The sequence below is a fragment of the Vicugna pacos genome, chromosome 23 (genome assembly GCF_048564905.1).
Source record: "Vicugna pacos chromosome 23, VicPac4, whole genome shotgun sequence".
NCBI classification, from domain to species: Eukaryota; Metazoa; Chordata; class Mammalia; order Artiodactyla; family Camelidae; genus Vicugna; species Vicugna pacos.
In genome coordinates, this window is record NC_133009.1 from 20,437,423 (window position 1) to 20,559,318 (window position 121,896).

Consider the following 121,896-nt stretch of genomic DNA (forward strand, 5'->3'; position numbering starts at 1 on the left):
AATTATGCTGGGAAGGGGTTAGACTTTTTCAATGAATGTAGCTAGACAAGCACATAACTACTTCAGACATCAAAATGATGGTACATCTAAAGGTACATGTTCAAAATGATCTTTAAAATAACTCCAGGTACTCATTTCATATTTTCTGCACACATAATACTAAAACTAACTTCCGGTCCAAGATATATAAAAGAGAAGACAGGAACTCAGGAATCATTTAAACATTTGATTATGTGTGTGTAGTCTCTAATTCCTTTTCACCTTACTCAGTGCTATTTCAGGATGCTCAAAATATCTACTGGGTAAGTGCTTACATGAGTACTCAGTGGGCTGTAAGTTTACCCCTTCATTTTTTTGCTCCTCATGTGTGACCAGCGGATGAGCAGCTTTCGCACCAGCGAGGAGTTTGTTAGAAATGCAGAATCTCACACCCAAGCCAGACCTTTTTGAATCAGAAGCTGCACTTTAACAAGATCTTCCGGTGATTCTTACGCACATTAAAGGTAAAAAAAGGACTCCTTTAAATGACTTAACAGAGATTTACTTCTAGCTCCTACTAAATCTGGTGCACACAGGGCAATTCCCCAGAGCAGCGCTCTCCTCTGCCATGACTCATCCTTCTTGTTTTCTCTACCTCAACTCTCGGCCTCCACAGCTATCAAGGCAAGGTAAGAAGGGAGCAGGCAATATGGTACTGGATATTTTATGGCAGACCTGAAAATGGCTGTGTAACCTCTAGCCCACACTCCACTAGCCAAAACTGAGTCACAGGGTCCCAGTCCAACTGCAAGAAGGCTTGGAAATGTAGTTATCTTGTGTGCCCTCTGAGGAAAATGGATAAAGTGTATTAATGGATACCGTAATGTCTCAGACACACCAAGGAAAAGCTGAATAACCAACCAGGCTTGAGCAAAGTCAGAACAAGGAGAATTATAAAGACCACTAACAGAAGTTCTACTTCTCTCAGTTCAAATTCTAATGCCAATGGCCAACCAGTGAACTGGCTTACATTTTATCAAGAGGTTCAGGAGGTCCTGGGTTCAATCCCCAGTACCTCCATTAAAAAAAAAAAAACTCTTTAAAAAAAAAGAGGCTCAAACTTGGTCTAATCAGTTGGCAAGTCAAAAAAATAAAATAAAATAAAAAAAGGAAAAGACAGATGTAAACTGGCAAGCATTTCAAAGGCATCTTCACCCAAACAGCACCACTCTTATATTCAGTTCTAAATGAAACACTTTCTCAAAGTTTATAACAGATCTCTAACTACAAAAAATGACAGAAGCTTTGAAAAAAACAAAATATATAAAGTACAAAGGGGTATCCTCCCAACTCCAAGTCCCATTCTCCAGAAATAATCATATTAGAATTCTGGAGTGTTCTTCTAGACCTTTTCACATATATTCAAAGATTTTATTTAAAATGCATATATTGTTCTACAACTTTATTCACTCAGTAAAATGTCACTGACATCTATCCACACGTGTATAAACAGATCCACTTTCATCTTCATAGCTACGTGGTACTCTACAACATGGCTACACTGTAATTTTACCAGTTCCTATACATGGACATTAAAACTTTCTTTTTAAAATTACCAAAATGCTATGCCAAGTATACTTGTGCATAATTTTTAAGAGCTGTAAAGGGGTCCTGTGACTGAAGTTTGACAACTACTGACCTATGAAATCAGCTACCTCAAATGATGACGTAAGTTAAGAGCAGTCAAACCACTGGTACTAGCCCGCTGCTTCAATTCTCTTTCTGTGAAGGTCAGAGGCCACCTTGTGAGGAATACAATGGCTTTACAGGAGGTTTCAGTAGGTCTCAGAGATGGTAGTACAGATAGAAAAGACAAATCCAAGTAGAAGAAAAAAATGAGTATTCCAATGAGAGCAAATCAGTGATTCTTTCATGACAAAAGGGTCTAGAACAAAAACCTGACACAGTTGGCTGGCTGGCTGGCTGTTCCCAATCATGTGTCGCCATTCCAGGAACTCAGGATCCCTTATTACTGGTAGCAAACTGCAAACTCTGTACCAGAAGAAGCCACAATGGCCGTGGTGAGAGCAAGCGTGCACTGTTGAGTTCTGGGCACCAGCCTCCATCCCTATCCCCATGGTTGCTCTGTTCTTGAGCCCTTGAACAAGCACCAGGCTGTCTGAAGGAGAACTCACTACTTTCCACAAAACAGCTCATCCTGTCTGATTAACAACGTCCTGTGTTGTGGCTCTCACATGGACCAAAAGTTTTCAGCCTATGGCTCTGCCATACAGCCCTTTCCCAAACCTCCCTGCAGAAGAAAAGGAAGAAGCAAAAGAAGCAAGAATCATATAACTCCCACTTAGAGAGAAAAATGGAAGTCACATGCATAGAGTCCTTTTCTAACCCACAGCATTATCAATCCTTCTGCTGTATTTTATTCTAAGTCGTTAACCCTCCAGTAAACCCACTAGCCATTGCCCAGGAATCTGCAAATCCTGACTTCCAGGCAGCTCTCAAGGTTTTACCCTTTGAGAGTATTGCACTAGTCTTCCGAAATTCAGAGCCCAATTCCCCAGGAAAAGTCTGTAACATTAGAGCAGTTCACTTGCACCTGGTGCTGGTAAATTTCACAAAGTCAACTGTAAACCCAAACAATGCCTTTTATTCACTGTTTGAACAGAAGTGAGGGCCTCTCAGTCTCCACTTGGCTCTTTCTAGTCAGCCCTTAAACCCTGGGTTAGAAAGCCAATGTGAAAATTCTGCTTTTGTTGAAACTATTTATTCCAATGCCTAACATTCCTGGTAACATCGCTTATTTAGATGACTCATCTAACACCTCAGCTTCTCAGATTCCAGATAATTTCAACATTTATTTTCTTATTCCCTCCCTCAGCCACTTTCTGCCCTACTCTAAACCCTGTTGCACCAAATTATACACTACTTGTACGGCCTCAACTCATCCCACCCTCTGACTACTCCACCATTTCTTTAAGCACATCAGGTCCTCTAATCCACTGATTCTATCACATTTCACTGTCCATCACCTTCCTCATGACCTCAGTGCCTAGCTGAGAAATATGGTCTATGATTACACCCATCCTTGCCCCTAAACTTCAACTTCCTTCTGCCTCTCTCCATCCATCATACTAAGTGGGCAGTCCTCGGTAAACCCAATTCTCACAGATGACCACTGGGAGAGAAAAAAGCACTACCCTGCTACCTGCTCCCACTTTAAATAAATAAACACAAGTTTTAAGCGGACCCTCAGCACTTCTCAGCAATCCTACAATATCTTACCATGCATTTCACTTTTCTCTCCTAAAAGAGTATTTCAAACCTTTTCCTAAGACTGTGTCACTCAGCAGCCACTTCCCTAGTTGTCCTCAAATTCTGCAATCACTTCTGTTACCTCCTCCAGCAAATCTTCTTCTTGCAGGCAGTGACTTAAACTCAACCAATCCAGGACAGCCACTGAGAACTCTGAATCAGAGCTAACATCACAAAGAAGCATGGTTGAGAAAGCAACTTCCCAGCAATACTGCGTTTCCTAAGCAGTAGTGGCAGCAGCAGTGGGGCCAAATATAGCAGAAGCAGTAAGGTTCAGTGTCATGGTACTGATGGTACCTGCTGCAGAACCGAGCATCACCAGGTAAGCATCAGGAGTGCTGCGCCTCCCAGGTCCCAACCTCAACTATTTCTAAAGTGCGATTCTACCTGTGGAATCCTCCTTGGTTCCTGCCCATTTTCAGAGCCGGGCTTCCTCCAGATTTTAAAACAATGCTGAGAACTCCCTAATACTCTTTCATGAAATTCCTTTTACTTAAATCATTATAGTTCTTGCTAACAAGAAAAATGAGTGATAGCAGTAATGAAATATTACAGTAAGTCAAGAAGTATCCAACACACAAAGGGATGGGTTTGTGCAGTCTATTTTGGAAAACAAACAATAGCATGTGTCTTATGACTCAAGTTCAGCTCCTACAATCCAATCAATAATTTGTCATCACGTATTCATTACAAAACTTTTGTATTCCAACTACTAAATAACTTGGCAGTCTGGTTTTATCTGCAAGATGACTCCCATTTTCTTCATCAGTTAATGTTACAGGACTCTAGAAACTGCAAGTTCTCTGTTTTGGACTACATTCACACTCTAGATACACCCCTCAAAGCATTTATCAGGATGAAGACCCCAGCGTTCTCTAATTTGCTTTAATGAGAATTAAATATCTATAACTTTCAATGTCGAGGCCTTCAGCATTTGATTCCTTGAAAGAAATGGATTGTTTTCAACCACAGTTTAGAAAAACTTCGAAGTATTATCTACTCAATGGACTTTCTTGTTGTTGCTACTACCTCAGGAAGCAACAAATACAATTAAGTAACTTTAAAATACGAAATTAAATAAATTCTATTATGCACCAAATAAGAACATAGTAATATTAATAGTCAAGCTACTGATTTGATCTTTGCACTTACCCCCTCAACTCCATCCACCCTCAATCCCGAGTTAACAGGTCTGGAAGATCAGTCATGGAAAAAAAATCATCCCACCCATCTCAGAGCTCTTCCTTGACATATAAGAGGAGCTTAATATCATTTGTTGCTTGAATGCAATTCCTATGATTGTGCATATGTATAACATATTTCCACAAATTGCTTTTGCATAGCACTTACCATGTGCCTGGTGTTTCCAGACTTATAAAAAAACTTTCACGTGATTTCTTGCTTCTGTATAGGTGGTTAAAAGTTAGACCTGCCCGCAGAGCCATTAAATACAAAGCACACCAGGGAACCTCAATAACTTTTGCTCCTACAGCACAGTATTGCATCTCTATTCGAGCCCTTCTCGCACACTGTAATTAATTCTTTCTCACTTACCTGCTCCTTAAGAATTCTTAGGGGTGTCCCGTTCATCTTCGTATCCCCAAGCCAAACAGAACCTGGACCGCGAAGTCATCCGTAAGACCAAGATTCTTTCGCGTCCTGCAAGCCCGGTTCTCACCTGCGCGGCCTCAGCTGAACCTAATTTACATTATTCCTAGTCCCACTCCCCTCCTCCCCCACCAACTGTGATTTTCACAGCTGCAACAAATGAAGCTTGTTGCCCAGGGCACAGAGTTTTTTGTTCCCCAGTAAAATTACCCAAGGCCGAACGCTTCCCCTTAATTCTGCTCCACCGGCTCTCCTCAATACCTACTGCAAGGAGGTGGGGTGGTAGAGGGTCCAGCTCCGCAGGGCAGAGTTGCAGAGGCTGAGACCGGGGTCCCTTCAACCCGCGCCGCGGCAGCCCAGGGGACAGCCAGGCGGAGTCCGCCGAGAGCTGCGCGTCTGGGGGAGTGTGGGGCTAGGCACCCGGACAGCACACCGGGACCCTGTGGCAGTCACCGCCAGGGAGAAACCCGGGGAGGAATGCCCCCTTCCCACGCCCTCAGCACCCCGGACCCCCCACTGCTCCGGGCTCAGGTGGGCGAGGGTGCTCCGTACATACCCGAGGAGGCAGCGGTCGCAGACAACGCCACGACTTCCCTTGCAAACCGTGTACGCCAGAGGATCCGAGCGGAAGAGCAGCTCTCCGGGACGCAGCGACACCAAAGCGCGCAGCCCGTTTCCCCTGTCGGTGGTGCTGAACTTCTCCACCTTCGGCTCCATCCTCTCAGAGCCCAGCACCTCAAGCGTCTGCCGCGTCCCGCAGCCGGCGTCTTCACGGGCTGCCGGGAGCCGCGCGCCTGCGCCCTGCGCGCACGTACGCCCGAGGGGCGGGGCGGGCGCGCTGGGCCTCTGAGCATGCCCAGATGGAGGCCCGCGGGAGTCCGCGCGGGCGCTTGCGAGGTCTCTGGCCGTTTCTCGGGCTTCCTCTGACGCGCCTGCCTAAGGCTGCTGTGCGAGGAGTGGCGGTGTTTTTTCTTTCCCCTCCAGCATTTTATTATGGCAGTTGTAATGCAGGTAGAAAGTTGAAATCACAGTGCAGTGAACACCTGTATATCCTCCATCTAGATCAAACTATTCTTAGCATTTTGCCGTTTCTGCTCATTTTCTTCTTGTATGTGTGTGCGTGTGTGTGTATAATTTGCTGAACCACCTGAAAGTAAGTTGTGTTGAACCATTTGAAAGTTGCAAACATCATAACACATCACAACTAATACTTTACAACACAACGTATCATAATTAAAACCATAACATACATTTTCTCAGAATAAGGGTACTATCCTACAAAACTAGATTATCATCTAAGAAAATCATTGTGTAATAGTAAGCAAAAAAATACTCATTTATGGCTTTGGTAACTTAAAAGGGGGGGGGTGTCCAGTCGAAGGTCATGCATTTTCTTTTTCATGACATTGGTTCTTTCAAGATTCCAAGCTTGCAAAATGTTCCACATTCTGTATTTGCCAATTGATTTCTCCTGGTGTCATTTCACTTATTCTTGGATTCCTTGTATTTCCTGTAAACTTCAGGCTAGATCTAGATGCTAGAATGTAGAGGTTTAATTTGATTCAAGTTCGGTTTTTTTTTTAGCAAAAACACGCTGCAGATTACATTGTTCACTTCATAATGCTTCAGATCATACCTGAGTGTGCATATTGTCTGGTGTCCACTGTTAATAAAGCTAAATTTGATCGGTTGGTTAAACTAGTGGCTACTAAAATTCTTCATTGTAAACTTACTTCTTGCAATTAGTAGGTAATCTGTGAGGTGATATTCTGGCACTGTAAGAGTAGCCTGATTCTCACAACCTGGAAAGGCAGACTTTTGGCACTTCCTGAAGTAGTCTAGAAGTAGTTTTGGTGTAGTGGAAAGAGTAGTGGGTGAGGATTTCAAAGAAACAGATTTGAGTCCCGATTCTGCTGTGTGACCTTCGGCAATTTTTCCAAGCCTGTTTATTAACTTTATAATGAAGATAATAATACCTTACAGAGAGATGACAATATATCCTATGAAAGTATTCTGAAAAAATTTTAAGTAACCATACAAATGTAAGGAATCATTATTCTGACTTAAAACTTTTAAGTGTGTAAGTATAGAATAATACCTGAGCATTCACCAATATTACTAGTATAATCTCATACTAGGGCTTAGCATTAAGCATAATACATAGAAGGAACTCAAAAATTGTTTACTGAACTAAATAACATGTCCTAAGGAGTTCCAGAGAACCAGAGTCTAATTCTACCATAGAATATCCCCAAGTACTAAAGAGTGTGAAAAGAGTTTTCATGGAAAACATTATGCTAGACTCCATACTCACAGATGGGATGACCCAGCGGTTCCAGCTAGCCAGACATGACCCATTTCCTCTAAAGTATTTCTTCTTCTCCCTCCCCAGACCCAGAAAGCCAACTGCCCAGGTCTTAGAAGAATGTCTCACTCCTGCACTCTAACTTTCTCCTAGTCTGTGTACCTATATGTTTCTCATTTCCCACTGGTTGGAACTTGGCTGTAGGGCTGGTAGTGAGCCATCTCCTGCCATAAAGAAAAAAGCAATATCCCAGAAATTTATGAAATGAAAATGGAAGAGTCCTACACCCCTGATTGTTTACTTGGTTGGACATTTCTATGGGAGAGACAGCTTGTTTAAATAACTCTTATTTTGGCCTGTGTTAAAGAAACAGTACCAATGTCATCATCTTCCTGTCTCTTTTGTAGCTAAAGTGCAACACCTGGGCTCTGCCCATCAAGCCAACCCATTGCAGAGGTGTCGAGGCCTTAGGAGCTCTGGTTGTTAGCAACTACTTTGAAATGCACCAAAAATAAGATGGATTAATGGATAGATAAAGGAATGGATAAATGGATAGATACGTAGTAAAGCTAGTATAGTAAAATGTTAAAGACAGATTCTAGGTGGTGATATACAGTGCTCACTATAAATTCTTTCAATTTTAGTATGTTTAAAAATATTCATAATAAAATCTTGAGGAGAAAATACCATCATCTGACCTTAAAAATTATTCTAGTACTCTCATAAATGTTTTTGTTGCTGTTTGGGTGTTTGTGTCTAGAGTTGGTTTGTTTAATTCAGATTCCAAATGAAGTTTACAGGTGGCATTTGGCAAATATATGTCTTTGTTATTTTTCTTTGTTCCTCGCTCATTGTCATTGCTGGGGTACAACAGGCAAGAGATGCCTGGAACAAGGGTCAAATTCTTTCATCAGAGTCAGGAGAAGTTAGGGACTCTCATCAAGCTGCTTATACCAGAAGACATGATCATGCTTCCAAAAAAGCTCAGTGTCCAAGAGGCTGTGGCAGGAAATCTTATTTGGGACCATATATGGCAACAGAGATTCAAAACATTTGATCTCAGAAGCAGACATCTGGCATCAGGAATTTCCATCAGCAGGTACCTACAAGAGTGAGGGACAAGTTCAGGGGTGCAAACGCCCATCTTCCTGTTCTCTTTAATGATGATTTGCTCATAATTAGCATGCAGAGATTTGACAGATGAGTGAATAGTAGGGTCTCAGTCCCTGTTCTCGTAGGTTGTTGCTCCCATGAATCTGAGTGTAGTGCTGTGTGCCTGTGAGCAATGCACCCACAAGAAAAGGCATGAGCCCCTCAACTGAAGGTTCAAGCCACACAAAGAAGGTAGAATTTCAGTTACTGAGATGCTATGTGAAGCTGTTAGGTAGTTTAGAGAGAAATGAGCACTGGGCAGGGGAAGAGAAAGGGGAAAGGAACAATCCAGAAATTTTTACTTTCTCTAAATGAGGGCCAGTAAAAGAAGCCTGTTAAAACCAAAACACCGCAGCTGGGGAAAAAAAAAAAAAACACTGCAGCTGAACCTGCCCAAAAGGGGATGGGCGTGCCAGAGCTCAGGGACCTGAGTTGTCAATCAATCACGAAACTAGGATATAAAAACAGGAAAAACAAAAGAGCGGCGCCATTTTTCCTCTCTTGGATTGGCCTACTCCCAATTCTCGGGAGTGTATTATCTTTTACTTTTTCACTTCACTAATAAAAATCTTGCTTATATCACGCTTTCTGTCTCTCGTCAAAAATCTTTTTTTTGGGTGACTAAGAGCCGAGGAAATTCTTGTTTCCCTTTTCCCGGTAACAAAGCCACAGTAACTTGATTTTGAGCCACAGAATGTAAAGTTGGAATGACTTAATATTTCCTGATTAGAGTGTTGGGTACTGAAACTGGTATAGAGGTTGGGTCTTTGGGCCCCAACTATGAGGAAGAAGAAGGCTTCAAGAATTGGAAAGTAGCCAACTCTATGCACAGCATTTTTCTTACCAAACAGGTCACCAACTGTCCCTTGCTTGGCCTGGTGGACAGAGGCTAAGGAAACTTCATAATTAGAGTCCCTCACTTGAAAAGCCCCCTTCCAAGGCCCTCAGTTTTCCTCAGTTAACAAAGGAAGGAAGCAGTAGTCTCAGGTATGTGGAAGCCATGGAGCCCTGCCAGTCATCTTCTATTCCGTGGTGGTAGTCTTGAGACTGTCAGCACTACCTCCACAACCACATCTTTGACCCCCAAAGAGAAAGATCTAAATGAGTCATTGTTCAGGATCACTATAATCCAGGCTTCACTCACCAACCCAAGACAAAACTGGCAGAGGTGGGGTTCAGGGAGTGGGGAGGACCATACTTCAAGGACTTGGCTGAGCTGGCCCTGTGACAGTGTAGAGGTAGATAAAAGCTCCAAGGGTCTCTCCCTTAGGCGAGAAGCACCACCAGTGCAGGACAATGCAGAGGAATTTAGAGACATGAATCACCAATTAGTTGAGAGGCTGAAAGAAGAAATTTTAAGCTATTAATAATAAAAAACAAATTCCAATCAACCTTGTTGAAAGAAAGACTAAATTATCTTTTCACTCTTTCTATAGAAACCAATGATAAAATTGGCTTGCTCTCTGGGCTCAGAGCTAGTTTATGGCAACATGGCTAAATGCACTAAGAAGGTCAGAAAAATGGGTAAATACTGGACCATTATGGTGCCTCCCTCAGGAAAATGGCCAAGAAAACTGAAATCAGCCAGACCACCAAGTACACTTGTTCCTTCTGTGGCAAAGCCAAGAAGGGATGAGCTATGAGGACCCGGCACTGTGGTTCCTGCATGAATAGTAGCTGGTGTGCCTGGACCTGCAATACTACTTCCACCCTCACGGTAAAGTCTGCCATCAGAGGACTGAAGGAATTGAAAGTCCAGTAGAAGCTCCACCATCTGAAACACTGCTAGCTTATAAATAAATAGGTTAATTTGTGTAACAACAACAAATTGTTGTCTTGTGAAGAAATGACTGAAGACAGTATGCAGCCAAAAAATGCAGGAAAAAAGGGTATCACGGGGCTCTATCATAGTTAATAATAACATATGTTATTTTTTCTGGATTTTTTGATGTTTGTGGTATTTATCAGCTTTTAAAAATTTATAATTTTGTTGTAATTTATTTTCTCATTCCAAATATTCCCTTTTGTACTTAAATTTGTATTCACTGTTTTGTATCCTTTTTCTTAAAAGATGTCCCTCACTACCCAAAAGAACTGAAAGCAGAACTCCAAGAGATACTTCCACACCAATGTTCATAGTAGTGTTACAATAACAGTCAAAAGGTAGAAACAACCCAAGCATCCATATGCAGATGAATGGATAAACAAAATATAGTATATATACACAATGGAGTATTATTCAGCCTTAAAAAGGAATGAAGTTCTATTATGTTACCACATGAATAAACCTTGGAAACATTATGCTAAGTGAAATAAGCCAGACACAAAACAACAAATAATTGTATGATTCCACTTACATGAGGTCCTTGGAATAGAGAAATTCACAGAAACAAAAAATAGGGGTCAGTGGGAAGTTAGTTTAATGGATATAGAGTTTCTATCTGAGATGATGAAAAAATTCTCAAAGCATGTATTGTTGATGGTAGCACAACAATGTGAATGTACTTAATGCCATGGAATTGAACACTGAAAATGGTTAAAATATATATTTTTTCTTACCATTTTATTTATTCCACAGTTTTAAAAGGGGGCTCCCTAAAGTTGTATAAGCCTTAGGCCCGTAAACTTGGACCTGTTCCTACCAAAGGAACAAACAATTCTATAATAATACAATATAACATTCTATAATGAGAATCACATACACGGTAACAGAAGGTTAAAGTTTTTTTCCTTAATAAAAGAGATTCATTTAATTATTGCAAAATGGACAATTCTGCTTTCCAGAATTCTTAAATGATAAACCACAAGCAACAAATTCCAGATTCCCTATACAAAGACCACTCAGAAACTGTAAAGATGGCTGACTCACACTATTCTTTAAAGTTGCCTAGGAGGGACCACATTATGGCTAAGATGTATTATAGAAACAGAAGCCCAGAATTCCTAAGCTCTCAGGCCTATCCTGCACTTAACAAATTCTTGTGGCAGTTTCTCTTGTATAAAACAATAAAAGAAGTTTATTTTAAAAGGACTGGAGGATGTTAAGAGAGGTTCAGAATATATAGTAGACAATGATACATATATATAGATAGATAGATATAGTTCTATACCATAAATAATAAGGAAATCCTGCATAGGATCCTGAAGCTGACCTTTCTCAGTCTTGGAGAAGATTTGATGTTTCCAATAAAAATTCTTACTAATGTGCTTTGCAGTTGGATTCCGTCAAGAATCTAAACTTAATTTTAAAAATATACCCTACTATATCCACTACTTTCATATCCTCACTTTTAGTGAGCAGATAAAAACCAAGAAGAGCATAGAATATTGTGCAATTTCCCGTAAACTCTAACTGAAAGTTTAACACACTATTTTATTAGCAAGAGGTAAATTAAGTAATAGTTATAAATGTTTAAAACAGAATTACCCAGAAGTTTCAATAATAAAGTGAATGAACATTTAACCAAGAATTACTGGGTTATTTTAAAAGTCTATTACATATCTCATCAGGTAACTAGAATTCCTCTTTCAAGCCATAGAGTAGTCCAAATAGTACATTCACAAGACATGGAACTAAAAAAGCCCTTCATTATTTATTAATGCAAAGGCCCAAGCTTGTGGCTTGGAGGTCACCAATTGTAGTCATCACTTCAGGAACATGCTAATTTTTAGTAGTTAAACTCAGAAGAATATAGGAATGGGATGCTATTGATAAGTGCTATTAAGATAGTATTTATATTAGGACTCTTAGTTAAAAGTGATAGAATTCCATCCTAAACTAATTTAAACATAAGAGGAAATTGATCGGCTTTTGGCATTTGCTTGGATTTGGACATGCATATGGCTTCAGACATGTATATGGCTTCATGTATGGCTGGAGCCAGGGGATCAAATGTTATCAAAATGATGTCTCCAAATTTCCATGAGCTGTTTTCTTTATGTTGACTTCATTCTCCAAATTATCCCTATACGGTGAGCAAAGGATACATTTTCCTCCCTATAAGAGATATACTTTTGACAACATATGGAAGATAATTATAGAATTTCACAGATAAGAGGAAGACCACATAGTTAAATCCTTCTTGTTTTGCACATGCAAAACCAAAGCCCAGATAAGTAACCTGATAAATGCCATTCTACAATTTAGTGATGAAAGAACAAATGGTAATATTCCACAATAAGAAAAAAAAATTTTTTTTTTACCCTACTAATATAGGGCATGCCTATTTTGGTCCCCATCACCTTCTGAATTTATGCTGACTGCATTCTTAGATATTCTAGAGGAAAAACATCTACTTTCTTAATGGAAAGTTACCAATATTCCAAAAGCACACACACACAAAGATCCTAAATCACCACTGAGTCTCCTGTTGTAGTAAGTCGAGCTCTTAGCCCTCCTGACGCTCTTTAGCCACCATGATCTCACCCAGAGCTAACTGTGTGGGCAGCTATCTTACTCTTCTAGTGAAAGCTTTTTTTAAGAGGCACCAGATCACGTTCCCAACATTCCACTTGAACTTTCTGCTAAGTTTATCAGGCTCTGAGTATTCAAACAAACCAAATGACCATTCATTATCCTCAGACACCAGTAAAATGAAAGGCGTTTTGGCAAAATATCTTTGTACGTGCTTAACCCTGAATTACTTAGTGCTGGACCTTTTCATCATCGGGAACCACTCCACCTCTGGTACCTTATTACCAGAGTTTAAATGCTGAAAATGGGCTTTTAAACTCTTAGTTCATTATTCCAACCATTTTCTTCCTGTTACTTTCACATTCCTTGACTCCTGAATTAGTTTGGGCCTACAGAGGAGCAGATGCTAAGATTAGATATGTAAAAGGTTTTTAGAGAAAGGAGCAGAAGGAAGGACGTGTTTCAGACTGTGATTGCGGGTCTGACTCTATGGAAAGCAGGAAGATTGGATAGCAAGTCCCAAAATACAGCAAAATTCCAAGAAAGTTTTAGCCAGGCCAACAAGAAGTCCTCGAGCTAAAATTGCCCTTTGGAGCTCTGTGTCCCTAGATGGGGCCTGCCTTAGTACCTCCACCATGCTTAGTCATTGTCTGGGAGCAGCCTGCAGGAAGTGTGGTCTGTGGCACAAACATAGCGGTAGATTCAAGGAGTTAGAAGCTGGGGACATCAATCAACTATGCTCCCCTCACAGGAGATCTGGTCACACCTCCACTGTTTTTAGGCTATATCCATACCATCTGACAGTGAATATTAGACTGATTTCTCACTCTGCAAATAATAGAAGTCACTCACATGCACAGATCTAACAGCTAATTTCCTTAAAACACAACTTTTTAAAAAAATTAACCTAATCATCCACATTCTCCATTGCTTCAGTCCCACAATGACACAATAGTAATAGAATAAAATACCACTGCAAATTGTTTCCATTTTTAGCTGGACCCCCTCTATTAGTGACCTTCCTTAATTCCCCAGTTGCCTACAGCAGTTAACAAATCTTTGTCATTCTAAGGTCCTCTCTTTCTGCTCTGCCTGATACTTCTTAAGCGCATATACTCCTTGTAAGACATTAGTTCATCTTTTGCCCCCTAAACATATTTACATCACTGCCCATACTCAACATTTTTTAATCTAGGCTAAGAGCAAAATGTGCTTCTCATTCCATTTCTTAAAACCAACTTAATCTCTCTGAGCTATATTTAAAATGTATTTCTCAGCTGCCTCCATTCTTACTTACAATCTAATATGTTTAAATGTCTCACCTTAAAAAAAATTAACTAAGAAACACAGGAACCCACCTCAAACCCTGAATTCTTTTTTCTTGCCCTACATAGCCAAGGCTATCACAAATCATACACCCCCCCAACTATACTCAGCATCTTGTGGTAACCTGTAATGAAAAAGGATATGAAAATGAATATATGGATATATCTATATGACTGAAACATGCTATATACCAGAAACTGGCACACTGTAACTGACTATACTTCAATTAAAAAAAAAGAATTGACTTTGACTTTCAATACCTTAAAAAAAAATCTTTTATATATATATACATATCTATTCTTTTTCAGATTATTTTCCATTTTGGGTTGTTGCAGGATGTTGAGTATGGCTGCCTGTGCTATACAGTAGGTCCTTGTTTATGAAAAATAACCCCCTCTAAAGCCCCCCAAAAGCCAAATCACACACCCAATATCAGGGTTCTGCCTCCACCACTTCTTTGAAACTACACTGACTTAAGCGCTAATTACACTGGTTATGAATTTTTTAAAAATTTAATTGACTTCTCCAGAGGCTTTGGTAACTATTGACTCCTCTGGGTTTTTACTATGTAACAAGGCTAATCTTAATTTCAAATTCTTCGACACCTTACTGTTACCATGAGCAACTATCTCCATATGTTAAGCTTCATTAACTATGCACATTTTTTAGTGAAAAGACAATTGTTTCTTTTTTTAAACTATTTTTTGAAAGCAGAATGAAGAGAGCAGAGGTCTCTGGCTACCTATATGAGGAAGTGTGGGAAAATACATAAGTCAACATTTATAGTTACCACTCTGTCAGCTTCTCTGTGAAATCCTTTCTCAATTCATTTACTCTTGACAATAACCCTAAAAGACAGATGACACTACTACCCATTTAGAAATCAAGGCCTTAGAAGAATGTACAATGAAATAGATGTTTTAGAAAGAGTAATATCGCAATAATAAACAAGAAGGATTGGAAGATGAGAGAAACGCAGTGAAGAAGCTCCAGGAGAAATTTAAGCTTAAGGTATAGGATTGGGAAAGAAGACTGAATGACATAAGAAAGATTAGGCAGATTATGTAATGGCAGGATAGCAATTACGAGAGGATTGAGAGTTTCCAGCTGGACTGAATTGTAAACCAAGGACAACAGTATGGAAGTTGGGAAGAACTGGTTTGGCTAAGTGTTATTAAGAACATGTCCCTACAAAGAGTTACTTACTAATAATATGCTTAGGTATTATGAAGTGTTCTAATAGCACAGAAATTTTAACTGAAGAGTTAGATATGGCTCAGCTAAAATCTAGTAGCTTCTTCAGTGAGCTAAGAAAATAAATATTCTTAATTCCACTTAGGTTCATATAAAGGTCTAACTTTAGGTGAACTTCCTTGGTGGAATAAAAATGCATGAGACTTTTTAATAATACAGATTGAATTATTCCTGAAAGTATACTGACTATATATATGACAGAATTTAAAGTGAATAAATTAGGGTCAATTTGATGTTTCATTAGATAGAGACCAAAAAAAAAAAAAAAGCCACAAAATCTTTTTACTTAAAATACTTTAATTTCTAAAAAGTTTAAAACCATATTAAAATTTAAATAATTTCATTGTACAGTACTTGATAATACATTTCAACAAACTGAAAATTTAATAATGTATAAACTTTTCTGCCCCCAGAAGGATACAGAAATTAACAGTGAGAGTGGAATATTTAAATTAATACAATGTAAGATATTTGCAAAACGAATTTTTAAAACTAAATTTTATCTGGTAATACTCTACAGCCACCAGTATATTTAGACAGGAATTTAAAACAAAATAAATATGATTTTATCAAATCCACAATTAACTGAAGTTTCATTTTATTCAGTTTGAACAAAATAGCAGCTATTGTTTTATCCAATAATGATATCAACTGCAGAAGAAATGATCTGCCTAGTTGTGCAAAATAAAAAATTTCATTGTCTGTTGAAAGGATGTGAGCTTCTCAAACTCAGTTCTTTTTCATTTGCGTCATAATTTCCAAATAAATAAACAAGTGTTAAAGTCTTGGCAGTCCACTTCCCTATAGGATTACATCTTCCATGAAGTCATCATATAGCCACTTACAGGTATCCTCTTCGGAACACTCTATAGTTTCGAAAAGGCAGTGAAAGTCTTGAGGGTACATATCTATTACTTTTACATTTTTATTTTTTTTAATTTGCTTCAATATATGCAGTGCATCAATTGGACTCAATGAACTGCAAAATAAATACAGAGTAAATTTGCTTAATTCTTTTTCATAACAACTCTTAGTTAATATTGATATTGATGGCTTCTAAGCCCAATTTAAAATGCCTATCTTACTATATATAATTAGTCTTATTTAGTTTAAGAGCTTGTATATAATAGCTTTAACTATGTCTATTCCTAAAGTTTCATGGCTTGCTTGTAATGAAAAGAACAGATTTAGGCTTTAACACATTCTAATCAATTATTACACAACATTCTAGTTTAACATTGCCCTTAAAAAAATTCTTCTGCCTACCTCTTTCATCTTTTAGCTCTCTTTGCAAAAGTATTCTCAACTCCATTAAGGTTCATGTAAAAGATCAATAAGTATAAATAGCAGAAACTACTGTTTGTTTTCAAAGAGGGAATAATCTTCCACATTTTAATGTCACAATTACTGTGAATAAATTATAAAGCAGAAAACTGCTTCATTATATATTAGCCTGGCAAGAAACTACCAGTGAGCCTCTGACAATTAACAAGTAAACAACTGTACTAAAATATTTTGGTGGAAAATATTTCCAACACTTTTTGATTGTGAATGGAATCCTGGTCACAGGTGTAAAACATTCTTTCAATTCACAGGATCGCCAAGGTAATTTCTGACATTTTACACCACAGTTTACCATATTTATTCCTTAATTTCCTGTATTCTTGATATTTTCATTCAAAACAGCCACTACCATGAGGTGACAAGATGAAAAGTAGATTACTTCTACTGGTCTACTGCCACTTTTAACATTTATTTTTACATAAATATTGTTTAATCAATAGCTCGTTCAGAGTTATAAATTAGATACACAGCAGGTATTAACAGTATATTTTTATAAAACTTTATATAGAAACATTTGGTCCAGAGCAGGACTAGGGTGGTGTAATGACTGGTGCCTACTTTGGACAGGGAACAGAACCACTGAGGACAGGCAGTGACAAGTGGTAGATGGTGGCCATGCCACCACTAATGTTGACATTCTCTACCTCAGTTAATAGCAAGCAGCTAGTTCTTCATGTAGGCTAATCCTGGGCATATACTCTGACAAAGATCAAACAGCCTGTAGGCATCCCTGGTTGTTTTTCAAAGAAGGAAAACAAAACTAAGCTCAACAGATTATGTAGAAAACATATTTTTCTCAAAATTTGTACCAGTGAGAAGGAAATATTCTGAAGAAATAGATGAGTGAAAACATGATACCTCATTCTGTTAATCAAGATATTAAAGATATAAAAAAACAAAGCTCTAACACAAAATTACAAGTCTCACATTAAATTGCTACTTTTATACTTGCTTTTATTTTTCTTACTTACTGTAAATGGTCTACTAGCTTGGCATTGCGCTTCATAAAACACTGCCTTAACATGTGAAAAAATACGTCATAGTTAAAAGGTGTTAAGTTTCCTGTAAATAAATCTCTGTGAGGAGTCAACTGAATTAAACACATGTTTTGTTCTACTAATTCCTGCAGAGAAAGGAAAATAAATCATGTTAGTCAGAAAATATTGCCAGTGTGAGAAATTGTTCATTTATGCATTCAAGCTACCTTTTGGAAGAAGCAATCACTAAAGACCCTGAGTGTCCCTGTAGCTGCTTGTGGGATGTGCCAAGGCCTCAATTGCTCTTTTTATCTGGGCCATTTCTCAAGGTAGTCTGCAGGAGCCACCTTGTGGGATGAGACAAAAATCAGGCTTGCTTAATGATTGCTATAAAAGAGGTGTATTCCCCCAGCTCTATGCTCCCCAGCTGCAATGCAAACCCACTGAATGCACACCATCCAACTGAGCAGTATCATATTACTCCACAGGACTTAGGGGGCAATTAAGTCGTTTGTCTGATCCAGGAGTCTGTGCCAGCATCCATGAAAGAGTAACAGCTTATTAACTCATAAGCAGGGAAAAATGAAATCTTAAATGTGACACTTAACATATACTGAGTCTCTTCTGTATCTGAAGCATAACACCAGATCCGATTGTAAGGATTAAAAAAATTGACTTATAATTATTATTGGATTTTTAAAAAATATGGGGTTAGCAAACTATGGTCCAAGGCCTGCCTGTTTTTGTATAGTATGGGGCTAAGAATGGTTTTCACATTTGTAAAGGGTTCTTAAAAGGAAAACAAAGGGCAAAACCAAAGAATATGTGACAGAGACAGTATGCGGCCTGCAAAATGTAAAATATTTACTACCTGGCTCTTCACACACAAAGTCTGCTAACCTGCTCTTGTATATAGTATTATACACATTAAAATAAAAACTGTATATGATTTGATGTAATGTTAAGATGTTTTTCTCCCCGAAAATTATTCCTCATAACAGAGGGAGCTTGATGTTTGAGTTCTTAGGAAATCTTACTTATTAGGTAGTAATCCCTTATTTACTTTATAATATGTACATATTTAAACATAAATACTGTTTGTGGAAGACATGTTGGCTAAAAAGGAAAATTTCACTCAATTCTGGTTTCTAATTTTGAATGCTTGTAGCTGAGGAAACTGGTTAAAAAAAAAAGGCAATGAAATTTAAACATATTTAGCAATTATTAATTAGGGAAGGAAATAACCTCACAATTGAAAGTATTATATGTTGTTGTTAACAAGTCTTTTGAAGGTGACTTTTAAAAAGCAATTTAGTAAATAGAGTTGGAGTTACAGATACAGATTTGATAAGTAGGAAAGAAAAAAAGTTTCCTGACGTTCAATGAACAGTTACTCATAACTTAGGAAAAAAGTTCCAGCAACAGTATTACAAACATGGCTTCAAAAAAGTGGAAACCTCAAACTGTCTGGATGGAAATGAACATCATGTGCTTTAAAAAACTATTAAATGTCTCAGCGTGCTTCTGTAACAATTATGAACACACTGATATCAAAGACATACGTGAAACATCCGAATAAAATCCTCTCATGAAACATGATATTTGATTATTTCATTTTCATCTGTAAAAGTTTATGTATCTATATTGGCCAAAAAACTATTTCAGCTTTTGACATTCATTGAGAACATGAGAAAGTATCTTATATAAAGGATGGTTCACTTTGGGGACATTTGGATACGTTCCTAATGGCATCAAGCCAAAATGTATAACTCCTACTTTGTGAGGCTACATAAATTATGTCTACGGACAGTGAAATAGAACTAAAATCATAATGGTCACTGATCACTCTAAAATTGGAATATTTCTAAATTGATAATTTTCTTTTTTCCCTTTAGTGGTAAGAGTGAGGTAAAAACTGAAGTAATCAAGTGGGAACTTCAGAGTGAGCGAATATGCTGAGAATAGGGCATCATTAGCATTTACTCCTGAAGTGGGACTTTTGAATTGAGTCCAAAAATTGTTTTTGAAACTTCAGCTACTTTATTACAATTTCACTATAAGTAGCCCTGATATTATCTAAACGGAGGATCACTTTATAACAACATCACTTTGGTTCTTTAGAAAGGGAAGAAATAAATATTAAAGCCTCACCCTGAAGGTAAGAAACGAGATGTATCTGTTAGTGAAATAAACCATTGTAAGTGGTAACAGTAGTATTACATATCTGATTAACAATGCATAAAATTTTGTTTTTAGTTTATCAAATTAGATGAACATTAAAATAATTATATTTTCAAAATGTGAGATATATCTTCATTTCAAAAGAAATAAAAATAGACATCAGATTCTGTGTTTAAGCCTATTACTATGCTAGCATTCACTGCATTAACACCTGAAAAACATAACTCTCTTCAAAAATAATTTGAATTTATTAAAAGCAGTAGAGCATGTTTAAAAAACATTTCTAGACACTCTAAAATTAAAACTTTAAATAAATATAGAATACCAGATAATCTTATAGAAAACAAAGGATGTTACATTTAGAGGAAAAAAGGTGCTCCTTCATTCTTACCCTATGCTTTTGCTTTTCTAGCTGCCCATTTGTGGTGTACGTCTCAAATGATGACCAAGGCAACTTGAGGGAAGATAAACAAAAGCAAAACATATCTTTTAGCTCTTTTTAGTCAAAGTGCCCTACATTATTACTACCTTTAAAAATGTCTTGCCTAAACAACAGAATGAATTAAATTCAAGTCACCAGTGTAACTGAATTTAAGAAAAACAACATTTGAGAGTTAAATCATATACATCTCTCTTCTCTCTCCTTGTTTGTTTTACATAAAGACAAGTTAAGTCAAAGGTCTATCCCAATACTGGTAACTCTATTATTGGCTTAGATAAAAGAGAGTTGCTCTTAATATAATTATGCAAGTACATTCCTAAGTTACATTTTTAATAACATTTCCATATTAGAGTCACTATCATTTTAGGGGCAATTACATCAATACTGAGGAATTTTTTGCCCTACCTTAGTGGAAAAGCCACTGATACGAATATACTGAGACATGTAAGGATAGACAAATGAAGAAACTTGTGTCAATTTTTTAAAAGTATCATTACTTCTCTGTATTTAAGTTTTGTACATACAATTTTCTACATGAAGCAATTTTAAAAGATGAACCAACAAAAAAATTATTCTATACATATATAAATACATATCCACACATTAAATTCCAAAATAATAGCATCTGACACAGACACAAAAGACTAAAACTTTTATTACTAACTGCAGTGGCAATTGAAGAGGAATGAAAAATGCAACTGTTGCCTGTCTGGGAAATTCTCAGAAGTTCCAACAACAGCAGTAGCAGTGTGCAGTGGGCACTGTAGCCCCCCAACGATTAGGGCAAGGCAGTGGGCACAAAGGAGACCACATTCCCATCTACCAAACCCACAGGACAGGAAAACCTGCAAGACCTTAGGAACCGAGTTCAACAATGGACCCTCCAGTAAAAATGTTGGATCTAAAAAGACATCTCCTTTCTGGAGGTTAATAAACGGCAAAACTCAACAAATGGCTTTTGAAAACAAATACTGCAGAAAAAACTATCCTGAAAGCTGAAGTCTTCAGAAGGTCTCTATGAAGAAACTAGCCAAAAGCTAGGAGGAGAGAAGAACTGACATGAAAAGCCAACAGAATGAGAGGAGATCAGTGGGGTCAAGAAAGGATTTTAGGGAAATAACTACAGTACAAAGATTACAATATACATACAGTACAGGCAGAAAGCATGGTCAGTGCTCTGAAGGCTAAATGTGAAAGTGTTTTCTGGGAATACAAAAAAAGGATGAGAACATGACAGATATGAAAGACAAGAAATAGAGAGACCCAACCTAAGAACTTCACATGTTTTGGAAGGAAAAAAAAAATATCGGAACAAAAGGTAGAATCAAATGAGATAACGTTCTAACAACCAAGTATACACACTGAAGGTCTTCATGTGCTCTTGGACAAAAGTATGAAGAGACTACACGGAGAAAACACTCCACAAATTTTTTTTTTTAATGGACGTATAGTAAGTTTACAATGTTGTGTCAATTTCTGGTGTAGAGTATAATGTTTCAGTATACCTATACATACATATATTCGTTTTCATATTCTTTTTCATTAGAGGCTACTACAAGATATTGAATATAATTCCATGTGCTATACAGAAGAAATCTGTTGTTTATCAATTTTATGTATCATAGTTAGTATCTGCAAATCTTGAATTCCCAATTTATCCCTTCCTACCCCTTTTCCCTCCTGGTGATCATAAGTTTGTTTTCTACGTCTGTGAGTCTGTTTCTATTTTGTAAATAAGTTCATTTGTGTCTTTTTTTTTTTTATGATTCTACATATGAGTGATATCATAGGGTATTTTCCTACAAAATTTTAAAATTAAACCAATATGACCTTGGAAGAACAAGAGCTCACAAAAAATACAACCACATATCTTATAAAAACCACCTGATATATACTCTAGTCTACCAAAATAAAAAAGAGAATGGTAAACAAATAAATAAAGCTAATTACCATGGCCCCCCAAAAGGGAATGGGCAAATTATGCTATGAAAGAAGTAAGAATTTATCATTTTTTCCTTATAATCTAGCCCTCTCCTTTCAAAAATGGTAGCCACTAAGTCACATGTGGCTACTGAACACTTGAAACGTGTTTAGTCTGAATTGAGATCTTGTAACTATAAAATATAAAATGTATTTATAGTACACAAAAAAGGATGTAAATTACGTAATAACTAATTTTAAAATAGAATACACACTGAAATGACAATATTTTAAATAGAGGTTAAATAAAATATTAAAATTAATTTTACTTCTTTCTTTACTTTAATAACATGACTACTAGAAAATGTTAAACTACGTATGTGGCTGTTTTTATACTTCTATTTGACAACTCTGATCTTGCCTAAGGAAATAAACAGTATAATCTCTACTATATGAAGAAAAAAAACCAGGAAAGATGAAAAACTAAAATTATGTCACAAATGTCAATAGTGACCTCTCAGTGGTAGAATTTTAGTGATGATTTTTAGAAAATTCTTTCTTTCTTTAGCATGTCTCACATTTTTATAATGAGAATATATTATTCTTATAATCAGAGAAAAATATAAATATTTGTAACAAACATTAGGACAAAGTTACCTTGCTCTACTATTTTCAACATTTGGCAAAAATAATAAAATTAATCTTTGATTTTTCTCCATTTTCTGGTCACAGAAATGCAGCCTCCTTGAAAAACAATGAGGTTCTCTGTTGAAATTTAAAAGGATTTTACTCACCTTATTCAGAACCTTAATCCCACAAGCTATTTGACAGAGCACACTCAATGCTTGATACAAGTTTGGAGTTCGGGGATTTGCTAGTAGTTTCTAGTAAAAGGAAAACAGAAGTTACATATTATACTTAACTATAATCAACCAATCAAAATCAAATGTTAGATCTTAATGATATCTAGAAATAGATATCTAGATATAATAGATATCTTTATAGTATCTAGAAATGAAAAAAATTATAATTAAATGCAAAATCTTTACTATAACCATTTGAAAGACAATTAAGTCTTTTTAAACTTTCATACTGAAATATATCATCATGTACACTTAAAATACAATGTATTTGAAACTGATTTCCTTTAACCATATCCCCTATCAGGGCAAATTCTCAGTAAACAAAAAAATGAAACAAAAATATATAATTATTGTGAAGAAGGGTATGTATTGGAAATATGTATTGGCTGGGCTATTAAATTTTGAATCAAGAATTATTTAGGCTGACACTTGAAGCATCAGAGGTTACCTCATTGAATGAGGGCACTATAGAGAGAGGAAACCACACGCAAAAAGGTCCACGGTAGAAGAAACACTAGAACATTTTCCTAGTAGCAAGATGAAACCTGATGAAGCAGTTGCTATTTCTCTTCCTCTCATTCTTTCATGCATGTACAGACTCAAGGTTCTAAGTCCCCTGATCTCTGTCTAAGGAGAGCCACTATTTACTTACCATTTGAATCTGGTGAGGAAATCATCATTTCATTTTTTTGCCCCCCTCATCCCAATCCATAGCTCTCTTATAGACAAATAAGCATCTCAAGTCATACTGGATTAAAATATTAATAACAAGAAGTATTCTGTGCAGCAAAGAGACATAACTCTCAACACACTATCAAGGATTTCAGGAGGCTGTTTGATTTCAGAAAATAAAAAAGTAGAGTCTAAAACCCTATCTCCACTACAGCATTATTCACAATAGCCAAAAAAGGGAAGCAACCTAGGTGTTCATCAATAGATGAATGCAAAAAGATGTGAGAGATACATATATAAAACTCAGCCATAAAAATGAATGAAATATTGTCATTATCGACAATATGGATGGACCTAGAAAGTATTCAGGGAAATAAAAATAGAAAGACAAAAACTATATGATTTCACTTGTATGTGGAATCTAAAGAACAAAACAAATGAACAAATATAAAACAGAAACAGAAACATAGATATAGAGAACGAACAGGTGGTTGCTAGAGGTGAGAGGGTGGGGGGATAAGAGAAATAGGTGAAGGAAATTAAGAGGCACAAACTTCCAGTTACAAAACAGATGCATCATGGGAATGAAATGTAAGTTATGGGGAACATGGTCAATAGCTATTTAATAACTTTGTATGGTGACTAAACTTACCATACTGATCATTTTGTAATGAATAGAAATATCAAATCACTATGTTACACAGCAGGAACTAACATAGTATTTAGGTCAATTATGCTTCAAAAGACAAACAAAAACAAACAAACTCATAGAAAAAGAGATCAGATTTATGGTTACCAGAGATAGGGGGTGGTGGGAGGCAAATTCAATGAAAGTGGTCAAAAGATAAAAACTTCTAGTATCTAACATACGACCTGACTAATATAATTAACACTGTAGTATGTAATATACGAATGTTGTTCAGAGAGTAAATCCTAAAGTTCTCAACACAAGGAAAGAAAATTTTTTTATGTTGTATTTGTATAAGATGATGGATGTTCACCGAACTTATTATGATAATCATTTCATGATGTAAGTCAAAACATTGTTACACCTTAAACTTATATAGTGCTACATGTCAATTATATCTATTGATGGAAATGGATAAAAAGGTGGTGGGGTGGTGTAAATATACAATGGAATATTATTCAGCCTTAAAAAGGAATGACACTCTGATATATAGTACAACTAGGATGAACCCTAAAGACAGTGTGCTAAGTGAAATAAGCCAGACACAAAGTGGAATATGGTATGATTCTATTTATATGAGGTTCTCACAATAGTCAAATTCCTAGACAGAAAGCAAAGCGATGGTTACCAGGGGTTCAGGGGAGAGGGAAATGGAGAATTAGTGTTTAATGGGTACAGAGTTTCAGTATGGAATGATGAAAAAGTTCTGAGATGAGACAGATGGTGCTAATAGTTGTAATACAATGTAAATGTACTTAATGCCACCGAACTGTACACTTAAAAGCAGTTAAAACAGTAAACTTTATATTATATTATGTATATTTTATCACACCAAAAAACCCTTAAAAAAATAAAACGTAAAGATTGCTCTACAGAAAAATTTCTGTACTCTCAAATGTCTTGAGCCCAAATTAAAATAACAGATTGACTACTTAGAAAAACTGCAGAACTCTTTCAAAATAACAAGTTAATCAGGTACTTATTAATAACCTACCTGGCATTCCTTTTCAGTAATAAACAGATTTAGTTCTATTCGTCCATATTTATATATGGAAGTACAGGAATACAGGTCATGAAAAATTTTCCAAAGTGTATTTCTCTCACTTTTAGTTGGTAAGATTCCAATTACTTTAAAAGGGCTACCTGTTAAGAATATAAGCAAAAATATGTAAATACATTCTTAATACTTTTTCCTATGACCATACTTCACTGAGTCAAACTAAGTTAACAAACTGTATTATTTTATTCCAATTAAAATGAAACCTTAGCATCTTTCTTTATTCTGGAACTTGGGTTCTACAAAATTGCTCTGATTGTGTCTAGGTGAAGGAAAAACCATATTCAACTTCAGAGCAACTGCTCAGAAACTATATAATATAAAACTTAACACAAATCTCAAAAAACCTGGTGTACTGCTAGAGAAAGCTGGCAAATCATAAGGTATCTGCTTTACTAAATAACAAAAATCACCTTTTGACCAAGAAAGTGCTTCTATTCCCAAATTCTGAAAAAGCGTCTCTGAAGTCATAACAGGAGGAGTTACTATTCCACGACTTCTAGGATCCAGTTTAAAGAAGTCACAGTAGACCACTTCCAGTTTTCCACCCAGATTTTTCCCTAGGGACTAAAGAGACACAGAGACAACATGTTTAGAAATGTCAGTGCTATGCAGACCTTGTAACAATTCAAAGATCTACTTCAAAAAATAATTCTTGTATTTATTTTACTTTATCTCAATGGCTTCAGTTATTCAGAGCTGTGATCCATGTGCTGGTCAGAGGAAGAAGACGTTTCGTAACAGAAAAAACAATAAAAATATCAAAGTGAAAGATGGATAGAGTCAAGAGAGTATTCCTTTTTTTCCAGAACAGTTTAGTTAGTCCTTCACCAAATGATCTAAGCTCATTGTGTAGGTCACTCCCCATTTCCCTCTTAATTTTTTACTTTTTTCTAAAGACAGAGGCAACTATAGAAGGAAAGCTCCTTGCCTACAGGAAGATGTCCAGTATACCTCAATCTTTTTATTGCCCTGATGTGCTTCCCTTGCAACAGCACTGAAGAACTTAGTAGTGAGAGGAAGTATTAGCTGCAGACCCTACAAACTTAATTTGAAGTCACAAAAAAAATCAAATAGAAGACAGCAATGTTTTGATGTGCACACTGAGGTTCTAATGCACAGGAAACACCACTGCTGGTATTTATCAAGGTTTCAATGAATTTGCAAGTTAAAGTTATGGGTTAAAAAACCCAATTTTTCTTAACTATTTGAGTTCAACCTATAAAAATGATTCTTTTCTAAATCTAGTAAATTTTTTTATTGAAGTATAGTTGGTCTACAATGTTGTGTTAGTTTCTGGTATACAGCAAAGTGATTAAGTCATACATACATATGTATATATACATATTTTTATCATAGATTATTACAAGGTATTGAATATAGTTCCCTGTGCTATACTGTAAGACCCTGTTGTTTGTCTATTTTATACATAGTAGCTTATATTTGGGGATTAGTAATACATTTTAATGATTATTTTCAAAGGGACTCTTGAAAAACACTTTGAAAGGAACAGACTGGGGGTGGAAATTATATATTTTCGGTCATGTTAATTCTGAGATGCCTATTAGGTGATCCAAGGGAAGGTGCTAAGTAGGAAGACCTGAATGGTGAGGTCAGTGGAGTGGTCCAGGTTGAAAATATAAATTTGCTGGAGTAAGACACAACTTACCACAAAAGCTGATGTGTCTTCAACTTAACTTATGCAGTTATTTCTGCAGCAACAGTTTACACAATTGAATAAATAAATCATCATTTATTATTATAGAACACAATCTCTAGCAAATTCAGATATGAAAACAAGCTTTTCCTGCTTGAAACATCGTTAATGTGGAGTCCAAGGAATTTTATCAGGGAAATGGAGTAGGGGTGGGGGAGATTCTAAATTTAGATTAAAAACCTAGAGTCCAGCATTATCACTGAAAATCCTTCCAGTTTTTAGGAGCAAAATTGAAAGCCTTAGGTGGCCTAGAAGCAGTGTCGGCTCAAAGCACCACTTTAAGGACTTGATTTAGGGCCACAAAGGTTCTACTTAAATAGTTACTTCTCTATTATTGTGACAAATAGATAAATTCACACAAAACTTTGAACAGCTTTTCATTTCATCATAACAATGGTTAACACTGGTTAATATGAGTGAAAGAACATGTACTAAAGGCTGAACTCCAGTTAGTGCTGAGGGAGGGGAGCACAGGGAGTTAGACAACACACATGGAAAAGAATATGTGTGTGTGTGCGCGCGTGCGTCCGTATGACTGAATCACTATGCTGTATACCAGGAACTAATACACATTGTAAATCGACTATACTTCAATTAAAAATAAATAAAGTGTGAGTTAAAAAAACAAAAGCTTTAACTAGAGCAAAAACTAGTTCTAATCAAAGATTGTATTTAGTCAATGAAGTTTACATTTTGCTTACATTTATAACTTCAGAAACATTTAATGACTGATATTTCTGTGAGAAATACTGTGTGTAAGGAATTCTCTAGTCCCTAACTAGGAGCTAATTCTCTAGCTCCATTTTTTTAAGTTGTATCAATTGTTTTTAAATTAAGACCATTGTTATCTTGATCCTGTAGAAAAACAACTATTGTGTTATATGGTAATAAACTGTAAACAGGAGGACATTTTAATGCCAAGTTAATAATTTTGTAAACATGTAGATTAAACTTCAAAAGTAGGCCCCTTTCTAAAGATTAAGAGCCATCTTGTTTTTAATTTCCAGGTGGAAATTACAGATAGCTATGTTTACTAAATCACATTTTATGACCCTGAATCTCTGAACAATTTTATGTTCTTTTTCTCTTCATGTTTTTGGCATTCCAGCAGATTTAACATCAATTACATAACCTGGCTAAAACCTTGAATTTTTTCAGTTGTAGAATAACAACCATCTAATGTACATGGTTTTATTAAAAAACAAAGAGCTAGATTTGGTAGACATTTTCATCATCTTCTGCTATCATCCTGCACCTTCAGATAATACCATTTTACATGGTTTCAGGAGGCTGGCATAGCAAGTGTTAAGTTTCCTCAACTGAACTGAATTGAAAGATTCATAATAAAGGAGGAAGGCAGAGAAAGAGAAAGAGGCTGGCAATGATGCAAGGAATTTTCATTTTACTGCTATGTAAGTTTATCTGCTATATATGAAACAGAATTTACTGAAAAAATCTATTTTGTGCAAATGAAAACTACGATGAGGTATCACCTCACACCAGTCAGAATGGCCATCATTCAAAAGTCCACAAATGACAAATGCTGGAGAGACTGTGGAGAAAAGGGAATCCTCCTACACTGCTGGTGGGAATGCAGTTTGGTGCAGCCACTGTGGAAAACAGTATGGAGATTCCTCAAAAGGCTAGGAATAGACTTACCATATGACCCAGGAATCCCTCTACTGGGCATATATCCAGAAGGAACCCTACTTCAAAAGGACACCTGCACCCCAATGTTCACAGCAGCATTATTTACAATAGCCAAGACATGGAAACAGCCTAAATGTCCATCAACAGATGACTGGATAAAGATGTAGTATATTTATACAATGAAATACTGTTCAATCATAAAAACCGACAACGTAACACCATTTGCAGCAACATGGATGTTACTGGAGAATGTCATTCTAAGTGAAGCAAGCCAGAAAGGGAAAGAAAAATACCATATGAGGTCGCTCATATGCGGAATCTAAAACAAAAAACAAAAAACATAAATACAAAACAGAAACAGACTCATAGACATAGAATACAAACTTGTGGTTGCCAAGGGGGCGGGGCGCGGCAAGGGGCAGACTGGGATTTTAAAATGTAGAATAGATAAACAAGATTGTACTGTGTAGCACAGGGAAATATATACAGGATCTTGTGGTGACTCACAGTGAAAGAGAATGTGACAATGAATGTATGTATGTTCATGTATAACTGAAAAATTGTCCTCTACACTGGAATTTGACACAACATTGTAAAATGACTATAACTCAATAAAAAAAAAGTTAAAAAAAATCCATTTGGATAATGCCTCGACTCTATGCAATTTCATCTGAATATACTACACCTTTCTTGCCTCTGAAACCCTAAGTCCAGAGTTAACATAGTTCCATTAACCGAATCTTAGCCCTCTAATTAGATTCTAGGATAGCAGAAAGAAGGGGCACAGCATAGCCTACCAGAGATGAGTAAAGAAGCCTAGAGATACTTTATACATTTCGTTCAAAGTCACCCATCTGCAGCAGAGATAGAACCAGAAAAAAAGTCTCTGAATCCAATCTCCTACTCATTCAACAATCATTGATACTTATTATGTTCTAGTCACTGGGGATAACAAGATATTTAAGGCATGACCCCAAAAAGTGATTCTTTAAAAATAAACTGTGTGCTTAATTTTACTTTCCTAAACCACTCAAAGATAGCCAACGGAACAATAAATTATTTTTACAAACTAAAAACATACCTCCAGTTGTGGAATAAAAGTTTTGTCACTTTCAAGGGCAATCACTTTGGCACCACTTTCAAGCAATGCTTGCGTCAGGATCCCAGGACCTAGTATATTAAAGAACAAAAAGTTTATTTGCAAAAGAAACAACATAATTTCAATATTAAAAAAATTAGATGTTTTACCTGTAAGTATGATCTAATTTTAACCCTCACAACATCCCCAAAATAGATATTACACTCCTTATTTACATATAAGGAAACCAGGAACTAGGTAGTCACTTGACTCCAACATCACAACTGCTAAGTGGTGCTGTTTGGCTTTCAATCCATTCCATCCAAGACTGCAAAACCTGCACTTTTTTTTTAAATTGAAGTATAGTCTTTTACAATGTATCATTTTCAGGTGTACAGCATGTTTCAGTCATACATATACATACATAGATTCATTTTCATATTCTTTTTCATTATACGTTACTATAAGATATTGAATGTAATTCCCTATACTATACAGTATAAAATTGTTTATCTTCTGTGCGGAAAATCTGCACTCTTAATCACCATGTTTCACTACCTCTCAAGAAAAAAAAGCAAACAAAATGGTTGCATCTAGCCTACCATTTACTCAAAGACTATCTCGATACTTTAACATCAAAGATACCGTCAAACCTAAACAGAATTGACTTCTCATGAGAGGAAATAGTGCTTAAAAAATTATTTTTCAAAACGTCTATGTATTTTGTGTTCCTAGCATCTTGCTACTGTCTATAGAAAACGAACGGAATGGTAAAAGTTCTTTGGGGAAGACGGTGAAATTTAAGAGCATGTTTTATCAAAATATTTTGTAAAGTGCAAAGTGCTACAGAAATATCTTGTGTCATGATTAACGCAGACCATTTAAGTTGTTTAAAGGAACAGAGTATGTTTTAGACAGTTTGCAGAAGTGAACATCCAAGAAAATGCAGTCCACGAGGGACTCACCTGGATTGCACTCCAGGATTAGCTGGGAAGCGTCTCCTTTTCCCTGCAGAATCTGCACCAAGGTCTCAGCCAGTCTCGGACTGGTTATGTACCGCTTGATCTCTGAGCGGCACCTGTACACACGCGAAGACGATTTCCCGAAACCCACATTGGACAAGAGCTGCGGGTGGATGTCAGACAAGCCACGGCGGTTCCCAGCCAGGACGTCCTTCCGCCTCGCGGCTCCGAACCTCAAAATGCAAAAGCGCCCACCGCGGGTCAAGGCTGAGAGCGCGAGCAGCGGAGGAAGCCCCGCCACTGGGACCCACATTCTCACCCTTAAGGCCTGTCTCAAATTCACTCAGGGTAGTTACATCGTCGACGAACTCGGTACAGGGGAGACCACGTGTAACACCGCCCTACCCCCGGACTAGACCGGCGTAAGTAAACACTCCACACTGCGCGTGCGAACGACCTCTCTGTCTTCCCTTTGCCCTCACTTCCGTTTCCGTGCCGGCGCAGACGCCGGAGGATCGTGAGTGGACGGCCGAGGAGAGAGACGGACCATCCGGACCATCCGGGAGGTGTCAGGACTCGTACTCTATGGTCGCCCGCCCTCTGCGCCTCCTCTCTAGCCGCCCGCGCTCTATGCTCCGCGGTCGCGGGCGGCCTGCCGCCTGCCCGCCCGCCGAGAGGGGTGTGCAGAGGGAGGCGGGGCGGGAAGACGAGAGGTGCCTCCTCCACCCGAGCGGCGGGAGACCTGAGGAGGCTCTGTGACAGCTCGTCGGCCGCCATGTCAGCGAGCGAGGCTGGGGAGAGACCCGGCGCCCGGCGGTAGCCCTCCTTTCGTATCCGGTTCCCAGGTGAGGAGAGCAAAAGCGGGACGCGGGAGACCGGTCGGCTCGCGGCCGGGGGGAAGCCTTTGGGATTCCCCTCGCTCTTTCTCCAACGCTGTCCTCCTCGGGCAGCGCCGCCTCTGCGCCCTCGGTGCCGTGTAGCCCCGGTCCTTCACCTCCGCTCCGTCCCCGCGCCCTGTTTTCCTCTCTTTTCTCTCGCCTCTGTGGTCTCTTCCTGCGCAGCGCGCCCATTTCTCTCTCCCTGGGGCATTCGCGCCAGAAGTCATTTCTCGCCCGGCTGGCCGAGGAGCCTGCGGCTTCCACGGCGCCTCTGTTCCTTTCTGTCCCGCTGCGTGCAGCCCTGTCTCTCCACCCTGGTGGGTGGTTTTTATTTTCCTTCATACCTGTTTTTTCCTCCCTCACCACTTTGATTGTCAGGAACCACCTAGTGTCTCCCTTCTGTTTCTCCCGCTAGGCCGGTATTTACCTTCATTTTTATTTTTAATTTTCATGTTTAAAAGATTTAAAGTCACAATTAGAAAAATTCAGATTTAAAAGCGTAAAATCCCTTTCTAAGCTTAAAAGGTTAAGGTCTTAGGATGCTTGTTTTGTTGCCTTTGTAAACTTAGTCAAACACGTACTGTGGAATGCAATTTAAAAGACCAATTCCAAAGACTCTAAAAATAGGATGCTCTGATGGAAATTTTGGCAGTCTTTTTAACTATTGGGCAATGTTAGAAGACTCAATTCTTTGAGAGTGATTTCAGGATTTAAGGATTATACTTAGAAAGAACTTTACCAATCACCCTTTCCACCAAGGCAGAAAACTGCAGCCGGTCAACTTCCTATGTTAAAATATGTACAATCCTTTCTGCTTAGTTGACCGGGAGCGTAATTGAGCTTGGCATTTAAATGCACAAGGAAAAGGTTTCTAAGGCATGTATCACCTAACAAGTAGAAGTCTGAAGATTTACTCAACTTATGAATCTCAAATGAATAAAGAATTGACAGCCAAATACGGACTTTTTCGGATAATAAATTTGGTAGGACACCGTAGAAAGTATCTAAGCAACTGTCATGAAAGCCCTGCGGGCTCTTTGGTCTTAATTTTTTTTAATTCTTTTTTTTTAATACAGTTTCCCCGTTGACAGTTCACTATAAGTTATTCTTGCATCTAATGAACACCTGGGAGAGCTCCACCCCACCCATCCTTTACTGAGCTGACTCCCTCTCTCTCCTTATAAAAATACTTTTGTAAATTAATAAATATTGAATTTTTCCCCCAAGAGCCCTGGAGGTCTAAACATTTTTGAAATCAAAGCGGAATGATGTGTTACCATAGAGGAAGAAATGGTTTACTCATAGAACTGTGTTGTTTTCTCACTTTTAAAATATGTTTTTTTAAATTGTGGTAGAAAATACTTACCTTAAAATAATGCTTATTTCATAATGTTTATGGACCAAAGATAGGCTGCTCAGCCCTAGAGATGCTGATGCAGGTTTTAGTTTTGCTTTTGAGTGATATTATTTTCTTTTGATTTTGGAAAAGAGAATTAGGTCATGGTAATTATTTCCCCTTCTTATCTTAATGGCTTGTTTGTGATCAAAAGTGCTTGAATATAAAAGAGACAGAATCATACATTTTATTTTTCTGAGGCCCCAGGTGCTAGAAATGAAAGAAATGTCCGTTTCACTTTAACGATGAACCTTGTAATCAGCATTTAGACCTACTTTATTAGAAAAACTGGATTTTTATAGTTCCCTTCTTATTTTCTTAAGAGGTGTAGTTTTTGTATCCTGTGCTGTTTTTGCCATTTTGAAGTAGTGTGATCTTTAAACTCGTGTCAGAGCAAAGTGATTCTATTGACTATTTTTATACTCATTAAGTTGTTTTTGTTATTATCTCATTTAAATTGGTGGAGAAGCCAAAGTACTGTTTTGTTTTTGTTTTTGTTTTTGTTTTTTCTTCTTTTGGCTTTTATATGGCAGTTGTAATTGGGAAGTGCCAAGTAATAGTTTTTGTTTGCTATCAGAATTAAGGCTGTGTATCTATAGTAGTGCTGTCCAATAGAAATACAGTGCAAGCAAGGCACATGAACAGTTTAAAGTTTTCTAATCACACTAACAAACTAAAAAAAAAAAGGTGGAATTAATTTTAATATATTTTATTTAATCCTATATATATAATTTTAACATGTAATCAGTTTTAAAAGTTAATAATGAGATATTTTATATTTTACATTCTTTCATACTGAATCTGTGAAATTTGATGTGTATTTTACATTTTTCAGTACATTTGAATGCAGACTAGCCACATTTCAAGTGCCAGTAACTACATGTAGCTACTTGATGGCTAAGATCTTATTGGGCAGCACATATCTATAGGATTACTCTGTGATTCTTAAGATGTCTTTTTTTGCCCTGAGAGCCTGGGATAAATTCTATGGGGTAAATTTAAAAATCCTCTTCCTAAGGTGCTGGAATATTCAAACTGAGAAGATTCTAGCAGGAAGAAAGTTCCAAAAAGTCTCTTTCTCTTAGTGTTGACGGTGTTAATAACACTGAGGAGGATAAACAGGTACCCAGTGCTTGTTTAGTGAGGGTCATAAGGTGAATTGAGTGCTCAGTCATTTCCTGGGGTGTCATTGTTATAGTTATTTATATCTGCATGTCAACAATGTGTCAAAGCAAAGTATGAGTCTTTGTCTACTGTATCTGTTGGTATTAAGTAGGGAGAACTTGAAGACCCACAAGAAAATTGAACTTTATAGCAAACAGGTAGACTACTTGCTAATATAGACTTATTTTCTGTGTCAGTTTCAGATGTGGCTAAGAGTTTTGTAAATGTGCTTCTCTGTATGATGGTGTTATCAAAGGAAAAATAAAATCTCTTTAGCAAAATTTAGAAAGGAAGAGGTTATGTTTTTTGCCTCTAAAACACTGGGAGCCTGAGAAGTAGTAACACACACACACACACATTTGTGTGTGGTGGTTTAGGTAAATTTAAAAGGAAATATGGCAGTTTTTATAGAAAGCTACTGACATACTCCCTAGGGATGGTATTAAGGTTTTTGTTTGTTTGTTTGTTTGTTTGTTTGTTTGTTTTTTGCAACAGAGGTGGTGATTTGCATGGAACCATCTCTTGCTGTCACAACTGAAAGATAACCTTGTTGGAAAGGTAACCCTGCAGCTCACTGACTGCATTAGGGATCAGTAGGACCCATTATTGTTCCTATCTTGACCTCTGTACTCTGGTAAATTTTCCTAAATAATATTTTAGCTGCACTGTTTTACATCTACATTTAATGTCAAAGTTCAGTGTCAAAATTCACCTGAAAGCCTAGTTAATATTCAGTGTAATTTAATATGAGATACATTCGCCCCTCCACAACTTTTATGGTATAAAGATATCTAAAATTACCTAGTCAGTATAGACCTAGCACAGTGTTGGCAGTGTGTGGAGAGTTAAAGGATCAAAGACGGATTTGAGTAAGGGGTTACTTATTAAATGTTGCTTGTTTCCTGAGAGGTGCATGCACATCCTGTAGGAAAATACAGCAAATTCATTTGTATTTAAATATAGATGGCTATCCGTTGATACCATTTTAGTTGTATAACAAAGGGAATATATTGTTTTGTTCCTACAATTTAGTCTTAGCAAATATTTCTTTAGTTATTTGAGGAAGAATAATTCATAGTCTGGCAATTTTCAATTAAAAAAAAAAAGTCGATTTAAGTGGCCGCTACAAGGATTATATTTTTATTGAGAAGTTCTACACTCAATATGTCTGTGTCTTGATACTCTTATGAGCATGCTGTCCTGCTGAGCCTTGAAGATTTACGTGAATACAGGCTTTCCTTTATTAAATCATTCCTTTGGGGAAAATTATGTTTCCTTTTAACCAGGGAATACTTTTGTTTTCCATGCATTTGATTCATAATTATTTTGTAATATCCTTCAAAGAAATATATCATTACTCAATTATACCTAAACAGAACTATAAAATGAAAGTAAAAAATTAAAATCATGTCTGAACAATCTTTAAAAAAAATCATTAAAAAATTCTGAATCTTATAATAGTTGGCGATTTCTTTTTTTTGATATTTTTCTTTTTTTAAACATTTTTTATTGATTTATAATCATTTTACAATGTTGTGTCAAATTCCAGTGTTCAGCAAGTTTGCGATTTCTTAAATTGTTTAAGTCACAGTTTTGAGATTCTGTTCTTTAACATATTTGGAGATGGAAACTTTACCTTTATACCACTTCCTCCCTGCCATCTCTTCAAACTTTCTCTGTTTCATCTTCATTAACCACGTGGAAAGTAAAGATAGTGTGTGTTTGTCAAAATACTGAAAAATCAAGATTATTTTTCTCTTTGACTGTAACAGGAAGAATTCTGAAGCAGTAAGCTACAGTTTTAGTCACCTTTAATGACATTTGGGCATTTGATATTTTAATTGCCAGTACCTAGGAGATTTTAGAAACTAACAATTTTTGTAATTGTCATACCTGTTAAATTCTCCTGTGAGAATACTTAACCTGATTTTCCTGGAAAACTACTACATGAATAAAAACTTAGATTCTTTCTGTGTTTGCAGTTTACTGCATTTTGAAAACCCAGTGAGTTAGGTGGCTGAGGTTTTGTAATTTGAACAAAGGCAAACATTTGAAAGCATTTTTTATATTACAGATTTTGAAATAAATAATTTTCTTAAAATATGTGAGTTTTATAATAAGATAAAGAATGCTGTTGTTCCTCGGTATTTCAGAGCATACCACTTGTATTTTTATTTTATGCATGCATTGTTTTTCTTGTTCACTGTTTCTTCTGCAGGTACAACTAAATCTTAAAAATAATTTTTAGATGAACTGAAATGCTTAAGATTTTTCAACAAGGACTTATTTTTCTGAATATGCATTTTATTTATTGAAGCCTAGTAGAGTTTTTTTCTCTTTTGAAGCACCAAAGATTACTTTTTAAAATTAAAAAAAAACTTTTTATACAATTTTTAGACGTTACAATCCATTTGCAGTTATTACAAAATATTGACTGTGTGCCTTATGTTGTACAACACATCCTTGTAGTCTACCTTATGCCCAAAAGTTTGTACCTCCCACTCCTTAGTGGTAACCACTCGTTTGATCTCTATATCTGTGAATTCACCTCTTTTTTGTTATATTCATTAGTTCGTTATAGTTTTTAGATTCCACATATAAGTGATTATACATACTTTGCCTTTCTCTGACTTATTTCACTTAGATAGTGCCTTCCAAGTCCATCCATGTTGCTGCAGGTGCAAAGTTTTGTCCTTTTTATGGCTGAGTAGTATTTCATTGTGTGTGTGTGTGTGTGTATTCACGCATGCACCCCACATCTACTTTATTCTGTCATCTGTTGATGGACACTTAAGTTGCTTCTGTATCTTGGCAATTATAAATAATGCTGTTGTGAACATTGAGGTGCATGTATCTTTTTTAACAAAGTGGGTTTTTGTTTTTCTCAGATATATACCCAGATGTGGAATTGCTGGGTTATATGGTAGTTCTGTATTTACCAAAGACAACTTTAAGTATTTCTCCTTTCCACTTGTGGAGCATGAAAAAGTTTTATTTAAATCAAGTCTTAAAAAGATTCATAGCAAGTAATAGACATTAACAGACATGGTTTCCTCCCTCATGTTCAACTCAGATGAAAAGAGGACTGGAAGTCTGAGAAACTGCGCTGATTAGAAAATTATGAAGTTCAGTTTTCTGATAAACAGGGTTTATTTAACCCATTTGTAACTTCTTAATCCAAATTTAGTCATTAGGCTTTATTTTCTTGAACAATTTACAAAGTAATCATTAGGTTCCTTTTGCTCCAATAATTTTTTAAAAAATTGTTGTAGAGGGTTTTTTTTAATAAGAATGCATTCATTTATTTTTACTTATTAATTTTTTGTGGGGGGAGGTAATTGGGTTTGTTTGTTTGTTTGTTTATTTAATGGAGGTACCTGGGACCTCAGGCATGCTAAGCACATACTCTGCTACTAAGCTATATCCTCCCCTCTGTTGTGGAGTTCTTTGTAATGCCAGTAGAGTTCATATCAATAGCATTGGGTAAGCAGAGTAAAGAGCCAAAATTAGAAGCAATGTCATGTGACTTCCTTAGTTTAGTCATATAATAAATGTTTTGTAAGACAAAATGGTTTGTCTTATTGGTCATATTTGAACTCTAGTTTAAAATTGATCTAAAGGTCTTCCATCCACCAAAATATCCTATTTTCACTAGCCAGGGAAAGATGTATTTCAAAATAACCTAAAGTTTTAAAGTGTTTAATTTAGGAGGTAGTTTGTTATTGTATCAGGAGGCTTCTTGGTTAATTATAATTTTGTAGATTTTGATGCCTACAGGCTTTTAATCCTCTTTCAGCTGTATGTCTGGGGAAAACCTAGGGATTCCCTAGTGACCTGCAACAGGGCTTTGACCTTTGAATATGTGGCTTACCTTCCCTGCCAGCCTCAAAGACTGTACCTATCTATGCAGAGCTAAAATTCTGCTCCAGGAACACTTATTTAGACTGAGGAAACAGATATTCTAAGAATGTCTGTCTTAAAATTACAGTTTCCATATGCTTGTGTAACAAACCATGTATTTTGTATAGCCTTTGCTGGAGAGTTTCCATTTTGTTCCAGGACTTCAGAGTATGTGGAAAGATATCCAGAATGATATCCCCTATTGCTTATTTTGCCTTTCCTCATCTTTTGTTTTTTCCCTTTTCTGTTGTCCATGGAAAGTTCAAAAGTCAGACTGATCATGGTTTATTATAAACTTGGGGTGGGGAGGGTGTAGGAATACAACAAATCTTACTCCTTTCTTCTTTCCTCTCCTTCAGAAAATTGTTGTTGAGTTCTTTGTCATGCCAATGCCAACAAAAGTAATAGTGCTCCAGAGAGAAAAAAGTTTTAACTTGAGGAAAACATGATTATTCAAAAATTAATGTTTTTTTCCTACAATGAAAGTTGAACAGAAACTTTAATTTAGCAGTCAGAATCCGTTGATCTCTCTCATCCTACTTTTGACGTCTTCTGGACTTGAGTTCAGGAAACTTTGCACCAAGAGTAGACTATACTAGAATATATATTAATAGTGTCTCTTTTGTCATATGTGTTTTCTTTAGGGAATATTCTCCACAGAAATAAAACATCTTTGGGGGAAAATTGTATTCTACCAATAGTCTTTCAAAGCATTGGAAGGTATCCTCCTCTGGGACAAATTTTTTCTCTATTGGTTTATTCTTTTCTTAGAGTTTCTTACCTAGAATAAACTGCCTTATTCTGGAATTTCCCCCACCTCCATACCCCAATCAAAGTGCTTTTTCTTGAATGACTAATTATAAGAAAGCATATTCACTTTTACACCTATCTCCTTTCCTGCCTTTCTGTTAACTTTTGGTATGCTGAAGATATGAATCAGTATATCAACGTTATGTCCCATATCACAGTAAGGATTAATATCATAAATATTTATTGAGATATTTTATTATAGTAATAGAAAACAGTAGCTACCTATTTGACATGGGTAAAATGTAATTTCTTGAGAATAATCAGAATCTTTAACCTCAGGCCCAAGAATAGACTTCAAAGGGGTCCCTTGAAATAACATTCATAACTTAGTGGTGGTATATGTGTATTTTTCTGAGGAGGCAATTCTTAGCTTTCATCACATTCTTCAAAAGGTCCGTGACCCAGAAAAGGGTAAGAACCATGGAATTAATTTGAGCTTAGTTATAGATCTTTAACTTTTATAAGCAGCTATAGTTTTGTAAGGATTCCTGTATATAAGCTTCACTTTTTAGTAATACTTTAGGTATGACAAAATGATTTTAATAGATTATTTTATAAGAAAAGGCACAGTGATTCTTTTAAAAAACAGATCTTCCTCAAATACCTTACCTTTTTTTTTATAACTTTAGAAATTTCTCTTTATATTTCTCTAGTATCTTGCAGGATACTTTGTTTTTTTATTGTTTGCCCTCTGTGCATTTTGAAGAAAGGTGATTAATTATTTAAAAATTTTTTTATTGGAGTGTAATTTATTTACAGCATTGTGTTAGTTTCTGGTGTACAGCAGAGTGATTCAGTTTTTTTTATATATATATTTTTTTATATATATATATATAAAACACCATTTTTCATGTTCTTTTTCCTTATAGGTTATTATAAGATATTGATGTAATTCTGAGTTCAGTATAATTCTTAATTCTCAAAGAATTTTTCTGCCATTTATCACATTCTTCTCTGTAGCAAAGGTTTTTGCAGGAGAAGAAAGGTAAGGACAAGGTTTGCAGCCTTTTCCTGTTAGAGTATAAACTCTTCTTTTTCTCTCAGTTTTATTGATATATAATTGGCATACATCACTGTATAAATTTAAGGTGTGCAGCATAAATGGTTCAACTTCCATCCGTCACCTCGCACAGGGACGATAAAAAGAGAAAGCAAAAAAAGAAAAAAAATTGTTTCCTTGTGATAAGAACTCTACGGGTTTACTCTCTTAACAGCTTTCATATATATCATACAGCAGTGTTAGCTATAGTCATCATGCTGTACATTGTACCCCTAGTATTTATTTATCTTTGAACTGAGAGTTTGTACCTTTGACACCTTCCTCCAGTTTTCCCTCCCCCTTCCCCCTGCTTCTGGTAATCACAAATATGATCTCTTTCTATGAGTTTTTTTTTAATATTCCATATATAAATGAGATCATACAGTATTTGTCTTTCTCTTTCTGACTTATTTCACTTAGTATAATGTTCTCAAGTTCCATCCATGTTGTTGCAAATGGCAGAATTTCCTTGTTTTTCATAATGGCATAATATTCCATTGTATATGTACCCTACAACTTGTTTACCCACTCATCTGTTGATGGGCACTTAGGTTGTTTCCGTATCTTGGCTATTGTAAATAATGTTCTATGAACATGGGAGTGCAGCTATCTTTTTGAGTTAGTGTTTTCATTTCCTTCAGGTATATTCCCAGAAGTAGAATTGCTGGATCATATGGCAGTTCTATTTTTGATTTTTAAGGAACCTCCCATACTGTTTTCCATAGTGGCTTACCAGTTTACAGTCCCAATAACAGTGCACAAGGAGGCTCTATTCTCCACCTTCTCACCAGCATTTGTTACCTCTTGTCTTTTTGATGATGGACATTCTAACAGGTGTGAGATGATATCACATTGTAGTTTTGATTTGCATTTTCCTAATGACTATCGATGTTGAGCATATTTTAATGTGCCTTTTGGGCATCCGCATTTCCACCTTGGAATAATGTCTGTTTAGTTCTTCTGCCCATTTTTTTTTAACATTTTTTATTGATTTATAATCATTTTACAATGTTGTGTCAAATTCCAGTGTAGAGCACAATTTTTCAGTTATACGTGAACATATATATATTCATTGTCACATTTTTTTCTCTGTGAGCTACCAGAAGATCTTGTATATATTTCCCTGTGCTATACAGTAGAATCTTGTTTATCTATTCTACAATTTTGAAATCCCAGTCTATCTCTTCCCACCCCCCACCCCCTTGGCAACCACAAGTTTGTATTCTATTTCTATGAGTCTATTTCTGTTTCATATTTATGCTTTGTTTGTTTTTAGATTCCCCATATAGCAATCTCATATGGTATTTTTCTTTCTCTTTCTGGCTTACTTCACTTAGAATGACATTCTCTAGGAGCATCCATTTTGCTGCAAATGGCATTATGTTGTTGGTTTTTATGGCTGAGTAGTATTCCATTGTATAAATATACCACATCTTCTTTATCCAGTCATCTATTGATGGACATTTAGGCTGTTACCATGTCTTGGCTATTGTAAATAATGCTGCTGTGAACATTGGGGTGCATGTGTTATCCTGAAGTAGGGTTCCTTCTGGATACAAGCCCAGGAGTGGGATTCCTGGGTCATATGGTAAGTCTATTCCTAGTCTTTTGAGGAATCTCCATAACTGTTTTCCACAGTGGCTGCACCAAACTGCATTCCCACCAGCAGTGTAGGAGGGTTCCCTTTTCTCCGCAGCCTTTCCAGCATTTGTCATTTGTGAATTTTTGAATGATGGCCATTCTGACTGGTGTGAGGTGATACCTCGTTGTAGTTTTGATTTGCATTTCTCTAATAATTAGTGATATTGAACATTTTTTCATGTGCCTATTGATCATTTGTATGTCTTCCTTGGAGAATTGCTTGTTTAGGTCTTCTGCCCATTTTTGGATTGGGTTATTTATTTTTTTCTTACTGAGTCATATGAGCTGCTTATATATTCTGGAGATCAAGCCTTTGTTGGTTTCATTTGCAAAAATTTTTTCCCATTCCGTAGGTTGTCTTTTTGTTTTACTTATGGTTGCCTTTGCTCTGCAGAAACTTGTAAGTTTCATTAGGTCCCATTTGTTTGTTCTTGCTTCTTCTGCCCATTTTTAATTGGATTATTTGGGGTTTTTTTGCTATTGAGTTGTATGAGTTCTTTATATGTTTTGGATATTGACACCTTAGAGTATAAGCACTTAAGGGCAGGTTGTGTCTTCTCTGTCTCCCTTTTCTCCCACTGTATCTAGTTAGTATAGCTTGCTCATAGTAGACAGGAATGACTACATTAGCCTCCGACTAGCTTGGTTAAAGCAGTCCATTTCTGAGGTCAAAGTTCAGTCTTCATGTGGAAATGTATTGGCTTTGTTTTGTGTCCTGATAATAAACCTTTGATGCTTGCCAAATGTGTGCTTTTGGTTACAAAGTGCACTGGGTAAAAAACAAAGAATTAACACCTGTATTATGTAAACTGTTTAAAACTAGTATTCTTTTGGAAGTAGGGCAGGAGACTCATTTCCATTCAAAGGGCAACTTTATATCATTGGTTTTCAAGATAAGGAAAGGCAGAAGAAAATATGTGAGTTTGGTGGTAGCTATACTTTTTAAGTAGGTAACAAGTGATTGCAGCTCATATAATAATACCCTAGAAAGTGATATTTGTTTTAGACTTAAGGCAGTACAAGACAAATAATGGAGAACTTGGGAACTAGTAACTAGAATCATCAGATGTTAATGTTTGGAGGAATCTTACATTCCAGGAAATGAGATAATACTAGAACTCGAGTTTTCTGAGTCCCTAAATCAGTATGTTGACTTTCTTACATAGGCACAAGAATTTAGTCTTGTATCTACATTATAAAACTCCCAAACTGCTGAGAGGAAATAAGATGAAATTTGAAACTAATTTCAACCAAAGAAGTGGCATTTTAGGGATGTGATGTTTCTAACCTGTTCAGAACATAAAAGTTTAGTGAACAGCATTTGTGAAATCTAAGTGGTAGGTTAAAATGAGGTGCTCTTGTGGGGATGGTAATAGCTCAGTGGTAGAGCATATGCTTAGCATGCACAAAGTCCTGGGTTCAATCCCTAGTACTTCCATAAAAAATAAAATAATTTTTTAAATGAAGTGCTACTACTAAAAAAATTGGTATACATTTGAGTACAGTTACAGTCCAGTCTAGGATTTCAAGAATTCTTTTTCTTTAAATGAAATAAACCAGACGCAAGTATTTCACAAACTGCTTTCAGGTGTCCACATATAAAGGCAGGAAGAAGAATGGCGAGCTGTGTGGACTAAAGAACAGGAGTACAAGTGAAGATTGGTGTTGAGATGGACTGAAGAAATCGCTCTCTTTCCATTACCATGGGGAAATTCCAGCTTTTCTGTTGATGCTTTGAACTCACATGGAAGGTTAGGTAAAAGAGCCTCCTTTTAGCTGCTGTTTTGTGGTTTATTTGCATCATGAGATTGATTTTGAAGACAGTGTGTATAAGCAAGTAAAACGGAGACTGTGAATTTGTAGTGAACTCATTTCAGTGGGCCCTGAGCAGCAGCCCCTACAAACTTCCACTGGCTGTTTTAAACCTCCTCTTTTTTGCAAGCCCCTGCTCTCAACTTCTTTCCCCCATTCAGCAGATATCCTACTCCCTGTTTCCCTGAGAGAGACATATTACTAAATAGAAGTGCCTCATTTACTTAACTTCAATGTAAACATTACCTCCCCCCACCACCCCCAATCCTTCTGTCACAATGAAAAACATGTCCCTTCTGTTTAAGGATAGTCCCTCTGCCTGTGTCCTGGGTGCCTTCCCACCTCCTCAGTCTCTGTACCACTATTTGTGTAGCAGAATGTCTCTCCTGTTACACTTCACTTCTCTCTTTCAACTGGCCCTTTCCTTTCCTGTCAGCATCCTATATCTCACATTGGAGTCCTCTGACATTTTTCTTCTCTTGCTCTCTTCCTTTGTTTGAAAGTTTGATGACTTTCTTTAGTGGGTATGCTTAGACTCCTTTCTCATTATCTTTTGTGTATCTGTTACAGGTTTTTGCTTGGTGGTTATCATGAAGCTTCCATATAACAGCTTCTATTTTTAACAGTCTATTTTAAGTTGGTAACACCTTAAGTTTGAACACATTCTAAAGCTCTACATTTGTACTCACCACTCCCCCATTTAATGTTTTTGATGTCACATTTTACATCTTTTTATCTTGTTATTAGACACCATTTTGCATGAGCTGCAAAGTTATACTCATTTCTTCATTCTAAAAATCTTTTAGAAATTAATAAATTTACCCTTGAGTTCCCATTCTGGAGTAATTTCAGTTATTGTATTTTTTAGAGCTATAATAGCCATTTGATTTTTGAAAATTCAAATGTAGTGATTTGGTTAAAAAGCAAAATAAACTATTTGCTTTTGTCACTATATTATCAATTCTTCTAAAATTTTATCATCTATCCATTTACATCCTTGAACATGTTAATAGTTATTTTAAAGTTCCTGTAAGTTAACTCTAGTATATGGATTCCTAGGGAGTCTGCTTCTTTAACTGCTTTTCCTCCAAGATTTTTTTGGTCAAATCTTGATCTCTTTTTTGCCTGGTTACTTTGGATTCTATTCTGTGCCTTATAGATGAAAACTTGTGGAGATAATTTGAGCCTTTGTTTGATTTCTTCTTCCAGTGGAGATTTATTTATATGCTGGCTGGCAGCCACATTAGGGCAAATCATCTTAATTCATCCAGAAATGAAAGTCATCCTACTGGGCTGCAGTCCCTGTGAAGGCTGATCTATTTCAAGTTCACCTGTTCTTCTAGGGAGCAGCCCTTTTAGGTCCTACTTGAAAGCCTAAGGCTTCTTTCTTGGCAAATTCTGAGCTCTGTTGTTTCTGCCAACTCTGTAGGTCTCCTCAAGGCTCTGCTCAGCTTTTTTGGCCTCCAAGTTGAAGCTCTCTATCAGCTTCCTTAGTTGCTATCAGCAGGAGGGTTTGTCTGACATGAGCTAGTCTGCACTTGCCAGAAGTAGAATTCTTTCATCGTTTCCTAATGTTTACTTTTATATATATATTCAAAAATGAATATACACATGTATATTAGTTCAGTATACGTCCATATAAGTTATGAACAAATATGCATGCAATGAATATATGCGTAATCAATTTCTTTGTTCATTAGGGGTATACTGTTACAGTTTGAACACTCTTGTATTTTATTTCCCCTTTATTTCCTCTTTATTTTCCCATTACAGCTAAAGGCTGTAATGTTGGTGCATTAAATATCTGTGATCTGCCTAGTAGAAATTATTCTGTGTGTACAAGGGTACATGCCAACTTCTCGATGATGGTCTCTTAACAGGGTGTTATACAAATTAATGTGTAAACCTAAAGAAGTGAGTTCATCACATTTAAAAAATACAACAAATAAATAGCCTTATTGGTGGGTTTTGCATTATTTTGCCTCAGCTTGTTTTCGAAACCCTATGTATCTGAAAAACATTTTCAGGATACTAGAAGTTGTTCATGTTGCCATTTCCTTAAAGCTAGCAATTTGATGTTTACAAAAAATATATATGAGAACACTTGATTTTTAAAATTAGTATAAAAATGATTATAGTGGTTAAAGGTACAGGCTCTGGAGTCAGGTTCTTTGAGTTTGAATCATAACTTTGCCATGTAGCAACTGTTTGACCTTGCCCTATTTATTTAATCTTTCTGCTGCTGCTTCCTTCTCTATAATACGGATATAATTATAGAACTACTTTGTAGGACCTGTGTGAAGATTGAATTACATGTTAAACTTATAAATGTATAATTTTTAATTTGAATAATTTAAAATTCATAAATGTATATTAAATTATATATGACTGAAACACTGCCTGATACTTGGAAAATATTCAATAATTGTTGCCTGATGTTAATAATTAACTTTATTCAGATAATGCTATTTGATTTGGCCTCTTAAGGGAACGTACTAATGAACTATTTGCTCTTATCACTATATTAACAAGAATTATCCTTTTAAAACAAAATATGTAGTTTTATGTGTGTATTTAATGATCACAGTGCAGATAAGTTGCTTTATATTACTAGTTGTGTAGTAAAGTACTCAAAGTTTAAAAATCATTAATAGAGTTTTCATGAAGATTTATAGTAGATATGTAGTGGTAAGCATAATTTTTGTTTTAAAAAGGGTGGTTATGGTCTGAACCAAAAAGTATTTTCAAGTTCTAGCTTCTGTTGGCTGTGGCTTCAAAGTATGGTTGCAGTAAGTTTTACAATAAAGTTGCATTTAAAACCAAATAAACATAACTAATGTATGAACCTAGTGAAATGGCTCCATCTTCTAATTTGTGGTTCTCTCAGTGTATGTGATGTTAACTCTGTGAAAATAACTGAAAAAAATGCTTGTGTTGCTACTGATAATTCATATGCTGTGATTTGCCTACTCTGTGTCTTCAAGTGATGATAGAAGTTGTTAAATTCTAGGAGCATTTTGAATCATAAATTCAGTCAGCCTGATATAGCTAAAATTTATAATTAATGCTTGTTAAATGAAAAAAATTATTAGAAATTGTAGCTAAATGTAAGATGTCCATGCACTCACACTGGTTTAGAGATTTGCGTCTCTATTGTTTAAGTAAAATTTGTATATGCCCATGTATAAGAAAGAGGGAAGAGGAGAGAGGTGACTCTATCTTTGCACTGCTTGAATTTACCCACAGTTAGGCTTTTGACCTGTCATTTCCTTTTATGCGATGGATTTTGAACTCAAAGGCCCTGTAGATGTATAAGCTATCGTGAACTGAGCCCTGCTGTGAAAGGGAGGACTGAGGAAAATGAAACAAATTATACTTCCTTTCACTCAGTTTACCTGCCCCAAGATTGTTTTGGGCTTATGAGTCACATGGCTCTGGTTAATTTCTTCATAGATCTTAAGAGTACTTTCTCTGTATAAATAAAATCCGTGTTGTATTCTCTGTTAGAATGATTGCCTTCGTATTTTACTACAATTGATCATCTATTTTTCTTGTTTTTCCTTTTATATTCTTGTAGTTTGCTGTATATTTTGTCTTATTTTTATCCTCCTTCAGACATAAATTTTCTGTGACCTGTATTAAGAGTGAATTCCTTGTTATGAAATGGTATTTTAATTCTTATTAAAAAATATTAAAACAACCTGGTTTACTTTTGTACATACTGTTATATAGAAATTAAAGTATTTGTAAACATTACTGGAAGCCTGTCTTACTAGTTATAATTACTATTCAATATTTATGAAGTACCAGGAATATCTTGAATAAGAGAAAGTACAAAAAAGGAACAACTTGATCCTGGGGTTTACATCCTGAAAATAGAATGTAAGTGAGTACTAACAAATTAATTTTAAAAGCTTATAGTATCTATTTGTTTAATTAGATATTTACATTGTTTAATTATATTAATAATATGTCTATAACCAGGAAATGCCAACAGCATAACTTGTATTAACCAGAAAGAATCCTGAGCAGAGTGTTTCGTCATGAGCCATGACTTTGGCTACTGTGGCACTATTAAGGCAGTATCATGGGGAGCAATGTTGTCTAATAAAAATATAATATAGTGAGCCATATGTAGAATTGTGTTTTCTAGCAACCACATTGAAAAAGCTTTTTAAAATGTGAAATTAATTTTAATAACTATTTAATCCATTAGATCAAACTATTATTTTAGCATACGGTCAGTATTGTAAATTACTAAAGAGCTACTTTACATTCTTTGTATTCATAGTAAGTCTTTGAAATATGGTGTATATTTTACAAATATAGCACATCTCAATTTGGATACATTTTTCCAAGTGTATCCAAATTGGAAATGCTTGATCTGTATTTAAATTGCCCAAAATTTATAGGTGGAAAAGCAGATTCATAGTACCAGTTTGTTCTAAACATACATACATTTTTCAATAACTGAATTAATATGTTTTAAAATTTAAATTAATTAAAATAAGTAAAAGTAAATATTCAGTTCCTTAGTCTTACTGTTCATATTTAAGTACTCAGTAGCCTGTGTCATTAGTGGCTACCATATTGGTTAGCACAGGTGTAGAATATAGCTGAAGGTCTCAAGTAAGGGACTCTGAATCAAGCATAGTATTTTAGCTAAATTGTAATGTGTAAGGAATGATAGAAATTAGCAAAAATTGCTATATTAAAATTATGGGGATTACGTTTCAAGTGAAGTTATGTCTGAGTTTCAGATGGTCTGCATCATTTTCAGGAAAAATTTGGAGATAACCGCAAACTTCTCTGGTGCTCAGATGGAGGGCCTCAGGTTGAGGTACGATTAATTCCTAGAAACTGCCTTAGTTGCTGTGGTCAGTGGGGTATGGTATCTACCTAGCAGATCTTGATCAGCATTTAAAAAAAATAGGAAATAGTGTTGAATAGAATGGAGAAGGTATCAGAGTGCTTCGTGTGTGTTTAGTTTTGAGAAATCTTTGTTTGAGTTATATATATGTATTTTGTATGTACAGGTCTCAATGAAAAATGAATTTTTTATTTTGGACTGCAGAATTTTTGAGAATCGTTTCTTCTGGGGCATACTTTTGATTGCTGGTGTACTATTTGTAATATTGCCTATAGGTACATATGTCTAAACAAAACATTAAGCACAGAATACTGTAGATTTAGCAATGAGATATAAGTGATACTGGAACACGTCTGGTGAGTAAGACGGCAAAATGTAAAGTGATGTGTAGTTACCATCGTAAACCCAGCATATGCATATAGTGACCTCCTGAATTCTGAGTTAACTATGAGTAGTCAGATTTGTTTTGTTTTGTTTTCCTTGGGGGAATGTATCAGGCTTATTTATTTTTCAGAAGAAGAACTGGGGAATGAACCCAGGACCTCATGCTTGCTAAGCATGCCCTTTACCGTTTGAGCTATCCCCTCCCCCTAATTTGAGCTATCCTCTCCCCACTAGGTTTAAATTTAGAGTTAACAGAATATATTATTGGTTTGGTAACTGTCTTCTGAATTTTAGTGTGACTCTAAGTCATCCAAATTTAAACTTGGGGTTGCATCTTAATTCTTAAAAAGAATCTTGGTCTCTATCAATGGTAAAAGTATAGTATTTAGGCCTAATTTATATGGATTACAGAAAAAAGGCACTCAAAATCATCTTAAAACATTGTAATAAAATAATTGAATAATGTTATATATTTAACCATTCCTATAAATTTATTTTTAAATGTTAGTAACATCTGATGTTCAGTCTTACCAGATATCCATTAAGGTGAATTGAATACAAAGTCATATCATACCTGGGATTGAGATATATTTTTGCCAAATATAGATTTATTCTTGTTAGTCTATTACTTTATTTAAAGCTTCTTCCTCAAAGGTTTGTTTTTCAAGTCTTATTTAAGCCTCATTTGGATAGATTGCTTGAAATTCTTCAGCTGTACAGAGTCAACATGTCAAATAACTTTTGTACGGTGTACATATTTGGAATTCTGTTTTGCCACAAGAGGCTGGAAACTTGCACAGCACTTAGTATCTTGTTTTTAAAAGGCAAAATATGCCATAGTCAGTGCTGTGCACTGATTGTAGTAAATTGCTATTTCTTTTGTGAGAGTTGGTACAGACATAGGGACATAGGAGCTCTTACAGAGTAGACAGTTTAGATAGAGCAAGTAACTTTGAATGCCATTTCAACTGTACTTCTAAGCTCAGGGTGTCATACAATGTTCCTGTGTATTCAAAGACTGTATCAACTGGGGTCTCTTTCTCCCTGTGATTTTCTCTTGCCCAGGAACTTTCATATAGTGAGATACAGGTGTGCATGAAGATCAACCTTTTGAAATTCCGTTGGTGTAGCATTGAGGGAGAGGAAAGAGGAGGAAGAAGAGACAAAAATAATACTTACTTATTTATAACTGTTTTCAAAAGCAATAAGACTATACTAATTTGAAATCCCATTAAAGTTCATCAGTCAGAATGACCATGATTATAAAGTTCACAGGTGATAAATGCTGGAGAAGGTGTGGAGAAAAGGGAACCCTCCTACACTGTTGGTGGGAATGTAGTTTGGTGCAGCCACTATGGAAAACAGTATGGAGATTACTGAAAACTAAAAATAAGACTTACTATATGATCCAGCAATCCAGTGCCTGGGTATATATCTGGAAGAAACTCGAATTCAAAAAGATATGTGCACCCCAATGTTCATAGCAGCACTATTTACAGTAGCCAAGACGTGGAAACCACCTGAATGTCCATCGACAGATGACTGGGTGAAGAAATTGTGGTATATATACACAATGGAATGCTACTCAGCCATAGAAAGAATAAAACAATACCATTTACAGCAACGTGGGTGAACCTGGAGATGGTCATACTAAGTGAAGTAAGCCAGAAGGAGAAAGAAAAATACCATATGATACCACTTATATGTGGAATCTTAAAAAATGACACAAATGACCTTATTTACAAAAACAGAAACAGACTCACAGAAAACAAACTTTTGGTTACCAGGCGGGAAAGAGGGGGGTGGAGGGATAAATTAGGAGCTCAGGATTTGCAGATACTAACTCCTATATATAAAATAGATAAGCAATAAGTTCCTACTGTTTAACACAGGAAACTATATTCAATACCTTGTAGTAGCCTATAATGAAAAAGAATATGAAAAGGAATATATATACATACATATGTATAACTGAATCACTATGCTGTACTCCAGAAATTAACACAACATTGTAAACCGACTATACTTTTAAAAAAAAGTTATCCTATTGCTTGAAGTGTTCCAATTGAAATTTGTTAGGAATACAGGTAGAAGCCAAATAAGTTTCCTAATCCTTCATGTATCTAATAAGTGTAAGACCCAGGGCTAGACAATGTAAAAAATAAAAATTACCTATGACTAGGTTATGGGTATTCAGATGGCTTAAATCTGGTAGGACACACATGCAAATATATATAGTGCAGAGCCATATTTGACAAGGACTCCATATGTGGTACAGAGCACTAGAGGAGTACATTACATATGGGTCTTTTGGAATGGAGAAGTCAGGGAAGACAAATTGGAGTGACTTTTGAGCAAAACCTTGAAGAATTTGGTAGAAGTCTATTAGAATAATTACAGAATGTTCACACCTTAGAAAGACTGTATTAGTGTCAGGAAGTAGTTTACAAAGTAGCTTTTTGAGAATTAAACTAGTTACATCCTCATCAAATAACAGGAGGCAAAATGTCTTGAGGCCCAAAGAAAGAAAGGCCTACTTTACTTTTAATAGCTATTTAACTTAAATAGTGTATTAGTATGTCTTTAAAAAACAAAAAAGTTCTCAACAGAAGAAGGTGGGCTGTATAGGATGTTGTGTATTGTGTGGATCCAGCAGTTCCCAGGGAAAGAGAGAACTTCCAGGAACTTGAACTTCTTGATTATTAAAGATGTGTCCTCTAATGTAGGGTGGAGATTCTTCATTGAGGTAGGTATACCACAGCTGGAGTGAAGTATTCTTTCACTTACTTTCTCCACATTGTCCGCAGAGCATGATTAGTAAGTACGGCCTCAGGATCTCAGCTGATGCATAGAGTATTGGTCTGAAGAGTTTAACTCAGGGCCTGGTGCATGACACTCAACAAAGTTGCGAAATGTGATCTGTAATTTTGTACTCACCAAGGAGCCTTAATCACTAATTTCTAGGTACCTTCATCATCTTAAATGGTGTGCAGAACAGACAGTTAAGCATTCCAGGAACTGAATAAGATATCCATATCATAAATTAATACTTGAACATTCTCAAGTGATTCTAGTTAGCTTTAGTCTATCATTAGGAACCAGATCATTTCCAGGAGGTCTGGAAAAGCCGTTTCTGAACCTTCAGTAAGGCTGCAGACCCACTTGAGTAAGCCAGAGTGTTTAATGCCAATCTGTGAGATTTCTTGAGAAGTAATAAATGGATAACTTTTCTTGAGCATTTACTGTGGGCCAAGCACTCTATTAGTGCTTCACCAGCCACGTCTGAACCTCACAAATGACCTTCGAGGTAGGTATTACAGTTCTCCACTTTTACAAATGAGAAAATTAAAGCCTGGAGATGCTGTTAACTTGCCTAAGGTCACACACAGAGTTTGTTAAATGGCAGGGCCAGAATTTGAGCCTTGTTCTGCCTGTGTTCTCAGCCAGTAAGCGTACTACACAGGATTCAAATCAGGAAGACCTGGTTTCAGATCCAGTTGCACTTCTTTCCAGGAATATGATCTTAAACAAGCTACTTTTGCCTTTCCAAGCCTGAGATGCTTCATCTAAACCATAGTATGAATACTCCCCACGTAGGCTTGTTTGAAGAGTTAGAAATAAGATATGTAAAGTACCTGGCACCATTTCTGATGCATGACAGAGACACAACAAGAGGTGACTTTATTGTTTGGGGAGCTCTGGATGCCTTCTGCTTCCCACCTTCCCCCTTGGCATGAGAACTCTGTGTCTTTTTCAGGTAAAAGTAAAACCTTTTTACTTTCAACTGTAAATACATGTCAGGAAATAAGTTGATTATTTGAATTAGAAAACAACTGGGGCTGTTAGCAGTTTTAAGGGCTGACATTTCTCCTACTTAGCCACATAAAATTCTCACTGTTTTTACTGTGATAAAATATATGTGACATAAAGTGTGCCATTTTAACCATAAAAATGGTATACAATTCATTGGTGTTGATGACATTGACACTGTTGTGCAGGCATCACCACTGCCTCTTTCTGGATCTTTTCCATCCCCCTAAGCAAAATCTCTGTAACCATTAAGCTCTAACTCCTTTTCCCACCCTCTGTCCTTAGCCCCTGTAATGTACTTTGACTCTATGAATTTGCCTATTACCAATATTTCATGTAAGTGGAATCATGGTATTTATCCTTTTGTGTCTGGTGTATTTCACTTAGCATGATGTTTTCAAGGTTGATCCATGTGTTGGCAGGTATGAAAACTTCATTCCTTTTAATGGTTGAATAATACTCCATTGTATTAATGTATTACATTTTAGTTATCTGTTCATCTGTCAGTAGACATTTGGGTTGCTTTTGCCATATTAGCCACATGCATTTTTAAATTCATTTGAGTTTGGATTCTCTCATGGTAGTAGCCTTGAAGATGCTTCATTAAAATAATAACCTTTTACATTAAAAATTATACCCCAGTTAGAATTCATTTTAAATCTAAACTAAGTTATTCTAGTTAAGTTAAATCATTTTACTTTTTATATTACCTACCTATTGGTGGAGATACATAGCATATACTTTAAGGAAAATGATACCAGCCAGATTTAGATGTTTTTATGTTTGACAAACTGTACGTTCATGTCTGAATCAAATAAAATATTCCAGTTGCAAAATAAGTTGAAAGCATACGATATGGTTGGTTTAGGGCTCATGTTTTATTTTGTACTTCGTTTTCATGTTTTTGAATAATTGTACTTTATTTAAATATAAAATGTATTTATTTACAGTATACTTACTGTTTCTAAAGAACAATTAAATGTTTCTTTTTATTAATTTGAAGAATTTAAAATATTCTCCTTTTCTGAAAATTATTGAAATATTGTATTTGTTTCAAACCCACAGGAATGCTTGGCAAGCATAAAAATATCTAAATCTGGCTGGCATCACTTTTCTTAAGTGTAATATACTTTTAGATGATGAGAAGGGATAAAACATGACTGATAAAGGGCTTAGAATCTATTTGGTATATCCTTAAAATGTTGGAAGGATTCTTGGAGCAGATTTAGATTTTTTCCAAGTCTGACTAAATAGCCTAGAGTTAATTATGGTCCTCTCTTTTTCAAAAATCATATAAAAGGAGTTTGCTGACAATTCTAAGGTACTTTTGAGGGCTTATATTTAGGAAGTAAAGCATGTAATGAGAATATAGTATAAATAAAAATGCTACCTGAATTTTCACCCATATTTTTTTCCAATTTATTTAGAAAATATTTCTAAATGTTTTCATTTGCAAATATTGCCGCTGTTTGGCCAGATAAGGACTTACACAGCTAACTTTCACTTGTCTGATAAGTGTCGAGATATAACATAAGTGATTTGTTTTAGCAGACAACCTCATTTAACCAAAATTTTCTTTCATCAAGGCATTTGTTCCAATATGATGCACCTTAGTATAATCTAGAAAACCTCAAAAAATATGTCAGTACTTGGGCTCCATCCCCAGAGATTCTGATTTCATAGGTCTAAGGTAGAAATTTGACAAGCGTCACATGTGATAAACATGCAGCCAAGGTTGAGAACCATTGTATTCAAGCAGGAACTAGGTGATGTTGGTGGGATTGCGAGTTGGGTGGAAATAGTAGGAATGAGCTTTGGTCATTTCCTTCTCTTTTCTACTCAAAGTAAAACAATCCAAGAGAAGAAGAAAATCAAAGATCACTGAAAATTCAGAGTTTAGAAAATGAAGTAGTTTTTTCTTTTTGTCATTGTAGACATTGAAAGACTTTAATGAAACTTAAGTGATTCAACAAAAGATGCTCTAATGGATGACAGCGAAACTCCTACATATAATCTGCAGATAGAACCTCAAGATGAATGTCATCCTGATGACAGCGTGGGAAGTATAGTGACATGCTTGCCCTCTGCGTCAGATGAAAATGAAAATCAACTTGATGGGGATGGCCATGAGCTTCTGACCAGCAGTGACACTGCAATGGGCAAACCTGAAGTGTTTGAGCAGGACAGTCTCAACAATAATGAAAGCTGCACACCAAGCTGTGAGGTGGATACAAGTGAGAACTCGGAAAACACTTCTTGTGAAGACGCCAAAGATGGACAGTCCTTCCTGGGAAAGGATCAAAAAACACCTGGAAAAAGAAGTTCAAGGAGCAAAAGAGGCACTGTTAAGAAGCTATCACAAGGTATTTTTAGAAAGTTATTATTTACACTATTCTTTAAGAATAAACCATCTTCCCATTCCATACTGTGTGTACTCTTGCTTCTTGCTTTTCTTCTCAATATATTCCAGAGCTAGTTCTATGATAACACATATGGGCACAGTTGTGTGGCATGCCTTGTGTGTGACATGTCTCTACAGTGTTCCATTGCATGGGTGTACCATAATTTATTTAACCGTTTCTTTATGCCTGGTCCCGCATTTTGCTATAACAAATACGTTGAAATGACATTCTTTGTACATGTCTTCACATTAGGTACTTTAAATATATATAGCCTCCTTCCTGTATTAGACTAGTATCTACCAATATTAGCCTTAAAAATTTCCTTCTGTCATCATTTTGGCTTTGATTTCTAACCTGGGAGTTTATGGGTTAGTACGATTTTACTCAGCCTCTTTATAGGATCTTTCCATCTCACTTAGTAGATGAGTAATTAACATTAACATAGATTAATATACATTATATAACGATGTTGAATGACATCTAGCTTTATATTACTTTGGTTACAAAGTAATTCAGAGTATTTCTCATCTGGTATAAGTTTCACAGTTAAACTTTGGAGCTATGGGCTTTTTTGCCAAAATCACAGGGAGCTCTTGGGAAAAGGCAGCCTCTGGTTATTTTTGATCAGAAACATGAAACTAGAGAGTTCTGGACATCCTAGACTGGCACCAACAGTTGGCATAAGGCTCTAGTGAACAAAATAGAGTGTCTCCTCTCATCTTCTGCACTCTTCTGCTTCTTTGGCTGATTAGAAATATGGTCAGTCTGTCTGTATCCTTGTTTTTTACTTGTATTTGTTTATTTGGAGTAAAATGTGAAACTTTCCAGTTTCTACAAATCAATCCTTATTTATTCAGTAGGTCAATTTGATAACTTTTTAATGTTACTTATCGTTTGGCTTTCCAGTTAACTGATCCCTTTTCCTTTGCTTTTCCTTAGCAGACTTAAAGCAAATTAAAATAATTTTTGACAAGAGATATGAAAGCATTTTCTTAAAAGACCTAAGTGTAAACAGATCACATATATATATATATATATATAAATATATATTTATATACAAATAGCACAAATATATATATAGTGCTATTTGTATATAAATTGATTTATTTTGTAACCATAATTCAAGGACTATTTGACTATTCTGCTCTAATCTGATCTTGTGACGTTTTTAAGAACTGAGACCTAGTTGCATATGTATTATGGTCAATCATAGCTTCAAGATTCATGGCTCCTTTTGTTTCTTCCTTCCATGACCTTATTCCAGTTACCCTAGGTGTGATTATGTAATTTAAAGTTATCTAGTACTTATTCTCCAGTGAGCACATATGTGTAGAATTACTATCACCTAATGCACTTGAAATACATGATTTATAAAACTTACGGGTAGTCTTTATACAGATTATTTTAAAAATTAATGTATGTTTAATAAAATGAGTTTAAGAGTATAAGAAAATTGAAGTAGGAACCTAAGTGCAAATCTTATTTCTGGTTCTGGGTCACTTGGTGAGACTTAAACATTATATACTTCAGTTTCTGCATCTGTGTAATGACGATGTTCATCTATATATAACTATAAAATTCCTTCTTGAGCTGTGAATTTCTCAGATTTCTGAAAGAGATGGCATATATAAAGTTGATTAAAATTTGGTGTTTCACCTCTAGTGTGTCTGTAGTTTTTCATATGTAAGGGGCACACTGGTACATTCTTCTTTGGTTTTAATCATCATCTTTAGCTGGAGTACTGTATAGGTCTCCTAAAGATGTCTCCCATCTTGTTTCTTGCTAATCCATTCTGTATGTCAAAACTAATAATGCAGAGTATGGTTAGAGATTAGACATGTGCATATTTATTCTTCTGTACTATTTAATTCTAAGATCCTAAGTAAATAAAAGTTTCAAAATTTTGCAGATAAGTACTTTTCTAATAATAGAATAGCTTCTCAAATGTGAAACAAAATGACTTACAAAACATAATATTCAATTCCAAACCAGAAATAATTTTTTTGTAGATGAGCGTTCTCTCAACATTGTTTTGGAAACATACATTAAGGTGAATTTATTCAGTATTAATGCTTCCTTACCTAGTTTAATTTGTAATAATTTTTCATGTAGCCAAAAGCTAGTACTGATGGGAAAAAAAATGGAGCAATAGTAGTAGGAGACATCATGTTTACTAGTTTTCTGGAGACAGAAACAAGAATTCCTATAGACCTGCTAAAGCCTTAACTTGGCCCCAGGGAAGTCTAGTTGTTATTACATTACAAAAAAAGTTTTTTCCTGAAAGGAATTGAATCTCTTTGATAAGTTCAACAGGATTTCAAAACTGCATTACATCATTTTCAGTATAGTTAAATCTAGCATAGTTTTAGGTAAATATCCTAAAATCAAATGATAATGAGCCAGTACATTTTTAATAGCTTGATTGAGATGTAATTCACATACCATATATTCACTCATATATTAAAGTGCACAATTGAGTGATTTTTAGTATATTCACAAAGCTGTGCGGTCATGACCACAGTCAGTTTTAGAACTTTTTCACCACCACAAAAAAAATACCTATTAGCAGTTAGTCCCTATTTCCCGAGCCATCCCAGCCCTAGGCAACCACTAATCACTGTCTTTCTCTATAGATTTGCGTACTCTGAACATTTCTTACAAGTGGAATGATACAATTTATGGTCGTTTATGACTGGCTTCTTTCACTTAGCATAATATTTTCAAGATCCACCTATGTTGACATTTATCAGTGCCTTATTCCTTTTTATGGTCAAATAACATTCTGTTTCATGGATATACCACATTTCATTTGTTATCTGTTGATGAGCATTTGAAATGATTCTACTTTTTGACTATAATGAATAATGCTCCTATGAACATTGCATGTAAATTTTTTTTGTGGGTGTATGTCAGTGGGTTTTTTTGTTTGTTTGTTTTTGGTTATATATGCCTAGAAATAGAATTACTGGATCATAAAGTAACTCTATATTTAACTTTTTAAGGGCCTGTCAAACTGTTTTCCAAAGTGGCTACACCATTTTACATTCCTAGCAGTAATATATGAGGGTTACAGTTTTTCCACAACTTCTCCAACACTTTGACTCTTTAACTATAGCCACAAACTTTTTGTAGAGATATAATTTACATGCCATAAAGTTCACCTTTATGAGGTGTACAATTTAGTGGCATTAGTATATTTACAACATTGTGCAACCATCACCAGTATCTAATTCTAGAACATTTTATCCTCCCCTTAAAAGAAACCCTGTACCCATTAGCATCACACTCCCTGTTCATCCCGCCCCCCAAGCCTATGGCAGCCACTAGCTCATAAATTTTGTATGGTTGTAAGAAACAAGTTCAGATTAAGTGTCTAATGGGTGCCATAACAATATGATCATTTATTCAGTCACCATAGTATCTAAGCAGTTGACAAAACAGTTCAGCAAACGACAGGAAGCCAGAGATAGACAGCACATGAAAATTGAGGAAGGAGGACCCTTCCAGATTGATTTGCCACTATTCGTTGCCCTGATTTGTTTCCACTCAGGCCTTCATAGTGTGGCCAGCTGGGAGGTGACGAGGATGATATGAAAGCTAGAGGGAAACAAACCTTGGAAATGGGTCGGTGGCTTGGAGTTAGGGTTGTGTAGTGAGAAAAGACTTCAGGTTTGAATTTTGGCTCTGCCTGTTCCCATCTGTGGGACCTTAGAAAAATAACTCATTTCCCTGAGCCTCTTTCTTAGTCTGAAGGTAGGATGATCCCACATGTTTTGCAGGATTGTCCTTAGAATGAGTGATGCTGTTTGTTAAGCACTTTGTAAAATACCCAGCATAAAATAGGTGCTTTTAATGGTAGCTGTCTTCTTTTATGTATGTCACAAGATGATTTTTAAGTGGCATGACTAGGAACAACATTCAACAAAATTAAGTACTTGGTTTAGTTTGACTTTAAGCCCATCTTACCTCTTTTGTCAGTATCTTTCTTAGCTCTTGGAATCTTGTTAATACTCTGTTTTCAAGTTTACCTAACCATGCCTCTCTCCTATAAGGTACATTTCTAAAAACATACTTCCAGTGCCATCCTAGTTTAATATTAGCTGTAACAGGTCTGCTGGAATGTTAATTGATGTCTCCAGTCATAACCTGTAATGCCGTAAGTATGAATCCTCGAGGCGTATTTTCATCTTACATATCTGGCTTTGATTGTAGCAGAACCTTTATACCTGGCCTCTAAACTTGAATGCCTGTTGGAGCCAGTTGAGTGATTTATATACTGGTAGTCATGGCCAGGATTGAGATCATTCAGATTGACGTGAACTATGGTGAACAGAAGTGTGTATACCCTAAATGCATTCAAATTTAGAAATGTAAAAGCCTAGCTAAATTCCTGTAAGAAGAATGATAGGTGCTGGGGTTGATATTTGGGGGTTGTAACCCCTTCTGTCAGTTAGGCAGGTAAAGATGCAATTTAACTCTCTACAGACTATATACTAAACTTCCATAATTCTAAAGTCCTGGTTTACCTTATCTCTGCTCCTAAAAAATGTTTCAGCCCTTTTAAACTAAAATTTCTCTGGAAAGTGACCTGTAGAAACAGTTGCCTGTCTTTTTACTCTTCCCTCGTTAAGGGATTGACCCGTGAAGACAGACAGTATCAATTCTGAAAGTTAGCAGTTCTCTATGTAATAATAAAAGAGTTCTTGGTTTATATAGTTTTGAATACTTTTAGAATCAGAAGGGACTTTTAAGGTCACTAGCCAAAATTAACTTTAAAAAAAACAATATTAATTGTGTATTAGTTTTCTGTTGCTGATATAACAAATTACCACAAATTTAGTGGGTCAAAACCAAATGTATTATCTTACGGTTCTATGGGTCAGGAATCTAACACAGGTCTCACTGGGCTAAAATAAAGGTGTCAGCAATGCTACATTTTTTTCTGGAGGCTCCAGGGGAAAATCAGCTTCCTTGCCCTTTTCACCTTCTAGAGGCTGCCTGCATTTCTCCTCTTGTGGTGTCTTTCCTCTCTTTTCAAAGCTAGCAAGGGCATGTCGATAACTTCTGACTTTTTTTTCCATGTTTAAGAACCTTTGTGACTGTATTAGGTCCACCCAGTAATTCAGGATAATCTCCCTTTTTAAAAGTCACCTGATTAGGAAACTTCATTCCATCTGCAACCTTAATTCCCTTTTGCAGTGTAATCTAACATATTTATAGGATTGAAGATTGGGACATGGTTGTTTCTGTCATTATTCTGCCTACCACAGAAAGATTTTAATTAAGATGGACTAGTTGACTTTGCATGATGGACGAATTCTTCTCTTTATAAAATGTTTTTCTTATCTTATTATGTACAACCATACAAGGTTATTAAGTCAACAGATATTTATTGAATGCCAGGTACTATAAAACTGTTGGTGAGCTTGCCTTTGAGTGTTTTATGTGTGAGGACAGGAACCAAGTAACTAACAAGTGTAGTCTAGCAAGATGGGAGTCATGACTGGTACTAAGTAAGCACATGACTGTGGAAATACACTGTCCTAGGAGGGTTATGAAAGGCTTGCAGGAGGAACTGATATCTGAGCTGAGGCAGGACAATTAAGTGCTAGCCAAGTAAAGAAGATGGAGATAAAGGGGAGAGAAAGGACATTAGTGGTTTCAGGCACATCATGGATTAAAACCTAGAAAACAAGAAGAGAGCCCTCTGTGTTTGGCAACTGTCAATATTCTGTTTGGCTGGAGCAGAATAAAAGGGAAAAATGAATCTAGGGGAAATAGTAGAGAGTAGAGCAATAGAGCAATAGGTTGAGGCTCAAAAGATTAGCAAGTTTCTGATTATAAAAGATTTTTTTGTGTTAAGTCCACAAACAATAAGTGCTGGAGAGGGTGTGGAGAAAAGGAAACTCTCCTACACTGTTGGTGGGAATGTGGTTTGGTGCAGCCATTATGGAAAGAAGTACGGAGATTCCTCAGAAAACTAAAAATAGACTTACCATATGATCCAGCTATCCCATGCCTGGGCATATATCTGGAGGGAACTCTAATCCGAAAAGATACATGCACTCATTCACAGCAGCACTATATACAGTAGCCAAGATATGGCAGCAACCTAAATGTTGACAGATGACTAGGTAAAGAAGTTGTGGTATATATACAATGGAATACAACTCAGCCATAAAGAAGAATAAAATAATGCCATTTGGAGCAACATGGATGGACCTAGAGATTATCATTCTAATGAAGTAAGCTAGAAAGAGAAAGAAAAGTACCATATGATATCACTTATATGTGGAACCTTAAAAAAGGGAAAAAAGAGGGCACTATAATGAACTCATTTACAAAACAGAAACAGATTTGCAGACATAGTAAACAATCTTATGGTTACTGGGGGAATGGGAGTGGAAAGGGATAAATTTGAGAGTTTGAGACTTGCAAATGTTAGCCGCTATGTAGAAAAATAGATTTTAAAAACAAATTTCTTCTGTATAGCACAGGGAACTATATTCAATATGTTGTAATAAGCTTTAATGAAAAAGAATATGAAAACAAATATATGTATGTATATGCATGGCTGAGACATTGTGCTGTACACCAGAAATTGATACATTGTAACTGACTACTTCAGTTAAATCAAAGAAACAAATAAATAAAAGCAATTGCTTCAAGTTAAAAAAAAAAAGATTTTTTTTGTGTTATAATAAGCAGTTATGGGCCTTCTCAGCAGGTTTGGAGCAAGAAAGTGACATGATGTGAGTTGTATTTTTTAAAAAGATTGTTCAATCCAGTGTGGAGAACGGGTTAGAACAGTGCAAAATCAGAGGCAGTGCAACATATTAAAGGGCTTTCACAATAATCTGTGCAAAGGGTGCTGGTGATCTGTACTGAGGAAATAGCTGTGGGGCTGGAAGGAAGGAAGTGGATTCAGAGTTATTAAGGAAGTGGAATTAACTAGACTGGATCATAGGTTAGATATGAAAAAAGAGTACAGGATAATCCTCGGTTGTTGGATTGTCAGATCCATGATAATGCCACTTACTGAGAGTGGAAATACAGGAAACAAAGCAGTCTGGGGAGAAGAGCGTGGGAGGCAGTGGTGATTTGGGGGCACATGTTTGGGTTCTCTTAGATACATTTAAGTGGACATGTTCAACAGGCAGTTGGTCTAGGTCTCGGGACTATGGTCTTGGCTAAAGATTTAGATTTGGGAGAGTGAGAAAGGGTCCTAAAACTTCCTATTCTAACCCCTTAATTTTTACAAGTGAGGAAGTTAAGGTTTAATGTAGAAAGTGCCGTATCCATCTTTGCAGGGGAGGGGGTAAGAATTAGGATGTGAATCTGAGGCTCCTAATGAGCCAGTTGTTTTCCATGCAGCGGAATCCAAATTCTCCAGCTGAACAGTGAGGGTTCTCTTGATAACGGTTAATAATAGTAATGGTAATTCACCAACTTTTATTGATTTTCTACTGTGTTGTTTGCCAGGTACGCAGTGCAGTGCCTGCAGTGATGACAAGATAGATCTTGTCCTTACCTCATGGACTTTTTATGGAGTTTAGTGCAAAGGCAGGCATTAAATGATAAAATTATGGCAGGAGTGCATGGTGCTTGAAGTCAGTTCTGGGAGTTATGCCTTGGGGTAGGGTGAAGCACTGCTTTCTTTGAAACTGACACAAATGTGTATTAAATGGATAGAGCTATTTGGAGGCTGGTAGGAGATGAGCTTGAAGTATGATCCCTGGGAATTCTGTTAATGATAGAGAACCCTTTAGTGGAAAGCTCAGTTAGGGGTTGATAGTTTGGGGTAACATATCACCTCTTTCTAGGAGCTACCCTAATCTGTTGGCTAGAATGGTGGAAATGTGCACCCTGCCCTCCACTAGCTCTTTCCAACAGACTGCTCCATTTCTAGGAGTATTGGGCATGGTATGTTGCAATTGAAAACACGAACATGTAGGGGACAGGAACAACAGAATATAATAAAAAATATATTTAAGATATTTAAGAATTTTGCATTGTCATTGTAATATCTTTTGCTGCATAACAAATTTCCCCAAATTTCAGCGTCTTAAAACGACGAACATTTATTATGGTTTCTGTGAATCCAAAATCTGAGTGTGGCTTACCTTGGTGCCTCTGACTCAAGTCTCATGAGATTATGAACAAGGCGTTAGTAAGGCCTGCAGTCATCTCAAGGCTTGGACTGTGGCTGGAGGATCTGCTTCCAAGCTCACTCACATGGTACTTGGCAGGCCTCGGTCCCTCCCTCTGTGGCTGACCCCACAGGGCTGCCTTACCTCGTAACAGCTGGCTTTCCCTAGGGCTAGCAATCCAAGAGAGAGCACCCATTTAGAAGGCACACTTTTTTAGGACCTTATTTTAAAAGAGACCTTCCATTAGTTCTGCCATTTCATTTATTGGAAACTGATTACCAGAAACAGACTCACAGACATAGAAAACAAACTTAACAGGGGAGGAAGAGGGTGAGAAGGAGTATTTGCAGATACTAACTAATATGTATAAAGTACATAAACAGCAAGTTTATACTATATAGTGCAGGGAGCTATATTCAGTATCTTGTAACCAATAATGAAAAAGAATATGAAAACAAATACACGTATGTTCATGTATGACTAAAGCATGCTGTACACTAGAAACTGACACATTGTAAACTGACTGTATTTCAATAAAAATATGTATATACAAGAAAAAAAAAAAGAAAAAGACTGCTGTTGAGCTGTGGGGAGGGCAAGAGTTTTAACATGCTGTTAGCGGATATCCTAAGTGAGGAGGCCCACCAAAGTGTAGGTCCTTGCCTCTGGATGTGAAGGATTTTGCAGCATAGATGAGGGAAAAAGTGGAAAAATTGCTTTATTTCTCAAAAGAGGAAAAGGAAGGAAAGCACTCGAGCAGGGAGAAGGTAAGAAAAGTGCTCGAGACGGGAGCTTTCAGCCAAGATGGCTGGTAGTGATGCAGAAAAAAAAAAAGTGGGGCGGGAGAAGGGACGTGCCCCACCAAGTGTGGGTTCTTGGCTTCGTGCAGGAAAGAATTCAAGAGCGAGCCACAGTTGGGTGAAGGTAAATTTATTTAGAGGGATACATACTGCATAGAGTGTAGGCCGTTTCAGAAGGCAAGAGAAAGGCCACTAGGTGTGGGGGTTGGGTGCTCAGGTTAAAGTAAAAGTAGATACTGTGAATGAAAAATAACTGCAAACCATATCGGTAAACAAAGATTGCTGAAACCATCAAGTCATCAGCGGCTGCTGCCACCCCCAGTGAAGACAAGCCTGCAGCCTCCCTGCAATGGTGCACTCTGAGGGGACTCAGAATAAGAAAGGACAGGATACTGGCCCTAGATAGCTGGATGCTTGTCAAAGGAATGAGTTCAGTGAGCCCAAATGTTTGCTTCCTCCCATTCGTAGAAAAGCGCTAAATTCTTTAACTTGAGATGTCTGATTTTCTTCAGGTAACAAATCATCTTTTAATGTTCTGACTACCTGGTCTTTGTTGTAAAACTCCTATATATCCTAGCTCCTCCCCACCTCTTTGGAGCAGTCCCTAAGAGCGATCTGAGAGGCTGTCATCCTGGGCTCAAAGGGATTCAAGTTCTCAGAAATGTCCGCCAAATAAAACATAACCCTCAACTTTTAGGCTGTGCATTTATTTCAGTCGGCCGCTCCACAGACAGAGTGCTGGCTGACTCCGAAGAGGAGGGTGCCCCGAGGGCACGTTGTGCCAGTTTTTATGGGCTTGGTAGCTACATATGCTAACAAGTGGGAGGGCCATTCCAGTTACCCTGAGGAAAGGGCTGGGATTCCCAGGAATTGGGCCACCAGCCACAGTTTGACCTTTTATGGTTAGCATTGGAACTGTCATGGCACCTGTGGGCATGTTATTTACTCTGCTAATACATTACAGCTCAAGGGCTACTAGAAGTCACATCTCCGACCAGCTTGAGCCTCAAGGCCTACCAAGAGTTGAATCTTTTTTTGGTGTTAATTGCTGTCATTCCTTGAATGGCTGTGCCCTGCCCCCTTCCCTCCTGTCTCAGTATTATCTCTCTTTTAGAGATGGAAGAGGAAAAAAGCATAAACATTAAAGCCTCTTAAGGATACAGTGGTTGAGATAGAGTTTAAATCCTATAGAGCTCTAGGAAAACAGTTTAGCAGTTCCTATGAAAATTAAAACTGATGCTGAGGTTTCAGTGAATGATGAAGTTATAATGTATAATAACATTTAAAGTTTTAAAATTTGGTGCATCACTTCGGGAGCGGTGGGCCCAGCATTTATCCTTTGATTTTCTCCCCAAGTTTGCGGTTACTTCTTATTAGCAAAAAAATTTCTCCTAAGATCCAGAAGTAGTTCTGAAGTTATCAGACCAACGTTTAGAGAGGAAGGCTTAACTTCTTTAGCCTTTCATATGATAGCCTTTCACATCTACCTTCCTGTTCAGTTCTATTTCAATTTTGGCAAGGCATGACTTCAGGTTATTGTTAATTCCCTTTTTTCCTTTGGGAGAATCTAAGTTTTTGGTCAGGTTTTAACTTGCATACTTTAGCTCTCTTCTTTTTTATATTCTTAATTATAATTCTGCATAAAATAGTTTGTGTGCCAATAGAAGCAGTCAGATACACAAACTTAATTTAAGGAGGAGAGTAGCTTGTGGTTTCTGCATTTTTTTTTCCGTATAATTAGTTTTCTTTGAATATTTTGTGGTTAACAGGCATAACTGTTTTAAGGTGTTTTACCATGATGGAAATTTATTCTAACATAGGCATTTTATTTACTTCTCAAAGGACTTTCTTCAGGAGATACCATACCTTTAATGCAAGAAAGTACACTACCTGCAGCCCCACATGCTGCTCGTGATGAAGAGTCTGCAGAAGTAAATGCCAATGATCAGCTAGAAGCCCCGAAGCTAGTTCTCCAATCACTGTTCTCACTTATAAGAGGTGAAGTTGAGGAGTTGGATTCAAGAGCACTTCCCCTTTGCCTTCATCAGGTACCATGTTAAACCCTTCACTTTCAGCCTCACTAAAATCCTGGGACCAATATTTGTAATAATCTAAAATTCAGTTCTCTGTAATTGATTCTACCCAATATGTCATTGGTGGGCCCAGGAGCAGCTGACCCTGGATCAGTGGCTGGGGGAAATTTGGTATATCACCAAATTTGGTGGCCACCCATTGGCCTTGGATAATCAATCTATAGTTCAAATAGTTGCTGAATTCTTTTATTTAGTGAATAAGCCATGTACAAGTAAGAGTCATTGTAGCAAGTACTTAGTAAGTACCAATAAGGTGACAAAACTAAGCTAGACACTGGGGAAACAGATTACCTAACAGAGCAAATCCCTGAGAGGCACTGTGGAACAGCAGAAGCAGTTATGTTGATAATTATAGAAGTCTCTATAAAGTGTTAGAGTAGATACGTGTTTAAGGAGCAGTGAAAACACAAAGCGTGTAATTAACTTTGTCCTGTGGACATTAAGGGAAAAGAAGTGACATTTGAGTTGGGTTTTGCAGGATGTATAGGCTCTCACTAGATGAGCAAAGTGAGCTGGTACGGAGAGAGGTCAGCCTCTGCAAAGGCATGGCTGGCACACTGTTGGAGATTCAGGGGGAAAAGAGACAGGAATTAAGATTGGATAGTTGGATAGTTTGTGACATAGAGGCCTGTGTTTAGGGGCTGGGAACTTTTAATTATGGGAGTGCCAGAATTTGAATTTTAGAAAAATAACTCTTCTGGTGACTAAGAGGATGAATTAGAAGGTGGAGAGCCTGGAGACTGGAAGGCTTTTAGGATAGTGATGAGGAAGCTTTTTTACACAAGAGCTAATTCTGAAAAGGTTAAGATATTCATGAGCTGCATTTTATTTTCTTTTAAAATCAAAATAATTGGTGTATGGGAATGGAAAAAGCCTCGCTTTTTATTTCACTCACTCCTGTTTCATTTAACTTTTCTAATGAGCAGTGGATAATTTTTAATTTTTAAAAAGAAAAAAAGCTTTTGTACCAAGGCAGGAAAACGTATATTCTTACAGATTTGTTTTACCTCCTTGGTGGGCTTGAAGAATGCCTGTGAGAAAATGTGTGCTACTTTTTGACCTCTATCTGGTATGTTACTAACATATGTAGTATATGTCACCATAGTTGAGAACACCAGTACCAAGGCAGCCTTCTAATCTTTCAGTTTTCCTTAAATTTGTACAGTGGATTGAGTTTGTAAAGTGTATTCACACTTTTGTTATTTCATTCTCCAAACAATTTAGACAGATACTATCATCATCCTTATAAATGGGGCAATGGAGACTCCTTCAGAAAGCAGGTTCCTTATAATTCTAGAGCTAGAATTTGTTAATTCCCATTCAGTGCTTCTGTTTTGGGGACAACTTGGGGGAAATTTGAATATGGGCTATATATTAAATACTGTTATTGCATCAGTGTCTAATTTTTGGAGATTGATAATGGAATTGAAGTCATGTAGGAGAGTATCCTCATTCTTGGGAGACACATGTGCAAGTAGTATGTAGGAGTAAAGTGACATAATTCCTGCAACTCAAGATATTTCAGTGGGAAAAAATAGAGGGAAAGACAGAGAAAGGAAATTTGGCAAAACATGAACAATTGACGAACTGCCAAAAGGTATATAGCTGTTGATTTTACTATTCTTTGAACTCTTCTGTAGAATTTCAGTAAAAAATTGGGGAAGAGGCACTTGGAGGAAAGATGGAAATAGCAAATGTTGTCAGATCTTTTCAAGCAGTTTTATGTCACTGGGCTATTGTTAAAGTTAAGAAGAATGTTCTTTTCTACTGATAGGCAGTCCTACAACTGAAGCAGATTCTAGTAGAAAATCATATTTTTAGGCAGGAAATGGTAACAGTCTTGATCAGATGAAGATTATTTGATTTTTTTATGTCTCAAAGTAAAATTCCACCCTTATCTCCCAGGAACATGTCAGTTTGCTGAGTCCCATAGGTTATGCTTATTAAATATCTCAGCAATCTCTCCTCTCCTGGCAAAGGAGCTTAAAGAGTCTAGTGGTAGTTTAAAAGTATGGCCTTTGACTCTACCACTAACAAGCTAAGTGGCTTTCAGTTTCTTCTTCTATGAAGTTGTAGAGGACTTAGTGAAATAATGCACATAAAAGCACTTAACGTAGTACTTGGTACACAGTAAAAGCCAAATAACTGTTAAGCATTATAAATGTATTTCTGTCACTCAGTCAAACACTGCTTGTTGGAAAGAGATGCTGAAGCCTGCAGTAAACTGAGACGTTAGGGCAACAAGAGTCAGCTGACGGCTGCCTTCCTCAGCCCAAGAATACAAAATATCCTGGCGCCTTCCAAGGGAGTCACAAATCAGGGAGAAGTGGAGTAACATTTTATTCATTAATCAGTAATTCCCAGCATCTCATACTCTGCTTTTCATTTGGATTTGTCAGTTGTTGACATTTAACCAAGTTTTCGTATCCCGTCCCCACTCCCAAACGTTTATTTTCCACTGAAACATTTAAAAGTAATGTTCAGGCATATCACTGCACATAAATTGCCAAGAACAGTGACACTCTCCTACATAGCCTACAATGCCATTATCAACCCCAAGAAATGAGACATTGGTTTAATAATATTTAATATACTGCCTGTATTAGTTTCCCTCAAGTTTTTCCACAAATGTTCTTTATAATTAAGTTTTCCCCTAATCCAGAATTCAGTGAAGGAGTGCACATTGCATTTGGTTGTGAATATTCTTTAGTCTGTGGTAATCCAGAACAATCCTCTACCTTTTGTTTTGTTTGATTGTTTTTACTTTCATAACATTGACACTTATGAAGAGCCCAAGAATTCTTGTAAAATGTCCCATAATTAGTTTCTGATTATTTCTTCATAATTTGATTCAGGTTAAAATGTATTGGGTAAGAACTATACTTACATAACATTTCCTACTCAGTTCTCTCTTGAACTCACTCCAGTCTGGCTTTTGTGCCAATTGCTCTACGAAAAAACTGCATTGTAAACGCAGGCAGTGACCTCCATGTTGCATACTTGTGCAAGTCTAGTGATCAGTCCTCAGTTTTCATCTTACTGGAGGTATTAGAAGCTCTGACAAATTGATCACATACATGTTTTGCAGCATTTTCTTTATTTGCCTTTTAGGACCCCTCACTTCTGGCGTTTATATCTTACTTCACTAGTCATGCCTTCTCTGGCTCATTTGTTCCTCCAAATTTTTACTAATTTTTAATCATTGGAATGCTTCAGGATTCAGTTCTTAGCTAAGACTCCAGAGGAATGTTGTGCACATTGCAAACTTAAGATGTCCAAACTCAAACCTTGATTTTTCTCCGAAAACTATTGCTTTCCTAGTATTCCCCCTTCGGTTAAATGGCAACTCCACCCCTCCGGTTGCTGGGACCAAATACTTTAAAGGCATCCTTCACTTTTCCTGGCATTCAAATCCAATCAGCAAGTCCTGCTGACCGACTTCAATGTATTTATCCAGATTCTAACTCCTTACTTCCTTCTTTGCCACCATCTCAGTACAAGGCACCATCAAATCTCACCTGGATTCTTGCAGTCTACTGCTTGTAGAAACTTCCCTGCTTTACCCTTACTTCCATTTAGTTTTCTTTCCTCTACACAGCAGTCATTGTGATCTAGATAAATGTATCAGATCATGTCACTTCTCTGGTCAAAGCCATGTACTGATTCTCTTCTTATCCAGAGTAAAATCCAAAATCCTTGGCCTGCAAGACCCTACATAATCTGGCTCTGTTACCTCTTAGATCTTAATTCCTAAAACTCTCCTCCTTACTCACTCCTTTCCAGGTACACTGGCCTCCTAGCAGTTTCTCAGATTTACCAAGGATATTCCTACCTCAGGGCCTGTGGTATTTCCTTTCCCTTCTTTCTCAGGAAGCTGCTGGATGATGTCCTCCACCAAAACAAGGGAGTAAACCAAGGACCAGGAAGATGTGAGATATAGGAAATTGGGGCTACCCAGGAGATAGGTGAAGAGAGATTCTAAGATGGCAGCTTTGTACCAAGAAGGACAGAGTGATTCTGTTTAGAGCAGATTGGAAGGGTCTTGGGAGAAACCTTTATATCATTTTCCAGTTTGCTGTGTCTGAATGTATTGAAAGAAGATTTAGACTCTTGGTGGAGTAGAGTTGTATAATGACAAGAACATGGAAAACTATACCAAAAAAACCCAAACCACTCCAGGGAAAACAAAAGATTTTCAGGAAAGAAAAAATAACAAGAATTTACTACATGGCTTGATTCATAATAAGGAAAACATTAAATATTTATCTACCTATTACTATAATATAACAATATGGAGTAGATAAGTCTGTGAGGGAAAGTGTGTGTAGTGTATGTTTGTAGGGTTTGTGTGGAAGAGGAGCAAAGGACTCAATCCTCATCTTCTAAAACTGAAAAATTAAGAAATAGCAAACATAAACATAATGTTTAGGGATACAGAGGGAAAAAAAAAAACAGATAAAAGAAATCTAAGTGCTCCAGAAGAAAGGAGAATAGGACAAGAAGGGTAGGGCTTTCAGCGGGGAGGGTGGAGGTAATTAGATTTTACTTATTTTTTTTTTTTAGAGGCAGTACTGGGGACTGAACCCAGGACCTCGTGCATGCTAGGCATGCACTCTACCACTTGAGCTATACCCTTCCCCAAGAAGGATAGGGCTTTCTTAACACACCTTAAAGAACTCTTTGACTCCTTAAACCATATGCATGTGTAACTTTGATAAAAATAAGAGCTAAAAGACGACATTTATAATCCAAGCATTAGTGAAGAATAGCATCTAGGTTAAGGTGGTAACAGTGGAAATGGAGTGGGATGAATTTGAAATCTTCTTGATGGACGATAGTAAAAAGGGGATGGAAAAGAAGTCAGAGAGAAATGACTCTAAGATACCCAGTTGGGAGGAATGGTAGTACCATTAACAGAAATAAGGAAGTAGAGATGGAGAGTTAATTTGGCGACAGTTATTATTTAAGTGTATAACTGAAGTCATAAACTTGGAAGCATTTCATACAGAAGTGAGAAGAAAAACATTAAGTGCTGTACTCTGTACTCGGTGAGCTTATCCCAAAACTAGTCTCGGACTCAGGCAGATAATGGCTCCACTGGGATCCTTGAAGCCACTCTGTGAGACATTGGCCAAAAAACAACACCTTCCTAATTCCCTTTTTTTGTTCCCTGGTAGGTTAAAAAAAAAAAGCCTGAAACCAGGATCACCTTAAAACTGTTGCTTGCTCTCCCAAAGTGATTTTCAACTAACTTCTTCACATGATTCTACTCTGCATCTTGCACTGCTGGTCCAGAGTCAGACTCAAAAACCATATAAGACACTTACTGCTGTGTGCTGGGCGCTGTGCTAGACACATTCCCTCACTTAATCCTTACAGCAGCCCTATCACTTAGAGTGGTAGATATTATTGTTCCTGTTCTACAGATAACGAAGCTGAGGCTTGAGACGTGAAATGACAAGTCAAAGGTCTTACAGCTGATAGTGGCAAAGCTTTGGCTAGAATACAGTCCGATTATTCACCTCCAAACCTCACGTTTTTTCTGCTCTACCAGACTACCTTCCAGATTTAGACATATGGGGCATCAAAAAAAAAAAAAATCTAGAGTTGCCCGGGGTAAGTGTTTATATGGGAAATGGCCTGTGTATTTATTTTTCAAGCTGCCTTTCACCTGGAAATGCCTTTTACTTTTAAGGTAGTGAGTTTTATGACTGTCTTTATAGCTGCACTTACAGTACTAGAACTGTCACAGAAATCTGAAAGCTAATTGATTTCACTGAAAATTTACAAAGAAGTGATTGAGTCCGTCTATATTGCTGTATTGCTCCTGGAAGAATATTAGATACATAGAATAAATTTTAAGCTAGGAAATATTTTTCTTTTAAAGTATTCTTTTTTCCACTGTGAAACTTGAGGAAAAACATTCCTTTTGCTGCTAGCTTAGAGGTTTGACAAGTGCTTTATTGCTCTTTACATTGGCACCTACCTGGAAAATTGGAGATAGTGATCTATAAACAGAGTACCTTTTCCACTAGAGACTTAGTAAAAATCAGTGAAAACTGAAAGAGTAAAGCACTAATAAAATATTATGAATATGAGAAGAGTCAATTTATGCAAATATTTCTCAATGAATACTTCGGTTTTGTTGTTCTATTTATAGAATGCTGTATCTAAATAAAAGACCCTGAAGTTTTTAGAATCAAAGAATTTTTAAATTTAAAGGTGACACAGTATGAATCTCCTAAGTGATAAGCCTCAGCCGGGACCAGATCTTGAGTCTCTGGACCCCACTTCCTCCTCCCCACCACCCCATCCAGTGCCCCTTACACTGTACAGCACTTTATATATATTCCAAACATCATTGCTGAACTATTAGTACTTAGTCCAGCATTTTCTGAAATATCAAAAGAGAATGAAAAGTCAGCATCCCATAGGGTAGTTTGTGAAATAGGTATGAAATGAATGAGTTTTAAGATCTCATATGATATATATTTCAACTTTTTAATTTTTGATAAAGTCATTCACTTATGTTATACCTTTATAAAACTCAATAGCGTTTCCCTCATTATTCAGAGTTCTTAGTTCTAAGCTCTAATGAAACAGTGATGTTTGCTTTAACTTGAAATAGAATAAGAATAAAATTATACAAGGACCAAAGAATGTCTATTTGCTTTGCTTATGATAAGTGACTTCAGAAATGTGTCCTGTGCCTACAGTCAGATTCTTTTCTGAACTAGTGACTGTAGTTAAATAAGAGTTTTCTTAGTTTGATATCAAAGACTTTGAAAGTTTCAAGGTCTTGATTTCTTCCAAATTTGTCTTTTCATCCAAATGTTAATTTAATTTCCTCTGTTTTTTATTTCTTTTTAACAGATAGCAGAGTCCTATTTCGAGGAGGAGGACTGTATCCTTTTCTTAATTACAAGAAGAAATTCATAGAACTCTTAGAGAACTGCTAATTTTTTTTAAAAAAAAACTGAAATTTACATACAATGCAGTGTATAATCTGTTGTTTTCACTGGTTTTTAGTAGCTGTATCCACCCATGTAACCACCTCGGAAAGCAACATGTAGGGAATTTGGCACTCCAGAAAATTGTCTAGAACCACCCAATTTGACCCATGAACAAGCCCTAATTTTACCAAAATCTAAATATTTGTGTGTTTAGGAGGGGAGAAAAAACATGTTGCCAAAAAGTATAATTTAAAAATCCATTGTATTTTTTTTCTTTTGAATTAAACAGAAGTACAAGCCAAGTAATATTCATATGGCAGAGCCTGTCAGGCATATTATGCATAGCAAATCTCGGTACTGTCTTATTACAGCTGTGTATCTGCAAAGGGAAGAGTGAGTTCTTCACTAGCAATAAACAGAATGAATGTCATGTGAGGCTGCATGTTAGCTTTTGTATAGAAAAGATTTCTTCCCTTAGTTTTTTAATCTCTCTCTTTTAAAATTGTTTTTCTTTTTGGAGGATGACCCAATATAAACTCTCTAGAAAGAATGTATCCTTCGTATCTCTGTTTCCCCATTTCTGTGATTTCTTTTTCCTCCTGACCTTGCTGACTTTCACCACATCTCTGAGCAGACTGAAGAATAAGTAGTTATCATCCTGAACCCTATCAAGAAATCTATGGTAGCAACTTGAGATAATGGCAGTTCATTACTAAGCAAGTAGGAAATCAAATTCTGATGGAAATGAAGCTAGAACTTTTTTTTTCCTAACCAGATGAGTGCAGATCAGCATCAGCATCCCTGGAAGCTTCTTATTTAATGTTTTTGTTTGTTTGTTTTTTGTTTTTTAATTGGAGGTACTGGGGATTGAATCCAGGACCTCGTGCATGCTAACTAAGCACACGCTCTCCACTGAGGAGGTATACCCTCCCCTCCCTGGAGCTTCTTAGAAATGCAAATTCGTGGGCCTTAGAATGAGAGCTTCTCAGTATCAGACCCATCAGTCAGTATTTTAGCAAGATTTTCATATAATTTTTAGGTTCAGTAAAGTTTGAGAAACATTTATATACTTTTAAGTTAAGGGCAGAGGAAAATGGAATTGACTCTGCTTCTCCTTGGCCTATTTTATAATGCCTGGCATATCTTTAAGACTGCAAGTGAGAGAGAGAACTGAACCTCTGAGTGATCATGGGAAGGACAAAAAGCTAAACAGTGAGTACCTTCTTTCTAGGTCAAAATTTCAGAACATGGCCCAAAGGAAGGTAGACAGTTGGACAGTTTATCACAACCTCATATGATGCTAAATGTGTGGTACAGATGGAGAAGGCAGAAGTTTATACGAAAATCTACCAAAAAAGTGGAATCACATAATTACGAAAATCACTGTGGCAAGTTAATTTTTTTTTTGAAGCATTCAGTGAGAAATAAGTTAAGGATCATGGGGAGTTGGAATCAGAAACAAACATTTGACTAGAGGGTAACATAGTTGCTTGACAGAAAGTAGTTTAAGGAGAGAAAAAAAGCGGAGGGGAGGAAATGCTTAGATTCCAGGATTCCATATGGGTCCTATTTCCAATTAAATTATGTTTAATTGACTCTGCTAGAGATATATTAGCAAGCAGGCATTCCTTCAGCATTAAGATACCTTTTTGTTTTTACTGTTTGCTGATAAAATAGAACCCAAGTATGTACTGCATGACATGCTACATTAAAATCTACCTACTTCAAAACCAAGAAACCTTTCTTACGCTTTGTTTAAATTAAAAAATATTTAGAGTCCTCTTATTTTTTGGTAAGCTTCAAATTTCTCAATTTATATAGGACATTCTTCATTAGTCTGGATTCCCATTTTCCTCAAATTTTCTACTCAGATGAGAAAGCAATGAAATTCATTCAGCTTGAACGACTGTATCATGAGCAACTGCTTGCAAATCTTTCTGCCATTCAAGAACAGTGGGGTGAGTACAGACTAACATTGGTTGTGGACTTGTCAATAATCTAACAAATTGCTAAATAGAAAGTTAACATATTTGACCTGGTTTTGTAAGTCAGGAAATGTTTCTACAGTCAAGTTAATGTTAAAAAGAAAGTAGCATTTTTACCACAAGTTTATGTCATTGTGAGAAAATTTTTCTCTTTGTATTTTGCTCGTCGTATGAGTGCCAGAGAAAGAACACTTGCAACTATTTGCATTGCTTCTGATCCCTTTGTGTGCCCTACTGGCTCATATAGTTTCTGGGATAATATTTACTTATCCTGAAAAATAATCACTTAGCTATTTCTAACTGTGTTAACCTTGGGGTTGAGAGATACATTTGCATGATTTTAGTCAATGGTACCAGTTAACTATTTTTTTCTCCTCTAAATATGTTTTGTAATAGCCAGTAACTGAAAAATATTTTAAATTTAGAAACAAAATGGAAAACTGTACAACCACATACAGTTACATCTTTGAGGAATTCAGACAAAGGATTTAATGGTGAAGATTTTGAACGGCTTGCTAAGTTTTGTACAACACATCAAGAGTAAGTACATCAGTGGGAGAATGTAGCTCAAGTGGTAGAGCACATGCTTAGCATGCACAAGGTCATGGGTTCAATCCCCAGTACCTCCTCTAAAAGTAAACAAATTGAATTACCTCCCCTCCCTCCAAAATAAATATATAAATAAAAATTTAAATAAAGAGTAAGTACACCAGTATTCGTTTACAATGAGTGGGAATAGAATATTGAAGCATTGTAGCATTGAATATTTGAAACACAAAATTCATTTCTTTATCTATTTTGTTAAAAGTTTCAACTGGAGAAATTGAAACTGATAAAATAATTAGATTCCTTTCTCAGCTTTTATCTCAGTTTCTTATTAGCAGAAGACCTACTTTACATGAATTCAAAGCACATTCTAATTAGAAATTTTTAAATATAACTTCTAATTTTGATAACTTTTTGGTTAAGAGATTAGGTGAATCAGATGGAAAATTTGTGTTAGTGTTTTTTATTATAATTGTTTTTCAGTGTATTTTTTTTAGTGTTTGTATACTGTAGTAAAAAACATGTTTTTAAGAGTAGTCTAATACTTCAAAGCAAATGCACTGTGGTCTTTAAACCAAAATACTGTAGAAGGAACACTACATTTATCAGATAATTTTAAATTGTTTGATTTTTATCAAAGAGTTGGATTTTTAAAACTAAATATAGTAAAAATAAAGCACTTAAATATTTATCTTTTTAATTCATTCTTTGAAGACTCAGAATTCTGAGGATGAGGGGACACGGTAGTGATTAAACTGGTGGAGATTTCTGGGATATACAGCATGAGTAGAGGCTGAAGGACTTCGTTCTGTTGATAAGTTTTTCTCCTTTTCCTTCAGAATCGCAAAGGGTAAACTAAAAACTATTTGTTAATAATGAATCAGACCCAAGTAGTAGTTGCTTAGTTCATACAGCAGATAGACAGTTGCTTTTGGATCTGGTTATTTTGGAGACCAGCCTTTGAAGAATGATTCTAAATTCAGAAGTGATGCTCATTCAGCCCTAGTGGTGACAGTTTTGTGTTAGTCAGTTTGAACCTTTGAAACAGTATTTTTATGGATTCTGCATTAAAACCTAATTTCTTAGCGTATTAATAGATTAACTTTCAACTTTGTCGAGTTTAATGTAATTTTTTATAATAGGTAAAGGGGATTATTTTCTGTCAAAGTGTTCAGTATAGACATTTTTTTCTGCCCTTCCCATGGAACTAATAATTTTTTAATGTGTTACAAATGTTTTAATTATTTAAAAACAAATATTTATTGACATAATATGAGCATGCCTTTTTCTTTACTTTTCTTTTTTTCTCTTTTTAAATATAAGGCAGCTTGCCAACATGTAATTTGAAAACTGGTCTTCAGTCGCTTTGCTTCATATCAGTAGAGAGTTTCTGGCTAAAGAACAGTGGGTAGTATAGTAAACAATACCAAAAATTTTTATGTTTTAAGTTTGATAATTCCCCCAAATTATACTTCTAAAATTATATATATTTAATATAAAAACATTTTTGAGTTATACATTAAATAAGTACACAAGTTTGATGAATTTTTACATGTACATATATGTGTATGTAACTACCACTCTGACCAAGATATGGAGCAGTCCAGCCCCTCAGAAAGCTCCCTCATTTGTGTACAAAATCAGTACCCATCCCCCAAAGGAACTACTGTCTGAGTTCTATAAGAATGTATTTGCCTTTCTGTAATTTCATACAAAATCCAATCACATAGAATGTCGATTTTTGTATCCAGCTTCTTTTGCCCATATTTATGTTTGTGTTACATGTTGTTACATGTAATGGTAATTTGCTCTGTTTTATTCCCATGTGGTTTCATTATATGACTCTGTAGTAATTTATTTACCCATTATATTGTTAGTAGACATTTGAATTGTTTATGGATTTTGAATATTATGAATAAAATGGCTGTGAACATTTTTGTGTATGCTTTTTGGTGAATATATGCGTTCTTTTATCTTGGGTATTCCCTAAAATATATTTAAAGATTACTTTTTTTTGTTATCTATTTCTATGGATAATGCCAATTAAATTATCTTCCACCATAATCTATTTTTAGACTATAATGACGTAAACTGAAAATTTAAAAATATATATGTAAAATGCTCTTTAAATACATTATTAGCAAAGGTTAACTTTTTTTTTTCCTGGATCTCAGCATTTGTAACTTCTTTGAGGGTTTTCAGTAGTTATTGGCCATCTAAGGAGATTAACACATGATATAGCTGCACTTTGAACTATGTGAACTAGTGGTAATGTTTCAGCAGTGGAAATGTTCTATGCTAATATTAGAATCCAGAGAAGCTGTATTTTTTTTTAAACAGTCATTTCAGTGACATTTGCTTTGAAGCATATTGCTGCTGTAATTTTTTTTAATTCTTTTTTTCTCTCTTTTCCTACAGTCCCCTTTTATCCAAACATAAGGTAAGAGGTTGTTTTCTTGGAAAATATTTATAGGAAAAATGTTGTGTCATGTTTGTTGTATGGACTATTTTAGAAAACAGAAACCTCTTCAGATTATTTTCAGCTTTTGAATTTAATGCAACAATTTCCCCCAAAGTTTTTTTTTTTTTCTTTTTAAAAAACTTTTTAGATAGCAGCTGTACAAAAGTCCCTGGGAAGGAAATGCTTTACACAGTTAATAGTGTCTGAAGATCCAAAGGAAAGAGGAGCTACAGCCAAAGAGCCGGGTATGTTTTTAAAGAGGGATATAAGAATGCCTGCCTCTTACAATATTTAACAAGTGTTAACATCTGAATTGCTGTGAAGGAATTTTTTTGCATATACCTCTCCTAGCAAAAATAGCAAAGTAAGAGTTTTTTACATTGTGTAACTCTTTTTAGATATCTAGTAGTAGAAATTATACAACCTAAATTTTTATAGAAACAAAATTATTTCATGTTTTCGGTAGATGGTGGTTATATGTATCTAACAGAATATGACAAGATTGTACAAATAAGCTCTGAAATAGAAATTGGTTTTAGTGTATTCAGCATCTTTTTCTATTTAAAAACCAACAATTATTGTAAAGACTTTACCAGAAATTTGTTCTGAAAATCTAGTTATTATCAAGATAAGCTCTGTATCTTAATAATTTATCTATAGTAATTAATTTTCTTTCTTTTTTGTTAACTAACATATAGTATACTTTAATTTGTATATATACATTTCTAAAGCATTTATGATATATCACTTTGTGTCTTGTGTCACAAGTTAAAGATTTTTAGAAACCTTTTTTCTTGTAGTAGTAATGTATGTTCATTATAAAAACATTAGAAAATAAAGTTCAATAAATATGTTTAAGGGTGTTTATCTGTCATTGTGTATGATTTTAGTACTAACTGGTATTCCTGGGTTTATGTTCCTGGGCCTGAGAGCCCTGGTAGTAAACAGGCGGCATCAGGTGTTTTGACTGAATTGTCTGAAGAGATAAGATGCCTTCAATTTCACTTTGCTTTTTTTCTTTGCAGTCTTTGTTTCTCCACGGGCCTCCTACCCACTCCCTAATCTTACTTTATTTCCTTGTATGAGGCAAATTTGAGTTGCTTTAGGTTAATCCTATTATACATTCTCTTTTTCCTGCCTCTTTTTTCCCGTTATTTTTATACTGGAAATCAGAGTGCAATGAGCCTCATAAAAATCTTAAAAGAGGGAAAAAATCACAAAATAGTTACTTAGTTTGGGCGTGAATATGTCTCTGTGATGTGCACGTTGGAAAGAATGCTTTCACGAGCTGATTGTTGAGTCTGACACAACTAGCTTGGCACTGCTTCTAACTTGGCCTCTGCTGCGAGAGATACGTGGCACAGATAGGGAAACTGAGATACCAGTTTAGGCCACTTGCTTGGTGCTTTGATTTAGAACTAGAACCTGGGTCTGTCTCTGGTTTCTTATTCTTATTGAATTGCAGCGCATACTTCTCCTAAGTAAGTTGTATGGATTGTCAGTGACTTCCACAATGCAGACATTTCACTAATAACCATTTTAAGGGGAGGGTGCGGACTAAATTCTGGAAAAAGAAATCTTGCTAAGTCTGATAAAATAATATCTTTTAAGGAAAAATGTCAAATCTCTCAGAAATGTAAGAAAGTGGGAAAATATGGAAATATTACTTTAAATGATTTATATTAAATATATAGTTCTAGTGTTGTACATGTTCTACAGTGTAGATTTTCTCTTTTCTTTCTCTCTACATTTCTTGGTCTTAACTCCTAATGTGTAAATTTTTTGGGTGTGTAGCGGTTAAAGACATTGTTTCTGGAACCATACTTGTCTGGTTTAAATCCCGGCTCTACTACTTAAAGTTGTGTGACCTTAGGCAAGTTGCCTAACTTCTCTGTCCCTTCTTTTCCTCAGCTCCAAAAGGTGGACACTAATAGTTCTTACCTCATAGAATTCTTATGAGTATTAAATTAGTAATTTCGTTAAAGTTTAGAACAGTACTCGGCACAAGATAAGAACTCAGTATGTGCTCACTGCCGTCATTAGTCTCCACCATTTCCCTCATGTTATCGCTACTCCTACTACTGATACTCCATTAACGTTGTCCATGTGTTATTTATCACTACTTTTCTAATTAGTCTGCCATTATTAAAGTCTTCAAGTAATTTACATAGTATTTTCTATTTTCAAAATATGTTTTATGTATATTATTCATCTGTTCCTCTTACCCAATAAAGTAGGCTAAATCATTTTAAGAAACTCAAGGAAGGGAAGTGACATATTCAGAAACAGAACTAGTTAGAACTCAAAGCTAAACTGTAGTTTTCTAACCCTGAAGCCCATGCATTTTTATTAATTTATGTTTTAATTAATTTTTATTAAGTAATGTTTTACATGTAAAAGTAATATATTACATGCATACATTATAACAAATGATTTTTAAAAATGAAGACCTGTGAACCTTATACCCAATTAAGGACTGAATTATTGTCAGTTCTGTTACAACCACCTTTGTGCTCCTCTCTATCCCATCATCTGCTTTCGTTCCACCCCTGAGGTAGCCGTTATCCTGAGTTTTATATTTATAATGTTCTTCCCATTTTTCATCAACTTCACAACTGTATATCATGGAAGTACAATTTCCATGCAGTAAAATGTACCCAATTTAAGTGTATATTTGAAGAGTTTTGACAACTGTATACCTCCATGTAACTATTAATCTCAGTCAAGATATGGAGCATATTCATCACTCCAAAACCTTCCTCCCAGTCATCTTACACTCAGTCTCCCCCACCTCTGGTCCCAGGAAACCCAGTGCTTTTGTTATCATCAATGGGTTTTCTGAGAGTCATCCATATAGTATATATCATGAGTCCATTCCTTTTTATTGCTGAGTAGTATTCCACTTTTTGACTATACCACAATTTGCTTATCAATATGCCTACTGATAGACATTTGGGTTGTTTCCAAGTTGGGGCAATCCTGAATAAAACAGCTAGGAAGTTTTTTTGTAGATACATATTTTCATTTCTCTTGAGTAAAGAATCACTGAGTCAGGGAAGGTAAATGTTTACCTTTATAAGAAATTGTCAGTTTTCCAATGCAGTTACACCATTTTATATGCCATCAGCAATATATGAGAATTCCATTCGCTCTACATCCTTGCTGACATTTAATGTTGTCAGTCTTTTTTATTTTAGTCATTTTAGTGGATATGAATGTCACTGTGATTTTAACTTGCCTATCATTGATGACTGGGTGTGTACATTTTTTAGTTTTAAATTAACCTCTATAGAAGCTGTACTGATTTATTAACAGTATTTCACGTAACACTGTTTCAAATGTAGTTTAAGTATTTTTTTTTCAAAATTTAAGTATAAATTTTTATAGTGCAGATTTCTTTTTCAAACCTGATACCTCTCAAATGTTTGTACCTAATGATGTTTAGTGAGATACTCAGAGGCATAAAAAATACGTTAACTTATGAATGCTTTAGTCTCGTATCATGAATTACATGGGAAATTTTCCCCTGAAGAGAATTGATCGGGGAATGGGTGATGAGAGAGTAACTCAAGGGCATATGCATTTGCAGAGCATGTGTTGGAACTGCGGTTAAGTCTAACTTCTCATTTTAGAACTACCTCATTAATTTGGTATTTATTAAGTATCTTGATGCTCTCAGCTGTTATTTCCATTTTTATTTCATCAGAATAGTTTTTTTTTCTTTTTTTCTTAAGTCAATGCAATAAGGATTAATAAACTTACCTCATTAGAGCTTTGGGTTCAGGAGAGACAGTTAACAGAAATTCATGTTAATATTAACAGGAACATTGACAATAAGCTTTATACTGTGGTACATACTTGTAGAAAATTCAGAAAATATTTTTGTTCAAACGTAATGGATCAAACATTTACCTCCACCTTTTCTTGGAACACTATTAAAATGTCAGAAAGGGATCCTTAAAGGCAGAAAGCCAGAGGGGCAGAACTGGCAGGGAAACAGCAGCAGATGTGACATCCAGGAAATTTTGGAAGCTGGAAAGCAGATGGACAAGTGGCAACTGGCTTAACATACCAGAGGAAGCTGAAAACTAAGTGTCTACAGGGAGAGTGTTGATTTCTGCCTGGAAAGGTTTGGAATTTGGAAGTACCAAGGGTACCTCTTAATTTATGGGTTTAGGGTTGGGCTGAAAGACTATATATAAGGAGCATTTAGACCTTTATATTCCCTATCAAGCAGGAGGCCCTACTGGAAGCTGGACACAATACAGCAGTGCCTTCAAAATTGTGAGAGAAAATGATTTCTAACCTAGAAAACCAAAGTTTTAGTCAAGAGAAGGAATAAAGACTTTCAGATGTGAACAGTCTTAAAATGTTTACCTTCCATGTGCCTTTTCTTAGGAAATGTTCTACTAAGAGAGAATAAACAAAGAGGAAGGCCTGGGGTTCAGGGAAAACAATGTTTCCAAAACAGAGCCAAAAAGAATTCCTAAGATCACTGGAAAGGGAAATTCCAGGGCAAAACCTGTGTAGCAGGCCTGGAGAGGAGCTCCAGGTCAGGGACTCAAGAAGGATATGTTTTAAAACTGATAGATTTTCTTTTGATATATGTACCATAGTTGTACATCTGTCAGAGTTTGAAGATGCATAGGTAAAGAATTTTTTTTTAATGGAGTAATGCAGTTATCAGCACCAAGGAGAGCAAAGCATAAATGAGAAAGAAAACGGTGTCATAGTACACAGTGTGGGTCAGTTGTGAGTAGTATTTACAAAGCCCTGGTAATCTAAACACCTCAGTATTGATTTGCCCCGGAATTGTGTTGAATTGTAATGGGAGCTGGAGGAAGGGAAAGAAAACATCACTGGGGAGAGGGGAAGAATTGAAAGAACTGAGAGAACTAATTCTCTTCTTCCATAGTAGCAAGTCAGTAGGTGATCTCTAAAACTGAAAAGTCAATAAATAACAATATAGGTCTTATCTAGGAATGGTAAATATGAGGGGAAACAGCTAAAAGAATTGAAAAGTGGCTGCCCCTAGAGAGCAGGAACAGACAGGGGAGGTTAAGACAGAGGACTATTTTTCATTACCTGTGAAGACAGATTTTAGCTTTTCCTCCAAAGCATAACTTGAGACAACAAATTGTAAAATAGCATATGTCATATTTGATTTGGAGAATAAATATGTATTAAATATATAACTTAGATTTTATGTGGCATCAAACATAAACTACAGCCACTCTCCTGATCCAGTTTGGAACTCTTGCCCTTTGTATCTTAAATTACTACTATTTTTTTTTCATATTTGTATTGTTTCTAATAGTGGAATGAAGCAACTGTTTTCAGGCTAGTATTTTATAATACATTGTACCAATGCATAGTCTTTATTACACATCACTTAAATGGTATCTTGCTTTATTAGAAACATTACTTTAAACAATTGTATTTTGCCTAGTAACTGTAGTCAGTTACCTTACTTTCTACTCATATAATGGCATCTCAGGCTGATTCGCTAACTTTTCAGTTACTTAATAGCTATTAGTCTCATTTTGATTCTTTGTGATATAGTCCCATTCAATTCCAAACTTTACCTTAACACTTACATCTCATTTTATTCAAAGCTCTTCTCTGTTCACCAGCTCTCTGCAGGGGCAAGGAGCATGGTCCGCTTGCTGTTGAAGTTAGATTAGTGCATATGACTGAATCCAGACTACAGGCACATGTGGTGGCTCTAGCAGGACCAGCTGAGGAGGGGCTTACTTCAAAGTCACTCTCCTAAATATTTACAGTCCTTTAGGTAACTGATCCTTAGCTAGAGACAGCACATCCCATTCCTCTGATGTGGGGGCCTCTCTGCCCTGTGTTTATGCTGTTTATTCTCTGAATTCTGTAGATGTGTTTTGAGGGCCATCTTCTGATCCTTTGGGTACTGGGAATCTTTGGAAGAGTGTTTGGTCCCTTTTCCATCTGGTTGTGGCCCCTCTTTGCTCTGACCTCCATCTTAACAGAAGGGCACACTGGCAAGGTTGGTGTCTGAAGCAGACAACCTAATGGGGAGTAAAATGTCCATGTGTTTTTGTGTAGTCTTCAAACTGAGTGATTCTTCGGGGTGGGAAGAGAGAAGGAATGCTGTACTCTCCCAAAAATTGGCCTCTTTTTCCTTGTCATCTTCTTTTTTTTTTTAATGGAGGTACTTAGGATTAAACCTAGTACCTTGTCTAATCATGTGCTCTACCACTGAACTATACCCTGCCCCTTTCTTGTCCTCTCTTTATCTGATATTTGAGTCAAGGTGTTGGGGGGGGTAGTACAAACTCTAATAAACTCAGCAGTCCAGAGTTGATGTGGTCAGCCTTTGTCCCTGATTCTCAGAAATAGGAAGATGGCATTTACTGCCTTTTCTTTGATCTGGTATGTGCCTCCATTGCCAACTGGTAATTATTAAAGTGCCATAAATGAAAAACCAAGTAGAATTATGTTTCATCCTTGATTTTAACCTTTGGCCCATTATTTGTATAAATTAAATAATATAACAAAAGGAAAAGTTAAAACTCCTGTGGAAGTTGTTAGGAATGCCTTATAGACCAAAAACTAAATCATGAGCAAGCCTCTCTGTTATCTACCAGTTTATGCATTTAGTATATATTTTGTGAAGGTTTTTAATGGTACAGTTTTAAAGTGAAAGAAAAATATTTTAAATTTAAAATATTTAAATCTTACTGCCTCCCTTTAAGAAGTTACAAGTAATTTTCAAACATACTAATTTAGAATGTTACTATTAAGGATATTATGCTTAAACAAATTTGAACAGAGCAGACTTCCTTAATTTAGTCTTAATAGGTTAGAACCAGTATTGTTTTTCTTACACTTTAAATTATGTGTTACTAAGGTTCATCATGTGAAAATATTTAATATATGCTATGTCTTAATTTTTTTGCACTTTAAAATATTTAAATATAAGTGGCCAATAAAGTTCAGAAGAGTATTTTTTAAACCTTTGAAAAATGACTTTCAGTGATAATGAAGACTAATTACTTATTCATATTCTTGACATGTTTTTGAATAATCTCTGTTAATTTTTGTATGTAAAGGATTATTTACTGAATGTTTAGGATATTTCCTCTACCTAAAGATCCAACAGGTAGAATTTCTATTTGAGAAGTCCCACATATTCCTCATATGTCCTTTCTCTTCTTTTGTGTACAAAGTGCTGTTTTGAATCTTAAAACAGCTTGTTTTGCTTCATCTTTAGAGAGTGAAACTTGTCTTGGCATGGAATCAGGAAAAGAAAGCCAACATAAAGAAGAGACCCGAGAGAGCAATCCCTGCTGTAATCAGATGGCCAGACAGGCAGATCCCCCGAGCTTACCAGTAACTGCAGCAAAGGACCACACGGAGGAGCCGCTCTGCAGCGCTGAAGCCACACTGGAGCTCCACGCCCAGCCTTTGGAGTCAGCCGGGAGCAGGTCTGGGCCACACTCTTCCGGGAGTGCTTATGAGGATGACAGCCGCTTGCCGCTGGCTCAGACAGAGGCCTGCCAAGATGTGGCCGAAATAGAAAGCATTGCTGAAGACCCTAAGGTTTGCAGCGAGTCAGTGAGAGAGCCACTGATTTTACCAGGCTCTGGCAATATACCTCCTGTGTTGATTTCTGAGGGTAAATATTCACAGACTCAAAGAAAGGAACTCCGATTGCTACTTCAGGATGCTTCTGAGGCGTTGCCCACAGACCAGCCTGAGGACAATGAATTAAATGAGCTGCAGCAACCTGATCTCACAGGCGGTGATGGAAAATCACCACAGGGGCAGACTGACTCAGAGGGCTCTGAGAGTGTACTTTGTGAAAATAATAAAGTATCTGACTTAGATACAGTGCTTCCAGAGGTGTATATGGCCCCAGAGGAACAGGGAGATAAGGACGACCAAGTCAGTAAAGAAACAGAAGACTATTTAAACAGCCTTTTAGAAGGATGCTTAAAAGATACTGAAGATTCTCTCCCATACGACGATAATCAAGAGGAAGATTCTGATCTCCTTCAAGATCTTTCTCCTGAAGAAGCATCCTATAGTCTACAGGAGAGTCTGTCTTCTGATGAAAGTTGTCTTTCTCTCGATGATCTTGCAAAAAGGATAGAGATTGCAGAGGTAAATTTGAGATTTAATATAAATACAATTAAAAGTAAAGTGAAATTTGAAAGCACATTTATGCTAAATATTGCCTTGTTTTTGTCAATTTTCCCTGGCCTCAAACATGAGGGGGGAGTTTAGTTAATGTAAACTTCTAGTCACTAATAGTTTTATTTATTTACATATATTAAGTAAAATAACTTTTATTTGTGATGTTTATACCTCAGGAAGTTACATTGCATGCCTCCGGTACAGTAAGCATTATGTATACCATTTTTTATATTTTTGTGACTTTTATTTGGCAGCCCTGGAATTACAAACAAGACAAGATTAGATACATGCTTGTAAGGAAATCTCATTTTTCTTATACATCTAGAAGATAAAATACATTCTCACTGTTTCTTATGATTACCGTATTTTTTTAATTCTTTAAAATAGTATAACAGAATAAAGGAAGTATTTTAAAATACAATAGAAGTAGGAGAGACTGAATGGATTTTTAAGCCATTAAATTTATATGCTGTGGTCCTTCTCTTTCTTACAGTATTAATTTATAAGCTCTAGGTTTGAACAAACAATAATTACTGCTTGACTAAGTCAAATGTAACAAATAAGTCAAAGTTTTAAAGTTTCTCTAAGCAATAATTAAGCAATCAAAACCAAAAAAGGGGGGAGAGGAGAGTATCAAGATGACCATCCTCCTGTGTTTGCTAACTCAATTTTTTTTAAGTTAAGGAAAAAGAAACAAAAAGCCATTCCAGAACTATAGCCCCTCAGGAAGGCAGCCTGGCGTAGTGGAAAGAAAAGAGTCTGAATGTTATTTCAAATACTGACTCCACCAGTTACCAGCCTTATGGAGTTACTGTTTAACTCTCTAATTCTGCTTACTTCTCTGAGGATTAGGATGCTAACTCCTTTTCCTCTTCTTCATCTTACATTTTTTCTAAGTAAGCTTTTAATTTAATTTATATTCATTGTTTTATTCTGCATTATCACTGAGAAAAAATTAAGCAGAAAATGAAAAAGTAACAATGCCAGCATAGACAACAGAGCACATGAAAATGGAACCCCGTGAAAGCTTTCTAAGATAATTAACTGTTATATTACTAGCTTCCTTTATTGCCATTTATAGTCAATTTTCCATCAACTCTGATTTTTCTTAATTTTTTTCTTGACAAGATTAGATAAAATAGTCATTCTTTTGTCTATTTAACCAGATCTTTTTATTACCTTTTATAGTCAATCCTCCATAAACCATAACTTTTCTTCTTAATTTTTTCTTAAAATTATTTAGTAGTGCTTAAGGAGTACAGAGTTTTCTGTTTGGGGTGATGAAAATTTTAGAAATAGATATTGGTGATGGTTGTACAGCATTGTGAATGTAATTAATACCACTGAATTATACATCTAAAAATGGTTAAAATGGCAATGTTATGTTATATGTATATGTTATATATATGTATTTTTTACCACAATTTTTAAAATAGTTTAAAAAAATTTAAATAGCAGTAACAGTACAGCACTGGACCCAGTGATTCCTTCTCTTGTTTAATTTCATCAGACCTTTGGTACAGGGAATTATCAAAACAGAAATCACAACCATATTTACATCTAGCTATAATATGAAAGATTACCATTATCTGACTGCTTCTTTTCAAGCTGAACCAAGCTGACCTTATGTATACTCTAGTTTTACCTTTTAGGTATAAACTGTGAAGACAGACCAGAGTGCTCCTGTTTGAGTCTCCCTGCCTACCCTAAAGAACATTTATGGTGGGGCAGTGTTGTTAAATTAACATTATATTACAATTAAATGGGATAGTCCTTCCTCAAGCTCATAATGGCAGTTTTTCCTCTAGATAACACCTAGCAGTTGAAACTATGTGTATATACATTTTAAAGCTGCCTTTCCTGTGAAGTTACTTTTTATACATGACGGTTCCCTTTCCTAAAAGTCTATTGGTCTGTTAAATTATGCTGTTTTAAGAATCCCAAAAGTTCCGTATGACTAACAAAACTGATTGACTTTCCTATGCTGATGCGAAACAGATTGTTTCTGAATACTTTCTTCTCCATTCTGAAAAGTATACTTTAATAAAATCTGCCTGACTATGTCAGGAAACGTTTTTAAAATTTCACAAATAAAAAGCACTAATGCTTACTATTTTCTTAATACCTTAAGAATGAAGTTTTGGGCTAAATAAAATGTTCAGGGGTTTGCTTATAAGTGCAAACTTTTTTTTTAATCCAAACATTATTTCATGCTTTTAATGAAATTGTACGAAAGATATCTTCCATGTGTCAGGTGCTAAGGATACAGTGAGGCATCAAATGAAGTTCTTGGCGTTTTGGGGGTTCTCTGCTGCCACACTTGTCCATACTTTTGCTAACAGAGGATACAGAACATAATTTCTTAATAACTAAACAATACAAATAATATTTTTCACACTCTCAGGAGCCGCTGAGGCTCGTGAGCCTGCTTTCCTCCACATCACTGTGCTATCCTACTGAGTCTTTCTCTCCCAAATCTGTCGTTTCTTCCTGTCAGTGACTCTGCCCTTCACAGATTTCCTTACTGCTTGTCACTCTTTCTCCCACTGTGTTTATGGTAGAATGTAATGGTATGTTCTTTCATTGCCAGTTTTCCCTGCTTTTCTTGTATCTCTGCTTTCATTTTCTTGTGCTACTTCTGCATTGCTCAGCTCTGGGTTCAGTGGAAATTCGCTTTGATAACCATTACCAGCGCAGTGAAAGTATTTATTGTGTTTTTTTAAGCAATTAAGTTCATCACTTAAAATGAAACAATTTTTATAAAGTCCCATCAAGAACTAAAAATGTGTACACTAATTTAATTTGTTAAAATAGAAACATGTATAAGTGAAACTTTCCTGGGTTTGGGAAGCTTTTTCAAAACCAGAATAATTTTGCTAAGTCAGATGATAGCCTGTTATCTGAAGCATTGCTGTTCTTTCTTATATAAAAAAGAGCATGACACACCATCATGAAAAGTATAATCTCCACTGTTTTAAAAAAGCATCAGAAACATTTATGCTCATTTTATAGATTTTTAAGAAAAAAGTTTATCACATGTTGAGTGTCAGCAAGTTAGAGATTCACTCATTTATTCCCTCATTGAGTAATTATTATATGAGTAACTTCTCTGTGAGTGCCATGACATTACATATGCAGTGATGAAAAATTCAGAGAAGGATGCTATATGTATGAAACCTTCAGTCTAACAATTGTCTGACTGCAAATGTTATCTGTTTGCTGAGTTTGAGTATCCCGGTTTTGGGGAAAAGATGAAATTTTATCTCAGTACCCATAATATACTGACATGATTATCTTTTAATGTCAGAATCCAAACTCATTTTACCCAGGAACCTAGTAATGCTAACAGATCATTGACTTGCTTAGTTTTAGAACCTGGAAGGGTTGCATTATCTTCTCTTTAAACTCTTGAGCTGTTCCTAGAGTCACAACCTTAGAGAGGAAACATGCTATACAAATTCAGGGCGGCATTAGGACCCAACCACATACAGCTAATAAAAGATCACTCAGCTTAGGATAGACTGTTACATGTTTTAGGGGTGAGGGAGTTGTTTTGTTTTCTAAATAAGTAACACATCAAATGTTGGGTAAATTTTATAAAAATTAATCTATTCACAGTGAAAATAATCACAGTATGTAATTCAGCGATCCCTTTGTGGGCAGATTTTAGCAGTATGATATGCCATATGGAGATAAACCATTTTTCTTCATTAACATACATGTGTGTGATCTGTTTGTAGAGATATTGCATGTTCAGAAAACTCTATTAAATGCTTCAGATTGAAGAGATTTTTTAAGTGATTTTTGTTTTTAGAAATGATATCATAATATGATAGCTGGAGAAGAAGCTACTCTGCTACTGCTTTAAAAAGCTTTTAATGTGAAAGAGGACAAAATATGTTTCCTACCTTCTGTCTACCTTGGCAACATTTGCTGATATCCTCAGGTCTACCTGTCTCACGGGAAACAAAATAGAGGAGGACATAACCTAGAACTTTCTGATGGGGAGAAAAATGACAACCCCAAATTGCTGCCGGGTTTGTCTTCAGAGAAGCTATCTAATCTAAGTGACTTCTGCACAGTAGTCATCTCTGTCTCTTGGCTAAGATCACTGGGATCGGGGAAGTTAAGTTACATTAAGACTAGCCACTGGGGAATTCCCTTACCAACTGAAGATTGGAGGCTAGGACTAAGCAGTAGGATTTTAGGAAATCATGTAGTTAGGTGTTCTATAAATCTCGGACAAAGGAGGGTCTTAGAAACAGCAATCATGATGTTCTTGAATGACTCTCTTCAGGAAAGCGGAAGTCCAGCTTCAACACAATAGAGGAAATACAGTTCTCCAGTAATAAAAGAGGGCTCATGGAAAATGCTTGACTCAGGGTTTATGTAAGTGCCTAAAGCGCCCCAAAGGATTATCCAGGGATTACCTATTTTCCCTTGTGCCAGATGGCCTCATCTTTGCTTTTCTTTTTTATCCTGCCCTCTAAATTTTCTAGTTAATTAATGCCGCTCTTGTTTATGATGTCTCTTGCACCCAGCTTCTTTTCTTTTCCATTTTGGTTATTCTTTTAATTTACATCTTTACTGCCTCTTCCTGGACTTTTGCAATAGCTACTTAATAAGTTTCCCCATTCCTCATATCCTCTTCTTCCCCCACAAATTGCCTTACATTAGCACTCTATAAACTTGGGGTCTCAAACTGATACCCAAAGGGGCCAATCAGGCAACAGAAGTAAATGAAATGACTTAGTTGTAGAGAGATAGGGAGAATGTTCCCGTGCTTTATCTAGAAAACTGAACAGCTTTTAAAATGCTATAGATGAAACCAAACACACCACAGGGTCTGGATGTAACACACAGACTGCTAAATCTTTGCTATAAAATAATTTTTGCTTGTCAGTGTCCTCCCCAAATCCATTTGGCTCCAGAATAAGGGCTGTACTGTGTGACTTAGTATTCAGGACACTTGGTAATCTGGCCCACTTTACTTTTCCAACAGCATCTCCTACTGGTTCCTTTGTTCTCAACCTGTACTGCAATCAGCCTGGCCTCCCTGCTGCCTCCCAGATACCCCTTGCAAATTGTTACCTTCTGTGTTAGTCTGCTCTGGAGTGATGAATTCCTTTCTATGTGTTTATTTCTTCTCAATTCTCAAGATCTAGGTATCTAGATTGTGCCTTTTTAGCATGATGAGTGACAGACACAATGCCTGCTGTGGGCAGTACCCAGTAATTGCTGGCTGCTGCCATTATTTCTTGATCACTGTAGTCCATAATGTTTATTCCTTTCAAACTACTCTGACTTCTAAATGAGAGAGGAGCTTGAGCACCATTCCTCCTAAAGTCTTATCTACCTATAACATTCCCTTGTCATTATCAGGTACACACATGCACATGTGCATAGCTTTCTACATCAAAGTGCAAACTCGTTAAGAACAGGGATCCTGTTGAATACATTTTTGTACTGTCTACAAAGCCAACACAGATTATTGTAGACAACAGCCACCTGTACACAGTAAACCTTCCGCCACCGTTCTTTCTTTTCTTTAATTTTCTTCTTCTTTTTTTAACCTAGTTCGCTTAGAAAATAAATCACCTTTAAGGATAGATTTGGTTTTGATTATATTAATGAAAAAAGCTATGTTATTCAAATAAGTATGGGCTGGGTGCTCTCTCTGTATCAGCTGCTCATCTGTATATTCATTTGCTCTTTGGCATATTTATTGAGCACCTACTATATTTTAGAAACTAAGGAGGCACCAGTGAACACAGATCAAGTCCCTGCTCTTGTGATGCTTACTCTCTGGAGGGAGAGACACATAATAAAAACCTTCACATACAAATAAACAACACAGTTGCCAATATTGGTGGCGGCTCTGAAGAAATCTCAGCAGGGTGCGGGGAGGTAGGGAGACTATAGTGATGGGTGGGGTGGAGGAATAGACTGTTAACCAGGGTGTAGGGGAAGGCAGTGGTCAGCAGAAGGGCCAGCAGAGCTGAGTGCAGTGAACAAGAGAATAGCTGAGTGCAGTGAACAAGAGAATAGCAGAAGTTCAGGTGGAGAAGGCAGGCTGGAGCTTTTTCCTATAGGGCCTTGTAGACCAGGGTAAGGAACTGGAATTAAATTTAAATGATGTGGAATTTTGAAATGGATTGTGAGCAGAAGATTTGATGTGATTTGTTTCTTGGCTGCTCTGTGGAAACCAGAATAATAGAGGCAGGGGCCAAAGAAAGGAGACCAGTCTGTTTATTGCAATTATTCAGACGAGAAATAATGAAGGACTCAGTTTGTAGCATGGATATGGTGAAGATATATTTTTGAAAGAGGAGCTAACAGGATTTGGTAGTGGATTAGATATGGGGTAAGTGGTGAGGAGCAGTTTTGAGGAGAAGAGAATCCAGAGTTCTTATTTGGAATCTACCTATTTAAACGATTTATTGGGAGTTAAAAAGTGGGGTGGTATCTTGGCATTCTTACCATTTCTTTTTGTACGTTATATATATTAAATTGTCCTTTTAAGCAAACAGAGACTAATTACAAAAACACGAGGTAGTGCCTAATCCAAAAACTTAGATACACTATGAAATTCATATTTTTATTTTAAAAAACCTTTTTCCTTTTTAAATTGGTCTTTTAAAAATTGAGCATCAACATACTTCATCATTGTTTGATCTTTGCTCTCTTCATATTGCGGTGTTCTAAGATGCATCATCGTGGGGTCAGAGATCGCCACCATGTTCTTTCTAGAAGATGGCTTTCCTCCACAGAGCAGCCGCCTCTTGCTCCAGCTGTGAATCGTTATATTAATTTGCTGTACTGGTAGATGTAACATAAATCTACTTCCAGATTAATTGAATGACACAAAGGATCTTTCATCTAACCATCTCCTCCCCCATGTCTCTAGATTGATGGATTTAGCCATTAGTTTAAGTATCTCCTAATTCAGGTTATGTGTAAAATAAGGATTTGTTGCTAGAGACAGAGTACTTTGGAAAGACAAAAGAAACTTAGTATAAGAAGCTAAGCTGAGAGAGCTTAAATAAGCTGCTTATATCTGTAGCACTAATTATTAGCAGAGTTTGAATACAAACTCAAGATTAAACCTCTTGCCATTTCCCTAATGTGAAAAGATCTTATTTTCTATGATTATTAAAATTTTGCTTAGTGTCATTTGTTATAATGTATATTACAATTAAAGTGAGAGGAACAGAATGTTCAAATAAACCTAATAAATTTCTTTTGTCTTCATCTGTAAAAGGGGATTGATAATGCCTATATAATAGAGTTGTAAAGATTAATTATGCCATATTATGTAAATGTCTTTACATAAGCTGTACAGATTCATTAAATTACAGTTTTTATTATGGAACTCAAATCTGAAGGACCAGGCAGAGAACCATCACTTGTTCCTTCAGTGAAGAATGGTAGCAGAAAATTTGACATGTTTCTATAGTGAAATCGCTGGCATTTAAGTTATTTATAACATACTGATATGATTTCTGAATGTTAATTCTCAAGTTAGTTGGAAATCAAGCATATGTTCCTGTTCAAAATTTACCAACCTTGAGTTTCAGGGCTGGGTAAAGCCTTGATCATTAAAAGAATATTATTTGTTATCTATTTTCTCCAAATTTAAGGAAGCAGTTCTAACAGCAAGGCCTTTCTGAATGTTTTCCTTGTCACTTTATGATTTCCTATGCCAGGGGAGTTGCAAAATAATTTTGTTTTTGCAGCCAGTTGACTCCTAAAATGCTATTTAAGATGATTATTGATGTTTGAGGGGAGGTGCAGAAGACCTATTTATTTACAAATATACAGAGCTAGGTCAGGAGGATGTTTTGTTATTTGTTTTAATTCTGCATTTCCTCATAGACTACCACCAGTAACAGTTACACTAACTACAGCTTAGACATTCTTTCTGTTCTCAGTGGAAAGATTTGGCATATTTTCTTTTGGTAGGAAAGTAATTTGGTAATTGAAGTGGGAAACTAAATTTGGTTTTAAAGCTTTACTTTTTGGTGTTTTAAATTTCTTTGCCTTTTAATATTGACATTATGGTAAAAAATTAAAAGGCATGGAAATGTTTTTTAGGAGTAGTTTGAAGAAGACACGTTTCTATGTGCCCTAACTCAGCTTCCCAACTGACTTAGAAACACTTGGCAGTCTTTTGAATGAGACCCTATGTTTCACTGCCTTGGTGTGGTAAGTAGGAATTTCTGTGCTAGTGGTAGGTTCTAAGACCTTTGCCCAAAACTCTTGCCAGAACAGAAAGAACCACACCCACCTGTCTTTTAAGAGTTTCACCCTTGGTTTGCATCTCCTGTGCCTAAACTTGGTCCCCTCAGTTAGATAAGAAAGATCCCTGGAGAAGATTGCCTGAGCAAGACTGAAAGGAAATGGAAAAGAGCACATTCTTACACTCCAGACACTGGAGAAGGCCTGCTGAAACAAAAGGTTCTTGGTGGGAGAGAAAGGAAAAGAAAGTAAAGGCTGTGGTTAGATTTTTTAGCCAAGAGTGGAGTGGGGAGGGTGTCAAGACAAAAAGTTGGCTCACCCACACAACTGCAATTTCTCATACTTCTTCACTCTTTCAAAAATTTGTCAAAGTTCATTACCACCCATAGTAGATGCGGCCGCTTGGGAAGGCTTGTATCTCTCAACTGCCTGACTTCCAGAGCCAAACACCCAAGGTTAGGTCAAGCAGAACCTAAGGTAGGGGCCTAACAGCTGCTACACTAGGACTAATTCTAGGACTTGAAAGTACATTCTGTCTTTCCAGATGATTTTGAGAGTTTCTCTCAGTCTTTCAACATCCATTTATTCATATTTGCAGTCTTTTTTTTTAAGGTATCTCTTTTTAAATTTTAATTTACTGAGTTATAGTCAGTCTACAATGTTCTGTTAAATTTCCAGTGTACAAAACAATTTTTCAGTTATACATAAACATACATATATTCATTGTCACATACTTTTTCACCATAAGCTACCACAAGATCTTGTATACATTTCCCTGTGCTATATATAGTAAGATATCTCTTTTAAATGAGATTTTTCTTTTTCATTAGTGCCTGCAGGAATTTCAGCTGAGATGATTTTCTGGCAGAAATTCTAGATGACCCCTCAGCACGATCCAGCTTGACCAAACATAGACAATTCACCAGGGATTGAGAATTTATTTTTCTGCTAATATGCTGAATCAAAACATGCCATGTGCTTCAAAGCATGTCTAGCTGACATTGAACATCATGTTGAAAAAATACTGATTATTTTGTAAAGCCTTTTAAACGGGTTTCCTTGACCTAATCAGCATACTTTGGAAAGGTACAAAGGAGATGCAAAACTTCTTTTTTTTTTTTACATTTTTTTATTGAGTGATAGTTATTTTACAATGTTGTGTCAAATTCTAGTGTAGAGCACAATTTTTCAGTCATACATGAACATACATATATTCATTGTCACATTTTTTTTTCGCTATGAGCTACCATAAGATCTTGTATATTTTTCCCTGTGCTATACAGTATAATCTTGTTTATCTGTTCTGCATTTTAAAATCCCAGTCTGTCCATTCCCCATATTTGCAGTGTCTTTTGATTTACTATTGGGTCTGTTGAATTTACAGGTTCAAAACAAATATCACAGAGATATACAATTAACAGTAATGCAACTCTGGGGCTCACCTTTGGAACTGTTCTTAATAGGACTGTCTTTTCTAAGTGGTTAAAACAACTTGGAAGTGTGAAGTCACTCTTGGGAAATGTACTGTTTTTTTTTATGCAGAAAATAGTGAATGAATCTATGAAAACTCCCTTTTTTATATTTATTAAAAATTGTAAAAGTCATTGATATGTCTTTAGTAGTGACATGTTCATTAAAATTAATTTCCATTTTCCATCTCTTACTCTTTAGAAACTTACTAGGACTTCTTTCCCTCCCTCAGATACCCAGTTTCAGCAAGGTATTTATAAAGTCACTTTTCTTTGTTGTATGAGGAGGCTCTTTTTGTTTTTGTTTTTAATAGTGAAAAATTTTATATTTAGAATTAGCCAGCTGGACTTAGTTTAGATGATTCCAACTTTGCTGGCAACATCCAGAGCATCATAGTCAGGAGCCAGCTGTATGAATGCCTTTTTCTCTCCATCAGGCCTGATGAGGCTGTTGACCTTGGCCACGTCAATGTCATAGAGCTTCTTCACAGCCTGTTTGATCTGGTGCTTGTTGGCCTTGACATCCACAATGAACACAAGTGTGTTGTCATCTTCTGTCTTCGTCATGGCTGACTCAGTTGTTAGGGGAAACCTGATGATGGCATAGTGGTCAAGCTTGTTTCTCCTAGGGGCGCTCTTCCAAGGATATTTGGACTGCCTTCTGAGCTGCAGTGTTTTGGGCCATCGGAAGGTGGGTGACGTCTGGATCATCTTTCTTTTGTGGATGTGAATGCCTTTCAGCATTGCTTTCTTGGCCTTCAAAGCCTTTGCTTTGGCTTCAGCTTTGGGAGGGGCAGGAGCTTCCTTCTTCACTTTCGGCGCCATCTTCGTGTAAAGGGAGGAGGCTCTTTAATGTTGCTGCTTTCTAAAGAAAGATTTGAAAGACTTTCCGCATTTGTACTTCTCATTTTGATGTCACTAAAGTACTTCAGCTTTCTCAAGAGAAGGACATTATCTGAAATACACATTTTCTCTAAAAACAGTAAATTGCTAACTTATTGATTTTTTTTTTTTTTTTTTAGATAATGCTTTCTGTAGACTCATATTCAGGGAAGTCCAGGAGAAGACTATGTTGAGTTATTTGACTCTAAAAGCCTTGAGTTATAAAAAGAACTAATAGAATCTGTAATATTTGTGTGTAACTTATTATCAGAGATGGCTGGCTGGAACTGGAAGTCATATTAAGTATTTTATGCCGTTGATCAGATGGCAGTCCTCAGCTGACATTGGTCTCATACCAGCAAGTCCCTGACATCTCCAGTGTTAGGCCCACAATGCCCACCTATGTCATCACCTCCAGCTTGTCTAAGCAGGCAACTCGCAGGTTAACTTCTGTGAATCAACCTACTGCTGAGGTGGGGGCCTTTCGTAAGGCCTCTGCTTCCTAGCCTGGCTCTACCAACTCATTCTCTTCTTCTTTGTCCCTACACCTCGGAGTCTTTTAACTCCGAAATGGCAAGGAGTTTTTGTCTTTGTTCCTAAGTCAGCGGTGGGGTGGAGGCAAAAGAGAGGTGCCCAAGTGAAAACCAGAAGACGGCACAGAGAGGGGTAGGGGTGGGGAACTAAAAGATAATAGCAAACTTTTCTTATGAAGGGCCAAATATTGGATATTTTAGACTTTATGGTCTGTTCTCAGTTCTGCCATAGTAGCAACCATACACAATATGTAGATGAATGGGCTTGTCTGTGTTCCAGTTAAATTTTATTTGTAAAACTAGACAGCAGAACTTTGGCCTACTGGCCACAGTTTACCAACTTCTGCATACTACAAAGTATATCCCTAGTAAACTGGCTCTACGAAATATTCTAGAAGAGAAGTCCTAAAAATATTTAGAGCACTAGGGCATTATTTAGTAAATGCATAGTTTCTCAGAGGAACTGAGGACAACACTCATTTTGATGTTAAAAGTTGGCGTCAGATATATTTTAAGTCTCGTGTTCATTTCTTAAAAACTGCTGAAGAATGAAAAAAGCAGAAGTGAATTATCAGCCTCTGTTATAAAGCAAAACCCAGCACTAATGATTAAGCAGAGAGGGGCTGTAAGGAATCATTTTACAAATGACTTAACAGGAAAGCGGAGCTATAAAGCAGGGTAGTTAATGGAAGCCTGATTTCCAGTCCGTGCTGTGTCACACTGCCTGGCCCTGGAATCAATTCAGGGCTTTAGAGAAACACTCAGAGTTTTAGCGTATATGTTTGGCAATCATCTTTATAGAAGTGAAAGTATTACTCTGTTAGATTTTGATGATTGTGTTTTTTTCCCATAGGAATCGGATAAACCTCTAATACCCGTTGAATTGAATTAGCCTTATTACCATTGCAGGTAAAACATCATTGATAAGTCCCCCCATAATATAACACACAGTTCTTCTAATTTCTGACAGGTTGTTCCAGCCGAAGGATTGGTCTCTATATTAAAGAAGAGGAATGATACTGTAGGAGATCATCCTGCCCAGATGCAGCAGAAACCATCTAAGCGAAGAGTGAGGTTCCAAGAAATAGATGACAACTTAGATCAAGGTAAAGTGCTCAGCACTGTGTCCAGTGCAGAGTTGACTAGTGTTTTGCTGAAACAATGAATTAATGTGCAATACGGTGTTTGCTAACAGGATTTGTAAAGAATATGTGCACTTAGTTTGATTCTCTGTGTTTCTTTACGGAAGATAAAGCAACTATCATCAGTTCTTAAATAATTTGTAAGCATTTTGTTTGCTCAAGTAAGTGAGCAAGTTGCAACATTTATCTCATTGCCTTCCTGTCCCACAGATAGTCCTCAGTGTTCCAGGCCCATTTCAGTTTCCTTGTTCAGTGTTTTATTTTCTGAGGCTTGTTTTTTGTTATTAGTAAGCCTGCTATTGTTGTCTTCTTTTCAGTAGCAGTTAATACTTCTTCTTGATTGATATGGAAAATATTTATGGATTACAAATATATTCTCTTTGGCGACTTCTTCTTGACTCTATAGAAAAATGTGTCTTTCAAGAGCAGCAGGTTAACACCATTTCTAGTTTGATTTTTCCCTCCTGGATCTATATTTAAGGTGGTTGTTCAGTTTCCCTAAGGCCTGGGTAAATCGGGGTGAGTGGAAATAGAGCCAAGAACCTGTCAGTATGCTTTTCATGTTCATAAAACAACTACATTGTTAAAATAGCAGTGTCAACATGTAGATATCCTTTCTAAGTATGACATAAAGTGGTAACAGTGGAGGTTTCTAAATTTTTACAATTATAAACTGATAGGCGCCTTGGAAATAATGTGTTCCCACCCCTCATTTTACCGCTGCACCTTACTTATAGCTATCACAGTCTTCTCAAGATAAAGTGCTCAGTTCTTTGTTTGTACTAATTGGTACTGAATCATTGCAAACTAGGAGGAACCCTGGATTTAGTCCCTGTTTCATTTAGTCCCCATCTCATCTTAGACTAAGTCACTTAACTTATGCTCAGTAGCCACCTATGCCTCTTGGCTTCCATGTTGGACAGCACAGCTCTAAACATTTTCAGTGCATGTGGATAAAACAAAATAGATGTTTTTAACTAAACTGTATTTAAATGTTTTTTATAAATATATGATAATGAAGAAATATCTGAAAAAATACATAAACTAGATTGTTAATGAAGATAAGTGGGTGGAAGGAAATCATACCAAAAAAAGAAAAGATGGTAAAAATAATATACTGACCAAAAACCAAAACACAACATGAATGATATGATCATATTTATTTGTGTGTATAAAAATTATATTTGCGTATGTTAGTATAAACTATTAAATCTATTACTAACTATTAGCTGTTAAAATCTATTAAACTATAAATGTGTGATTCACAGGACAATATGATTTCATAATCCTACTTCTATAAAAATCCTGAAACCACATGTGTTTGATCTGGAAGGACTCACACCAAATTTAAGTGATGTCCCTTGGGTGAGAGGGGAATATGATTGGGTAGGAGAAAAAGGGAGAGTAGTGCCTTAGGCTCTTAGATACTTTCATGTTTAAATTTTTATCAGGAAAATATATTCACATATTACTGTAAATTTTCCCAAATAAATTGTATTTTGTTTATATTAGAGTCTATGAAATTTGTACTTTTTTAATTATAAAAGTAGTATATGCTAATCATGAAAAACTCAGACAGTAATGAAGTAAAAAAGTATAAGTTCCTTAGTCCTCCCTTGGGGGTTTCCCCCAGGTGTTTATTGAAGTTTCTTACCATCCTTTCACAACACATTCTGTATATGTGTATGCATATGTGTGTATACACACTGACTCATACATGTGTCTTTTTTTTTTTAACACAAATGGGTTCATTGTATACTTTTATACACTTCTTTTTAATTTAACCATCAATCATGGGCATCTTTCTGTGAAGAACCTAGTAAATTTACTTCATTCGGTTAAACAATTGCATAGTGTTCATGATATGAACATCTTGTAATTATTTATATCAGTCTAACTAGAATAACTAAGTTATTCTGAACTTCCTGTTATAACAAACTTTGCTACAGTGAACATGCTTGTGAATATGATATTGTGTGTTGTGCCGACCTGTAGGCTAATTCCTGAAAGTGGGCTTGCTGGGCTAAATGATCAGGACCATGTGTCCCAGTTGGCCTCACGCAGTCTTTGTTCCTACCTATTGTCCCAGCATTGCATTCAGTTAATACTCTTGCACTCTCAAAAGTACCCCAGTCTGGACGATAAATTAATTTAAAAGGTTAATAGATACTGCCAGATTACCTTCCAAGAAGGTTTCAGTACACCCTCATCATGCTGGTTGTAAAACTTCTTAGTCTTTTCCACATATTTTTTATTTTTCTTTAATTGTAAGTGACCATTAAGACTTTCAGCCAGAGAATATTGTCTTCAATGTAGAAAGACTTATGTGGACATTTTTATTAAAAACAAACCTGCCAAAGTTATTTAAAAAATTGAAATTATTGTAGTAGCTAGAACTTCACCATTCTACTGAATGGTAAAATTGAATATTACTAAGATGCAAGATCCCAAAGACATTTTTTATTGTTTAATATCAAATTGAATTTGCTTAAAGATGGTCCCATGGTGTGAACTCCAAAGATACTATAATAGTGAGGTTATAATTTGTATTCTAAAATAACACTGTGAGCACATCAGAAAAGTACTGCATTTTCCTTCTTTTTTTATGGAAATGGTTATATTTATTGTGTAAATGAGCTAGTTTTAATTTTAGCATTCACAAGCTCCACAAGCATGTATCTCTGTGGTAACTAATAGGTCCTTGTATGATCCTTAGGGGCACTGGCTCTCTGTCAGTGACTGCCACAGAGGACTAATGTTAGAAACATTGTTACCTTAATCAACAGAAGACAGCAGATACTAGGATTTCATTTTGTGCCAATTTAACCTTACTCTGTTTTCGTATTTGCAGATGAAGTTGGAAGTGGTTCCTGTATTTTACTGGTCTTGCTGTGCATAGCGACGGTTTTCCTTAGTGTTGGAGGAACTGCATTATACTGCACTTTTGGTGACATGGAGTCACCTGTTTGTACAGACTTTGCTGACAACATGGACTTCTATTACACTAAGCTACTGCAGGGAATGGCAGAACTTAAACACTGGATCTACCTCTCCTAGCAGCATTCAAGAGGGACAGGCATGCTGGCAGTGAAAATCAAAGAGTGAAACTTTCTAAACAGCTTTTATTTCAGGAGTTCTGTAACGTGCGCCCTCCTTCCCCAGAGAGGAACCACAGACATCCGAAACAACAACTTTAAATGGCAATCCGGAGGAACTCTTTAAAATAATCCACAATATTTCAGGCAAATATTGATTTGAGCACTGTGGGTGGTAGGACTGATCTTTGGAGAGCATGTCCATCTCCTCCTTGCTGCTTCCTAGTGTAATGAGCTACACTGAGCAGAATTAAACAGGGCAGTGCTGGAGCCAAATCTTTTTGGCTACCTTGTCAAGCTAGTGGTTAAAGGACACTTTTGGTTTACATTTGTTGGTCCAAAGACATTGCTTCCAGCCATCATGCAATAAGTTTGTGTGTAATGAAAAGGAATTACCTTATGGTTTTAATGTCTTTTTTTAGTTCACCTTGGGAAGCTGTGTAATTTAGACTTTGTGCACTCTTTCCAGATTCTGTTTTCCATTTGTGAAATATGTGTGTGTGTGTGTGTGTGTTTCAGACAGTTATCATAAGCAAATACCCAACATGGAATAACAAAGATTATTCTTTTAACATGACTATAGATGTGCAGGCACAAATCTTTCAAGAAGGCTTAACTGTGGAACAGATGAATTGTAGAAATCTTGGCCCTGAATTGAGAAGCTGTGACAGATGTGTGACAGTTAATTAGCTAGCCAAAAGTTAATCACAGGCCTAGAGGTAAAATTAAAGCACTTCCTTCCTCTGAGTCTGAGGCATCCAGTTTCATCATGGATTCAGTGCTTCCTGATATCATGAATGCTGGACTCAGTTCTGTAAACACTTACTGAGCACCTATCATATTCTAAGCATCTAAGAACCAGAATACAAAGGTGAATAAGATATTAGTTCCTGCTTTAGATGTTTTATATAAAATAAACTAATACATTGGCAAATGAAATTAACTCATTATATATAATTCAGTATTAATAGAACATACATTCAGATGCTTGAATGTGCATTCATTATCATGGGCTTGATTTAGACCTGTTATGGGGTCATTAGGTGAAAATTCAATCATATCTTAAATAGAGAAATGTCTGATTTTTGTTTAAATCTGTCAGGTGGCATTTCCTTTTCCAAGGTACAGTGGTCTAACAATTAGGAAGCCTTGCTTTGGCTTTTTATATCATTGGCAGCATTCTAAAAGAAACAAAACACATGAATTATAGTTTTTTAGCAATAATTATTATTTCTTTTTTTTCTGTAGGATCATTTGAAAGAAAAAGACAGAAATTACTTTCTAGTTGTTACTGGCTGGTACAGTACCTCCCTTTGTGTTTCTGCTTATTTATTTAGACTTATGAATTTTAAAGGGCTTTTTAAATAAGTTGAAATTGTGTCATCGAGCATGCATTTGGTTATCCCAATGCTAGATACTTAATTACTGTGTCCTTAGGGTTTTGATTTTCTATAATTTCAGCTCAGTGTGTTTTTAGGATTGTTTATTTTTAAAGTGATGTTTTATTTTTACTTATAATACTGTTTGACTTGTCTGTCATGTCACCATGAACTATAATATTTTCAAGGATTATAGATCAAAGATATTTATTTAGAAGTGTACGAGATACTGAAATCTAGATTCCTTATGATTAAGGCTGATTTTATTACAAGATTATTTTAATGTTCTATTATAAATTTTAAGAATTTGTATTCAGATTGTATGTAAAATATGTAAAATGTTGATGGTACTATCTATCTTGTGGTTCTTTAAAAGACATTCACAGTCTACTGTGAGGGGCATCCCCATCATAGACAGACCTCTTCTGTTTTACCCTCATGATTTCTAGTTACAGAAATTTGGTGATGCCGATTTCTGTCGGTTCTATGTCAAGATAAGTCAAAATTTCCCTCTCCTGTTCACATCTTCTCTTTTAGGTCACTATCGAAGTCCTAAATAATCGATAGTGTCATATTTGCATATTGGCCGCCAGGGCCGTTACTTCTGAAACTGAAGATTTCCTGGGAACCTTCACACTGAGGTGAAAGGATTGAGATAGTGTTTTGGTACTCTGGGGTCCAACTGAGTCTCAGAAAAACCATGTGTGTCCTCACTACTTCCCAGGGAGGGTAAGGTGAGCTCAGGAGTGTGTTAATGTCTTGATTTAAAATAGGCATGAAATCTCACCTAGAAAATTAGGGCAACTTTTAAAAATATAATGGTAATTTATTGCATGAATTGGAGTAATTCCATCTGGTGATGAGAGAACTGTTATCTCATGCATAAAAAATTCATCCAGTTTTACTATGATGTAATTTTTTCCTGTCATTTAAAAGTACTGACAACTGTTTGTAATTAATCTTCCTTAAGAACTGTATTTGAGGGTAACAGATCAAGCTTGTAATTTAAACACCAACAATGTGTCTCAGAGAGTTTGTTTTGAACCCCCTAGCTACTGAGAAAAACTGTTTTAAAGTGAAAGTAAAAGAATTCCAGAAGTTGATTTGGCCCTGCAAGTAGATGGCCATCTATTTTGGGAAGTCTAATAGGTCCCTACATAAAGGCCTCTCTGCTTCTAACACACCTCCCTATCTGCCTGAAACAACAGCTGAAATTTGCTCTAAAAATTAATTCCTTTAGATTTAAAAATAAAATCTCCCTGGGGGGGTTTACCTTTATTGAGCTGTTTTATAATGCTAAGAGGATTTGAAATTTGAAGGTAGGCCTTATTTTGAAAGGACAGATGTGAATTGGGTCTTGCTGGAGTGGCAGGAGGATATGGAGTGGGAGTGGAAGAGTGAAGAGGGGCAGGAATTGAGAAGCAAAAGAGGGAAGGTGGGAAAAGAACAAAGAAATCTTTTAGTTATTAACTTGTTTTGCTGAAGCTGGCTTTGTGGCATTTAATCCCTATCCAGAGAGAGACTGAATTTTTGTCTTTCCATTGACATGACCTTTATAACTCTGTTCATTTCTGTGGGTTCAGGTAATAGTAACTCACCCGTGTATACTTACTTATGAAGTGTATACAGTGCTTTCACATTTATTCATTTGATGCTTAGACAATAAACGCACATCCCTCGAATCCAAGTCTTGTAACTCCCAAATCCATTACACTTTCCCTTCTATCATGTAGCCTCTGTCCTCAAAAAGAATAAGAGTAATCTAGGGTTTATGGCACAAATTTCAGTGCCATCTGCTATTTTAACAACCTCAAAGATAAACATTTACTGAGCCTTATGTGCTAACCCTCTAAAAACTATAGCGAATTAAAATTTTCTCTAAGGAATTCTAGTAGCATTTAAATCTCTCTGGGAGAGAGAAAAGGTATGGTAACCTGTGAGCATCTCTTATTCCTGGTCCTAAGAAAAGTACTCCTAGATTCAACTTTTTGTCTGTGGCCCCAAGAACAGTGCAGAGTCTTGAGCAACAGTGTTTTATCACTGTGCCTTGACAGACACTGGAATTCCTGCATTGTGTCTAATGCTTTGCTGGGTGCTGGGGCTTTTGAAACAAGAAATGGCACCAGCTTAAAGAAGTTAGCATCTGGTAAGGTAAATGTATTTGTGAAAGGGGGAAAAAAAAGAAGAAATAGAGGATAATGCTACATATGGGGGTAGAAACATGCGCTCATTCCTTCCTACCATGTGTCATGCACTACTAGGAATAAAACAATTCTGTCTAGGCCACCTGTGTAGCAACTTGATAGACAGGAATCTTTTCTACCAACCAAAATTCTAGTAATTATTACACTTTTCTTCTAGTTAGTATTTGTGGCATTAATAGCTAGTGGGCTTTCTAGCACTGGAAAGCTTCTTGGCAAGAGCCTTCTTCAAAACTGAGTCTGAATAACACTAAATAGCACTATTGAAAACATTACATAACTCCAGGTCCAGATGCTTCTCTGGATAATTCTAACAATCATTTAAGCAAGAAATAATACCTATCCAACAAGACAGTCTTTCAAAAGGAAAAAATACTTGCTAACTCATTTTATGAAACCAATATTACTCTAATATCAAAACTAGACAAAAACAATAAGAATATATAACTGAGGACCATTATCATGAACTTAACCACAAAAATTCTTAACAAACATTAGTATATTCCAATCTAATACTAAATAAAAAAAGATTACATACCGTCATGACCAAGTGAGATCCCAGGAATACAGTGTTAGTTTAACATTCAAAAATCACTCAGTGTAATTCATCATTTTAACAAATAAAAGAAAAATATGCTCACACCAATTAATGTGTAAAATTCACACATCATGATAAACACTCAACAAACTAAGACTAGAAGTGTACTTCCTCCACTTGATCAAGGGCATTTCTGAAAAATGCACAGCTAAATATCAAACACTTCAAAGAAACAGGGCAAGAATGTTCACTGCGATCACTTCTATTCAACATTGTACTGGATGTCCTACAGCAAGAAAAAAAAGAGACATATCAATTGGAAAGGAAGAAATAAGCCTTTTTGCAAATGACATGATTGTTTAAAAAAGTCCTAATGAATCTATTAAATGCTACTAGAATAAGTGAGTTTAGCAAGGTTACAAGATGCAGGGTCAATATAAAAAAAAACCCAATTATTATTTTTACCAATGAACAATTGGAAAATGAAATGAAAAACTCATGAAAAAATTCACTTTACTTACAATAGCATCAAGAACATGAAATCAGATTTATTTACTTAGATTTGTTACAAATCTAACAAAATATATGCAAAACCTGTACACTGAGATCTGTAAAACATTGCTGAAAGAAGCCTTAAATAATGGAGAGATGCAGTTTTTTTAATGGATTGGAACAGTCAATATTAAGATGTCAGTTCTCCCCAAACTGATCAGTAGACCTGACACAATCCCAGTCAGAATTCCAGCAATTTTATAAGTTGACAGACTTGATTTTAAAATGTGTTTCGAGATGCATGTGACCTAGAAGATGACCAACAAAACTTTTAGAACAAAACTGGGGGGCTTGTAACTCTTGGTTTCAAGACTAAATGCTACAATAATAAAACTGTGGTATGGCAAAAGTAATCCAGAAGTAGATCCAAATGTATATGTTCAAATGATCTGCAAAGGTGTCAAGTGGGGATAGGACGTCTTCAGCAAATAATGCTGGAATAACTGTATAGCCTGTTGGGAAATAAAATTAACATAGAACTTTACCTAACACAACACAAAAATTAACTTGAAATAAATGAATCTAAATGTGAAAGTTAAAACTATAAAACTAAAACAAACCAGGAGAAAATCTGTGTAAACTTTGAGTAAGCAAAGATTTCTTTGAATACAGAATATACAAACCATACAAGAAAAATGATTAGCTCAACTTTAAAAACGTGCTCTTTGAACATGATTAGGAAAATGAAAAAGCCAGCTGACAATTGGGGGAAATTCAAAATACATTTATCTGGTAAAGGTCTTGTGTTCAGAATATGTAAATATCTCATACAACTCAATCTTATAACAATCCATATAAAAACTTTGAACACTCCTTTCAAAAAATATATACAAATGGCTAATGAGCATATGAAAAGATGCTGAGTATCATTAGCCATCAAGATGCAAATTAGAACTTTGGGCTACCACCACACACCTGCTAGGATAATTAAAGTTTAAAAGACTACACTACCCCCAGGAATGCAAGAGTGGTTTGGCATAAGAAAATCAATGTAATACACAATAATAGAATAAGGGGGGAAGACTGATTATCTCAACTGATGCAGAAGAAAAACATTTGACAAAAATCCAATATTCTTTCATGATAAAAACTCTCAAACTAGGAGTTGAAAGAACTTTCTCAACATGATAAAGGGCATTGGTGAAAAACCTACAGCTAACGTTGTGGAAGACAAACCTTTCTCACCAAGACAGGGAACACTATGCTCACTTCACCACTATTATCCAACTGTTCTAGCAGTTCTAGCCAGAACAATTAGACAAAAAAAAAAAAAAAAGCAAAATTGGAAAAGAAGGAAAACTATATTTGCAGATGAATTGTGACTATAATTGGAATCATAATAATATATAATATATGCATATATATTACATATGATTCCCAAATAACCCACAGGAAAGATGCTGGAGATAATAAAGTCAGCAAAGTTGCAGGGTACAAGGTGAGCCCACAAAATCAGCTGTGTTTCTATACACCAGCAATTAACATTAGGAAATAAAAAATTTCATGTGCAATATAATCTGAAAGAATAAAGTACCTAGGAATAAATTTGACCAAGGAGGAGAAGACTTGTATGCTGAAAACTACAAAACATTGATAAAGGAAATTAAAGAATATCTAAATAAAGGGAAAGGTATCCTGTGTTTATGGTTAGAGACTATTGTTAAGATGCCAATAATACCTAAAGTGATCTGCAGATTTAATGCAGTACCTATCAATCAAAATAACAGCTTTTTTTTTTTTTTGCAGAAATGGAAAAGCCAATTATTAAATTCATATGGTATTGCAAGGGGACCCAGATAGCCCAGTCTTGAAAAAAAGAAAGACAGAATTGGAGCCCTAATAACATTTTTCAGTTTCAACATTTACTACATAGATTCAGTAATCAAAACAGTGTAATGCTGGCATAAGTACAGACATATATTCCAGTGGAATAGAATTGAGAATCCAGAAATAAGCCCATACCTCTTTGACCAGGTGATTTTTGATGAAGGTGTCAGGACTATTCAATGGGGAAAGAATTCTCTGTTCAATAGATGATTCCAGGACACCTGTATTTCCACATGCAAAAGAATGAAATTGGACCCCTGCCTTACACCATATACAAAAATTAATGAAAAATGGATCAATGGTCTAAATATGAGGTAAAGCCATAACACTCATAGAAGAAAACATAAAGGCACATCTTCATGCCTATGGATTTGGCAATGGATTCCTATGACAACAAAAGCACAAACGCCAAAAGAAAAAAAATAGATAAATTATACTTCCTCAAATATTTTTAAAGTTGTGCATCAAAGGAAATTATCAAGAAAAGGAAAAGACAACCTACAGAAGGAATATATTTTAAAGTCAAGTGTCTGATGAGGGTTTAATATCCAGACTTTATAGAGATCATCTACAATTCAACAAAAAGACAAAGAATACAATCAAGACAAAGGACTTGAATATACATTTCCCCAAAGAAGATATACAAGTAGCCAATAAATACATGAAAAGATGCTCAGCATCACTTATCATCAGAGAAATTTAATTCAGAACTACAATAAGATAAATGAAATAATATATACTACAACATGGATGAACCTTGAAAACATTATGCCCTGTGAAATAAGCCAGATGCAAAAGAACAAATATTATGTAATTTGACTTACATGGAATATCTGTAATAGGCAAATTCAAAGAGACAGAAAATAGAACAATGGTTACCAGGGATTGAGGGAAGAGGGAAATGGGAAGTTATTACTTCTCCCTATCCCCTATTCCCTTTCACTGTTGCTGCTTAATTGGTCTAGACAAATGTTTGATGACCTCTAAATAGCACCCCTCATTTGTACAAGACCTAACTACTCAACCAGCTACATATAAAGTGTTAAAATAAAGTCACCAGTTCAAAATGCCTTGATTTAAATCTTAATTCTGTTCACAGCTTTTGGATCTCTTTAGTTATTTCGGAGATGTTGAGATACATGATTTAAAGAAGTGGAAAGATATCCCATGCTCTTGGATAGGAAGAAATAATACTGTTAAAATGGCCATACTACCCAAAGCAAACTACAGTTTTCATGCAATCCCTATCCAACTACACAGGATATTTTTCACAGAACTAGAAAAAAAATTTATATAGAATCACAAAAGACACAGAATTGCCAAAGCAATCATGAGGGAAAAGAATAAAGCCGGTGGCATAACCCTCCCAGACTTTGGACAATACTACAAAGCTACAGTAATCAAAACAGCATGGTATTGCCCCTCAAACAGACATGGATTAATGGAACAGAATAGAGAGTCCAGAAATAAACCCACACACCTAGGTCAATTAATCTTCAACAAAGGAGGTAAGAAGATACAATGAAGGAAAAACAATCCCTTCAGCAAGTGGTGGGAAAGCTGGATAGCTGTGTGTAAATCAATGACATTAGAACACTCCCTCACACCATACATAAAATAAACTCAAAATGGCTTAAAGACTGAAATATAAGAGAGGCCACCATAAAACTCCTAGATGAGAACATAGGCAAAACATCCTCTGACATAAATCCTAGCAATATTTTCTTAGGTCAGTCTGCTAAGGCAATAGAAATAAAAGCAAAAATAAACAAATGGGACCTAATCAAACTTACAAGCTTTGCACAGCAAAGGAAATCATAAACAAAATAAAAAGACAACCTATGGAATGGGAGAAAATATTTGCCAACGATGTGACTGACAAGGGCTTACTTTCCAGAATAAACAGCTCCTACAACTCAATAACAAAACAAATAAACAACCCAATCAAAAAATGGGCAGAAGACCTAAATAGTCTTTTTGTTAAAAGAAGACATGTATTTGGCCAACGGGCACATGAAAAGATGCTCAACATTGCTAATTATCAGAGAAATGCAAATCAAAACCACACTGAGGTATCACCTCACACCAGTCAGAATGGTCATCATTAAAAAGTCCACAAGCAATAAATGCTGCAGAGGGTGTGGAGAAAAGGGAACCCTCCTACACTGTTGGGGGGGATTGTAAGTTGATGGAGTAATTATGGAAAACAGTATGGAGGTTCCTTAAAAAACTAAAAATAGAGTTCCCATATGGTCCACCAATCCCACTCCTGGGCATTTGTCCAGAGAAAACTGAAAATTTGAAGATACATGCACCCCAATGTTCATAGCAGCACTGTTTACAGTAGCTGAGACTTGTAAGCAACCTGAATGTCCATGGACAGATGAGTGGATAAAGAAGATGAGGTGTATGTATACAATGTAATACTACTCAACCATAAAAAAAGAATGGCATAATGACATTTGCAGCAATGTGGATGGACCTAGAGCTTATAATACTAAGTGAAGTAAGTCACACAGAGAAAGACAAGTATCACATGATGTCACTTATATGTGGAATCTAAAATATGATACAAATGAACTTATTTACAAAACAGAAACAGACTCATAGACATAAAAAACAATCTTATGGTTACCAGAGGGGAATGGGGTGGGGGATAAATTAGGAGTTTGGGATTATCAGATCCAAACTACTATATATGAAATAGATAAACAACAAGATCTTACCATATAGCACAGGGCACTATATTCAATATCTTGTAATAACCTATAATGGAAAAGAATATAAATGTGTATAACTGAATCACTTTGCTATACGCCACAAACTAACACAACATTGTAAGTCAACTGTATTTCAATTTAAAAAAATGTTGAGAGGGTGATGCTTTTTTCTACTTGATGCAGCAGGCCAAATTTCAAACCCAATCTAATTATAGATATTCTGTAAGGACAAACTGGTCTCCCTCCGGCCGGAATGCATTGATCAAAAGTGAGGTTTTGTGATTTTATTGCTTTTCTTAATTGCCTTGGATCAAGGGTCAGGAAGGAGATATGCACTTAGGGAACAGAGAAGACTCACATCATTCGTCAGAATGACAACAGCCCATAAATGGCTGGCTCTTATTTTCCAAGTACAAGATTAGGGATTGACAATATCTGTACAAAATAAACAAAGAAGAAAAAAACCCTTGCCTATGCTTCTGGTCTGGACAGGACCTTGGTCCAAAAGTGGCTTCTAAATATAGACAGTCTGTTTGGTTTTTTTTTTTCCATTTCATTTTTTTCTTGATTGGAAAGATGAAATTACTAAATAGGAATAGCAGTTTGGTCAACCCTGCAGAGGAGACTGAGATATAAGGTAGCTTGATGGTAAAGAGGTGGGATATACTGATTCACAGACTGAAGTGCCCACTGTGCCCAAAGCCCCTTCGGGGAAAGAGACTGCCACCGGTGGTTCCTTCTCAACAAGGTGCTAAGCTGTGTGTTACATCATCCTGAAACCGTGGCTACAAGTTGCTTAGATCAGGGGAGGTGTGCCCTAGCCTGATGCATTCCTTCAGGCCTGACAATGAGAAAGGAGAGTGATGTGGACACTTTTTCAGTCTCCAAAACAACATAGAGCCGGGAGTTTCCGTAAATAGTACCTGACTCATCAGGTCCCCTCTCAGATCATTTGAATTTGGGGTCCAGAGTTTGCATCCAGCCCTGGCACTAGGAAGGCGGAGAAGCCGAACAGGCCTAAGGGAGGCCACCTAGGCTGGAGTCCCACAAACAGCAGAGCTTCTGGAGCAGGAAGCTGGAAAGTCCAGCTCTTGAGAGTCACCAAGATCCATCACTCAAATGACACTCCCTTTCCAGAAGGCCTGGTGCTTACTCTATACCGAAGGCCCCAGGCTCTGGGGCAGTTGGTGGGTAGCCATCCTGTGCTTGTGTGAGGGACTCCAGCGGGTCTCAGTGAGCAGGTAGAGGGCTTCCCTGGCAGACTGCTTGCACAGAAGCCTCGAGATGCCAGATAATATACAGGATGCCAGCTACTGCATGAGACAAACTTATACTAAAAAAACCCTGTTCATCTGAAATTCAGATTTAACTGGACATCCTATATTTTTGTTTGCTAAATCTGGCAGCCTTAGCAGTGCCACGGTGTGGTACACACACTGAGGACAAGAGGGAGGGGCTCATCAGGGCGACAGAGGCAGAGGAGATTAGACACAACTTGCTCTGAGGAGTAGCCTTCAGCCCCCTTTCTGGATTTCCTAAGCAGCTGCAAGGTCTTGGGTGTGTAAACAGAAGACAGAGCATCAGCATAGCTATGAGATCAGCGTGTCTACAAAGGGGTGGAACATGGCCAAAATTTGTTGGCATTTATGTACTCAAAGCTCTGAGTCTATAGACTTTAAAGGCTTTTCAGTCTACCACAAAAATGAGAATTTAATCAGAGCTTAGAATGTAATGCAAAAAATTAATTTAGTACTTCATCTGAAGTGAAAAACCTTCCAAATGTGATTCTGTGTGATGAGTGTCTTATATAGCGCCCAGGACATTCAGTGATCCAAATTCACAGAATTGTGTTTTACTCCTGGTCTTCAGGTAGAACCAGCTAATAACACAAAGATAAAATATGGCCTTAAATACCGAGTTTGCTTTAGCCTTTAGGTAATCTTGTTTTTACTCAGCCCTTGTTCCAGATATAAGATTGCTGACTGTACCTAGCCGAAACTAAATTATTCATTTCCTCCTCTCGTGAAAAAAAGATGGCTTTTTCATTTGCTGTATTCATAGGGTTCTCTTTCGATGGCCACTGCTTTTCACCAACCACGGTCAGCCCCTCTGCCTTTTTGTTTTCACTCAGTGAAACCAGCTTCTCATGATGAGAGCTTTAGTCTTAGTCTGACCTTCTCTTCAGGATAGCAAACCCCATTTTCTGTTAAAACTGATTACTCATAAATAGAAGTACATTACTGTTAGCTGTGGCCAAAATCCATCTGGTCTCTTCTCTTCTGTGCAGAGTGATAAACTGGCAAAAGGAAGGAAGAGATGTGGGGAAGCAGGAGAGGCAGGTCCCCGCAGAGCCACCGCCTGTGTGCCCAGATGCCAGGTTCCTTGTGCGGGGTGAGCTTCTGTGTGTCCTGGAAAGTACCCTCCCCAGAGCGCCCTGGCCACTGCAAATTCCAATGTAGGGCACAGTAAATGCCACGTTTGCATATACATCTGCAAAGCAGCCTGGACTTGTCAGAGGAAAAAGCAAGTAAGAATAGAGGGAAAAACAATGAAAGATAACAGAATTTTAGAAATCATGCGTTTTGACTGTGTGTGTATATGTTTTTCCCCCCTTCATCTAGATAGTTACTACTCAGTCTAGCAAGGCATAAACATTTAAGGGGTCAATTGTTTAAATAATAATAAATGCTTATGGAAAACTCTGAAATGGTAAAAGAACAAAAATCCCAAAATGCAGGCCTGAAAGAGGGCAGAGCCAGGCAGAGATGAGCAGTACCTGTCTGCAAGCACCTCACCAGCCACAGACCTTTGCCTGGTGCCTGCACTTCCCTTCCCCAGAGACCCAGAAGCAGTGCGCCGGGGAAACCGTCCACAGCAACCTTTCTGTGACCTCACATACTGAGCCTTGTCTTAGCTACAAGGTGGAAAATGCAATCAGCCACCCCATTAGCTCTGGAGTTGCTTCTGGGGTAGGACTCTGCCCTGTCCTTCCCTCCTTAACTATTCTGGGTCCTATTTCTGATGGTATTTATTTTTCCCTGCATTATTTTCAATAGAACCCTTCAGTTCTTCTGTGAAATACTATAGTTTAAATGAAGAGAATAATGTTCTTATTCCAATAAGGATAAATTGGGATGTCAAAAGCCTCAGAAGACCTCAGCAGGAGAGAAACTCCAGTCTTCAATTCCTGGATGCCTTTCTGAGACTTCAACTCTTGCTTCACATAATTACGAGGAGGCATGGTTTGTGGGTACAGCAGTCTGAGCCTGAGGATCCCTTGAAAACACTGCTGGAGAAGGGGCTGGGAGCTGGGAGCTGGGGCTGAACAGGGCACAGAGCCTGTCTTCAACAATGACTCATGAATTTTCCCAAAGTCTGTTAAGCCAGTGAGAAGCCAGGAAGTGGAGAGAAAGTCTTTTGTCTTCTTCAGTAATGTTTCTAAATCTACAGGTGGTGATAAGGAAGTGAGGTGCATTTTTTTCATATTTTCTAATGAGTTGCAAATAGAATTCTTGACATGCCCATTTTAGTGCATGTCATCTCTCCTGCATCACTGAGTTGCCTTGGGTGACTGTGGCTGATCACCCTTGAACAATATGCAGGGCTGGTGGCCTGGAGCCAGCCCTCCTTACATTACCCAACCCGGGATGGGCTGACACCATGGAAGACAAGGGTTCCTCTGGGGTTAGGAGTGACTGGCGCCCAGACAGCTTCCAGTGTGGACCCCATGCTGAAGGGATGGCGAGCCTTAAGGAAGAGGCTTGGAACAGGTAACAAGAATTATCATTCAGAGGCACAGAGGTCAACATGGCTTGCACCCAGAGAACTCCCAGCCAATCAGAGCCTGACTCCCCTCTCCTCTCCACCAGTCAAAGTCTTGCATCTTGTAGGCTCCCCTACCAATCAGAGCCAGGATATCATCTCTTCTCCTCTCCTCTTCTCCTATCAGGGACCCTCCCCCTGCACCCTCCCCCCTTCCCACCCACCAATTCCCCTGCCAATCAGAGCCAAGCTTCCTACTCTCATCTACCAATCAAGTTTGCCTACGGACAAAAAAAGATCTTTTCATGAAAGCCCACATGAATTGGTGTCATCCTCTTGATGGATGGTAAATCTCTGCACAGAATGGGCCTCCAGGTCTTTGATGCTATGTTCCTATTGTTTAGAGGAAAGAAGAGAAGAGCAAAGAGAGGAGAGGGCAGGGCCAGGTAAGGCCATTTTTAGAATTTAAATTCAACAAATTGTTCTGTTTTAAAGATCCCTATGTGTGTTTTGAAAACAAAGTGCAGGGTGGAAGAGACAGATGAGAACCACCCCTCCCCTCCTGCAGGTGTGACTTCAAGTTCACTGTCTCAGAGTGCCCCGCATTCCCTGGCTTGGCCTCCTCAGCGGGTCCTACTCTGGACCACATGCTCAACTATCGAATTTCCCTTGTTTCCTCCTTCCTGCCCTTTGGGTGAATGCTGCTTGGGAGTGTTTGCTTTGGCTCCCATCATACTTCTGCAGCAACATTTTCTCTCACATTTCCCTTTGCTGCCGTAAAGCCAGGTTAATGGTAGGCAACCCCCCAGGTCGCTTCACTGGTCAATAAGAGTCTGAAACATCACAGGAATAAATGGAAAACATATTGCTTTAACTTGGATGTTCCTAGGATTCTTGACATTGCAGGTAAAGAAAAATTTTCCTAATCCATTCAGTACATGGAATTTATTTCCCTTTGAAATACAAATCTCTTATTAAAAATAACAGTCTCTTGCAGTCCCCCATTCAAAGTCCCCCAGGTCATTGCCTAATATTATTCTGTGCAAGGGGAGTTCTACCTGAGTGGAGCCTGACGAGCACTAGGGGAGAACCAGGTACAGGCTGTCAGGAACTGCTTCAGCTTCTGAGAGCTACCTCTCCAAGATCCACCCTGACCCAGTGCCACACCACGCCCACATCCCATGATGAGTCAAAGCCAGGGTATGAAGACCGGCCCATCTCAGCCCGGATCAGGACAACTCTGAAAAACATTCTAGCTCCGGAGGTCCCTGAGGGTTGGCCAAGGCTGTGGTTGAGCCTGTGATGCTGCTCCGCTTCTCCCTCTGCCCACTCCTGTCTTGGTCCCCTCTCTTCACAGGCCTTCATCTTGAGGACGCTCCTTGATAAACATCCTGCCCCTAAACTCTACTTCAGAGCCTGCTTCCCGGGGAACCAAGGCTGCAAAGAACCTGTGCCAGTTCTCTGCTCTGTGCCTGTTATAGCACGCCTACAGGGCTGCCTCCAGAATCAGGACAAAGATTTTGTTCAATCTACAAAGCTTTCTATTAGTCAAAGCTGCCTGAAATGAAAAAAAGCATCTTGTGAAGGTGAGGAGATCTTCAAAGAGGACATGTTCAAACAGAAATGCTATTGGAAAGATGAGGCGGGGTGAAGGGGTGAAAGCAGGAACCCTAAGGGTAGATGTCCTCCAGGTCCCTTCCTACGTGGAGACCTTAACACCTACATTAGTTTGCCAGAGCTGCTGTAACAAAATACAGACTGGGAGACTTAAATGACAGAAGTTTATTGCCCCACTGTTCTGGAGGCTCAGTGTCCAAGACCAAGGTGTCAGCAGGTTTGGTTTCTTCTGAGGCCTCTCTCCTTAGCTTAGCAGATGGCTGCCTTCTCCCTGTCTTCAGAGTCTTCCTTCTGTTTCTGCGTCTTAATCTCCTCTTCTTATAAGGACATCAGTCATGATTGATTATGGCCCGCCCTATGACCTCATTTTACCTTAATTACCTCTTTAAAGGCCCTGTTTCCAAATACAGTCACATTCTGCAGTACAGGGGATAGGACTTCAACATAAGAACATTGGAGGGCCACAATTCAGTCCATAACAAAATCCTAAGGTTTTCTGTATCCCAGATACATAGTGCCCTTTAGCACACATCCAGCCCAGTGTTATTAAAAGAGATCAAATTTGGTATTTAACTACATAAGACAGGGTTGGTCAAGGTTATATTTGAAGGAGAAATCATACACTTAGAGAATTTTAACTGCTAAACAAGTAGCCAGTCGTAGCCTTTTAAAATGATGGTCTGATCTAGTAGCTGTGAATATCATTACATCCACTCTACCTCATCCAGGTAATCAGCCAGGGCATCCTATGTATTTACATCCATGTATGTTCACACACAGACACAGACTCTATACCCAAGAAGGGACAAGGGGAGTCTCTAGACATAACATGATAACTGGGTTTCCAGGGGATAGTGTCTGAGTGTGGAAAGAAAAAGGCTACTATGATGGCTTTACCTCTTATATTCACTCACTATTCATTTATTCATCCATTCAAACAATAATCATTGGGTTCCAGTTACATGGAAAGCATTGTGCTAATTGACTTGGGAAAAATAACCTCATAAAAATCAAAATCCCACCTCCAAAGAGGGAATGTTTTGGTAAGAAAAATAAACTGTGCTGCAGTAATGGTGATGCCATAAAGCACGGGCTTTGTCACCACAAGGACTGAGCCCAAGGTCCACCTCCACCCTGTGTCAGCTGTGTGACCTTGGGCAAGTCACTCATCCTGTCTAAGTGTCAATTTCCTCATTTGTACAATGAAGATAAGAATGACGCTTAACAATTGGCATCTCAAGTGGTGGATTGGGAAGCTTTTGTCCCTGTTTTTCATAACTGCCACCAGCATCCCCCAAAGCCACCTTGAACCAGTATGAAATCTAAGTAAAAGTAGTTCGTTACTTGGCATCTTCCCCTTCCAATTAGACTGAATTAAATTGCAGCCCCTAAGCCCCTCCTATGTATCTTTGAGCTACACGTTTGCCTCATGTATTGTGAAAACTAAACAAGGCAGTGCATGCAAATTGCTTTCTCATGTAAATTCCCAGTAAATGTTAGCCCTTATTAAGGCATTTAGTGAAAAGTATCACAAAGGTAGCATGATCAACTCGTCCCAGTGCCTCCAACCCCTACCCTTCATCTCAGGACCCCTCCTCAGTGCCAGACAAACCTACAGAAGAATGTTAAAGTATGTTACATGTAAATGATAGAAGGATTCCGAGGGATGAAGTGTCACTTTTTAATTTTTTTAAGAACAAGGAATGGTTTTGTGGAAGATGTAGAATTTATCCTGGTCCCTGAAGAATGGCCAATCCAAGTGGAAAGAATGACATCAACAAAGATATGTAGATGGAAGAGTAAGGCATGTTTAAGTAATGGGTAAGTGCCCCCATCAGGTGGAAAGGGGGATCTTTGCTGGGGTGAGGCAGGAATTAAGGCTAGGAGGGAAGATTGGAGCTAAAATCCAAAGTGTCTTTATCAGATAGGCTGAAGAGTTTGAGGTTGGTGTTCTGTAGTCAGTGAGGAACTACTGACTAGTGAAAAGTTTTCAGCCAATAAGTCAAATGAACAGAAGTGCTCCAAGCAGATGGTTCAGGTAACAACCTTCCATAACCACTGGGAGCATGGCCTGAATTGGAGCAGGGAGAGGTTAGGCGACGGAGAGCGGATGAAGACCTGAGCAAAGGCTGTGGCCCTCAGACTGGCAAGAGGACTAGAGATGGAGAAACCCACCAGGAAGATGTTCTCCTGTGGGGCCTGGTGGACAACTGGAGGTAGAGAATAAGAGGGGGCAAGCTTTGAGTTTGGCAGAGGAGAGAGCCGAGGGTACAGGGACAAAGGAGAAAGGTGAGAAGGTGCCTGAGGTCATGCTGAGTGACCTAGATCTTCTCCACCAAGTGAGTGGCTGGACAGGTGACTGGCAGGGGGAAGAAGTAAGTGGAATTGGGAGAAGTCTTCCAGAGGTGGCACAGCGGTTCACCAAGAACCCTTCAGACTCTTAAGAAAGCAAGTAGACCCAGTTGCGCAAATTTAGATTTTGAGTCTACCCACCCTTCCCAGAGAAATGTTACCTCCACAGGGAGTACCCTTGGTCTTAGAATCTTATCCACTTACTGGTTAGCCCAAGGAGCTCATTAATCAGCACTTAAATTGGACAAAGACCCATGGTCATTTCCATCTAAACCACGGAGTGCAGATCTTTTTATTCATTGAGGTATCAGCTCTTATTAAGCTTGGCCTCCCACTGAAGCGGGACATCTCAAGAATGGGCTCTGATCTGTCTAGGTCAGTGTGGAGGCAGTGACTGCCTCCCATGCCAGGAGTTCAGAGTTAGGACAAAAACATGGCCTCTGCCGCCACACTGCAGTGACTATCACTTTCCAGCACCCCTGCATGTGGCCGGGCTCTCGTTCTCTAGAAAAGGCAAATGCCCAGAAGTAAGATCTCAGAATAGCTTAGCAGCTAGATGAGGCTCTCCTTCCTGGCCCCCTCATTTCCTAATTTTTACAGTTGGCATGAGGATTATTAGTTAATACTTTGGGGTTGTGGGGATATTCTTTCATTTATTCATTTACTCGAATATTATTACTCAATACTCAGCATTTTGGGTACACAGGAATCTGTAAGGTGGGAAGTCCCACTTAAGGTGCGGACAAGCTAGGTTTCCTTGGTTTCCAGCCTAGAAATGAGTTCCCCATTCCAGCTCCATTGCTTCTCCCTCCCACACCACATCTCCAGAGCCACCTTCTCCAGTGCAGACCAGTGAGGATTCATTCCTCTTCAGCGCCAAGATCAGAAAGTTGGGTGGAATGCTATTAGCTCTCATGCAATATAAATGAGGTGGATCTCGTGAGAGCAGTTTTGGAATGAGACCCACTGAGCCCACCACAACTCTGGAATATAGCACCTACCCTCTGGAGCGTATACACCTAGACTGTGTATCCCCAGCACCCGGCCTGGGATGTTTCAGTTCATGTTCGTTGAATGAATAAGGGACTCAATAAATATATGCCTGCATGGACCTGGCTCACACTACCTTGCACTGCCGTTTATTTTTCTATATCTCCTCAACTAAATGAGAAGTTTCTTGGAGTCTGGGGACTGGGCTTGTTTTGCCTTTGTAACCTACTCTGCCTTCCCAGTGGATGCTTTTAAGTAATTGTGACAATTCCCCTGGGGTTGAGGGACTCATCTCTTTCCTGGGATGTAGGCACTAGCTCTGTTTTCTAAGGCAGCCTTTTCTCTCTCCCCTCTTGTCTCTCACATCCCTGCAGGCAACCTCTGATGTTACTCCTACAAGCTGGAGTCCCCCAGTGGGTCCTCCTCCAGGCCTTCTACAGCTGGGATACATGTAATGAGCCTCTCCAACCACTGGAGGGCATGCTTAACCTGAAACACAGATGTGACTAATGGGTAGGATGGTCTAAAATTTATCACACAAACCAGGATACCTTGGAGCTGGTGTGATAACACCAGGACAGTAAATGTAAACAAGGATTGTCCGAGGTAAACTGGGACGTATGGTCTCCCTATGAATGGGTCCAAGGGCCTGGAAGAAAGAAAATGACTGTTTTGAGGGAGGTGGAAACCTTAAAAATCTGTGACTAAGATAGTTCATTTTTCCAGGAGTAACCTCTGGGGGCCCTTCAAATAGCTTACAATTGCCTGAGGACCTGCGATCAGAGGGAGGATGTTGTCTGTAAACACTGAAGGTGTGGAATAGCTTTTCTCAGAGGATTTCACCGCTCTTTGTGTTTATTGTCTCATGTTGTCCCTGCAGGGAGACAGGAGCATTGAAGATGGGAGTTTATAAGGTAGGACTGTGCAGATGTAAACTCTGGGGGTCTTCTGGGGAGCAGTACCTGCCAGCAAAAGGTGTCCGAGTCTCCGGACAGTGGCTGAGAAGTAGTCTGTGTAAACACACGCACTCCTCCTGTGCAAGTGCGGGGTATGCCCGAGAGAGCTGGGCCACTGTGCGGGGGTGAGGTGTCCTCTCAGTGAGGTGACCAGCTCCGCACAGGTATGAGTCCCAGGCCCCTCAACTGACAGACTCATTCTGGCCACTGTTTAAAATGCTGCTATGAACATGAGATTATAGTTATGTCTTTGTGATACAGATGACATTTCGGCTCCCTGCTGAACGAGGATGAGAAAGGACAGGACCATCTTGCTGAGTGAACACTGTGGAGACATCATCTTTAAAACCTTAGGAGGAGTTTTCTCCTGTTCTGTCATCTCCAGGCAACTAGGTGACACACCAGACCCTTTCCCCCTTCCTCTTCGCTTCCTTCCCCATTGCTTTATTTTTTTCCTCTTTTTCTTCGTATTTTATTTTACTTCTTTATTTTTATTGTAAAAAAGAACCCAGCACATAACATGAAGTCTAGCCTGTTAACAATGGAATGAGCCCTTAGAGGTCCAAAGAGCCACTGCCTTCCTCATGCCTGACTCAGGCTCAGGAGACACGTCTTACCAGCCAGGATCTGGGCTCAGTGTTTGTAGCCTGACTTCTCACCCTGTGGGAGAAGACCCCTTATAAGTTCAGAGTAGCCTTGTTAGGCAGTTAGGTAGAAATGAACACTGGGCAGGGGGAGACGAAGGGGAAAGGAATAACCCAGAAAATAACAATATGTCTGCACTCAGGATAAGGGACGCCAGAAACTTTTACTTTCTCTAAATGAGGGCCAGCAAAGGAAGCTGGCTAGGATCCAATGCTGCGCAATAGAGAAGGCCCAGGCATAACCTGACCCAGTGCTCATTATAATGTAATTAACAGTACAGTTTTAGCCCCCTCCCATAGGTTTCGCTGTGTGCTTCACGGGTAAGAACCTGCACAAAAGGGGATGGGCGTGCCAGAGCACAAGGAACCTGAGCTGTCAATCAGCCTGATCACTCAAAGAACTTGAGCTGTTAATCAATCAATCACAACAACGCCCCTAAGCCAGGATGTAAGACCGGAAAACTCAGGAGTGGCGGCGCCATTTTTCCTCTCTTGAATTGGCCCCCTCCCAATTCTCGGGAGTGTTCTTATCTTTTACTAACTTTTTACTTTACTAATAAAAATCTTGCTCATATCACGCTTTCTGTCTCTCGTTAAAAATTCTTTTTTGAGGGGGGTGCCTAAGAACTGAGGTAATTCTTATTTCCCTTTTCCCAGTAACAGCCCCATTGAGGGTTGTGTGGTGAGAAGAGTGTCTTTGACCTACTACAAGAAGCAGGGCCGAGACTAGGAATCAAACTTTTTTTAACTTAAATTCACATTTAAACAACTTTGGAAGAAAACAAGCAAAATTATCTACTTACCTTACTACAGA

The 121,896-nt window shown here is 36.9% G+C and overlaps 3 protein-coding genes, 2 long non-coding RNA genes and 2 pseudogenes across 9 annotated transcripts in view; 3 read left to right on the top strand and 4 right to left on the bottom strand.

Annotated features, from left to right (window-relative positions):
* Positions 1-5,726, bottom strand: part of SMYD3 (SET and MYND domain containing 3) — a 550,148-nt gene extending 544,422 nt beyond the window's left edge. Inside the window, exon 1 of the mRNA XM_015234799.3 lies at positions 5,474-5,726. Coding sequence (XP_015090285.2) covers positions 5,474-5,634 — 161 coding nt within the window. The 5' untranslated portion in view covers positions 5,635-5,726. The remainder of the gene's footprint in view (positions 1-5,473) is intronic.
* Positions 5,727-9,864: 4,138 nt separating this feature from the next.
* On the top strand, positions 9,865-10,136 carry LOC116285214 (large ribosomal subunit protein eL43-like; annotated as a pseudogene).
* Positions 10,137-15,678: 5,542 nt separating this feature from the next.
* TFB2M (transcription factor B2, mitochondrial) lies at positions 15,679-31,277 on the bottom strand. 2 transcript variants are annotated; one of them, XM_006198886.4, is made up of 8 exons: positions 30,923-31,277; positions 29,961-30,049; positions 25,926-26,079; positions 25,450-25,598; positions 23,027-23,116; positions 20,262-20,324; positions 17,684-17,835; positions 15,679-16,347 (listed from the first exon to the last, which is right to left on the bottom strand). In XM_006198886.4, exons 1-8 carry the CDS (start codon positions 31,230-31,232, stop codon positions 16,170-16,172), a joined length of 1,185 nt encoding a protein of 394 aa, XP_006198948.1. In that variant the 5' UTR covers positions 31,233-31,277; the 3' UTR covers positions 15,679-16,169. The 2 variants fall into 2 exon arrangements, with proteins under 2 accessions (XP_006198948.1, XP_072804733.1); XM_072948632.1 differs by lacking the exon at positions 15,679-16,347 and having other exon boundaries at positions 17,693-18,036.
* Positions 31,278-31,624: 347 nt separating this feature from the next.
* Positions 31,625-101,948, top strand: CNST (consortin, connexin sorting protein). 2 transcript variants are annotated; one of them, XM_006198814.4, is made up of 11 exons: positions 31,625-31,764; positions 54,558-54,986; positions 65,818-66,023; positions 72,942-72,972; positions 74,893-74,979; positions 75,432-75,546; positions 77,971-77,992; positions 78,162-78,258; positions 85,260-86,152; positions 98,278-98,413; positions 101,301-101,948. In XM_006198814.4, exons 2-11 carry the CDS (start codon positions 54,608-54,610, stop codon positions 101,504-101,506), a joined length of 2,172 nt encoding a protein of 723 aa, XP_006198876.1. In that variant the 5' UTR covers positions 31,625-31,764; positions 54,558-54,607; the 3' UTR covers positions 101,507-101,948. The 2 variants fall into 2 exon arrangements, with proteins under 2 accessions (XP_006198876.1, XP_072804732.1); XM_072948631.1 differs by lacking the exon at positions 54,558-54,986 and having other exon boundaries at positions 31,651-31,764.
* LOC102544095 (large ribosomal subunit protein uL23 pseudogene) lies at positions 96,247-96,869 on the bottom strand (annotated as a pseudogene).
* A 3,822-nt stretch (positions 101,949-105,770) lies between the features above and the next one.
* Positions 105,771-113,256, bottom strand: LOC140688753 (uncharacterized). The gene is made up of 3 exons (XR_012063548.1): positions 113,003-113,256; positions 110,768-110,807; positions 105,771-105,948 (listed from the first exon to the last, which is right to left on the bottom strand). It is a non-coding gene; the product is annotated as an uncharacterized lncRNA (long non-coding RNA).
* Positions 113,257-113,758: 502 nt separating this feature from the next.
* LOC140688754 (uncharacterized) lies at positions 113,759-121,656 on the top strand. Of its 3 annotated transcripts, XR_012063550.1 has the most exons (7): positions 113,759-114,531; positions 114,928-114,969; positions 115,881-116,109; positions 117,836-117,961; positions 119,857-120,396; positions 120,700-120,831; positions 121,370-121,656. It is a non-coding gene; the product is annotated as an uncharacterized lncRNA (long non-coding RNA). The 3 variants fall into 3 exon arrangements; XR_012063549.1 differs by having other exon boundaries at positions 120,700-121,656; XR_012063551.1 differs by lacking the exon at positions 114,928-114,969 and having other exon boundaries at positions 120,700-121,656.
* The last annotated feature ends 240 nt before the right edge of the window (positions 121,657-121,896 follow it).

Coding starts and splice junctions, on each gene's coding strand:
- TFB2M (XM_006198886.4), bottom strand. CDS start 31,232: ATGTGGGTCCCAGTGGCGGGGCTTCCTCCGCTGCTCGCGCTCTCAGCC. Junction 25,599..25,925: donor AGCACTTTCTTGGTCAAAAG/GTGATTTTTGTT, acceptor TATTCTTAACAG/GTAGCCCTTTTAAAGTAATT. Junction 17,836..20,261: donor TAGAAAAGCAAAAGCATAGG/GTAAGAATGAAG, acceptor CTTTCTCTGCAG/GAATTAGTAGAACAAAACAT.
- CNST (XM_006198814.4), top strand. CDS start 54,608: ATGGATGACAGCGAAACTCCTACATATAATCTGCAGATAGAACCTCAA. Junction 54,987..65,817: donor TGTTAAGAAGCTATCACAAG/GTATTTTTAGAA, acceptor TACTTCTCAAAG/GACTTTCTTCAGGAGATACC. Junction 98,414..101,300: donor AGATGACAACTTAGATCAAG/GTAAAGTGCTCA, acceptor TCGTATTTGCAG/ATGAAGTTGGAAGTGGTTCC.